The sequence below is a fragment of the Lemur catta genome, chromosome 19, assembly GCF_020740605.2.
Source record: "Lemur catta isolate mLemCat1 chromosome 19, mLemCat1.pri, whole genome shotgun sequence".
In the NCBI taxonomy this organism is placed as follows: Eukaryota; Metazoa; Chordata; class Mammalia; order Primates; family Lemuridae; genus Lemur; species Lemur catta.
The window spans coordinates 31,051,280-31,195,458 of NC_059146.1; the positions used below are offsets into that span (position 1 = coordinate 31,051,280).

The 144,179-nt window shown below is 42.1% G+C and overlaps 4 protein-coding genes, 1 long non-coding RNA gene, 1 other non-coding gene and 1 pseudogene across 28 annotated transcripts in view; 4 read left to right on the forward strand and 3 right to left on the reverse strand.

Annotated features, from left to right (window-relative positions):
* Positions 1-24,470: 24,470 nt before the first annotated feature.
* Positions 24,471-55,237, reverse strand: LOC123624398 (zinc finger protein 790). 11 transcript variants are annotated; one of them, XM_045532154.1, is made up of 10 exons: positions 55,011-55,237; positions 54,344-54,473; positions 46,366-47,255; positions 44,403-44,511; positions 37,909-38,009; positions 37,312-37,362; positions 30,268-30,352; positions 29,106-29,229; positions 28,719-28,814; positions 24,471-26,180 (listed from the first exon to the last, which is right to left on the reverse strand). In XM_045532154.1, exons 7-10 carry the CDS (start codon positions 30,274-30,276, stop codon positions 24,505-24,507), a joined length of 1,905 nt encoding a protein of 634 aa, XP_045388110.1. In that variant the 5' UTR covers positions 30,277-30,352; positions 37,312-37,362; positions 37,909-38,009; positions 44,403-44,511; positions 46,366-47,255; positions 54,344-54,473; positions 55,011-55,237; the 3' UTR covers positions 24,471-24,504. The 11 variants fall into 11 exon arrangements, with proteins under 11 accessions (XP_045388110.1, XP_045388099.1, XP_045388102.1 ...); XM_045532143.1 differs by having other exon boundaries at positions 29,106-29,232; XM_045532146.1 differs by lacking the exon at positions 54,344-54,473 and having other exon boundaries at positions 29,106-29,232.
* A 17-nt stretch (positions 55,238-55,254) lies between these two features.
* LOC123624403 (zinc finger protein 345) lies at positions 55,255-70,807 on the forward strand. 7 transcript variants are annotated; one of them, XR_006730127.1, is made up of 3 exons: positions 55,255-55,303; positions 56,767-56,841; positions 66,182-66,357. XR_006730127.1 is itself a non-coding variant. In XM_045532162.1 (2 exons), exon 2 carries the CDS (start codon positions 68,388-68,390, stop codon positions 69,849-69,851), a length of 1,464 nt encoding a protein of 487 aa, XP_045388118.1. In that variant the 5' UTR covers positions 55,837-55,925; positions 68,309-68,387; the 3' UTR covers positions 69,852-70,807. The 7 variants fall into 7 exon arrangements, 1 of the variants encoding a protein (XP_045388118.1); XR_006730125.1 differs by lacking the exon at positions 55,255-55,303 and adding an exon at positions 55,837-55,925; XR_006730126.1 differs by lacking the exons at positions 55,255-55,303; positions 66,182-66,357 and adding exons at positions 55,837-55,925; positions 59,404-59,428.
* LOC123624404 lies at positions 63,181-89,283 on the reverse strand. Its single transcript, XR_006730128.1, has 3 exons — positions 88,985-89,283; positions 88,636-88,753; positions 63,181-64,324 (listed from the first exon to the last, which is right to left on the reverse strand). It is a non-coding gene; the product is annotated as an uncharacterized LOC123624404 (long non-coding RNA).
* LOC123624913 lies at positions 81,535-81,638 on the forward strand. Its single transcript, XR_006730274.1, has one exon. It is a non-coding gene; the product is annotated as a small nucleolar RNA U13 (small nucleolar RNA).
* A 117-nt stretch (positions 89,284-89,400) lies between the features above and the next one.
* Positions 89,401-112,530, forward strand: LOC123624396 (zinc finger protein 420). Of its 7 annotated transcripts, none has more exons than XM_045532137.1 (5): positions 89,401-89,605; positions 95,309-95,404; positions 97,422-97,473; positions 98,700-98,826; positions 109,410-112,530. In XM_045532137.1, the coding sequence occupies exons 3-5, from the start codon at positions 97,465-97,467 to the stop codon at positions 111,338-111,340; spliced, it is 2,067 nt and encodes a 688-aa protein (XP_045388093.1). In that variant the 5' UTR covers positions 89,401-89,605; positions 95,309-95,404; positions 97,422-97,464; the 3' UTR covers positions 111,341-112,530. The 7 variants fall into 7 exon arrangements, with proteins under 7 accessions (XP_045388093.1, XP_045388094.1, XP_045388092.1 ...); XM_045532138.1 differs by having other exon boundaries at positions 95,312-95,404; XM_045532136.1 differs by lacking the exon at positions 89,401-89,605 and having other exon boundaries at positions 94,790-95,404; positions 97,418-97,473.
* Positions 112,531-132,718: 20,188 nt separating this feature from the next.
* Positions 132,719-144,179, reverse strand: part of ZNF585A (zinc finger protein 585A) — a 16,880-nt gene continuing 5,419 nt past the window's right edge. Inside the window, exons 3-5 of the mRNA XM_045532164.1 lie at positions 137,610-137,736; positions 137,264-137,356; positions 132,719-135,266 (exon numbers count right to left, since the gene is read on the reverse strand). Coding sequence (XP_045388120.1) covers positions 133,249-135,266; positions 137,264-137,356; positions 137,610-137,736 — 2,238 coding nt within the window. The 3' untranslated portion in view covers positions 132,719-133,248. The remainder of the gene's footprint in view (positions 135,267-137,263; positions 137,357-137,609; positions 137,737-144,179) is intronic.
* LOC123624406 lies at positions 140,461-140,810 on the forward strand (annotated as a pseudogene).

Consider the following 144,179-nt stretch of genomic DNA (forward strand, 5'->3'; position numbering starts at 1 on the left):
CCGACCTAAGAGGACCCCATGACAGTTGAGGACAGAAAGCTGAAGGGACCCGTTCTCGGTGTGCAGGACAGGTGCAGACGGCAGTCAAGGAAGGTAAGGCTATCTCCATTCCGCTTTTGCTCCGGTGGTCACATCTACTCTCCCCAGAACCCAGGGACTGAGAAGCAGAGCCTAGGGGAGGGACAGCAGGTTTCAGTCAAACTCTGGCCTGGGGCTGCCTCACCCGTGTTGCTATCCTTCCCTCATCCACGTTCACGTGGCAGTGGGGAGTGATTTCTCCTGCGAGGGCTCCCAGCTCTGCTAGGTCCTCCGGGTCTTGTTGTCCTGAACCTTTGTGTAGGACCCAGGCTTCTCTTCCTCGGGGGTCCATCTTATCAACACACCACATCTCCCCGTTCGTCCAGGACAACATTCCTGGGGACCCCTTTGGTGTGCGGGTTCCCTTCCCCACACTTTTCCTCTTACTGATTAGCCTCCCCGGTTCCTCAGGCACATCCCCCTTTGCATGCCTTGTGCCCGCTGGGGAACTCTGGCTCGCAGTGCCCCCCCACCCCCCTTGCTATGGCTGCCCGATTCACATCGGATGAGATGGAGCCCAAGGTGGCGGGCCTTCGCCTGGGACGAAATGTGGCGTTTCCTTTCATCTCCGCTCTGCTCTTCCTTTGCGGCGACTGGGGGCTATGCCCTCCCTTACTGTGTTCCTGGGGCCAGGGGTGCGGGGCCCCGGTAGCGGCGCAGAACCCGTTAACTGCTTCTGGTTTCTCGCGGAAGAAGGGACTGGGGTTTGGGTGGGTGCAGGTGTGTGTGTAGGCGGGCGGAGGGGGGCGTTCGTGGTGGTCGGATTGTTGAAGGGGGGGTTGTTTTCACTTCTCGGGGAGCTCTTTTGCCTTCTGGCAAGATTCCCTGCTCTTGCCTGGGACTCCAGCGCAGGGCCTGCGTGCTCCCACGTATGCTTGGCTTCTCCTTGACTTTATCACGGCCTTCAGTGCTCCCTGGGAGCAGACCCGAGGTCACCGTCAGTGTGGGAATAACCCAGATCTGCTTCTGAAACCCCTGCTTCGCTCCACGGGCCCTTGTGGGAGCCCATTTTCCCCAGTGGCCCAGCTGCGGGCATCTTTGCAGTTCCCCGGACATCTTGGGTCGTTTTTTTTTTTTTCCCCCTTTGCTGAGCAGCGGTGAGGACAAGCGAGAGCCCCTGGCATCTGAGAACGGGGCAATACCTGGAAGGCCCAGGTCCCAGAGAGGCAGCCGGAGACAATACAGTGAGCGAACTGGCAGCTGACCCGTGTCCTCGGGGACCCTGGTGATCTGAGGTGCCCCGACGATCCCAGGCCTACTCGCCGCATTTCACCCCAAGCACCACGTGAGCCCACACTTGTCCTCACTAGCCAACCGGAAATCGGTTCTAGAGGGCAGGGCAAGCGCTCTGCCCTGGGCCTGAAGCTGGGCCTCCACCTGGAAGCGACCCAGAGCTGGGCTCCAAGGGGTCCGGAGCACAGTACGGTTAGGGTCTGACCCTCGGTCCCCACCGCAGCCCTCTTCCCCCTCCCGGACACCCCACCCGCAGCTCAGGCTGCATCCCAACCGCACTCCCCGCCCACGCGAGGCAGCGTGGCTGCCCCACCCTGGCTTCCGCGGTTCCCCGACGACCTTGCAACCGCGCATGCGCGTGTCTCTGGTCTGGCGCCTGGAGTCACAAAGACCGCCGTGGTTCCCTAGTGACCGTGTCCCCGAGGCTTTGGGGAGCCTGAAAGCTCTGTGGCCATGCCTGGCTGCTGCGCTCTGGCCGGCCCTGTCGAGCGGTTCTAGGCCATGGGCCCGGGAAGCCCGGAGCCGCGGTGGGCGGAGGGGGCCCCCGGGACTCGGCGCCTGATCCATCGCCGCCTCACGCCTGCCTGGCCGCCGTGGGTGTGAGTCTCCCCCAACGTTGTGTGACCGCTGTGCCCTGCAGGGCTGGGCCGCCAGTGTGCCCCTGGGCTGGTGTGTTCCCAGCGGGACTTCCTCGCAGGGGGCAGAACACCGCAGCCTCAGGAGCCGCCTGTGAGCGCGTGTGTGCGCGGGTGTGTGTGTGTGTGTGTGTGTGTGCGTGTGCGTGTGCTTGTGCGTCCCGTCTGTTGTGCGCGTGTGGTGTGTGGTGGCAGCAGTGCGTCTCGTGTGCATCAGGGAGGGCGGGGGGCGGGGTCCTCTCACGGTAGCTGTTGGTTTTCCCACTGGTGAGCCCCCGCCCCCGTTTCCGCTCGCGCCGCCGTGTGACCTCGGGAAAACTGCTTTCCCCGGGGTTCCTGCCTGCGCTTGTGAAGGCCTTGGTGAGCTGGGGGCTGTCTGGGACCCCGCAGGCATAGGAATGTCCTCCCCAGCGGGAGGGCCCGCTTTGTCCGACCTAAGAGGACCCCATGACAGTTGAGGACAGAAAGCTGAAGGGACCCGTTCTCGGTGTGCAGGACAGGTGCAGACGGCAGTCAAGGAAGGTGAGGCTATCTCCATTCCGCTTTTGCTCCGGTGGTCACATCTACTCTCCCCAGAACCCAGGGACTGAGAAGCAGAGCCTAGGGGAGGGACAGCAGGTTTCAGTCAAATTCTGGCCTGGGGCTGCCTCACCCGTGTTGCTATCCTTCCCTCATCCACGTTCACGTGGCAGTGGGGAGTGATTTCTCCTGCGAGGGCTCCCAGGTCTGCTAGGTCCTCCGGGTCTTGTTGTCCTGAACCTTTGTGTAGGACCCAGGCTTCTCTTCCTCGGGGGTCCATCTTATCAACACACCACATCTCCCCGTTCGTCCAGGACAACATTCCTGGGGACCCCTTTGGTGTGCGGGTTCCCTTCCCCACACTTTTCCTCTTACTGATTAGCCTCGCCGGTTCCTCAGGCACATCCCCCTTTGCATGCCTTGTGCCCGCTGGGGAACTCTGGCTCGCAGTGCCCCCCACCCCCCTTGCTATGGCTGCCCGATTCACATCGGATGAGATGGAGCCCAAGGTGGCGGGCCTTCGCCTGGGACGAAATGTGGCGTTTCCTTTCATCTCCGCTCTGCTCTTCTTTTGCGGCGGCTGGGGGCTATGCCCTCCCTTACTGTGTTCCTGGGGCCAGGGGTGCGGGGCCCGGGTAGCGGCGCAGAACCCGTTAACTGCTTCTGGTTTCTCGCGGAAGAAGGGACTGGGGTTTGGGTGGGTGCAGGTGTGTGTGTAGGCGGGCGGAGGGGGGCGTTCGTGGTGGTCGGATTGTTGAAGGGGGGGTTGTTTTCACTTCTCGGGGAGCTCTTTTGCCTTCTGGCAAGATTCCCTGCTCTTGCCTGGGACTCCAGCGCAGGGCCTGCGTGCTCCCACGTATGCTTGGCTTCTCCTTGACTTTATCACGGCCTTCAGTGCTCCCTGGGAGCAGACCCGAGGTCACCGTCAGTGTGGGAATAACCCAGATCTGCTTCTGAAACCCCTGCTTCGCTCCACGGGCCCTTGTGGGAGCCCATTTCCCCCAGTGGCCCAGCTGCGGGCATCTTTGCAGTTCCCCGGACATCTTGGGTCGTTTTTTTTTTTTTTTTCCCCCCTTTGCTGAACAGCGGTGAGGACAAGCGAGAGCCCCTGGCATCTGAGAACGGGGCAATACCTGGAAGGCCCAGGTCCCAGAGAGGCAGCCGGAGACAATACAGTGAGCGAACTGGCAGCTGACCCGTGTCCTCGGGGACCCTGGTGATCTGAGGTGCCCCGAAGATCCCAGGCCTACTCGCCGCATTTCACCCCAAGCACCACGTGAGCCCACACCTGTCCTCACTAGCCAACCGGAAATCGGTTCTAGAGGGCAGGGCAAGCGCTCTGCCCTGGGCCTGAAGCTGGGCCTCCACCTGGAAGCGACCCAGAGCTGGGCTCCAAGGGGTCCGGAGCACAGTACGGTTAGGGTCTGACCCTCGGTCCCCACCGCAGCCCTCTTCCCCCTCCCGGACACCCCACCCGCAGCTCAGGCTGCATCCCAACCGCACTCCCCGCCCACGCGAGGCAGCGTGGCTGCCCCACCCTGGCTTCCGCGGTTCCCCGACGACCTTGCAACCGCGCATGCGCGTGTCTCTGGTCTGGCGCCTGGACTCACAAAGACCGCCGTGGTACCCTAGTGACCGTGTCCCCGAGGCTTTGGGGAGCCTGAAAGCTCTGTGGCCATGCCTGGCTGCTGCGCTCTGGCCGGCCCTGTCGAGCGGTTCTAGGCCATGGGCCCGGGAAGCCCGGAGCCGCGGTGGGCGGAGGAGGCCCCCGGGACTCGGCGCCTGATCCATCGCCGCCTCACGCCTGCCTGGCCGCCGTGGGTGTGAGTCTCCCCCAAAGTTGTGTGACCGCTGTGCCCTGCAGGGCTGGGCCGCCAGTGTGCCCCTGGGCTGGTGTGTTCCCAGCGGGACTTCCTCGCAGGGGGCAGAACACCGCAGCCTCAGGAGCCGCCTGTGAGCGCGTGTGTGCGCGGGTGTGTGTGTGTGTGTGTGTGTGCGTGTGCGTGTGCTTGTGCGTCCCGTCTGTTGTCCGCGTGTGGTGTGTGGTGGCAGCAGTGCGTCTCGTGTGCATCAGGGAGGGCGGGGGCGGGGTCCTCTCACGGTAGCTGTTGGTTTTCCCACTGGTGAGCCCCCGCCCCCGTTTCCGCTCGCGCCGCCGTGTGACCTCGGGAAAACTGCTTTCCCCGGGGTTCCTGCCTGCGCTTGTGAAGGCCTTGGTGAGCTGGGGGCTGTCTGGGACCCCGCAGGCATAGGAATGTCCTCCCCAGCGGGAGGGCCTGCTTTGTCCGACCTAAGAGGACCCCATGACAGTTGAGGACAGAAAGCTGAAGGGACCCGTTCTCGGTGTGCAGGACAGGTGCAGACGGCAGTCAAGGAAGGTAAGGCTATCTCCATTCCGCTTTTGCTCCGGTGGTCACATCTACTCTCCCCAGAACCCAGGGACTGAGAAGCAGAGCCTAGGGGAGGGACAGCAGGTTTCAGTCAAACTCTGGCCTGGGGCTGCCTCACCCGTGTTGCTATCCTTCCCTCATCCACGTTCACGTGGCAGTGGGGAGTGATTTCTCCTGCGAGGGCTCCCAGCTCTGCTAGGTCCTCCGGGTCTTGTTGTCCTGAACCTTTGTGTAGGACCCAGGCTTCTCTTCCTCGGGGGTCCATCTTATCAACACACCACATCTCCCCGTTCGTCCAGGACAACATTCCTGGGGACCCCTTTGGTGTGCGGGTTCCCTTCCCCACACTTTTCCTCTTACTGATTAGCCTCCCCGGTTCCTCAGGCACATCCCCCTTTGCATGCCTTGTGCCCGCTGGGGAACTCTGGCTCGCAGTGCCCCCCACCCCCCTTGCTATGGCTGCCCGATTCACATCGGATGAGATGGAGCCCAAGGTGGCGGGCCTTCGCCTGGGACGAAATGTGGCGTTTCCTTTCATCTCCGCTCTGCTCTTCCTTTGCGGCGACTGGGGGCTATGCCCTCCCTTACTGTGTTCCTGGGGCCAGGGGTGCGGGGCCCGGGTAGCGGCGCAGAACCCGTTAACTGCTTCTGGTTTCTCGCGGAAGAAGGGACTGGGGTTTGGGTGGGTGCAGGTGTGTGTGTAGGCGGGCGGAGGGGGGCGTTCGTGGTGGTCGGATTGTTGAAGGGGGGGTTGTTTTCACTTCTCGGGGAGCTCTTTTGCCTTCTGGCAAGATTCCCTGCTCTTGCCTGGGACTCCAGCGCAGGGCCTGCGTGCTCCCACGTATGCTTGGCTTCTCCTTGACTTTATCACGGCCTTCAGTGCTCCCTGGGAGCAGACCCGAGGTCACCGTCAGTGTGGGAATAACCCAGATCTGCTTCTGAAACCCCTGCTTCGCTCCACGGGCCCTTGTGGGAGCCCATTTTCCCCAGTGGCCCAGCTGCGGGCATCTTTGCAGTTCCCCGGACATCTTGGGTCGTTTTTTTTTTTTTTCCCCCTTTGCTGAGCAGCGGTGAGGACAAGCGAGAGCCCCTGGCATCTGAGAACGGGGCAATACCTGGAAGGCCCAGGTCCCAGAGAGGCAGCCGGAGACAATACAGTGAGCGAACTGGCAGCTGACCCGTGTCCTCGGGGACCCTGGTGATCTGAGGTGCCCCGACGATCCCAGGCCTACTCGCCGCATTTCACCCCAAGCACCACGTGAGCCCACACTTGTCCTCACTAGCCAACCGGAAATCGGTTCTAGAGGGCAGGGCAAGCGCTCTGCCCTGGGCCTGAAGCTGGGCCTCCACCTGGAAGCGACCCAGAGCTGGGCTCCAAGGGGTCCGGAGCACAGTACGGTTAGGGTCTGACCCTCGGTCCCCACCGCAGCCCTCTTCCCCCTCCCGGACACCCCACCCGCAGCTCAGGCTGCATCCCAACCGCACTCCCCGCCCACGCGAGGCAGCGTGGCTGCCCCACCCTGGCTTCCGCGGTTCCCCGACGACCTTGCAACCGCGCATGCGCGTGTCTCTGGTCTGGCGCCTGGAGTCACAAAGACCGCCGTGGTTCCCTAGTGACCGTGTCCCCGAGGCTTTGGGGAGCCTGAAAGCTCTGTGGCCATGCCTGGCTGCTGCGCTCTGGCCGGCCCTGTCGAGCGGTTCTAGGCCATGGGCCCGGGAAGCCCGGAGCCGCGGTGGGCGGAGGGGGCCCCCGGGACTCGGCGCCTGATCCATCGCCGCCTCACGCCTGCCTGGCCGCCGTGGGTGTGAGTCTCCCCCAACGTTGTGTGACCGCTGTGCCCTGCAGGGCTGGGCCGCCAGTGTGCCCCTGGGCTGGTGTGTTCCCAGCGGGACTTCCTCGCAGGGGGCAGAACACCGCAGCCTCAGGAGCCGCCTGTGAGCGCGTGTGTGCGCGGGTGTGTGTGTGTGTGTGTGTGTGTGCGTGTGCGTGTGCTTGTGCGTCCCGTCTGTTGTGCGCGTGTGGTGTGTGGTGGCAGCAGTGCGTCTCGTGTGCATCAGGGAGGGCGGGGGCGGGGTCCTCTCACGGTAGCTGTTGGTTTTCCCACTGGTGAGCCCCCGCCCCCGTTTCCGCTCGCGCCGCCGTGTGACCTCGGGAAAACTGCTTTCCCCGGGGTTCCTGCCTGCGCTTGTGAAGGCCTTGGTGAGCTGCGGGCTGTCTGGGACCCCGCAGGCATAGGAATGTCCTCCCCAGCGGGAGGGCCCGCTTTGTCCGACCTAAGAGGACCCCATGAGAGTTGAGGACAGAAAGCTGAAGGGACCCGTTCTCGGTGTGCAGGACAGGTGCAGACGGCAGTCAAGGAAGGTGAGGCTATCTCCATTCCGCTTTTGCTCCGGTGGTCACATCTACTCTCCCAAGAACCCAGGGACTGAGAAGCAGAGCCTAGGGGAGGGACAGCAGGTTTCAGTCAAATTCTGGCCTGGGGCTGCCTCACCCGTGTTGCTATCCTTCCCTCATCCACGTTCACGTGGCAGTGGGGAGTGATTTCTCCTGCGAGGGCTCCCAGGTCTGCTAGGTCCTCCGGGTCTTGTTGTCCTGAACCTTTGTGTAGGACCCAGGCTTCTCTTCCTCGGGGGTCCATCTTATCAACACACCACATCTCCCCGTTCGTCCAGGACAACATTCCTGGGGACCCCTTTGGTGTGCGGGTTCCCTTCCCCACACTTTTCCTCTTACTGATTAGCCTCGCCGGTTCCTCAGGCACATCCCCCTTTGCATGCCTTGTGCCCGCTGGGGAACTCTGGCTCGCAGTGCCCCCCACCCCCCTTGCTATGGCTGCCCGATTCACATCGGATGAGATGGAGCCCAAGGTGGCGGGCCTTCGCCTGGGACGAAATGTGGCGTTTCCTTTCATCTCCGCTCTGCTCTTCTTTTGCGGCGGCTGGGGGCTATGCCCTCCCTTACTGTGTTCCTGGGGCCAGGGGTGCGGGGCCCGGGTAGCGGCGCAGAACCCGTTAACTGCTTCTGGTTTCTCACGGAAGAAGGGACTGGGGTTTGGGTGGGTGCAGGTGTGTGTGTAGGCGGGCGGAGGGGGGCGTTCGTGGTGGTCGGATTGTTGAAGGGGGGGTTGTTTTCACTTCTCGGGGAGCTCTTTTGCCTTCTGGCAAGATTCCCTGCTCTTGCCTGGGACTCCAGCGCAGGGCCTGCGTGCTCCCACGTATGCTTGGCTTCTCCTTGACTTTATCACGGCCTTCAGTGCTCCCTGGGAGCAGACCCGAGGTCACCGTCAGTGTGGGAATAACCCAGATCTGCTTCTGAAACCCCTGCTTCGCTCCACGGGCCCTTGTGGGAGCCCATTTCCCCCAGTGGCCCAGCTGCGGGCATCTTTGCAGTTCCCCGGACATCTTGGGTCGTTTTTTTTTTTTTTTCCCCCCTTTGCTGAACAGCGGTGAGGACAAGCGAGAGCCCCTGGCATCTGAGAACGGGGCAATACCTGGAAGGCCCAGGTCCCAGAGAGGCAGCCGGAGACAATACAGTGAGCGAACTGGCAGCTGACCCGTGTCCTCGGGGACCCTGGTGATCTGAGGTGCCCCGAAGATCCCAGGCCTACTCGCCGCATTTCACCCCAAGCACCACGTGAGCCCACACCTGTCCTCACTAGCCAACCGGAAATCGGTTCTAGAGGGCAGGGCAAGCGCTCTGCCCTGGGCCTGAAGCTGGGCCTCCACCTGGAAGCGACCCAGAGCTGGGCTCCAAGGGGTCCGGAGCACAGTACGGTTAGGGTCTGACCCTCGGTCCCCACCGCAGCCCTCTTCCCCCTCCCGGACACCCCACCCGCAGCTCAGGCTGCATCCCAACCGCACTCCCCGCCCACGCGAGGCAGCGTGGCTGCCCCACCCTGGCTTCCGCGGTTCCCCGACGACCTTGCAACCGCGCATGCGCGTGTCTCTGGTCTGGCGCCTGGACTCACAAAGACCGCCGTGGTACCCTAGTGACCGTGTCCCCGAGGCTTTGGGGAGCCTGAAAGCTCTGTGGCCATGCCTGGCTGCTGCGCTCTGGCCGGCCCTGTCGAGCGGTTCTAGGCCATGGGCCCGGGAAGCCCGGAGCCGCGGTGGGCGGAGGGGGCCCCCGGGACTCGGCGCCTGATCCATCGCCGCCTCACGCCTGCCTGGCCGCCGTGGGTGTGAGTCTCCCCCAAAGTTGTGTGACCGCTGTGCCCTGCAGGGCTGGGCCGCCAGTGTGCCCCTGGGCTGGTGTGTTCCCAGCGGGACTTCCTCGCAGGGGGCAGAACACCGCAGCCTCAGGAGCCGCCTGTGAGCGCGTGTGTGCGCGGGTGTGTGTGTGTGTGTGTGTGTGCGTGTGCGTGTGCTTGTGCGTCCCGTCTGTTGTCCGCGTGTGGTGTGTGGTGGCAGCAGTGCGTCTCGTGTGCATCAGGGAGGGCGGGGGCGGGGTCCTCTCACGGTAGCTGTTGGTTTTCCCACTGGTGAGCCCCCGCCCCCGTTTCCGCTCGCGCCGCCGTGTGACCTCGGGAAAACTGCTTTCCCCGGGGTTCCTGCCTGCGCTTGTGAAGGCCTTGGTGAGCTGGGGGCTGTCTGGGACCCCGCAGGCATAGGAATGTCCTCCCCAGCGGGAGGGCCTGCTTTGTCCGACCTAAGAGGACCCCATGACAGTTGAGGACAGAAAGCTGAAGGGACCCGTTCTCGGTGTGCAGGACAGGTGCAGACGGCAGTCAAGGAAGGTAAGGCTATCTCCATTCCGCTTTTGCTCCGGTGGTCACATCTACTCTCCCCAGAACCCAGGGACTGAGAAGCAGAGCCTAGGGGAGGGACAGCAGGTTTCAGTCAAACTCTGGCCTGGGGCTGCCTCACCCGTGTTGCTATCCTTCCCTCATCCACGTTCACGTGGCAGTGGGGAGTGATTTCTCCTGCGAGGGCTCCCAGCTCTGCTAGGTCCTCCGGGTCTTGTTGTCCTGAACCTTTGTGTAGGACCCAGGCTTCTCTTCCTCGGGGGTCCATCTTATCAACACACCACATCTCCCCGTTCGTCCAGGACAACATTCCTGGGGACCCCTTTGGTGTGCGGGTTCCCTTCCCCACACTTTTCCTCTTACTGATTAGCCTCCCCGGTTCCTCAGGCACATCCCCCTTTGCATGCCTTGTGCCCGCTGGGGAACTCTGGCTCGCAGTGCCCCCCACCCCCCTTGCTATGGCTGCCCGATTCACATCGGATGAGATGGAGCCCAAGGTGGCGGGCCTTCGCCTGGGACGAAATGTGGCGTTTCCTTTCATCTCCGCTCTGCTCTTCCTTTGCGGCGACTGGGGGCTATGCCCTCCCTTACTGTGTTCCTGGGGCCAGGGGTGCGGGGCCCGGGTAGCGGCGCAGAACCCGTTAACTGCTTCTGGTTTCTCGCGGAAGAAGGGACTGGGGTTTGGGTGGGTGCAGGTGTGTGTGTAGGCGGGCGGAGGGGGGCGTTCGTGGTGGTCGGATTGTTGAAGGGGGGGTTGTTTTCACTTCTCGGGGAGCTCTTTTGCCTTCTGGCAAGATTCCCTGCTCTTGCCTGGGACTCCAGCGCAGGGCCTGCGTGCTCCCACGTATGCTTGGCTTCTCCTTGACTTTATCACGGCCTTCAGTGCTCCCTGGGAGCAGACCCGAGGTCACCGTCAGTGTGGGAATAACCCAGATCTGCTTCTGAAACCCCTGCTTCGCTCCACGGGCCCTTGTGGGAGCCCATTTTCCCCAGTGGCCCAGCTGCGGGCATCTTTGCAGTTCCCCGGACATCTTGGGTCGTTTTTTTTTTTTTCCCCCTTTGCTGAGCAGCGGTGAGGACAAGCGAGAGCCCCTGGCATCTGAGAACGGGGCAATACCTGGAAGGCCCAGGTCCCAGAGAGGCAGCCGGAGACAATACAGTGAGCGAACTGGCAGCTGACCCGTGTCCTCGGGGACCCTGGTGATCTGAGGTGCCCCGACGATCCCAGGCCTACTCGCCGCATTTCACCCCAAGCACCACGTGAGCCCACACTTGTCCTCACTAGCCAACCGGAAATCGGTTCTAGAGGGCAGGGCAAGCGCTCTGCCCTGGGCCTGAAGCTGGGCCTCCACCTGGAAGCGACCCAGAGCTGGGCTCCAAGGGGTCCGGAGCACAGTACGGTTAGGGTCTGACCCTCGGTCCCCACCGCAGCCCTCTTCCCCCTCCCGGACACCCCACCCGCAGCTCAGGCTGCATCCCAACCGCACTCCCCGCCCACGCGAGGCAGCGTGGCTGCCCCACCCTGGCTTCCGCGGTTCCCCGACGACCTTGCAACCGCGCATGCGCGTGTCTCTGGTCTGGCGCCTGGAGTCACAAAGACCGCCGTGGTTCCCTAGTGACCGTGTCCCCGAGGCTTTGGGGAGCCTGAAAGCTCTGTGGCCATGCCTGGCTGCTGCGCTCTGGCCGGCCCTGTCGAGCGGTTCTAGGCCATGGGCCCGGGAAGCCCGGAGCCGCGGTGGGCGGAGGGGGCCCCCGGGACTCGGCGCCTGATCCATCGCCGCCTCACGCCTGCCTGGCCGCCGTGGGTGTGAGTCTCCCCCAACGTTGTGTGACCGCTGTGCCCTGCAGGGCTGGGCCGCCAGTGTGCCCCTGGGCTGGTGTGTTCCCAGCGGGACTTCCTCGCAGGGGGCAGAACACCGCAGCCTCAGGAGCCGCCTGTGAGCGCGTGTGTGCGCGGGTGTGTGTGTGTGTGTGTGTGTGTGCGTGTGCGTGTGCTTGTGCGTCCCGTCTGTTGTGCGCGTGTGGTGTGTGGTGGCAGCAGTGCGTCTCGTGTGCATCAGGGAGGGCGGGGGCGGGGTCCTCTCACGGTAGCTGTTGGTTTTCCCACTGGTGAGCCCCCGCCCCCGTTTCCGCTCGCGCCGCCGTGTGACCTCGGGAAAACTGCTTTCCCCGGGGTTCCTGCCTGCGCTTGTGAAGGCCTTGGTGAGCTGGGGGCTGTCTGGGACCCCGCAGGCATAGGAATGTCCTCCCCAGCGGGAGGGCCCGCTTTGTCCGACCTAAGAGGACCCCATGAGAGTTGAGGACAGAAAGCTGAAGGGACCCGTTCTCGGTGTGCAGGACAGGTGCAGACGGCAGTCAAGGAAGGTGAGGCTATCTCCATTCCGCTTTTGCTCCGGTGGTCACATCTACTCTCCCAAGAACCCAGGGACTGAGAAGCAGAGCCTAGGGGAGGGACAGCAGGTTTCAGTCAAATTCTGGCCTGGGGCTGCCTCACCCGTGTTGCTATCCTTCCCTCATCCACGTTCACGTGGCAGTGGGGAGTGATTTCTCCTGCGAGGGCTCCCAGGTCTGCTAGGTCCTCCGGGTCTTGTTGTCCTGAACCTTTGTGTAGGACCCAGGCTTCTCTTCCTCGGGGGTCCATCTTATCAACACACCACATCTCCCCGTTCGTCCAGGACAACATTCCTGGGGACCCCTTTGGTGTGCGGGTTCCCTTCCCCACACTTTTCCTCTTACTGATTAGCCTCGCCGGTTCCTCAGGCACATCCCCCTTTGCATGCCTTGTGCCCGCTGGGGAACTCTGGCTCGCAGTGCCCCCCACCCCCCTTGCTATGGCTGCCCGATTCACATCGGATGAGATGGAGCCCAAGGTGGCGGGCCTTCGCCTGGGACGAAATGTGGCGTTTCCTTTCATCTCCGCTCTGCTCTTCTTTTGCGGCGGCTGGGGGCTATGCCCTCCCTTACTGTGTTCCTGGGGCCAGGGGTGCGGGGCCCGGGTAGCGGCGCAGAACCCGTTAACTGCTTCTGGTTTCTCGCGGAAGAAGGGACTGGGGTTTGGGTGGGTGCAGGTGTGTGTGTAGGCGGGCGGAGGGGGGCGTTCGTGGTGGTCGGATTGTTGAAGGGGGGGTTGTTTTCACTTCTCGGGGAGCTCTTTTGCCTTCTGGCAAGATTCCCTGCTCTTGCCTGGGACTCCAGCGCAGGGCCTGCGTGCTCCCACGTATGCTTGGCTTCTCCTTGACTTTATCACGGCCTTCAGTGCTCCCTGGGAGCAGACCCGAGGTCACCGTCAGTGTGGGAATAACCCAGATCTGCTTCTGAAACCCCTGCTTCGCTCCACGGGCCCTTGTGGGAGCCCATTTCCCCCAGTGGCCCAGCTGCGGGCATCTTTGCAGTTCCCCGGACATCTTGGGTCGTTTTTTTTTTTTTTCCCCCCTTTGCTGAACAGCGGTGAGGACAAGCGAGAGCCCCTGGCATCTGAGAACGGGGCAATACCTGGAAGGCCCAGGTCCCAGAGAGGCAGCCGGAGACAATACAGTGAGCGAACTGGCAGCTGACCCGTGTCCTCGGGGACCCTGGTGATCTGAGGTGCCCCGAAGATCCCAGGCCTACTCGCCGCATTTCACCCCAAGCACCACGTGAGCTCACACCTGTCCTCACTAGCCAACCGGAAATCGGTTCTAGAGGGCAGGGCAAGCGCTCTGCCCTGGGCCTGAAGCTGGGCCTCCACCTGGAAGCGACCCAGAGCTGGGCTCCAAGGGGTCCGGAGCACAGTACGGTTAGGGTCTGACCCTCGGTCCCCACCGCAGCCCTCTTCCCCCTCCCGGACACCCCACCCGCAGCTCAGGCTGCATCCCAACCGCACTCCCCGCCCACGCGAGGCAGCGTGGCTGCCCCACCCTGGCTTCCGCGGTTCCCCGACGACCTTGCAACCGCGCATGCGCGTGTCTCTGGTCTGGCGCCTGGACTCACAAAGACCGCCGTGGTACCCTAGTGACCGTGTCCCCGAGGCTTTGGGGAGCCTGAAAGCTCTGTGGCCATGCCTGGCTGCTGCGCTCTGGCCGGCCCTGTCGAGCGGTTCTAGGCCATGGGCCCGGGAAGCCCGGAGCCGCGGTGGGCGGAGGAGGCCCCCGGGACTCGGCGCCTGATCCATCGCCGCCTCACGCCTGCCTGGCCGCCGTGGGTGTGAGTCTCCCCCAACGTTGTGTGACCGCTGTGCCCTGCAGGGCTGGGCCGCCAGTGTGCCCCTGGGCTGGTGTGTTCCCAGCGGGACTTCCTCGCAGGGGGCAGAACACCGCAGCCTCAGGAGCCGCCTGTGAGTGCGTGTGTGCGCGCGCGTGTGTGTGTGTGTGTGCGTGTGCGTGTGCTTGTGCGTCCCGTCTGTTGTGCGCGTGTGGTGTGTGGTGGCAGCAGTGCGTCTCGTGTGCATCAGGGAGGGCGGGGGCGGGGTCCTCTCACGGTAGCTGTTGGTTTTCCCACTGGTGAGCCCCCGCCCCCGTTTCCGCTCGCGCCGCCGTGTGACCTCGGGAAAACTGCTTTCCCCGGGGTTCCTGCCTGCGCTTGTGAAGGCCTTGGTGAGCTGGGGGCTGTCTGGGACCCCGCAGGCATAGGAATGTCCTCCCCAGCGGGAGGGCCCGCTTTGTCCGACCTAAGAGGACCCCATGACAGTTGAGGACAGAAAGCTGAAGGGACCCGTTCTCGGTGTGCAGGACAGGTGCAGACGGCAGTCAAGGAAGGTGAGGCTATCTCCATTCCGCTTTTGCTCCGGTGGTCACATCTACTCTCCCCAGAACCCAGGGACTGAGAAGCAGAGCCTAGGGGAGGGACAGCAGGTTTCAGTCAAACTCTGGCCTGGGGCTGCCTCACCCGTGTTGCTATCCTTCCCTCATCCACGTTCACGTGGCAGTGGGGAGTGATTTCTCCTGCGAGGGCTCCCAGCTCTGCTAGGTCCTCCGGGTCTTGTTGTCCTGAACCTTTGTGTAGGACCCAGGCTTCTCTTCCTCGGGGGTCCATCTTATCAACACACCACATCTCCCCGTTCGTCCAGGACAACATTCCTGGGGACCCCTTTGGTGTGCGGGTTCCCTTCCCCACACTTTTCCTCTTACTGATTAGCCTCGCCGGTTCCTCAGGCACATCCCCCTTTGCATGCCTTGTGCCCGCTGGGGAACTCTGGCTCGCAGTGCCCCCCACCCCCCTTGCTATGGCTGCCCGATTCACATCGGATGAGATGGAGCCCAAGGTGGCGGGCCTTCGCCTGGGACGAAATGTGGCGTTTCCTTTCATCTCCGCTCTGCTCTTCCTTTGCGGCGGCTGGGGGCTATGCCCTCCCTTACTGTGTTCCTGGGGCCAGGGGTGCGGGGCCCGGGTAGCGGCGCAGAACCCGTTAACTGCTTCTGGTTTCTCGCAGAAGAAGGGACTGGGGTTTGGGTGGGTGCAGGTGTGTGTGTAGGCGGGCGGAGGGGGGCGTTCGTGGTGGTCGGATTGTTGAAGGTGGGGTTGTTTTCACTTCTCGGGGAGCTCTTTTGCCTTCTGGCAAGATTCCCTGCTCTTGCCTGGGACTCCAGCACAGGGCCTGCGTGCTCCCACGTATGCTTGGCTTCTCCTTGACTTTATCACGGCCTTCAGTTCTCCCTGGGGGCAGACCCGAGGTCACCGTCAGTGTGGGAATAACCCTGATCTGCTTCTGAAACCCCTGCTTCGCTCCACGGTCCCTTGTGGGAGCCCATTTCCCCCAGTGGCCCAGCTGCGGGCATCTTTGCAGTTCCCCGGACATCTTGGGTCGTTTTTTTTTTTTTTCCCCCTTTGCTGAGCAGCGGTGAGGACAAGCGAGAGCCCCTGGCATCCGAGAACGGGGCAATACCTGGAAGGCCCAGGTCCCAGAGAGGCAGCCGGAGACAATACAGTGAGCGAACTGGCAGCTGACCCGTGTCCTCGGGGACCCTGGTGATCTGAGGTGCCCCGACGATCCCAGGCCTACTCGCCGCATTTCACCCCAAGCACCACGTGAGCCCACACCTGTCCTCACTAGCCAACCGGAAATCGGTTCTAGAGGGCAGGGCAAGCGCTCTGCCCTGGGCCTGAAGCTGGGCCTCCACCTGGAAGCGACCCAGAGCTGGGCTCCAAGGGGTCCGGAGCACAGTACGGTTAGGGTCTGACCCTCGGTCCCCACCGCAGCGCTCTTCCCCCTCCCGGACACCCCACCCGCAGCTCAGGCTGCATCCCAACCGCACTCCCCGCCCACGCGAGGCAGCGTGGCTGCCCCACCCTGGCTTCCGCGGTTCCCCGACGACCTTGCAACCTCGCATGCGCGTGTCTCTGGTCTGGCGCCTGGAGTCACAAAGACCGCCGTGGTTCCCTAGTGACCGTGTCCCCGAGGCTTTGGGGAGCCTGAAAGCTCTGTGGCCATGCCTGGCTGCTGCGCTCTGGCCGGCCCTGTCGAGCGGTTCTAGGCCATGGGCCCGGGAAGCCCGGAGCCGCGGTGGGCGGAGGGGGCCCCCGGGACTCGGCGCCTGATCCATCGCCGCCTCACGCCTGCCTGGCCGCCGTGGGTGTGAGTCTCCCCCAACGTTGTGTGACCGCTGTGCCCTGCAGGGCTGGGCCGCCAGTGTGCCCCTGGGCTGGTGTGTTCCCAGCGGGACTTCCTCGCAGGGGGCAGAACACCGCAGCCTCAGGAGCCGCCTGTGAGCGCGTGTGTGCGCGCGCGTGTGTGTGTGTGTGTGTGTGTGCGTGTGCGTGTGCTTGTGCGTCCCGTCTGTTGTCCGCGTGTGGTGTGTGGTGGCAGCAGTGCGTCTCGTGTGCATCAGGGAGGGCGGGGGCGGGGTCCTCTCACGGTAGCTGTTGGTTTTCCCACTGGTGAGCCCCCGCCCCCGTTTCCGCTCGCGCCGCCGTGTGACCTCGGGAAAACTGCTTTCCCCGGGGTTCCTGCCTGCGCTTGTGAAGGCCTTGGTGAGCTGGGGGCTGTCTGGGACCCCGCAGGCATAGGAATGTCCTCCCCAGCGGGAGGGCCCGCTTTGTCCGACCTAAGAGGACCCCATGACAGTTGAGGACAGAAAGCTGAAGGGACCCGTTCTCGGTGTGCAGGACAGGTGCAGACGGCAGTCAAGGAAGGTGAGGCTATCTCCATTCCGCTTTTGCTCCGGTGGTCACATCTACTCTCCCCAGAACCCAGGGACTGAGAAGCAGAGCCTAGGGGAGGGACAGCAGGTTTCAGTCAAACTCTGGCCTGGGGCTGCCTCACCCGTGTTGCTATCCTTCCCTCATCCACGTTCACGTGGCAGTGGGGAGTGATTTCTCCTGCGAGGGCTCCCAGCTCTGCTAGGTCCTCCGGGTCTTGGTGTCCTGAACCTTTGTGTAGGACCCAGGCTTCTCTTCCTCGGGGGTCCATCTTATCAACACACCACATCTCCCCGTTCGTCCAGGACAACATTCCTGGGGACCCCTTTGGTGTGCGGGTTCCCTTCCCCACACTTTTCCTCTTACTGATTAGCCTCGCCGGTTCCTCAGGCACATCCCCCTTTGCATGCCTTGTGCCCGCTGGGGAACTCTGGCTCGCAGTGCCCCCCACCCCCCTTGCTATGGCTGCCCGATTCACATCGGATGAGATGGAGCCCAAGGTGGCGGGCCTTCGCCTGGGACGAAATGTGGCGTTTCCTTTCATCTCCGCTCTGCTCTTCCTTTGCGGCGGCTGGGGGCTATGCCCTCCCTTACTGTGTTCCTGGGGCCAGGGGTGCGGGGCCCGGGTAGCGGCGCAGAACCCGTTAACTGCTTCTGGTTTCTCGCGGAAGAAGGGACTGGGGTTTGGGTGGGTGCAGGTGTGTGTGTAGGCGGGCGGAGGGGGGCGTTCGTGGTGGTCGGATTGTTGAAGGGGGGGTTGTTTTCACTTCTCGGGGAGCTCTTTTGCCTTCTGGCAAGATTCCCTGCTCTTGCCTGGGACTCCAGCGCAGGGCCTGCGTGCTCCCACGTATGCTTGGCTTCTCCTTGACTTTATCACGGCCTTCAGTGCTCCCTGGGGGCAGACCCGAGGTCACCGTCAGTGTGGGAATAACCCAGATCTGCTTCTGAAACCCCTGCTTCGCTCCACGGGCCCTTGTGGGAGCCCATTTCCCCCAGTGGCCCAGCTGCGGGCATCTTTGCAGTTCCCCGGACATCTTGGGTCGTTTTTTTTTTTTTTTCCCCCTTTGCTGAGCAGCGGTGAGGACAAGCGAGAGCCCCTGGCATCCGAGAACGGGGCAATACCTGGAAGGCCCAGGTCCCAGAGAGGCAGCCGGAGACAATACAGTGAGCGAACTGGCAGCTGACCCGTGTCCTCGGGGACCCTGGTGATCTGAGGTGCCCCGACGATCCCAGGCCTACTCGCCGCATTTCACCCCAAGCACCACGTGAGCCCACACCTGTCCTCACTAGCCAACCGGAAATCGGTTCTAGAGGGCAGGGCAAGCGCTCTGCCCTGGGCCTGAAGCTGGGCCTCCACCTGGAAGCGACCCAGAGCTGGGCTCCAAGGGGTCCGGAGCACAGTACGGTTAGGGTCTGACCCTCGGTCCCCACCGCAGCGCTCTTCCCCCTCCCGGACACCCACCCGCAGCTCAGGCTGCATCCCAACTGCACTCCCCGCCCACGCGAGGCAGCGTGGCTGCCCCACCCTGGCTTCCGCGGTTCCCTGACGACCTTGCAACCGCGCATGCGCATGTCTCTGGTCTGGCGCCTGGAGTCACAAAGACCGCCGTGGTTCCCTAGTGACCGTGTCCCCGAGGCTTTGGGGAGCCTGAAAGCTCTGTGGCCATGCCTGGCTGCTGCGCTCTGGCCGGCCCTGTCGAGCGGTTCTAGGCCATGGGCCCGGGAAGCCCGGAGCCGCGGTGGGCGGAGGGGGCCCCCGGGACTCGGCGCCTGATCCATCGCCGCCTCACGCCTGCCTGGCCGCCGTGGGTGTGAGTCTCCCCCAACGTTGTGTGACCGCTGTGCCCTGCAGGGCTGGGCCGCCAGTGTGCCCCTGGGCTGGTGTGTTCCCAGCGGGACTTCCTCGCAGGGGGCAGAACACCGCAGCCTCAGGAGCCGCCTGTGAGCGCGTGTGTGCGCGCGCGCGTGTGTGTGTGTGTGTGTGTGTGTGTGTGTGTGTGCGTGTGCGTCCCGTCTGTTGTCCGCGTGTGGTGTGTGGTGGCAGCAGTGCGTCTCGTGTGCATCAGGGAGGGCGGGGGCGGGGTCCTCTCACGGTAGCTGTTGGTTTTCCCACTGGTGAGCCCCCGCCCCCGTTTCCGCTCGCGCCGCCGTGTGACCTCGGGAAAACTGCTTTCCCCGGGGTTCCTGCCTGCGCTTGTGAAGGCCTTGGTGAGCTGGGGGCTGTCTGGGACCCCGCAGGCATAGGAATGTCCTCCCCAGCGGGAGGGCCCGCTTTGTCCGACCTAAGAGGACCCCATGACAGTTGAGGACAGAAAGCTGAAGGGACCCGTTCTCGGTGTGCAGGACAGGTGCAGACGGCAGTCAAGGAAGGTGAGGCTATCTCCATTCCGCTTTTGCTCCGGTGGTCACATCTACTCTCCCCAGAACCCAGGGACTGAGAAGCAGAGCCTAGGGGAGGGACAGCAGGTTTCAGTCAAACTCTGGCCTGGGGCTGCCTCACCCGTGTTGCTATCCTTCCCTCATCCACGTTCACGTGGCAGTGGGGAGTGATTTCTCCTGCGAGGGCTCCCAGCTCTGCTAGGTCCTCCGGGTCTTGGTGTCCTGAACCTTTGTGTAGGACCCAGGCTTCTCTTCCTCGGGGGTCCATCTTATCAACACACCACATCTCCCCGTTCGTCCAGGACAACATTCCTGGGGACCCCTTTGGTGTGCGGGTTCCCTTCCCCACACTTTTCCTCTTACTGATTAGCCTCGCCGGTTCCTCAGGCACATCCCCCTTTGCATGCCTTGTGCCCGCTGGGGAACTCTGGCTCGCAGTGCCCCCCACCCCCCTTGCTATGGCTGCCCGATTCACATCGGATGAGATGGAGCCCAAGGTGGCGGGCCTTCGCCTGGGACGAAATGTGGCGTTTCCTTTCATCTCCGCTCTGCTCTTCCTTTGCGGCGGCTGGGGGCTATGCCCTCCCTTACTGTGTTCCTGGGGCCAGGGGTGCGGGGCCCGGGTAGCGGCGCAGAACCCGTTAACTGCTTCTGGTTTCTCGCGGAAGAAGGGACTGGGGTTTGGGTGGGTGCAGGTGTGTGTGTAGGCGGGCGGAGGGGGGCGTTCGTGGTGGTCGGATTGTTGAAGGGGGGGTTGTTTTCACTTCTCGGGGAGCTCTTTTGCCTTCTGGCAAGATTCCCTGCTCTTGCCTGGGACTCCAGCGCAGGGCCTGCGTGCTCCCACGTATGCTTGGCTTCTCCTTGACTTTATCACGGCCTTCAGTGCTCCCTGGGAGCAGACCCGAGGTCACCGTCAGTGTGGGAATAACTCAGATCTGCTTCTGAAACCCCTGCTTCGCTCCACGGGCCCTTGTGGGAGCCCATTTCCCCCAGTGGCCCAGCTGCGGGCATCTTTGCAGTTCCCCGGACATCTTGGGTCGTTTTTTTTTTTTTTTTTTCCCCCTTTGCTGAGCAGCGGTGAGGACAAGCGAGAGCCCCTGGCATCCGAGAACGGGGCAATACCTGGAAGGCCCAGGTCCCAGAGAGGCAGCCGGAGACAATACAGTGAGCGAACTGGCAGCTGACCCGTGTCCTCAGGGACTTTGTTGATCTCAGGTGCCCCACCAAGGCCAGGACTCCTAGCCGGATTTCAGTGCCACCACCCAACGGGAAATCAGTTCCAAAGGGGCTGGCAAGCATTCTGTCCTCACTCTTAAGCTGGGCCTTCACCCCGAAAGTGGCCATAGCTGCGCTCCAAGGTGGCAGAAAACAGGATGTTTAAGGGTCTCGGTCCCTGCCGCAGCCTTCTTCCCCTTCCCTGACACCCCTCTTGCAGCTCAGGCTGCATCCTCGTCACGGTTTTCTGCGCGAGGAGGCATGGATGTGAAAGCCTGGCTTCCGGGGTTATCTGTGGCCCTTGCACCTGCGCATGTGCTTTTGGTTGCCTGGGTGTGGGGTCTGGCACCTGGTGTCATAGGGAACCGTTGCCTATTAACGGTGTCCGAGTGGCTTTGGGGATCGGGACAATGTGTGGCCATGCTTTACTGCTGGGCTCTTGCCTGCGTTGTCGAGGGGTTTGAGGCCATGAGCCCGGGTACCCAGGAGTGGCAGAGGGTTGAGTGGGAGTCAGCATTGGATCCATGGCTCCTTCATCGCTGTAATTGTTAGTGTCTGTCAAAGCTGTGGCCACTGTGCCCTGTAGGGCTGGCCTGCCAGTGTCCCCCCTGGGCTTTTTTGTTCCCGGCAGTACTTCGTCTCAGTAGGCAAAATAGTGTATCCTTAGGAGCGGAGGGCGTGTGCCCGTGTTTGATTCCATGGGAGTATTTTTTGTGTGTGTCCATCTGTTTGCATGTGGTGGGAGAAATATGTCTTAGGGACTCCAGGAAGGTGGTGGTGGGAGGGTGCTTTCCAGTTAACTTTGGTACTGGTAGGCATCTTCCTGTTTCCACTGGGGCTGTGTGGCCTAGGGTAATCTGTCCTTTATGGTTTATAACTGGGTTTGTGCAGTTCTTGGCCTTTTGACTAGTTGTGTATCAGGCTGTAGGATCTTTATCTTAACTTTGTATTGGTTATATCTATTAAGTATATCAGTCTGTCATTTAAGTTGCAAATATCTTGTGTCATTTTTCTTGTCAATTTTTATAGGACTAAAACATGAACATTTCTCATTGTTATTGCATTTTTAGTCATGGTCATTGATCTCCCCATGGCAGTGCTATAAAGGAATTCACCCTTGTTTTCTTTTAGTAGTGTTAAGGTTTTTTTTGTTTTGTTTTGTTTTTGTCTTTAGCTTGCTTAATTTGGAATTTGTTCAGTTTTACACTGAAATTTTATCTTTTCAAAAGGTTATCCAGCTTTACCAACACTAATTATTAAAAAGTCCTTTGTCAGCAGAATGGTTCCTGCAACCAGAGGTGGTTAGAGAGAAATTAACAGCTGTTCTGTGACAATTTAAGCAGTCTCAGAAAGACGTTATCAACATTCATAAATATGTAAGTGCAGTAGGGTTCAAAAGGCATCAATCTCAGGGATTTATGGAGATCCAGAAATTCACTATGAAAGATATGTGAAAACCAGCTATGCACACTGACAGCAAACTCAACAAGGCAATTTGGGCCAAAGGAAAAAGGAATGAACCCTGCTTATCTGTATATGCATGGACTGAGTTTCACCAAATAACTTCTAAGTGTTGTTTTTCTCAGTGTACTTGTCACCTTAAAAAAAAATCTAGTCACCATGAATGAAAATGGCTCATTTATTGTAACAAAAAATTATTTTACTCAAATAGTAAAATTTCATAAATTACAAAAATTTGACTTTTAAATATGCTAAATGTGTGTATAGATACTCACCATTTTTTTTTCTTTCTTTTTTTTTTTTTTTTTTTTTTTGAGACAGAGTCTCGCTCTGTTGCCAGGGCTAGAGTGCCGTGGCATCAGCCTAGCTCATAGCAACCTCAAACACCTGGGCTCAATCAATCCTACTGCCTCAGCCTGCCGAGTAGCTAGGATTACAGGTATGTGCCACCATGCCCAGTTAATTTGTTCTATGTATGTTTTTAGTTGCTCATATAATTTCTTTCTATTTTTAGTAGAGACGGGGTCTCGCTCTTGCTCAGGCTGGTCTCAAACTCCTGAGCTCAAAAGACCCACCTGCCTCAGCCTCCCAGATTGGTAGGATTACAGGCATGAGCCACCGTGCCTGGCCCATACTCACCATTTCTTAACTAATGGAATACTAAAAGACACCAAGAACTGCAGTTAGAAGAAACTGATTATCAGTATATTTTTAGTATATTTTCTTCATTCAAAATGATCGTCCATCCAGATCAGAGGTTAAACCTTCTACGTAAATATCTAGTACCATTTCATTCTTTGAGTAAATACTGAGCTCATCTGGTTTTTTTGCCATATCTTCATGGGTGAAATTTTTCTGGAATTTGACATTCAAGAGCTACCTCAGTCTAATTTTATTGTCTGTGCTAGGCTTGGTAGCTCACGCCTGTAATCCTAGCACTCTGGGAGGCCAAGGCAGGAGGATTGCTTGAGCTCAGGAGTTTGAGATCAGCCTTGAGCAAAAGCAAGACCCTGTCCCTCCTAAAAACTGAAAAAGAAAATTAGTTGGGTGTGGTAGTTTGTGCTTGTGGTCCCAGCCAGTCAGGAAGCTGAGCCAGGAGGATCACCTGAGCCCAGGCGTTTGAGGTTGCTGTGAGCTAGGGTGACACCATGGCACTGTAGCCTGGGCAATACAGCAAGACTGTGTCTCAAAGATCATTTTATTGTAAGAATTATGTTAGTCTTTTAGTAGAAGCTGGGTAATTTGCCACAAGAGTTTCTGTTCTCTTTAGGGTGTGGCCTGTACAATTACCTAGTCTTACATGATTTTTAAAAATGTTTTTCCTACTTTTTGGAGTTTTGGTTATTGAAAATCAGTTAGTAATGTTTTACTAGAAAATAAGCCATCTATATAATAAAAATCATGTCTAACAATTTACATATTGGCATCATTGTAAAATATCCTTCAAACATATAACCCATTTCCCCTCATTTATCATAACATGATATAGAGGCATTCACAAAGCCTAGTAAATAACAATTTTCTTCAAACAGATTTTGGTAAAATCATGTATTGTTAATCCATAATTTCTGCTGTATTTTTATCAAGCCTTTCCATCCATCCATTTGGGGCATTTGTTCTTATTCTAGCTTGCTGAGTTATTTAATTCAGTAAATATTTGGCACCCTACAATAGTATATGCACTATACTAAATGTTGGAGATACAGTGGTGATAAACTGTCCTCAATCTTCTTGATTTTACACATAGAGTGATTTCTGTTAACTGTTTTGGTCACAGTCATAGGATTTAAAATACAGGGGTCTCATCATTCACATCTAAACAGTCTGTAATTTCACTTTTTATTTCCTCTTTAATTCAATAATTTTTATATAAATAGTACAAAATTTTCAAAAGGTCAGAATTCATTTGGCTATGTATTTCCTAATCTCTGAATTTTAACTGTGGTGAAAAAAATGGATTATATGACATTTGGCTTTAGACATTTGTGAGAGCCAAATCACTTCCAAATGTCTATTAAAATTGCCGAACACTCAATCCAACTTCCAACGCTTTCTTTATAGTATGAATTTTTTGATGCAGCAAATGAAATACTGGTTCAAGCCTTTCTTACATTATGTTTTACTGGTTTTTCTTCAGAAATAACATTCTGCTATTCAGTAAGATGCAAAAAGAGGTGATATTTGTCTATAATTCTTATACTCTTAAAGTCCTCCTCTCATAGAAATGGCATCATTAAGTCAGTTAAATCTCAAACTCATTCAACCCTTATAATCCAGTGAATAAGCACACTGATATGTTACTTTCCAGAAAACATGTATGTGTTGAAACCAAGTAAGTTGTATGACATAGTTCAAGGCTTTTCTAGATTAATTATATAACAAAAATTAGCCTCTGGTATGATCTTTGTGAAAGCACAGTAAGATTTTGGTATGGATGAAAGGTTTCCTACATGAATTAAATATAAATTCTTTATGCAACATAATATCCCTAAGAATGTTTTGAGATTAAAAGTAATTCACATTATGTCATAAAATTTTACCCTGATATTCCATAACTGATTACCATTCAGCACATTTTTTATTTGCATTATGAATTCTCTACTGCTGTATGTATTGTGTGTCCTGGCAAAAGGTTTTCCAATATTATATTTGTGGGGTTTCTCAAGAGAAGAAATTAATGACATTACTTGATGGGTCATGAATAAAGCCTTTTGTATATCTTTATAGCATATGATTTCACAAGAGTGAAATAAAGTGGGAGCTAGGAGAAAATACCATCTCAAAATCATTATACTCACAGGATTTCTCAAAAGTGTAAATATTCTGATGTTGAACAAAGTTTGAGTCATGATTAAAGGTGTTTCCATAGTCTGTCCATTCACAGACATTCTCACCATTGTGAATTTTCTGTTCAGTAAAATATAAACGGGAATGGTGACTAAAGATCTGGCCACTTTTCTTACATTCATAGGATTCTGCATCAGTATGAATTTTCCTATGTCGTGTAAGCTGTGAGCCCCAGATAAAGGATTTCCCACATTCTTTACATGCATAAGGTTCCTCACCTGTATGCATTCTCTGATGTCGAGTAAGTTGTGAACTCCAGAGAAAGGCTTTTCCACACTCTTCACATTCATATGGTCTCTTTCCAGTATGAATTTTCTGATGTCGATTAAGTTCTGAACCACGAAAAAAGGTCTTTCCACATTCCTTACATTTATAATTTCTTTCACCAGTATGAACTTTCTGATGTCGATTAAATTCTGAGCCATGAAGAAAAGTTTTTCCACATTCCTTACACTCATACTGTTTCCTCTCATTATGAATTTTCTCATGCTGAGCAAGATATGAAGCCCAAATAAAAGTCTTTCCACATTGCTTACATTCAAAAGGTTTCCTACTGGCATGAATTCGCTGATGTCGAGCAAGGTGTGAGCTCCAGATATATGCTTTTCCACATTTCTCACATTTATAGGGCTTCCTACCAAAATGAACATTCTGATGTTGGGCAAGATTGGAACCACGAATAAAAGCTTTTCCACATTCCTTACATTCATGAGATTTCTCACCAGTATGAATTCTTTGATGTTGAGTTAGGTGTGAGCCACGAGTAAAAGCTTTCCCACACTCCTTACATTCATAAGGTTTTTCACCAGTATGAACTCTCTGATGTTTAATAAGATGTGATCGCTGACTAAAGGCCTTTCTACATTCATTACATTCATAGGGTTTTTCACCAGTATGAATTCTCTGATGTCGACTAAGGTCTGAGCCACAACTAAAGGCCTTCCCACATTCCTTACATTCATAAGATTTCTCACCAGTATGAATTCGCTTATGGACACTAAGTTGTGAATGAAATCTAAAGGCCTTCCCACATTCCTTACAAATAAAAGGTTTCTCACCCGTATGGATTCTCTTATGACCAGTAAGACTCGAACGCAAACTAAAAGTCTTCCCACATTCTTTACATTCATATGTTTTCTTAACAGTGTGAACTGTCTGATACTGAGTACGTTCTGAATCTAGAAGAATGACCTTCCCACATTCCTTATCTTCACAGAGTTTCTCACCTGTGTGTTGAGTAAGGTCTGAGCCAGAACTAATGGCTTTCCCACATTCTTTATATTCATTCGGTTTCTCTCCTATATTAAGTCTCTGATGTAGATTAGAAGCCATGTGCTGGTTGAAAGTAGGCATTTTTTCAAACGTGAGTGCCACCTGCTTGAAATATTCCGCCCGATTTTCCTGTTGTGTTTGACACAAACCTTTGCCTTCCCAATCACCTCTAAAACATAAACATTCAAGGCTGTGGCTTTTACAAATTTCCATTATTTCCCACTGGGATAATTCTCTCTCAAAAATGCCATTTTTTTGTGATAACTTCTTGGTCTCACACATGGTATGCATATCTGAAATAGAAGAAAGTTAAAACATATTATGTTAAAAAAAAGAAAACTTCTAATGAAGATACAGAAAGTAAATCCTGAAATAAAGGATATAATTAGTCAATAGCTTAAAACATTCTTTAAAAAAGGGCAATAAATAAATTTAAATGAAATAATAAAAGTTGAATCAGGTGATGAGAAATGTTTTGATCATATTCATCTCAGAAGTTTAATAAAAAAAAAAAGGCGGTCTAAATTCCACCTCAGTAACAGAATAACAATTTAAAGACTTAGTGCTGTTTCACTCAGTATGGTATAATCAACCCTTAACACATGCTAGACATTAAAAAAATAATTCTGGAATAAATACACTACAAGACGAAGGGTGGGGGGGGTAGGGGCTAAGGATAAAGTAAATGATATTACCAAAACCAGTGACCAGCATCACAAATGTTACATGTAATAACAATGTAACATATCTCACTAATACCTTCCATCTCTACTGAAATAATTACATATACTGTCTTCCACATTATTTTCTGTACAAATAGACAAAAACATATCCAGGCTAGCTTAGTCAAAGATAAATATGAAGACATGTGATATCTACTTATGCATTCTTCCATTTGCCTTTGCAGATGTAAAGACTTCACCCTTCTTATTTCTCCCACTGCATAGCTAAGTCATTTTTTTGTCACATAATCCCCCAATCAAGGTGCTTTTGTTTATTTATTTATTCTTGATGTTACAGCATTGCTCATCCATTTTATAAAAGCACAGTTTATTTTATGCTTTCAAGCCCCTTCCCAGATCTTCTCTCCCCCTTCTATCCAAAGGCCACCGAAAAGATCTCAGAAAATATCTACAAATTTGCTAGTACTGTGTACTTGATGAATATCTTATATAATTCTGAGCTTAAAAGTAGGAATGCTTGGATACAGATCAGGCTAATATGTGGGAAATAATCTGCTCAAGAGTTACCAAAGTACTAGGAACTCAATAACACAAGGTATGTTCGTTTAAATTAAAGGAGATAATTATGAGTGATGGTTCAGATAGAAAAATAATTTGAGAAATTTGTTAGGGAAGAATGGGTCTGACATGAGCTAGAAACAAGTAGGACTCTTTTGTGACTCATTTTTTATATTTATTTAGGATCCAGTCATGTTTGTACTTTAGCAGTGACAGTTTAAAGGCAGTTTGGTTGCAAAGTACGAGCAGTAATGTATTAATATTACAGTGGAAAGCTGACAAACTGTAGTTTCAGATTCCAGTTCTTTATAAAACTATTTTTTAGGTGGTGGGAAAATTACTGAGATAGTCTGAGCTCATATTTTTCCAATGATAAAAAGGAATAAAATCTCTCTTTTCAGAGGTTTGTTGAAAGGATTGGGAATAAATAATATGCTATTTTTATAAAATACCTGGCACAGAGTAAGTGTTGAACGTTGGTAGATGATGATTATCATCATTAGAGGAAAAACTGGGGAATATGGGGAACTAGACAAGCCAGGACTTGTCTTTTTACTCTCCTGGTTGTCCTTCATTAGCCCTAACCTTTCTTCTATCACTTCTTCCTCACTGTGGCCAGAAACTGTTTTCACCTAATATCTTGATTATTTTCAACTAAGAAGCATATTAGGTCTTCTCTTAATGTAGAACCTATTTTGAGAAATTTATGGCCATGTTTCAGTTACATAAAAAAAAAAAAGCTTAATATATTACATGCTCTTTGTTAACTCTTCTAAACCTAAAATGAAGTTAGAAAATCAATAAATGTTCTTTAAGAGAATAAAATGATGAATTTAGGAAATGCATAAGCAAAGAGAAACTAAAATAAGAAAAATCCAAGAGGCAGAGGTAAAACAAAATTTTTTTTTGAGACAGGGTCTCACTCTGTTGCCCAGGCTAGAGTACAGTGGTGGCATCATAGCTCACTGCAACCTCCAAACCTGGGGCTCAAACGATACTCCTGACTCAGACTCCTGAGTAGCTGGGACCACAGGCATATGCCACCACACCCGGGTAATTTTTCTATTTTTTTGTAAAGACGGGGTGTCACTCTTGCTTGGGTTGGTCTTGAAATCCTGGCCTCAAGTAATCCTCTTGCCTCAACCTCCCAAAGTGCCAGGATTACAGGCATGAACCACCACACCCAGGATGAGGTAAAATTTTTAAAAAGGTCAAAAAAAATGCCTTTTTTTTTTTTTAAAGGGAATGAAGAAATTTACAAATATCTAAATGAACAACAACAACAAAAAAGAGATGGGAAGTAACCTGATCCAGACCATAGATTAAATAATGACTACTAGAGGAAGAAAATGGCAATTATCTTTTTGTTAGATGAGCGAAAAATGAGAGCACAAAAATAGAGTGGTATTGGGAATGAAGAGAAGCTTCTTTTGGAAAAGGTTTTGTCTGTAGGTCTCAGGCCTTTATCAAAGGCTTCCGCCTTTGAGGTGATATTCCAGAGCAATATTTCAGAGGTGTTGCTGCCCCACTAACCAGCTAGGCTGTTATCTGCAATGATGGCCTCCCCATGTCTGTTCAGCCCTCACTCACCTAGACTTGGTCCTCTTGTCTCATCCCTCAAAATTTTCCAGGGCTCTTTCCCTTTCTCCAATGAAGAGAACACATCTGGCTGATAAATGCATAGTCCTGCCCAGAAAATAAGAAATAGGAAAGAACCACATGGTAAGGGTTCCATAATTTGCATTTAGTCCCTTGGTTAGTAAGGAAAAGAGACAATTACAGGAATGACAAGAAAAAGGGATAAAGAATTTCTATAGGATGGGGAAGATGGAGGTGTCCACTGATTATGACTATTGTACAAAGCATAAACCATTTTCCCGGAAACAAAAGTCAGAAATTCCCCTAGATATTTGAAAGATAATCCAAAAATTCACAATATAGAAGGCAGGAATTTCTAAGGTCAAATTCTAATCTTACCCAGTGAGACCATGTTGCTGTAGTTCTCCAACATCACATCTCTGTACAAATCCCTCTGTTTCAGATCCAGGCACTCCCATTCCTCCTGAGAGAAATCTATAGCCACATCCCTGAGCATTATCAACTGCTGAAAGGACAAATCCATCTATTAATAGATAAATTAATCTTTTAGATGGAAGGGGAAAAGATGAAAAAGAGCACTGCATGTAGTGGGACATACACTAAGGAAAAAACTGAAGTTTGGCTGCTGGTGGCTTAGGGGAAATGACATAAGAATAAGTGTGCCTAAAGCTGAGTGCCTACGTGCTCTTAAAAACTCCTCTTGCTCAGTCACCACATCCTTAGTCCCTCAAATAACAAACACCAAGACATCAGGATGGCAGACCAGAATAATGGCCATGATACGAGTTTTGTGTTGACACCACTGAGCAGCTACACCAGCCTAGAATAACTAACTCCAGATTTATTATATAAGAAAAGTTGCGGTTTTGTTGGCTGTTTTTTGTTTATTTCTTGCTTAAGCTACTACTGTTGAATTTTCTATTAGTTTAAATTGAGAGAATTCTTAGGAGATACACTCCCTAAGTGAATACTATTTTCTGTGAAAAAAATATAGGATTTCTAGGCTCTCTGCTAAGCAGCTATCAGGAAATGTTTCATTCATGATATTAATTTCTCATTAATTTCCCATTAAGATCCCAGATCCCTGTGAACTCAACCTCCCATCATATCCTCTAAGAAGCAAAGTGCCACATACTGAAATGAATACCAACCAACACCAACTCCCATCTTGACTAATTGAAACACTCCATTCTATGGAGTAAATACAAGCCTTCATGTAATGTGTCCTCTTTAACCACTCAGTTCTACCTTGTTAAACCACGGTTTTGAAATGAAAGTCTCTACTGTTCCCTTTAAAAGTATTTCTCCTCCTTCAGTACTCTGCCAGAAGATTAGAACACAGTAGATACTGAATGCCCTGTTGGATAGATTTGGGAATATTGGTTGGAAAAAAGAGGAGACATCTAGGGAAGGCATTGGACTGTTTCACAACCACCACGTATCACATTGAATAGTGACTTGGGTAAGCAGTTTAAGCAATAAAAATATTCACACGATAATAAATCAGTTACATTTTCAGGGAGAGGAAATTCCAACTCACATGGGCCATGACTTAAAATTCCGAGAGTCGACCAGTCTTCTGCTGGATTCCTCTCTTTCTGTAGCCACGTGCTGGGAAAGCAGAACTGGAGGGAAATCATGAGAGGTCAGGCTTTTCTCAGAGCTTTCAAATGGACAAATGGAAATGTCATTTTCTTCCTTGGAAGAGTCTGAAGAAATCCTGGCCCTATCCAAAACCTAAGAGACCCAACCAAAGCAAGATGGAGTTTCAATCCAATTAGTTATGCCAAAATCATGACGTGGATCTGGATGTGAGGTAAGGTCATTCGGACTTGCCTTAAATGTTCCTTAAAACCATACAGGCACCATTGGACATCTCTAGGGACATGCCAAGAGCAATGGAATACTGCCATACGCAGCCCAGTGTATTTGCCCAGGGCCCTCCTGTGTACTTCCCATGACAGTGTCTTTCATTTCCTCCAAGTCTAACAAAGTCTATGATACCTACTGACTCATTTTTATCCAAAGCATCCAAGAGGGGCCACACCACAAAACTAAAGGCAATTTTGAGGCCACAATAACTCTGACTAGATTCACCAGACATTGAGTGAGATGACAAGCACATACAGACTAAGCTGTCTTCACTGTGGTACAAACAGGCCTGTGCACACAGTCTTTGGCCCAGCCAGACTATCAATTGCCATTAACCTCTAGGCCTGGCACTCTCTGGTTTTTGTGATTTGTTGCATCATCCTTACAGCCTCCTCATTCAACATAAAGCCTTGGAGAAAGGGAGGATAAGCTTCTGATAATTTATTTCCCACTCTAGAGTGACCACAACAATAAAAACACTGATTGAGCAGTATTATGAACCAGGTACTTTGCATGTGTCGGTTTAACTTAGAAATACGGAAAATTTTAAATATAAATAAAAGTAGATATAACAGCATTATAAATATTCATGCTCTGTTTCCTCAGATTCATCAATGATCAATTCAGATCTATATTAACCTTTATCCTCACATCACATGTGAAAGTCAGTATCAGCCTCACTTAAAAGATCAGGAATTGGTCATGCTCAAATTCAGATATTAAGTTGTGGCATAGGTTTGCTGAACTCAAAACTTGTTCACTTTGAATACTGGATCTTACCTTTGGATTTCAGGATTTCTCATTTTATTGAGTGAATGATGAACTGAGCCTTGCCTTTATAGGAGCAGAATAAGCTCTCTCCATCCTGTTTTATTGACACTGAGCAGGATGACTTTTTCATTAAAGGAACTCAAAGATGGAAGCAAAGTTGGGTTGGGTGAGTAGTCAGTTTTACAAAGCAAATATTTTTATTAAAAAATATATTAAAGCCTCCCTGAATCTAGCTTTGGGGACCCAGATAAATATGTTGCAGGACCTAATGTCAAGGAAGTAAAGAAGCAATTACAATACAGTAAACAATAAAGAAATAAATATTATGGGGATAGAAGGAGCCAAGTAGTTCAAAGGAGCCTGAACCAAAACTAGTTTATAAGGGAATACTTCCTATTGGAAATAGTGCTTCAGGTGAATCTTGAAGGGCTCACCAGAGAAGACAGGGCAAGGCAGGGTGTGGATTTCGAAGCAGAGAAAACAACATGTACCAATCAAACAAAGGTAACTTTGTGCATTCAAGGAATACAGAGTGGGAAGAAAGACTAGTGGCAGATAGGAATGTACAGAGCAGGGATCAGATTATCAAAAGCCCTAAAAAATACGGTAGAGAGTTTGGACCTTATCTCAGAAGTACTAAGAAAGCATTCTGTGTTTTTAAAGTCAGGTTAAAAAATGTTTCTAATGAGAGATACAACTAAGTTGGCATGAGAGGGTAGAGAAAAGACTGATATACTGAATCTGAGGGGTTCATGAAAACATCATGTAAAGCATGTAGTACTAATCGGGCCTAGGAGACAGAACTGCAGGACTTTAAGTGCTTCCCAAGAAGAGTGAAGAGCTGGAGAAAAAACTATGGACTAAAATATATTTTGTGCTTAGGAAGCAGAAAGAACTTGAGAATGACTATTATGTAGTTTTAAGAAAGACTAGTTCTGGCCGGGCGCGGTGGCTCACGCCTGTAATCCTAGCACTCTGGGAGGCCGAGGCGGGTGGATCGCTCGAGGTCAGGAGTTCGAGACCAGCCTGAGCAAGAGCGAGACCTCCCGTTTCTACTAAAAATAGAAAGAAATTACCTGGCCAACTAAAAATATATATAGAAAAAATTAGCTGGGCATGGTGGCGCATGCCTGTAGTCCCAGCTACTTGGGAGGCTGAGGCAGGAGGATCGCTTAAGCCCAGGAGTTTGAGGTTGCTGTGAGCTAGGCTGATGCCACGGCACTCACTGCAGCTCGGGCAACAAAGCGAGACTCTGTCTCAGAAAAAAAAAAAAAAAGAAAGACTAGTTCTAATCCTGAGATTCTTTCTCCTGCAAACCATGTAGAGAGAAACAAGAAAATAAAAGTAAATCCCAACTACTAGGAAACCAAGAAAACTGACAGACTCCAAATTATTTGGAAATGTGGCCAAAAGCAAATGAACGAACAGAACTTGTGTGGAAGCCACAGTGATACTACAAGGAGAAATCAGAAAGATTCATTTTCACAAAGAGTAGGTCATAGTTGAATAGAAGTTTCTCTGAGCAACAATGATATAAAAAAAAGAGGTGGTAAAAGGAGACCTGTAAATGTCAGGGGGATTCAAGTTGGCAAAACGTGTTGGCTGTATTTTTCTTAAAAATGGCTTTATTGAGATATAATTCACATACCATACAATTAACCCATTTAAGATGAAAAATTCAGTGGTATTTGGTATATTCACAGATATGTGCAACCACCACAAGTCAATTTTAGAATATTTTCATCACCTCAAAAAGAAACCCTGTACCCTTTAGTTATCATTTACTGGCCTCCTCATGCCCATACTTCCCCTTATTCCATTCCCTGGCTTAAGTAACAACTAATCTACATTCTGTCTCTATAGATTTCCTTATTCTGGACTTGCATATGAATGAAACCATATAATATGTGGACTTGTGGCTGGCTCCTTTCATTTAGCATAAAATTTTCAAGGTTCATCCAAGTTGTAGATGTATCAATACTTCATTCCTTGCTATGGCTGAACAATATTCCTGCACATGAATACACCACATTGTATTTACCTATTCCTCCATCAGTGAACATTTGGGTTATTACTACTTTTTGACTATTATAAAAAAAATGCTGCTATGAATATTCATGTACAAGTTTTTGTTTGAATACCTGTTTTGTAGTTTTCATAGTTTTTAACTTGTATTAAAGTTACTAAGTATTTTACTCTTTTTGGTGCTATTGTGAATGAAATTGCTCTCTTATTTTCTTTTTTGGATTGTTTACTGCAGATGTATAAATACACAACTGATTTTTACATATTATATCCTTAAACTCTACTGAACTCATTAGTTCTAATAGTTGTTTTTGTCGATTCTTTAGGATTTTCTATATAAAAGATTATGTCATCTACAAATGGAGATGGTTTTACTTCTATTCCAATCTTTTCTCCAATGCCTTTTATTTCTTTTTCTGGCTAGAACCTCAAGTACAATGTTGAACAGAAGTGTCATAAGCAGGCATTCCTGTCTGGTTCCTGATCTTAGAGGGCTAACATCCAGTCTTTCACATTAAGTATGATGTTGGCTATGGGTTTTTCCGAGATACCCTATATCAGCTAGAGAAAATTCCCTTTTATTCCTAGTTTGTAGAGGTTTTTTTTTTTTTTTTAATTACAAAAAGATGTTGGCTTTTGTCAAATGCCTTATTTCCATCAAGATGATCATGTGATTTTTTTATTCTATTGATATAATGCATTACATTAATTGATTTTTATTTATTTTTTGCGACAGAGTCTCACTCTATTGCCCTGAGTAGAATGCCATGGTGTTAGCCTAGCTCACAGCAACCTCAAACTCCTGGGTTCAAGCCACCCTTCTGCTTCAGCCTCCCAAGTAGCTGGGACTACAGGCACACACCACCACACCTGGCTAATTTTTCTATTTTTAGTAGAGATGGGGTCTAACTCTTGCTCAGGCTGGTCTTGAACCCCCGAGGCTCAAGTAATCCTCCCGCCTCAGTCTCCCAGAGTGCTAGGATTACCAGTGTGAGCCGCCTCACCCAGCCTTACATTAATTGATTTTTAGATGTTGAGCTAACCTTGCATTCCTGGTATAAATCTCACTCAGTCATGTTGCATAATTCACTTTACACATTATTGGACTCAGTTTGCTAGTATTTTGTTGAGAATTTTTGCAACCCAATTCTTACGAGATATGCTTTGTCTAGCTTCAGTATGTGGGTAATGCTGGCCTCATAAAATCAGCTGGGAGCTTGCCTGTATTCTTTAATTACAGCAGAGAAGACGCTAGGAGTCCTTCTGAACCAGTTTAGGTTCTGAATGGCAAAGAAAGCCTGGCTATTCAAATGCACCAACTTTTAAAGAAACTCTCTTCTACTATAATCACAGAGGAGGGAATTCTTGAGCAGAAAAACCCACAGAACTATCCTTGCCCTGTTCCCTTTTTTCATAGGAAAATACCAGTGACAGCTAGTCCAGAAAAATCTATTACATTCCAAAAAAAAAAAAAAGGCAGAAACACTGGATCTAACATAGTTACATACAACTATGAAAAGTGTGACAAAATTCCCCTATGTACAGAGAAAACTCACTGAAAAACATCAGAGAACATAAAAAATTATCACCCAACATTTCAATATGAATAAAAAAACATGTCAAAATTGCAGCTCTAAAACAAGACCACATGCATAAATGTATGATATCACGAAAGCGGAGAAAGTGATGGATAGACTATAGATGAGAGTTAGTAGAATTCAAAAACAAAAGAGAAAATAGGCAAAACCATTTCAGAAATGAAGAATAAACTAACTGGGTGTGGTGCTGCATACCTGTAGCCCCAGCTAGTTGAGAGACTGAGGATGGAGGATCACTTGAGCCCAGGAGTTGGAGGTTGAAGTCAACTTTAGCAACAGAGAGACCCTGTCTCTAAACAAACTGCAAGGAGCATAAGGCATGACAAATACTATAGAAAATATAGTATGAAACAAAGAATACAGAAATTAATGACCAAAATGTAACAAAGGGATAAAAATTATCAGAAGAAAAATTAAAGTCAGAGGAGAAATCCAATATGCAAATAAGCACAGCCTCTAAGAGGAAATCAAAATTAAAGAAAAAGAATATCTAAAAGTAGTTTTAACATTCAAGAGAAATCTCCTAAAATAAAGCATAAGTAAATATAATGAAAAGACACATATAATGCAGGGTGAAAATGACCCCAAAGTCATCAATACCAAAATATTACCAAATTATTAGATCAAAACCACGAAGAATCAAGATAAAAATATCAACTGTAAGAAAAAGAAAATTCAGTTGTCATTAGACTTTTCCACTGCTAAATTCAATACCCCATATAGTGGGATAACTCTTCCAATATACTTGGGGAAGAATAAGTGAAGGAGTCAAAGACTTTATATCCAGGCCTAGCTGTCATTCAAGTATAAAGGATATAAAGAGTGCTATGATGCAAGAACTTAGGGAATACTGTTCACATGAGTACTTTCTTTATTTTTTCTTTTTGAGACAGTTTCACTCTGTTGCCTGGACTAGAGTGCTGTGGCGTTAGCCTAACAGCAACCTCAAACTTCTAGGCTCAAGTGATCCTCCTGCCTCAGCCTCCCTAGTAGCTGGGACTACAGGCATGCACCACCTGTAATTTTTTCTATTTTCAGTAGAGACAGGGTCTTGCTCTTGCTCTGGCTAGTCTCAAACTCCTGACCTCAAGCGATCCTCCTGCCTCGGCCTCCCAGAGTGCTAGGATTACAGGCTTGAGCCACCACGCCCGGCCACATCTGAGTATTTTCTGAAGAAACTACTAGAGGATATATTCTCACAAAAGAGACAATAGAGAATTTCAGCAAAGGACAGCAGTGATGCTGAACATATTTTAATGCAAATCTAAATAAAAAAGTAAGATGGGGATTATGGTAACCAGCATCCTGCATGGCCCCCAAATGTACCTAGTACTTGGTATTCACAATATTATGTAGCTGCCTCCTATACTGAATAGGGCTGACCTGGGTACCAAATAAGATATTGTGGAAATGATGAAGTATGAGGATAAATCATAAAAGTCATGTGGCTTCCACCACATACACTCCTGCTGTCCTTTTACTCTGGAGAAAGCCAGATAATATGTCATGAGGACACTGAAGCAGTCCTATGGAGAGGTCTACATGGTGAGGAACCGAGGTCTACTGCCAATAGCCATGTGACAGCCATCTTGGAAGGTGATCCTCTAGTCCCTGTTATGCCTCAGATTGACTACAGCCCTGACCAAGAGTTTGACTGCAACCTAATGAGACTGTGAGTCAGAACCTTCCTGCTAAGCCACTCCTACTAAATGCATGATCCACAAAAATGGTGTAAGATAATAAATATTTATTATTGTTTTGGGTAATTTGTTTCACAGCAATATATAACTAATATGAGGATAAAGGTTAGAGAATGGTAAATAGACTAGGCTTCCTGATAGCTTCATCTGTAATAACTGGGAGACCAAAAGATGTCAGCTTTCAAAGCAGAAGTGGGGGGGGGGACTTAGAAACATTTAAGAGTACAAATGTAAAATCAGGGCACAAATGCTAACTACATTTTAACATACAATTAAAAAGTAGGAAATTAAAAATAAGATTTAAAATTTCATCATTTACAATAGCAGAAAATTCAAATACCTATAAACAAATCTAACAGTATTATGTAGAAGGCCTTTATATATTACAAATTACACTGAGAGAAATTAAAGAAGACCTAAACAAATGAAGGAATTTATCACATTCATGGCATGAAAAGCTGACTATTTTCAAGATGTCAGTTCCCCTCAGTATAGTGGTATAGGAAGGTTAAAAATAAAAGGATGCCAAAAAGCATACCATGTTAATCATAATCAAAATAAATGCTCAAGTGGCTACATTAATATCAGACAAGGTAGATTTCAGACGGAAGAAATTACCTGGGAGAAAGGATGGTCTTTTCAATAAACGGTGCTAGGTCAATTTAGTATCTACAAGGAGAAAATGAATCATGATTTACCCTCAAAATATATATAAAAAAATCAATTCCAGGTTTGTACATCTCCATGTAAAAATAATAAATCTAGAAGAAAATACAGAATATCTTTATACCTTTGGGATAAGCAAAGATTTCCTGAACAGGATTATAAACCATAAGGGGAAAAATAATAAATCGGACCACATTTTATAATGCAATTTCTGTTCACCAGAAGAGAATGAGTGAAAGTGCAAACCATGGACTAGGAGATGGTATCTGCAATACACAGCTGACAAAGGACTGACATTCAGACTACATAAAGAACTACTAAGAATCGATAATAAAAAAACAGACAATTTCCCTCAAAACTAGTTTAAGGACTTGACCTTGCATTTCCCAAAGGAAGATATCCAAGTGGTCAACAGACATTAAAACAAAGGCACTCAACTTCATTAGGAAAACCACAATGCACTACCACTACATATCCATCATACTGGCAAAAAATTTACAGTCTGACAATACCATGTGTTAATAAGAAGTTGGATCAATTGGAACTTACATAAGCTGTTGATAGGAGTACTAACTGGTTCAGCCATTTTGGAAAATGGACAGTATCTCCTTAAGATGATTCACATACTCTATGACCCATTGATTCCTCTCCTAGGAACAGACCCAACAGAAATGCATACATATGAACACAAAATGCCAAGTACAAGAATGCTCATAGCATCATTATTCACAAGAGCCCAAACCTGGAAACAATCCAAATGTCTATCAACAGTAGAATGAACAAATACAGTTGGTATATTCATACATTAGAATACTATTTAGTGAGTACTAGTAAACTATTTGTAAACACAACATGGATGACTCTCACAAACATAATGTTGAACAGAAGAAGCCAACACAAAAGGAGTACATGCTATATAATTGTTTATATATAAACATACAAAACTGATGTAAAAAACATACAAAACTGATGTATGGTGGTTACTTTGGGGGAGCTACTGACTGAACAGGGATTTTTAGGGTACAAGTAGTATTTCTGGATCTGGGTGATTTTACATGGGCATTCCCCACGTGTTAATTCACGTAAATTGTATAGTTTTGATTGTATTGGTTGTTTAATTGTATTATGTATACACTTGTCTATATGTGATAAACTTTAATAAAAAGTTTAATTATGAACAAATACAGTGTATACAAGGCAAATGCAAAAAAAAAAAAAAAGGGCCATGATCTTGAGCATGCTTAAGCCTTCAATTCACAATAAACATAACAATTATGAGTATCTACATATCAACAAAGCAACAACTTTCATAAAGGAGAAATTACAAGTCATGTAAGAAGTAAAATTTCATTAACAATAGAGGATTTTAATACACTTCTCAATCTGAGACAATTCAAGTGCAAGACAAATAACTATAGCCTGACCACGTTAGATCATAAAGAAAAATTTATTAAATTTAGAAAATATCACAATGCAGCAAAACTGGAAATTATATTACCAGTGAAGAGGGGATTTATATTCTTTACCTGAAGTCTTCAACATTTCATAGGAATTGGGCTACTCGTTTGTCACGGGGACCAAGCCTACTCCACAGCACTGAGGCTAAAACACTACACCACTGTATTAGTTTTCTACTCTTGCTTTAACAAATTATCATAAATGTACTCGCTTAAGGTAATACAGACGTATTACCTTACAGTTCAGAAGTCTGAGATGGGTCTCACTAGGCCAAAATAAAGGTTTCAGCAGGGCTGTGTTCCTTTCTGGAGGCTGTAGGGGAGAATTTGTTTCCTTATGTTTTGCAGCTTCTAGAGGCTACCAATATTCTTTGGCTCATGGCTCTCTTCCTCTGTCTAGCCAGCAACATTGCATCTCTCTGACCATTCTTCTGTGGTCACATCTCCCTCTGACTTTAGACAGGAAAAATTCACTGACTTTAAGGACCCATGTGATTATTATAATGAGCTCACTGGATAATCTCCCCCACTTAAAGGTTCTTAACTTAATCCCTTCTGCAAAGTCCCTTTTGCCATAGAAGATAACATTCTCAAATTGAAGGGATTAGGAAGTAGACATCTTTCTGCCTCCCTCAATCACCATTAAGGCTTTTATCTTCAGCTTCTCTCTTTCTGAGAGATACTAAAGAAATCACCTTTCACTATGTCAACGCTACCTCTCCAAAACTGTCTTGCATCCAACCAGAGTAAGTGTCAATATCATCTGCATTCATGTTTATCTAGTATAAGAAGCCCCAGAATCTCTAGTCATTTCTCTTTTCAGACATTGTACTCGCCATTAGTTCCCATCTGTCCCCTTTTCTCATTTCTCGCCAACTCTTGACACTTTTCCAGTACACCTTCTGGAATCCAATGTCTATCAATTCATTCAATTAATTCATTAACCACCAACTCCTATCTTCAATCACTTCCTTGAACACTCTATCTTCTGAGTCTAACTGAAATCTGGCTCTAACCAGAGGATTCTGCAGCCCTCTCAATGTTTTTCTCCGCCCACAGCCTCTTACCACCAGGTCTGGAAACGGGGCAGGTAGCCTGCTTGTTCTTATTACTGTCAGACCTTTCTTCCTACCTCCCCCACAAAACCAGTTTTGAAGCTCATGCCACGAGATTATACATAACTCACCACACCTCACTGTTGCTGACATCTAACAAACCCAGGCTATTTCCCCTTGTTTTTTGAAATTTGGAGCTCAGAGTTCACGCTCTGCAGTGCTACAACCCCTTTTTTAACGCTTGCAGTTTTACTGCACCCACACAGGTGAGCCTGGTTTACTCACCCTTGCCTGGACTTCCCCGCCCCATGGCTCATTCTCAGCAGTTCACTGATAGGTTGTAATTCCTTCCCCCACCTCCCAGCTGCTGCTCCTTCTCTGCGCCCATTGTTGAAATATTTTGTCTACACTGTCTCCTACTCCATTCTACGTTGCCCCCGACTCGAATCCAGGTACCGGCCACCACAAAAACTGCTCTCCACACATTCACGAATGACTTGCCTGTGACTAAACGCAACGCACAAGTCTTTGTTTTTTGACCCCACAGCTGCTGTTACCACCACGTTTATTACACACATTGTCACGCACATAGCGACGCAGCCATAATCATGTACATACAGTCACATTTAAATAGTCCGTTACAGTCACACACAGGTCCCGTTACCCCGGCGCGCGCCTAAACGCACACACCCCTACGGCTTCCACCGAGATCGCTCGCGCACAGAGCACGCCACCACCGCTCCCCTCGCACTCTCTGGCTGGCCAAGCCGGCGACTCCAAAAAACGTTTACCCCCTTACTCCCCTCACCCCTGGCCTCTGCCTCTCCGGGGTCTTTCTGCTTCCAGGTAGCAGACTCACCCCCGCCTAGCAGTCCCCTCAAACCGTGGAATGGTCAGAGACTCACATGCAATCCCACCATCTTCCCGGAAGCGCCCGAGCGCTGACAGGAAGTTGTCTGGGGTTCGCTGGACTCTGGGAAATGTAGTCCGGAGCCCGCACAGCTTCCACCAGCCCAGAACCCCAACTAACAGGCCCTGGCCTTGGATCCCCCACCCCCTCGCTGGGCAAAGACTATCGCCCGCACACCGCTCACGTTCGTGGCCGAGAGCTTGAAAGAACTCCAGGCTGCGTTAAAACGCTTCAGCTGAGGCCTCCACGCTGCTCTTCTTCTGCAAACTGGCGCAGCTCCGGAGGGAGGACGATAAACCAACGCCGTCTTTAGACTGTTGGTAGCTTTGGACGCGACGGCCCCTGGGAAATGTAGTCCGGAGCCCGGACAGCCATAGAAATGCCTCAGTGGGACGGTGCAATTCTCTTCAGGCAGAACTCACTGCGTGAGCCTCTGACGGCCATGGTGTGGCAAGAAAGTCATGCAAGGCTGTGCCAAACGAGTGGCGAGTCTGTACTGTCTCTGCCAGAGCCTCTGCCTGGCTGGGCGGAAAGCTCTTACCCCACAAGCACCGGCTTGGGGTAAAATGAAGGGGAAAAGGGTCTATGTGAGACACAACTCGGTTCTCCGCCCCCATCCTCTGCCTAAGAATCCATGAGAATTCCTCCTTGAACCCGGGTGTAGTATCCCTCACATGGGCAAACAGAAATACCTTATTCCCATCCTCCAATTACTCTTAAAGGGTTTGATTTAAATTAATGTTCATGATTATATTTTATAAATATTATTCATGACATTCTTTTGGCTGACGTACATACTTTTGAGCTTTTTTCATTTGCTTCCTTTCCTACATGTACATGATGTAGATTTATATGTAAACTTTCTGACAGAGTAATTTTTCAGTATTTCAAACTCATCAGGTAATTTAAACATTTTTCCACTTAATTTTTTATTGTGAAATAGAAAATACTTGAAGTGCATAAATGTGTAAGTTCAGTATAACCCCACATAAACATAGGCATAACTTGTTGGTATCTCCAGAAAAAAAACGTCCCTTCCATGTGATCATTTCTGATCCCCAGCCCCAACCCCAGCTGACCACTGTCCTGACTTAGGGTATTAATATCTTAGCTTTGTAATAGTTTTAATCTATTTTTGTTTGTTTGTTTGTTTGTTTGTTTTTGTTTTTTTTAAGACAGAGTCTCACTTTGTTGCCCGGGCTAGAGTGAGTGCCGTGGCATCAGCCTAGCTCACAGCAACCTCAAACTCCTGGGCTTAAGCGATCCTACTGCCTCAGCCTCCCCAGTAGCTGGGACTACAGGCATGCACCACCATGCCCAGCTAATTTTTTCTATATATATTTTTAGTTGTCGAGATAATTTTTATTTCTATTTTTAGTAGAGATGGGGTCTCGCTCAGGCTGGTCTCGAACTCCTGACCTCGAACGACCCACCCGCCTCGGCCTCCCAGAGGGCTAGGATTACAGGCGTGAGCCACCGCGCTCGGCCAATCTATTTTTGAAATGTACATAAACGCAATCAGATTGTAAAAATCTTCTGTCTTGCTTAGTTGTTAAAATAACTGGATTAACTCAAAACGTCATACTTAAGGCCTTACAGAAGGAAAGGTATGCCCATGCAGTCATAAAAATTATTTCCTAAGATACTACTGTGTGAGAACAGTCCAAGACCAAACCCTAGGCCCCCAGGGTTTGATGATTCACTGGGAGGCTCACAGTGAAGTGATACAAAGCAAAAATCAGTAAAGAGAAAAGGCACGTGGGGCAAAGTCCAGGGAAAACCAGGTACACACTTCAGGGGTCCTTTCCCAGTAGAGTCATATGGGACTTTAATTCCCCCAGCAATGAGTTGTGACAACACGTGAGATATTGCCAACCAGGGAAGTTTATTAGAGACTCAGTGCCTTGTGTTTTTACTGGGGGCTGGTCACCAGAATTTCAGACTCCCAGAAGGAAAGCACATGTTTAGCATGAACCATGTTGTTTGCATAAGTAGTTTAGGCAGAGTGAGCCACTCTTATCAATTAGGATGGCAAAAACCCATCTGAAATCTAAGTTCTACACTCAAACTACAGACTAATCGCATAAGCAGTACTTTCTAAAAATAAGTAGTCTCAGGCCTGCTATGTTAACTCTTTTCTGTGCACTACTATGCTAAACAAGATGTCTGGTTCTTAACAACAGTAGCAAATCACAAGGTATATGAAAAGGTAAGAAAAATCAAGACACAAAAAGCAACAACAAACAGCTAGACTCAGATATGAAACAGATGTTGGAACTATCTCAAAAGAAATAACTATGTTTAATATTTTCAAAGCTCTAACACAGTGTTTCTCAACCAGGGGTGATTTTGTTCTCCTTGGGGAAGTTTTTGGTTGTCACAACTGGAGAGGTGCAATTGGCATCTACAAGGTAGAGGCCAGAAATGCTGCTAAATATACTACAAGCACAAAATAGCTCAACACAATGAGGAATTATCCAGCCCCAAATATCAATAGTGCTGAGGTTGAGAAACCCTGAGTAGTCAAGACAGCACATTAGGTGAAGAGAAAGGAAATAGATTAATGGAAAAGAAGAGAGCCCAAAAAGAGACTCACACAAATATAGCCATTTGATTTTTAACAAAGATGCAAAATCAATTCAATGAAGAATGATCTTTTTAACAAATAATGTTGGAAATGATCATCCATATCTGAAAACCTTGACAAATCTCCTAATTTACCCAAAAATTACCTCAAAATGTATTATAGATCTAAATTTAAAACATAAAACAATAACAATCTTTGAAGAAAATATAGGGGAATATCATAATGACCTAGGATTATGTTGCGGCTGCTTTTTTGATCCTGAGCTCCGTAGCAAAGGAATAAACAATCACTTAAAACACATAGTGTTTAGAGAGAAGAGGAGAAACCAAAATATAAAGGAGAAGATGGCCTCCTCAGCTAAGTTCCTCCCCTTATTTATTTCCAAGGACATGTGCAAAGGGTCAGGCCGTTTGCTAATTTCTTTAACAACTTCCATGCAGCAAACAGCAACTTCAGGCAAGCATTTTCACCTGACCCTTCATTCACTTTGCTCACGTTCTTTCCATCCATCCATCTATGCTTTCTCTCCATACAGGTCAGCTGTTTTCAGCTGACCTTTAAACTCAGCAAACAAGCAGCTTCAGGCAGGCTTAGCCTGACCTTTCATTCACTTGCTCACGTTCTTTTCATCCATCCATCCATCCTTTCTTCTAGGCCCAGCCACTACAGGATTAGATAAGGAGTTCTTAGACATGACACCAAAAGCACAATCTATAAAAGAACACATTGATACATCAGACTTCATAGAAATTAAAACTGATCCTATTCAAGGAACACTATTAAAAAAGACAAGGCACAGATTGGGAGAAAATACTTACAAATCATATATCAGACAAAGGACTTGTATCCAGAATATATAGAGAAATTTCAAAACTCAACATGAAAACAAATAACCCCAATTAAAAAATGTGCAAAGGGTCCACGGACCCTGAAAGAAGCTTTCAGCTTGATCAGCAAGATGGGGACAACCCCCTCTGCCCCTTCAAGGGCGACCCAACCTCCCCTGCGTGAGAAAGGTGGCAACGTCTACTTACCCCCCCAGCATATGTCATCCTGTTGAAAGATCTGGGAAAGTTCCACAGAGCTATCTACCGGGGTGAACTCGAGGAAGTGCAGAAGATCTGTTACTGTAACAGAGGGTTGCTGAATAAGACAGACAAGAACAGGACTGTTACGGCCCGATTGCAGAACAGGGGATGAACACAGAAAGAAACACACAGACACACAAAGACGGTACAAGACTGCAGTGCCGACAGCACCAGTTGTCTTATTTTTATACCCTTTCTGTCCAGCAGCTACTTTCTGGTACGTGACTATCTTTAGAGCCCTGAGGCAACATGTTCCATTCCTTCTGGAAAATTGCTCAAGGAAGGCAGATGTTTGCATCTTAACCTCTTGACCTCATTACCCCGTGCAGGACAATGAGACACCTTGGCTTGTGTCCAAGACCTCAGGCCCTTGGCTATTTGCCATAGGGAACAGTTTGTTTGTTCAACAAGCCATTGACCTCTAGCCCCAAGAAGCATTCAACAGGCTGAGTCATTGACCTCTGGCCCCAAGGAGCAGTCAACAGGCCATGTCCGGACCTATTGACCTCTGGCCCCAAGAAGCACGTCCAGCTTTGCTGACTCTGGGCTCAAGCCAATTCTTGCCCAGGGATGGTCCCTACAAGGACTGCTCTCCATTTGGCCTGAGCCAAAGCCTATGCACAGGTGGTAACTTTCCTGCTGGACAGAAAATGTGAGCTTAACCCCTGTGATGGCGAAAACAGGACACCTCTGATGAAGGCCGTACAATGCCAGGCAAAGGAATGTGTAATTATGCTCTTAGAACATGGCACCGATCCCAGTGTTGTGGATGTCTATGGCAACACTGCTCTCCACTATGCTGCCTTTAATGGTGATTTATCAATAGCAGCAAAACTACATTCTCATGGTGCCACTATGGAAACAACAAACAAGGATCAACTCACACCACTTTTGCTTGCTCTGAGAGAAAGAAAAGTGGAAGTGGTGGAATTTTTAATAAAGGAAAAAGCAAATGTAAATGTAGTTGATGGCATCCAAAGAACACCACTCATGCTTGCTATACGTTGTGGATCAAGTATAGTCAGTCTTATTCTCCAGCAAAATTAAAGCTAAAGATTACCTTGACCAGACTGCAGAAGATTATACTGTTACTACTGGTTATTACATGCTTCACGAGCAAATTTTGAAATATAAAGAAAAAAATGAGGCCGGGCGTGGTGGCTCACGCCTGTAATCCTAGCTCTCTGGGAGGCCGAGGCGGGTGGATCGTTCGAGGTCAGGAGTTCGAGACCAGCCTGAGCGAAACCCCGTCTCTACTAAAAATAGAAATTAACTGGCCAACTAAAAATATATATAGAAAAAAATTAGCCGGGCATGGTGGCGCATGCCTGTAGTCCCAGCTACTCGGGAGGCTGAGGCAGTAGGATCACTTAAGCCCAGGAGTTTGAGGTTGCTGTGAGCTAGGCTGACGCCACGGCACTCACTCTAGCCAGGGCAACAAAGTGACACTCTGTCTCAAAAAAAAAAAAAAAAAAAATGAAACCTACAAATCCTCCACAAAATAGCAATCCACTGGATGAGATTATGGAAGACCCTGTAATCAAGCTTTCGGGCACTCTGCATTGTGATGATGATTTACAGTGTACACTGTAAGACTGGTGGCAGGCACCCCTCCCTTCCCTAATAAAAAAGAGGAGGCTCCTCCTGTCCCTCAGTGCCCGCCCCAAAACTAAAACAAAGAAATTCTTTACTCCTGGCACCCACATCTCCTGGCAGAAGATCCCATCCCCCAATGCTAAGGACATATATAAACCCACTCAAACTTCTGTGGGCCCGACTTCCCCGGTCTCTCTTTCACGGGGCCTGTAAACTTCGCCCGGGAGCACCCTAATAAAGCCTTGTTACTTTCCCCTTTTCAATTCTGTTCGTCTTTCTTTCTCTGGCGCCGGTTACTTCAAAAAAACCTTACCTACACCAGATGTTGAAGACTTCAATTCTGATACCAAGAATGTCCCCAAGCCAGGTTTAAAATGTCTATCAACTGCTTCTCAGCAGTCCAAGAAAAACTTAGAAGCACAGCATGGCACTGTGAGGACAGAAGATGCAAACTCGATCGAGGACAGGAATTCAGAGAGTCCAAAGGAAGATGTGGTTGAAGACCTTTGTTCCAGATCAACCAAAGTTCTGCCGGGCATTCCTAAAATTGCCTTCGTATTCGATCGCCCTTTTCCCAAATTTTTATTCACGCCGTTAGCCAAGTTTCCTACTACAAAGGTCTCTTTGTGCACCTTCTAAAGCCAAAGTCTTTTCTTGGAGAGCATCTCTCGTGTGATGCAACTCAGCTTGGAGGGTACTAAATTTACTTTCAGGTTCAGAAAGTTGCTGGGAAAGGATATTAGCATGGGAATGCATATATCCCTGTGTAGCAGACCACTCGTCTTTTGGTATCTGTAAAACAAGTCCTAGGTCTCTTTTTGAGGCCTGATTCTCATCACGATCACATACAGCAGCAGCCAGTCTTAGACAGTATGACTCAATTTCTCTTTCCAGTCTTTCCTTGTTTTGTTTTTCTTTTTCCAGTTCAGATTTTAGAATTATGTTCTCATGTGTTAGAACATCGATCTTGCCAACATACGGGGATATTGTTTTCCTGAATCTTTCCTCATCGAGTTTTATAGTCCTTCGAAGGTGGTCCTCATTCTCTTGTTTTACAATTTCAATATCCTTCAAATGTTTCTTTTGTTTTTCCTGGCACTCCATTTTTATTGTGTCCATTTCCTGTCTTAGCCTGGCCACTTCATCATGCAACATGTGACTGTTATGCAACAGATCTGTTTCTTTGTCATGACTAGGAGAAATCTAAGTAAAACAAAGGAAACTTTTAGCTAGCACTCAATAAAATGACATATTATGATTTCCCTTGAAATTAAAGAAAAACCTGCACCTTTATACAATGAAAGTGTTGCAATAAGCAGTTATCTAACTGGAAAAAGAAGTTGGATCCAAACTTCGGACCTTATAGAGCATAAATTCTAAAAAGTTCAAAAATTTATATGAAGACAATGAATCCATGAAAACAAAAGAGAAATCATTAAAGAGTTTTTAAGAATCTTGGAATTAGAAAAGGCTTTTTCTGAATTACAACAAGACCAAAATGCATAAAAGATTAATAACTTTGACTACATTAGAAAGTTGGGTTTACACTCTGGCAACTAACCTATATACCACCCCCATAGTAAGAGCCTGAGCTCTGTATATCTTGGGACAGGAAAAATTTCTCAAAGTTCTTTAAGGTTTTTTTTTTTCCTGAGAATATTCTACAGATAGATATTCTACTTTTCTAACATTTTTATACTCATTTATAACAATTACATCAATCAATAAATGATAAATCTAGGCATTGTACTAAGCACTTCTACATGTATCAATGAACTCAGTTATATGTCACAATTCTGAAAAGAATAAGTTAAAAATATAAGCCAGCTACAGGATTTTCCCCAGTCTTCTGAATCTACTGTACAGGGCTACTCCACCAAATCACACTCACTCCTATGGTGTAAATATATGTGAATACAAAAGAAGCCTTATATTTCAAAACATGAATGATAAATAAGATAAAATGTACACAGGTCTTCTTAGCAAATTGTGAGATTATTTGCTATTTCAATAACTTTTGTTTCCTCTTCACAATGTTTAAAACAGTAATAAATGTAAAATAGGGGAAAATACACTGAACTATTTTACTATGAACAAAATACTTAATATATCATCCTTAGGTATATGTTATGGCATATCATTCTTTTCAAAAGCTCTGTGTACTGAAATAAGATACTACTTGGATGCCAAGATTTATAATAAACAACTTTAGCTATAAAAGTCATAGTTTATTTTCAAGATAACATTTTTGGTTTGTTTTAGATCTAAATAATAAACATTAAGGCAAAGGGATATTATAAGTAATACTGATGAAATAAAATAAATGTAAACATTTTACCAAAGATTAATTTACCTCCTTCAAATTATTTCTTAGAGCCATCAATTCCACATCTTGTGGTCTCAGAGTCTGTTCAAGTTGTTGTTTTATTCAACTTCTTTCCTATATTGCTCTTTTTTTTTTTTAACTTTTCTCTCATTTCTTCATACACTATATGATCATTTCTTCTCTTCTCTTCCTCTTGTTTTAAGGTGATGAAAAGTCCATTTTGTGATCTGGCTCTTCCTATATTGGTTTATTATCCTAATTAAATTTCTATGTTCTTGAAAAAAAAATGTGCAAAGGACTTAAATGGAAATAATGTCAAAAGATGGATACCAGGACAAAATATTGTAAGACATGTATATATGAGCTTAAAGCACTAATTTCCATCATATATAAAGTGCTCATACATATCACTGAAAAATGACTAATATTTCTAGAATTTTTAAAAAATTTAATAGTAAAACAAAGGAAATAGTTTGTGAAAATAATAATTTTTAGATATTTGAAAAAGAGTTCCCCTTCTCACCTAATGAAATAAAATCAATATTATAGTAAAAATGAACTACATAAATTCACTTTAGGGGTATGATGGAGTAGCTTGCAGCAAACCAGTATTCCTGCAGAGAACTAAACAAACCAGATGAAATTAAAAAAAAAACCTTTTCAACTTTGGTTATGATATTTTTCTGTATGAGGAAGACATCAGAGAGTTTTGAAACAACCGGAAATAGAGAAGTCAAGATTCTAGATTGTCAGTAATTACAGATATTCTGCAGCCACATTTTTCCTGGAGTATTTGCCAATTCTTGGCAAAAGCCAAAAGGATAAAAGTCCATACTGTTGGGACTTTAGTTTTCTGGGCCTAAAAACACAAAATTGGAGACTTGATGGGCCAAGATCCCTGGGAGAAAAGAGGGGCAGAGACCTGAACTCAGCATCAGGCTGGTTCTCCTCAAGACAGTTGCCTATTTCTAAAACTGAGTTGGTCAGGAGGCTAAGAAGCTTAAGCAGAAAACTTCTAAAAAACAGAGCAGAGATTTTGGTAGCTTTGCTGAGCTAAAGAGACAAAGATTTGAGTTCAGGCCCTGACAAGCAGAAGGGCGTTGGTGAACACACCAGATTCTTATATTGAAAGCCTGAATAAGGGCTATGCTTTAGGAACAGGAGCAAACCAAAAGCAGAATGAACCTCAACAAAACTGTAATGGAAGTTTGACTCAGCTCAGTCACTGATTATTAAATGAAGGAGATCAGCTCCTACTTTATCTGCCCAGCAAGGAAAGAGTGAATATTCTAAAGGAAGATACTATCTGCAGCCTCTACTATTTTTATACACAAATCCAGAATTTAATAAAAAAGTATTAAGTATGCTGAGATAGGACTTTGTACAGAAAACTATTAGAAAAACAAAAAATAGAAACAGACTAAAAGGTAATCCTGATATGAGAGTTAAGTAGACAAAGACTTTAAAAAAAGATGAAAAGATAGAGAATTAGACCAAATAATTTGTGTATACATTGGTATGCATAATTGAAGTCCAAAAAGAAAAGTAGTGAGAGCACAGGATTTCCCAAAACTGATTAAAGACAGCAAACATAGATTCAAGAAGTTTAATGAAACCCTAAGGGGAAAAAAAATAAAACCTAGAATTCTACAGTCAGTAAAAATCTCCTTCAAAAAAGAAAGGAAAAAAAGACATTTCACAGAGACCGAGAATCCATTTCCATCAGAACTTCACTAAAAGAAATACTAAATGGAGTTCTTCAAGAGGAACAAGATCCCAGATGAAACAAAAAGAAATTCAGTAGGGATGGAAGAGCAATAGAAAGAGGAAATGTAAGTATAAATGAATATTGACTATACAAAATAATATAATGCCCTCTGGTGTCTTAAATGTATGTAGAATTAAAATAAAGGACAAAAATAAAGAAAAGTGAGGATGGGTAAATGGAATTAAAGTGTTCTAAGGTCCTAGCATTATTGGGGAAATGGTAAAAGCAATATGTTTCTGCTACACTAAACCAAAGAGGAATGTTGTAATCTTTCAGGTAATCACTAAAATACTTTTTTAAACGTACAGCAAATTAACAGGGGGAAAAAAAAAACTGAGCCAACTTTGGCTCTGCAGGAAGTTACAATGCTAGGGTATGACAGAGCAAAGACTAATAAAGAATCTAGACCCTTAAAATGACTACACAGACCAGAGCTACCCCACAAATCTGCATTGCTAGACTCAAAACTCTTAGGTAAGTGAGAAATAAACCTCTATATCCTTTAAGTTAGAATATTTTCGGGTTTACCTGTGTATTCATTCCCTAGGGCTACTATAACAAATTACCACAAAGTCAGTGGCTTAAAACAACAGAATTTTATTTTCTCATAGTTCCAGAGGCCGGAAGTCCAAAATCAAGGTATCAGCAGGGCTATGTTCCCTCTGAAGGCTCTAGGGGAGAATCCTTGCCACTTCCAGCCTCTGGTGGCTCCAGGTGTTCCTCATATAACTCCAATCTCTGTCACTGTTTTCACAGGGACTTTTAGTCTTCTATGTCTTATCTTCTATTATAGGGATACTTGTCATTGGATTTAGGGATCACCCAGATAATCCAAGATGACCTCATTTACAGATCCTTAATTACATCTACAAAGATCTTTTTTCTAAATAAGATCACATCACAGGTCTTGGGGAGTTAAAACATGGATATATCTCCAGTGTGCCACAATTCAACCCACTACAACCTGTTACTGTAGTTTTAGTCTTACCCTAAGGAATTTCCTTAGAATTCTCATGCTAACTGCTATAAATGACATATTGGTACTGACAATACACAAATGTTTCTCTTTAGCATGGACTCTCAATGATTTAGCAGAGCAATGAACAGACTCTTGATCTACCCCCTAAAACTTGCTCATTCTATAGTTTTATCTTAGTAAATGATAATTCTGGTCTTCTAGTTTCTCAAGCTAAAATACTTGCGTCAGCCTAGGGTCCTGTTTCTCCTATTTCTCACATCAAATCTATTACCCAATCCTTCCAGTTCATCTTTAAAATACATCTAGAATTCAGCAACTTATCGTCACCACTGTTATCACCCTAGAATAGATCGAGTCATCATCATCTCTTAACTGGATTATCCCAATAGCTCCTCAGCTACTTTCCCCACTTCCTTCCTTGAACCCTTACATCCTACTCTCCACTCAGCACCTCACATGATTTCATTTAAATGTAAATCAGATCATGTCACTTCTCTGTTCAAAATCTACTATTGTCTTCCCATCTCACTGAGAGTGATAATCAAAATTCTTATAAGGCTCTCCAATGCCTGACATAATCTGTCCCCTCATGAGCTCTTTGACCTTATCTACTGCTTTCCATCCTATCACACTGGGCTACTTGCTGCTCCTTGAATGTAACAGGCTTATATCCATTTCCTGTATTCTCAGCTTATAATGCTCTTTGCCCAAATGTCTTCAAATCTCACTATTTTCCCTTCCAGTTTTTGCTCAAGTATTTCCTTCTTAGTAAGACCTTTCCAAAGCTTTCTATTTAAAATTTCAATTCCCTTGGCACTGTCTATCCCATTTCCAAGTTTTATTTTTTTCTATAGATATTATCTTTATCTATTTCATTTACAAATTCATTGCCCACTTCCCCAACTAGAATGTAAACTCCTCGGGGACAGGAAATTTTGACTGTTTTGTTCACCGATGTTTTCCTAGTGCCTAGAAGAGCACCTGGCACAGATAAAGAGCACAGATAATGAATATATGCTGAATGAAGAAATACAGTGTTTGACAGGGACAGGAAATAGGTATTTTCATATATTTTTGGTGGGAATGCAAATTAGTTCATCTTCTGTGAGCAGCAAATACTTATATAGATAGTGTCAGAATTGATTTGCATTATAGGACATTCAGCTGGTTTCAGATAATGTGGTTGGTGTGGTAAAAACCCCACACATCTGGTCACAGAAGTGTTTTGTGTTGAATGTTGAGAGTTTAGTAGGAGAAGGAAAGCATTTATTTTTCTTATACAACCCCCAACTATCTTCTGTTATCCAACTCACACACCAAGCCAGTACTTACCCTGCCCTACATCTACCCAGGGCCAAGTACCAGGTAACTAAAGCCCACCCCTATAGCCCAAAGCCCACCAGAATTATTGAAACTAGCTGTTTATTCTGCCCTGCCTTTCCTGTCCTGTGGAAACCCCAATAAAGGCTCTGGCTCCGGTTCTCTCCTTGCTCCTAACCTTTGCCTCATGATCATCTTGATCTTTCCTCTGTGGCCCTATGTGTTGTGTCTCCTTCTCTCAGAAAATGTATGTAATAAATTTCTTCTTTCAATGATATTGATTGACCTCTCTGTGTTGTCATTTGGTCACCTCCATAAATTAAAATCTGATCAGTACAAATGAGATACTCTGATCCAGTACTTGTTCTTAGAAGAATCTATTACAGAGATGTACATGCACATCTATGCAAAGCTGAAATATAAGACTATTCATTCCAGAAGTTCAAAAACCTGAAAAAATCCTAAATATTCACTAATATGGTACTCGTTACATATAATAGAAAAATATAAAATTTCTCCTACCACAAAATACTATACCACCATTAGAAAGAATAAAAATTATGTATCAATATGGAATGTTCTCTAAGAAATAATAGTGAGTAAAAAACAATGTGTTCAATAATTGTAGTATGCTAACATTTGTAAAAAAAAATAAAGGTGAGGGGCTATATATACAGATATATTGGTATAATTATAGAATAACTCAAAGTAGTTTAAAAGAACTTGTGACAGTAGATTCATGTGGAGGAGATAAATAGTGAAAGGGAGAATTTTTTCACTATAATCTTATTTAAGTTTTTAAAATCAATGTGATGATTCATTTAAAAACAAATATAAAATAAAAACCGTTTTTTTATTTTATAAAAAATAAAAGGGGAGCTAGGAGGAAAGCAGCAATTATTTCTAAGCTAGAAACTTTGAGAGGTGATGGAGTTGGCTGAAATATAATCACAGGAAGTATATGACAATGGGAAATGCAGATGTAAAACATAACCCTGAAGCTTTAACAATGAAAAGATAGATAATGGCATACAATAAAAAAAATAAACCTCAGTGTGAAACAATAAGTGTTTTGAAAGACTACAGATCTATGAAGGGCTGACTACATATGTCGCCTATGAAAATGGAGAGGTGAATATGGTCCTCTAGGATCTGCTTAAAGAAAAGACGGTGCTGAGAGAGGAAGAATAATGACTTAAAGGCACACATCAACTGAGTAGGGTCTGTAAGGCAATCCTGAAAAACATTTCAGTGGTGTCAACTCTCTCACTGAGCATCTGTGCTCTGCCTGGTTCTCACTCACTCACTTGGACAAAACCTCCTTTACATTTCTTCTACCCACCACCTGTGGCCTCTTTTCTTGTTCCAACTAGATGTCATCCAGTTTGGTGATGTGATAGCCTACATGTGGGAAAATGACACAAGACTTGAATTTTAATTTAAGCACTGTTTCAAAACTGAGACAGAGCCTGGATCTTTAAGGATGTTACCACATAAAGAACAAAATAAAAGTCTGGCTTGGTGATGCACACCTGTAATCCCAGCTACTTGGACGTCTGAGGCAGAAGGATTGCTTGAGCCCAGGAGTTTGAGGTTGCAGTGAGCTATAACTGTGCCACTACACTCCAACCAGGGCAACAAAGCAAGACCCTGTCTCAAAAAACAAACAAACAAACAAACAAGAACAACAAACCCCCAAACCAAACAACAAAACCCCCAAAACCAAAAACAAATAGCCCTTCATATATAATCACATAGCAAAGGGCTTTAGAATATCTGAAGCCTGCACGTCAAAGCTGAATCCATTATGCCATATAAAGATTCTTAATACTTCAAAAATGGAAAAGAGAGAGCAGTTTACTTTCAAAATTTGGATTATACAGAGAAGCAATCCATACCTAATGTGGCTGTGCTGCTCTACTTCTCCGGCAGCACATTCCTGTACAGCTTCTTCTGAACATCTTTTAATTGATGCTCCTGATTGAACCAAACAATCACATCTCCGTATGCTTACCCCACCAATGTCTCCTAAGGAGCAGAGAAGAGAAAATCCCCGTGGGGAGTGTCCAGGACACAACCCAATGCAGGCACCCCCATAACAAAAATATAACCTGTTTAAAAAAACATGCTGATTTTGTATTCTAGTCCAGAAGAAATATCTGAATGTTAAATGTTTATATAAAATGCTACAAATTGTTTCTCATGTCAATTATGTAGCTTTTTTTTCATTTTAAAATTGATGCTTCAGGAAGACACACTTTTATCACAATTTAAAGAAGAAATGAGATTTGGAGGCTTTCAATTCCCTACGGACACAATATCAGCTACCCATGCGGTGACCCACAATCAGCTGATCACACACACACTCATACACACACACACAGGCTCATACACAATCTTGCCCCCATGCCACACACTCAATATGACCCTCCAAAACTACGTATATCTTGACCCCATCTCTCTCTTACACGCACCAGTCTTACTTGCACGCCGTTTCTTTCACTCAACTATCCCCCCAAACCCAATCGCACACACTCGGGCCTTCCTTTGCCCCCTCTCACATACATGACTGGGCTTGCGGATTTCTCCCCTTCAGATTCCCCGGGTTGGTTTGCTCCCAGACGGTCAGGTTCCACATTCGGATTCGCTTTTCCGCCCGCCGGACACGCTCCGCAGCTGCCTGCCTCAAGAGCCTCCGCACGTTTCCAGCATTAAGCGGAACTGCGAGCAGTCTCTATGCGACCAGGCTCCCCCTGGAGTCCTAGAGAACTCAGCCCCCTTGGGCAGGGCCCATCCAGTTGCTGGCAAAGTCTTGGACTACATTTCCCAGGAGGCCCTGTGACCCTGCATGTCTCCAGGTAAGTGGCCGAAGTCTGGAGGGCCTCACTCTGAGGCTGGGCTGTGTCAAAGAAAAATTGCACCAGATAAGTTAAATAGGCAAGGAGGACTTCGTTAAAAGACTATTGCAATAGTCAACTTCGAATACAAGAGTAGCTGGAGATTTGCAGCTGACGGGTAGGGTGAAGGAGACAGTGGCGGTAAATTACTAAGAGGAAGTTAAGTATTAAATATCAAGGGTGGGGGGATTCTTGCGAAACTGGTTTGGCAGGACTCTTGCTGAAATGGGGTTGGCAGGCCGGGCTCAGAGGAGCCTGACTAAAGTTTGGTCTAGGGAGTCCTTGTCAGCTGAGATTCCTGGAAGGCTCCGATGAGCGGGTTAGCTCCAGAGTTTTGGACTGTTCCAGAGTCCGCACCACGGGAATACGGATGACCAGGCTGTAGTTTTCAGCGTCTTGTCGCTTCCTGGACTACACCTCCCAGAGGCCTCTGGGCCCAGTGATCTCTCCCGCGAGAACTAGATCGTCTCCGGTGGAGTGGGCGGGATCTTCCCGCGGGCTTGGGCGAACAGCCTCAGGCTTTGTGAAAGCGGGCTTCCACTGGTGTGGAGCGGAGCTGACCCTAGCCGGCAGGCAGAGATAGGTGAGGCAGCTCCGAGCCGGGCTCGTCTGGAACCTCCGGCCTGAGTGGGATGCGTGGGAGCAGGCTGAGAAGAGATTGTGAGGAGTGCATGTGTCTGATTGCGACTGTGTCTCTGTGGTGGGCGTGTGTCTGTGTACGGAACTGTGAGGGCGGGGAGTTTTTTTCCCGGTTATGACTGTGCGTGTGTGATTGGAGTTTGTGTGACCTGGTGTGGCACTATGTTTGCGAGTTTGTGGTTCCTTAACCGCGGTTGTGGCTGTGTCCCCTTGGTGTGTGTGTGCTTATTACCATTTTCCAAACTGTGTGTGTGGGTGTAGGATGCCTTAACTGTGAGGTTTGTAGCTATTTCCCCGTGTGTTCATATTTTTGGTTTAGGGTGCACGTGAATTTGTTGTCACTGTGTCCCGAAGGTGTATGGCACTGAGAGAGTAAGAGGTGCCTATGGACTCCGCGGTTGTGACTGTATCCGTCCCCGTGGTGTGTGTGGGACTGTGTGCACCCCATTGTGTTTAGGTTTGGTATGCGTGTGACGTTTGCGGCCCCGTGGTGTGAGTTTGTGTGACTGTGTGTTCCTATAGCCACTGTAGGTGTGGGGCGTCTTTGTCTGTGCCTTTGTGACTGCAGTCACGGAAGACCTCTGTGAAGTCAGGGACAGATTCTGCCCAGAACTGCACTGACCCCCTCTTGTCTGTGATGCCTGAATTGAGCAGGATGCCCTAGACTTCTCTGACCTTCCTCTGTAGGTGGTGGGCGGCAGGGACTGAGCCAGGGTGACTTCTGAAATGGTCAAATGGGCTCCCAGAAGAGCCTGACGTTTCCTGACTCCTTTCTCCTTTCCCAGCTCTGCCCTACTTGGATAGAGGCCTCCAAAGAGGAGTAAAGAATGGTTGTTGAACGTCCACAAGGCACCTGCAAGGTAGCCTGTTTCCTCTTTTTCTTGAAATCCTTTTTCTTTGTCAGGACATGCCTTGCTTTCCTTCTCTTGAAAATTCTTGCCCATTAGATGACCTGATCCCTGGAATTTCCCCTTTGAGAAAATGTGGCTGCTCCAAACCTCAACTTCCCTCCCCCATCTGATTTTCCCTTACTAATTTGTCAGATGGCTTTAATTTTTCTTTATGGTGTCTTTAAAAAAAATACTGTTTCTTTCTGATTATAAAAGTAAAACATGATTGTTTTACATAATTTCAAAGTACAGAAATCGCTAATGAAAAAAATATTTAAATTCCCAGTTAAAACCAATGCTAACCTTCCCCTTATGTTTTTCTTCTTTGAGACAGAGTCTCACTCTGTTGCCCAGGCTAGAGTGCCATGGCATCAGCCTGGCTCACAGCAACCTCAAACTCCTGGGCTCAACCAATCCTCCTGCCTCAGCCTCCCGAGTAGCTGGGACTACAGGCATGCGCCACCATGCCCGGCTAATTTTTTTTCTATATATTTTTAGTTGTCCAGATCATTTCTTTCTATTTTTTAGTAGAGACAGGGTCTCGCTCTTGCTCAGGCTGGTCTAAAACTCCTGACCTCGAGTGGTCCTCCCGCCTCGGCCTGCCAGAGTGCTAGGATTACAGGTGTGAGCCACCATGCCTCGCCTTCCCCTTATGTTTTATGTGCATATATAAAATATGATTTTTAAAAATTGAATTCATGCATTTACCATTTTAGACTTTACATTTTCACATAAAATTATATTTAAGTATTTTCCTACATAGTTTATTTTGAAAATATTTTTAGAGATGTATAATATTTATTAGAATGCCTACGGCTTATTTTTTCTTTCAAATTTGGTACAGAAATGGCACAAAACACTCATTTGTGTAGTTAAAGAAATAACTATAACTCCATGTAAGGAGTATGCAGGTCAAGAAGTAGAATATAGCCATCGCTGAAGAAGCCCCTGATGTACTCCTCCACAGTCACAAACATTGTGCTCCTATGGTGATAATCACTGTGATCATTTCTTTGCTTTTCACTAGAGCTTTAGTACCTATGTATGAATCCCCAAACCACATAGGTGTAGTTTTTGTCTGTTTTCTAGCTTTGTATGACTAGACATTCCTTTGTGTCTTTTTTCACAAAAAACTACGGTTCATTCTTTTTATTTTTGAATGTATACTATCCCACTGTATGAACATATTATAATTTGCTATCCATTCTACTTTTAATGTACATTTGACTTGCCTCTGATTTTTGGCTATTACAGGCAGTGTGACTCTGAACATTTTGTGCACATATTTTGGTGCACGTATGCTTGCATTCCTTTAGTGCCATTAATTGCTGATGAATAAGGTTTGTAATCTTCAATTTTACCAGACATTACCAAACTGTTCTCTAAAGATAGTGTGCAAGTTTTCACTTGTACCAGCAGTTTACAAGGATTCCTTTAGCACCACATCCATGCCAGCTCTTGGCATCATTATACTTTTCAAGTTTTTGCCTATTTGTTGAGTGTCTAATGTTATCATGTTTAATTTATAGTTCCTTTATTATTAATGAAGCTGAGCACCAATTCTTGGTCACTTGAATGTCCTCTTTTGTAATGTCCTCTTTTTGTTTGTTTAAATATTTTGCCAGTTTTTAATTGGGTTGTTTTTCAGTGATTTATAGCAGTTATATATGTATATATATGTTTATATTAATATATCTTCTGTATTTTAGTCTTTTGTTGGTTATATGTGTGGCAAATATTTTCTCCTGCTCTAGCTTGGTTTTTCACTCTTTATGGTGCCTTTTGATGGATAGAGATTCTGGATTTCCATGTAATGAAATCTTTTCCTATGGTTAGTGCTTGTTTAAGAAATTTTTGTCTACCTCCAAATGAAGAGTTTCTTCTAAAATCTTTCTACATTTTGGCTATAACATTTTGGTTTTTATACTACTTGGAATTGATTTCTATAGGGTAGGATTCGATTTCATTTTCCAATTTTTCTAGTATCATTTATTGAAAAATTCATCTTTTCTGCACTGATATTCAGTGTCATTTTAGTAAAAACTCAATTGACCATATATGTCTGCATCTATTTTTGTATTCTATATTCTGTTCCCTTAGTCTATTTGTCTCTCCTTGTAGGAATACCATTATTATCTTATTCACCATAACTTTATATTGGAGTAAGTCCTCTCACCTTGTTCCTCGAGAGTGTCTTGGCTGTTTGTATTCCTTTGCATTTCCATATAAATTTTTGAATTACCTTGGTTCCACTCAAACATCTCTTGGGATTTTGATTGAATTGCATTATATGTATAATTATATGGGTAGAAATTTGGGGACTTTTCTAATAACATCAACTTCTAAATTGATATATGTCTTAATGTATGTCAACAAGGTCTTGCTTATCTCCTGTAAATAGTTCCAGACAATTAGGAACTATTATATAATCCATTGTACAGTATATTACTTTTGCATTGACTGTCAGGAATCTGAGCACTTTAGATAATGATCAAAGTGATAATTTTACCTTTTTTTTTTTTCTTCTTTCAGACAGGGTCTCAGTCTTGCTCAGGCTGGTCTTGAACTCCTGAGCTCAAGCCATCCTCCTGCCTTGGCTTCCCAGAGTGCTAAGATTATAGGTATGAGCCACTGCACCCGGCCGCTAGCCTGGGTTTTTGATATTAAGTTATTAATGACCTTGTCATCATCTTTCTTTTTTCCTGAAATAAGAAAGGCAGCTTAATTAGAAGAACGAAAATGATTGTATGCTAACTTGAACAGCTAGGTTGTATAAGAAAGGACTTGAAAATTCCCTTTCTAATATCCTTCAAAACTTGGATTCCATTTGTATACACCTTGTTCTTTCCACAGACTTCTAACTTCAGCCTGGAATTGAGCAGAAACATGGTTTACAGTTTCCTTCCAATCATTCTTGAGCTCCAGACAAGGTGTTGGACCTTTGAACCAATAAGCAGGTTACTGGTAACAGTACCTGAGGAAGACAAAGCTGTGGGTAAAGGGTTCTATATACATGGTATCCTTCCACACCTGTTTTCTCCAGTTCTTTATGTATGATTTCAAACATTTTCTTTTATTCTTAGTCTCCTCAAATACATTTTAGGAAGTGGGGAATATGGAAATTAGATATAGATTTAGATACAGATATAGATATTTGTTGTTTAATATCTTTAATAATACCTGATCTAATCAAGTCTATTTTATATAGTATCTTTTACTCTTCTCTACATTACATTTCATTTTAAACTATCCTTTCCTCTCCCCTACCTGTTACCCTCCACTGTGCTCTGTCAGGTAATTTCTGCCTCTACATCTTTGCCACCTGTTCTTACCAAAACTTTAGTTCAAATATTGGCTCCATTGGGGAAAAAAAATCATCTCAGATTATTTTACCCACATTAGTCTCATCTCTCTGTAATATGATATAAAGAGCATGGGCTCTAGTATCAGAAAAATGTGGCTTCTGATCTCAGCTATACCATCTGTGAGCTGTTAAACCTGTGAATAACAGATAATAACACCTTTCTCTCAATGTTGTTGAGATTGAAATAAGATATGTGTAAAACACTTAACACACATGAGGTGTTCAATAAATGTTAGTTCCCTTTCTCCTTTACTTCCCATTCTTGGGACCTCTATAGCAGTTACAGTATAAAGCATTTAACTAAAGGCCTTTTGTTTTTCCCAAAGGATTTTATATGCAAATTTTGTTCCATAGCTACATTGTAAATCCTTTAGAATCAGGATTGTGTCTTTCAATTATCTTATATGCATAACTTTTCAATTCATTTAATATTTGTTTTATGACATATTAGGAATCTAAATTCAGTTTTTTTTTCATTTACTCAGCATTATTCTTATGTCACGTATTCAATAATTATTTCCTTTTCTCTTACTTTGTACTGCCTATTTGGTGTATATTAAGTAGTTTATTTTATATATTTGAATTTTTTTCAGTTCTTTGATTGATGTTTCTGTGCTTCTACTTGAACCATGTTTAGATTATTTCTTTTAAGACTCTTTAAATATCTGATCGAATATCACTTCTTTTCTGAAGATTGGTGTATTCTTTATACTTTTCATTACAAAAATAATTTCTTATTACAACAAATTTGGAAAATATAGAGAAGCATAAAGAAAAAACAAAGGTCATCTGTAATCCTATCAAGTAGAGATAACTACTGTCAAGTTGTTAGAGTAAATACTTAGAAGTCTTTTTTAATGTGATCATATTATGGCTACTGACCTGTAACAACCCGTTTATTATGCCAAAATACATATGAATTGTTCATATCATTAACATTTATCTTTACCATGAGTTGTAATGGCCTCATAGTGTTAGCATTTCACCAAGCCCCATGATTTCATCATACTTTCACCATGTCTTGTTGAATATGGTTTGCTTACAAACTATTGCCATTATATATAATGACAGTCTCTTTTGGGCAAACACTAGTGCTTTCTTTCTTTTTTCTTTTTTAGTTAAATTAGAATACATGTGTAATTAATGAATATATATTTTTTATAAAAATAAGTTGTATATTATAGAGGGGCTCAAGTCCCATGTGGCAACAATTCCCAATCCCAAGTATCTACCCAAAGATAGCCACTGTTATCAGTTATTTATTTTTTTAAAGTTTTATCCTATGCATTTAAGTATATATACATATAAACGTGTATGTGGTACTGTTTTGTCACTTAAAATATTTCTATATAAAGAGGATCATAAGTATATACTGCAAAATGTAGAAAATAAAGTAACTGCATCATAGGGTTGATCTAGGGATTGAGTTGGTTTGCATAGAATTCTTAGAACAGGACCTGACACATTCACTAAGTGTTACTGTTACTGTTCTGAAACTTGCTTTTTCATTCTGTGCAGAGAATTGTCCACATAGACATGGAGCTACCTTGTGTTAATTGCTTTATGTAAGACTATATTTTGTAATACTGTGACATGTTTAATAATTTTCTGGTTTTTAAACAGCGCTCCAAAGAATATCTATGTACAGGACTTCTCTAAGCTATATATTAAAAGCAAAATTATGGGGATAATAGAATATACATATTTTAAACATCAGTAAATACTTCCAAATTAAATTTCAAAGTGGCTTGATTACGTCACAGTACACTCAGCTGTCTACTACAGAATCTGTTTCTCTACTGCCAGTTAGGTCACTGATAGCTTTATAAGGTGCAAAAAAGCATTTGCAACAAATAGGATGGAGGGTTAATGATTTCATTTCATTTAAGCTAGCTATTCTTATCCTTGGTTACTGAACAACTGCTCCTATCCCCAGCAATTCTGATTTTAATTGGTCTAGGATATGGCCTGAGCATCACTATTTTTAAAAGGTCACTAGATGATTCTAATGTGCTGCCATGGTTGAGAACTGATGACTTATGCTCATATGAGCTGATAAGAAAAAATTACCCGGGCATGGGGGCGCATGCCTGTAGTCCCAGCTACTCAGGAGGCTGAGGCAGGAGGATTACTTGAGCCCAGGAGTTTGAGGTTGCTGTGAGCTAGGCTGACACCATGGCACTCTAGCCTGGGCAACAGAGTAAGACTCTGTCTCAAAAAAAGAAAGAAAGAAAGAAAAACGTTAAGATTAATTTGACCTGGAGTGGGGTTCAAGCTTTAGAGTTTTTGAAAAGCTACCCAAGTAATTTTAACATGTAATCAGGAATGAAAATCACTGGTTTAGACATATCATAATTTATTTTCTGGAGCTGAGCAAAGTAACTGTGAAAAAAAAAATCACCATCTTATAGCAAGGAAGTAGGGGAAGGAAGGGATGGTTTTCAGGTATGCAATCAGCAGTATCTGCCATAACTGTGTATTTGCTAGCAACTACTATTATGAAAATACATTGTTCATTTTAGTAGTGTCTTGGGGGAGGGAAAAACTAAAGCATATGGTACATACACATACCATGTTTAATTAGCAGTCTTCTTTTTGTTTTCAAAAGCAAGCGTTGGGTTTTTTGAATCTTACATATTTTTTATTTTTTATGTTCCATTTTATCTTCATCAATTCTTTCCTTTTTTGAGATTCTTTTGTTGTGATATAGAATTCAAATTGATGTTATGTTCTTTTTTTATAGGCATTGAATTCTATTAATTCTTTTATTTGCTAATTTCTCAGTGTCCGGTTTTTGATACGTGTATTGCTACATCATTTCTAGGTAGTTTGTATTTCCATTAAGTTTCATATTTTGCATTGAGAATTACTTAGGAATATTTTTTGTTTTGGTAAATTTTAAATTTTTATTAAATTTCAAACTTACAAAAGTTACAAGAATAGAATGCAGTATTCCTGTGTACCAGTTACTCAGATTTACCAATTGTTACATTTTGGCCTATTTGCATTATCATTCTCATATGAACTTAATTGTTTTCTCTTCCTCTCACTCCACACACACACACACACACACACACACAAACTACACACACGTTTTATTTAAACCATTTGAGAATAAGTAGCAGACATTTTGCCCCTTCATCTTTAAATACTTCAGTATGTCATTTCCTAAGAACAAGAGTATTCTCTTTTATAACCACAGTAGTCATTAAAATATGAAAGTTTAATATTTATATGATACCGTTCTCTAATCCATAATGCATAATTAAAATTTTTCACTCATCCCAATGATATTCTTTATAACAGTCCATCCTACCCTTTCCCCACACATTGTCCAGGATCCAGTCTAGGATCACAGATTTAATTAAGTTATTGTTTCTCTCTAGTCTTTAATCTGGAAGAAGTGTTCTCTCTTTTTCTTGGCCTTGACATTTTTGGAGAGGGTAAGCCAATTATTCTGTAGGAAGTCCCTTAATTTGGGTTTGCCTTTTTGTTCCTCATGCTTGCATTCAGGTTGTAAATTTTGTGGCAGGAACACCACAGAAGTGATAGTGTATCCTTCTCAGTGCTTCAGATCAGGAGATACATGATGTTGATTTGTCCCATCTCTGGAGATGTTAATTTTGATAATTTGTTAAGGTGATATCTACCATGTTTGTCCACTTTAAAATTGATAGTTGTCTATTTGTAATGAATAAATAATTGTGGAGAGAGATTTTGAAACTGTGTAAACAACTTGTCATCAAACTTTCACTCACTGGTTTTAGCATCCATTGATAATTAATGTCAGATCTGTTATTGCTATGATATTTTCAAAATGACAGAGTTTTTTATTTTTATCTCCATTATTTTGTCTGTATTAATTAGTTGGCATTCTACTGTAAAGAGCTTTAGACCTTTCCCTTCTCCCTGACTTATTTGTTAATTTGTAAATATGAATTCATAGATTTTTACTCGACACAATGAATTATAATCTGTTACTATTTATTTTCATACTCAAATTGTCCCAGATTTGGCCAGTGGGAGCCCATTAACGCTGGCTTCTGTGTCCTTTTGACTTGTCTCTCTGATTCTCTGAGCATTTTCTTCCTGGAATGAAAACATGTTCTGGGCTCATTTCCAAATACTCTCTTAGTTTCAGCCTGGAATGAATCATTTCTCTAAAAAGCTCTTATTTCTTGCAGTGAAGAATATTCAGAAACTAAGATCTAGGTGATAAGACTATAGGCACTCATTCTAGTCCTAACCTGTTCCACATTTGTGTCTTCCTTCTTCTGTAGTTAAAAACCTGGCATCTATTATCCTCATATTTACTAATTTGTTCAATTCTAGAATATATAAAGTTTTAGAATGCTAACCTATACTGTAGTAAAAATCAAGCGTACTAAGTAGAGCTCAGTATTTGTTTATAGTTCTCTTTGTCTTTAGACTGAAGGTACATAGTCAAAATATCGTGCTCTAATTTACTTGGATTCATTTTTTCTTCCATCACACAGAGTGCTTATGTTATTCATTTGAAATATATTTAAGTCTGTTTGTTCCCATTTGTATTCTGTTTGACTTTTAATACTCTGCCCTTGTTGATTTGATTGTAGAGTATGTAAAACATTAACAGGGTTCCAAAAGTTAAAACTATCCAAGATAGAGCACTGTCACTCGGTTCCCACAATCTTTGGGGCTGAATTGTCTCTTTCCCAAAATTCGTATGTTGAAAGCCTAAACCCCAGTACCTTTAGAATGTGATTGTATTTGGAAATAGGACTTTTAAAGAGATGATTAAATTAAAATGAGGCCATTAGAGTGAACTCTCATCCAATCTGACTGCTATTCTTACGAGAGAGGAAATCTGGACACACAGAGACACCAAGGATCCTCACCCACACATGGCAGAAAGACCATGTGAGCACACAGCAAGAAAGTAACCATCTGCAAGCCAAGGAGACTTTAGAAGAAACCAAACCTACAAACACCTTAATATTGGATTTCTAACCTCCAGAACTGTGAGCAAACAACTTTCTCTTATTTAAGCCACCCAGTCTGTGGTATTGTGTTATGGCAGCCCTAGCAAACAATAATACACCAAGTTATTTCCTCCTAGGTCATAGTATTTAGCTGTCACCTTGGATTATGCTGATATAGGATTCTCATTATAGATCTAGTGGCAACAGAATGGTTCTGGTGGGTCTTGAAGAGAATGAGCATGCCCTTTGAAGGCATCACTCCAGATGATGTTATCACAGTGTTTTCAATCAGAGGAAAGCTAGTTTCTCAGATGCTTGATTTCAAGTTATTTCCACTGGTAAGAGAGTCCCAAAATGACTTGGAGTTCAAGATTGTCAGTTTTATTTGGGTCCCATCCAGATGTCCCAACTCCAAATTTTAGGACCTTATTATTTACCAGTCTCCCAACTTTCACATGAAAAACACGATAAGAGTGTAAATTCAACTGTCATCATAGCTCAGCAACCTGAACAATTTTGTGTTGATTTTTAGCAGTATCGGCCCTGCAACTACAAAAAATGAGAGATTCTTTTAGGGTTTTTATGGAAATGTTCTGGTTCTCAGACTGTGACTTGAGCTGAGAGTTAATAAACCTGAACTTGTCAGTTTCTCTTTGAAAGCACTAAAGTGGATTGAAATGACTTCATCCTACACCATAGTCCTTATAAGTCGTCATTACTGTCACAATGGTTAAGTACAGCAACTATTTGGCTCCCATGGCACTTGCTTTAGTTGGAACTTCATCACAATCAACCACAGCTTGATTAATTATGAAGTCACAGTATGCCATGGATTTCTAGTATCCCAAATCCTGTTGGCTTAGAGCTCTGCACTCCAGTCAAGCCGAAAAGATTAGTAAAAATAATAGAACAGATCAGTGCAACAAAGATTTAAGGCATGGCTAAAAGGCATGACCAAACTAATGCCCAAATTCCATCTTTGCAGGCCTGTCTCCTGGGACCACTTAAGGCACCAATTCTGTTGCAGTCAATATCTAATCAAGAGACAAAAAATACAGTAATTTGAACTGGGAAAGTTTAATATAACAAATGAAATATTAGTATAATTAGAGTAGAGTAACAAAAGATCATATAGTAAGAAGTAAAGGGAACTCTAAAGACCACAAGAATCACAGCTACAAAGAGCAGCCACTGCTCCTAATGGTGGAGCTCGAGTGCCCAAGGAAGAAGCCCTCCCAGGACTAAGATGCAGACCTTGTTGGAGAGAGCACATCTGTGGCTCACTGAATGGCAGAGTAATTGTATTATAAGGACTTTTTTTTACCAACTTTCTTGACTCACTAAAGAATATTATACAGTTTTGCCTGCTTTTACATTTATATAAATTGCAACATACTGTGTATGTCCTTTTGTTAACTTTTAATATTTAAAAAATTAATTTATGTTGAATGATTTAGATATATCTTGTTTATTTTTACCACTGTATGCTATTTCATTTTATTTCATAAAGTTTATGGCTATATTGCAGAACATTTTATCCAATACATATTTTTTGTGGATAATTGGGTTGCCAGCACTTTGCTCTTAATAAAAATGTTGTTATGAACATCTTGGTATATGTTTTTCCTAGAAGCAGAGTTGCTGGGTCATAGAGAAAATGCATGTTAACCTAGATGATGCCAAACTATTTTTCAGTAGTTATATGAGTTTCTACTTCTAACAGTTTCTGCTCCATATCTTTGCTGACATTTGGAATAGTAATGCTTTTTAACTACCAAGTATATTTAGTAATATCTCACTTTAATTTGCATTATAATTACTAATGAAACTAAGCATCTTGTCATTTGAGTTACCTTTTAGCTCCTTTTCTTTTTCCCATTTTTTAAAAATTTAAGTCAAATTTGTGTAAGATACAATTAACCATTTTAACGTGTACAATTCAGTGTTTAGTGTAAATTCAGTGATATATACTGTATTTATAATGTTGTGCAACCATCAGCTCTCTCTAGTGTTAATTTTTTTCATCTGCTTATAGAAACACCCTGTACCCATTTGAAGCACAAAACTTTTAACTTTTATTAATTCAAACTGATATATTTTTTCTTTCATTGCTTGTGCTTTTGGTGTCAAATCTAAGAATCCATTGCCAAATCTGAAGACATGAAGATTTAGAATTCCCTATGTTTTCTTGAAAGAGTTTTAGGACTTAGCTCTTCTATTTAGGTAATTGATCTATTTTGAGTTAATGTTTTATGTTTTCCTGTGTTTATCCAGTTATCACAGCATCATCATACAGTAATCATCAAACCTGGGATTCAGAATACTCATCTATCTTTATCCTTCTTGTAATCGTCCAGTAGTTTCACATTAACTTTTATCTTCTCTTCCCTCCTCTCTGATTTTAAAATTAGACTCTCAGTTACTTTGCTATAGCCCTTGCTGAGTCCCTTCTTCTGTTCTCCCAAGGTTAGCCTCACAAAATTAGGAGGAAACATTGATTTTTATCAAATAGCATAAACAAATCATATTGTAACCACAGAAGAATCTTCCCTCTCCATTGCTCATTCCATACTCATTCAGCACATTAGTCTTTCATTTGGAAAGGGCTGTATCTGGAGCACCTTTGTCTTCTGTTTCCTTCAGTTTATATGCAAATTATATTTATTACTTGAGCATCTATCCCAGATTCTCCTTCCCAGGAAAAATTTAATGCTCCAAACAACCCTAAGCAATAGGTATGATATTAATAATTATCCTCATTTATAAATGTATATGCCACTAGATTTATCTTCTTAAAAAATTAGGGCAGATCCAGGACATCTGCATATTTACTAAGCTCCCCAAGTTGGCAGAGGATTTTTATCTAAACTGCCATTTAGGAATAATTGACTTAATCCATTTTCCTAAACACCTCTTTCACCTACTAGTGTGACTTTTATTCATTCTCTCTGCTTTCCTTATCTATTTTTCAAATTGCTCAATCATATTTGAGAATTGTATAAGCCACTCCCTTTTATGAAAATTAATTTAAGTCTTTCCTATCTATTATAAAAGTTTAATTTCTCCCAGAACACAAAAAAAAGTGAATGTTTGCTTTTATATTTTCTTTCAGACTGTGAATCAAGGTTGACACCAAGAAATTATTTCTGAAAAAGGATATTTATGGAATAGAATCATCCTGATGAGAGATAATGGAAAGACTTACAAAACACAGCATTGAGTGTTCAAGTTTCAGAGGTGATTGGGAATGTAAAAGCCAGTTTGAGAGAAAACAGGGATCTCAGGAAGGACATTTCAGTGAAATGATATTTACTCCTGAAGACATGCCCACTTTCAGTACCCAGCATCAGAGAATTCACACTGATGAGAAACTCCTTGAATGTAAGGAATGTGGGAAGGATTTTAGTTTTGTTTCGGTCCTTATTCGACATCAGCGAATTCATACTGGTGAGAAACCTTACGAGTGTAAAGAATGTGGCAAGGCTTTTGGTAGTGGTGCAAACCTTGCTTACCATCAAAGAATTCATACTGGTGAGAAACCTTATGAATGTAAGGAATGTGGGAAGGCCTTTGGTAGTGGCTCAAACCTTACCCACCATCAAAGAATTCATACTGGTGAGAAACCGTATGAATGTAAGGAATGTGGGAAAGCCTTTAGTTTTGGATCAGGCCTTATTCGACATCAGATAATTCACAGTGGTGAAAAACCTTATGAATGTAAGGAATGTGGGAAGTCCTTTAGTTTTGAATCAGCCCTTACTCGTCATCACAGAATTCACACAGGTGAGAAACCTTATGAATGTAAGGACTGTGGGAAAGCCTTTGGCAGTGGTTCAAACCTTACTCAACATCAGCGAATTCATACTGGTGAGAAGCCTTATGAATGTAAAGCATGTGGAATGGCCTTTAGTAGTGGTTCAGCCCTTACTCGCCATCAGAGAATTCATACTGGTGAGAAGCCATATATATGTAATGAATGTGGGAAGGCCTTTAGTTTTGGATCAGCCCTTACTCGACATCAAAGAATTCACACTGGTGAGAAACCTTATATATGTAAGGAATGCGGAAAGGCTTTTAATAGTGGCTCAGATCTCACTCAACATCAGAGAATTCACACTGGTGAGAAACCCTATGAGTGTACAGAATGTGAGAAAGCCTTTAGAAGTGGTTCAAAACTTATTCAGCATCAAAGGATGCACACTGGTGAAAAACCTTATGAATGTAAGGAATGTGGAAAGGCCTTTAGTAGTGGCTCAGACCTTACTCAGCATTGGAGAATTCATACTGGTGAGAAACCCTATGAATGTAAGGAATGTGGGAAAGCCTTTGGTAGTGGCTCAAAACTTAATCAACACCAGCTAATCCATACTGGTGAAAAACCCTATGAATGTAAAGAATGTGGAAAGTCCTTTAGTAGTAACTCCGCTGTTAATCGGCATCAGAGAATACACACTGGTGAGAAACTCTATGAATGTAAGGAATGTGGGAAGGCTTTTCATAGTGGCTCTAGCCTTACTCAACATCAGAGAATTCATATTGGTGAGAAACCTTATCAATGTAAGGAATGTGAAAAAGCTTGTGGGAGGGGTTCAGAGTATCAGCAATATAAGAAAAACCATAATGGTGAGCAGCTCTGTGAATTGGAAACTCTATGACTTTAAATTATGTGGTAAGGAACAGTTTTCAACACATAAGAATATTAATACTGGTGAAAATCTCTATGAATGTATTAAGACACAAATGTCTTACTTATACTTCACGTTAGCCTAAGAGAAATCATACAGAAAAAAAAATCACTGAATAAAATAAATATTTGAAGATCTTTATCTATATTAATTCTTCCATTACTTTTGGAAATCTCATACTTGTGGATGTTAACATGAAAAAAAGTTGTATTTTGCCTTTATTTTAAACATTGAAAAATTCATTTTTGGGTTAACTCTGCCACTGTTTTTTAATGGTCTCATTTTGTGTGTGTGTATTATACAGAATTACCGATCCCTATTAAAATTATTTTATTTATTGAATGTCTAAATTTATCCTTTTTTCCCCCTCCCCTGATTCTCATCCTAACACCATTTTTAATAATTCTACATATTTTCATAGTTTCTTACTATTAGATGGCAAGTTATATTTTTATTCATATAAATCTTGCATATGAGGTGTTTTTTAAAAAAATTTACATGTATCTATTATGTCTCACCCTGTTGTTGTTAAGTAACTGTTATTTTTAAGTATCCTTTAATATCTGATGGACCTGTACCTTTTGTTTTGGAATTATTTTATTTTCCTTTTACAAAGTTTATACTCTTCATTTTGGACAGCTTTCCCTTATAATAATGTGGATGAGAACAAAAAATGGACATGGTTATCTGTAATCTTACCAATCATAGATAATTACTGTCAAACTTTTGGAGCAAATCTTTTACAACTATATCTCTCATTGTTTCGGAAACAAGGTGTGGATTATGCTATACTACAGCCAGCCCTTAATATTCTTTGTATGTGAATATATTGTTAATATTTTATCAGTTTTACAGTATTACCCTGAGTATATTAAACTCTTATTTTGTCAAATACTGAAAGTTTTGCTGTTATAAACAGTTACCTTGATGGCCCCTTTTGAATGTGTCATTATTTATTGTTCATTTCAGAGATAATGCGTGCATCACTTTTGCATATAAAAGATTTATACATTATAGATAAAGCTGCCCCTCCCTTTGACCAACATCCCTAACCTCAGTTCCTTTTCAATGTTAACCAACTTACTTATTCTTCCATATCCTTTTATATGCATATAAAATGTAGACATGGTAATGTGTGGGTATAATTACAGAACTTCAAAGGCTTGTTGTGTGGATTCTATAATTGTGCCTATCACATAATAAATGCTTGGTTAAGATTATTAACTATCATCATTGTTATTATCTTCTCAAGCTTGATTCTTATTATTTATGGAAAAACTCTTAACCATGATTCATATCTTACTCAACAACAAAGACCTCATAGGAGAGAAAGACATTCCTGTAAATCAATACAGAACAAGTTTGATCAACATCCATTCTTGTTGAATAAGAATAATTTGTCCTAAGGAAAAAGATGAGATTATAAAGTGTGATAAGGCAAATGCACCATAAAGTTCATACCAGGGTAGAAATAAAAACAAAACTATGGTAGGCCCTTTATAAAAATATGAATACTAAAATTACATTTACTTTTGAAATAAATGTGAGTTGACTGCATAGAAAACCTATGAGGACCTATCATATACAGAGGAAATTTTATCTAAATCCATTCAGATCTTAGAATATTAAAGAAATTATAAAGAAACTAAGCATATAACCCAAGAAGTTGGAAAAAGACTACAACAAAAATCCCAAGGGTAATGAAAGGTAAAAATAAAGGAGAAATAATTTTAAAAGAAAAAAACTAGGTTAATAACCACTACCTGCTCCTCTGAAAAAATAAAAATATAACAGCAATTCTAGTAAATAAAGATAAGTGAACATTCTGAATGAGAAAAGGCCATTACTCTAGAGATTTTATGTATTACAGGTTTAATATTCCTAATTTGAAAATCCAAATGTGAAATATGCTCCAAAATTCAAAACTTTTTGTGTGCTGACATGACGTTCAAAGCAAATGTTCACTGGAGCATTTTGGATTTTAGACTTTTTTTTTTTTTTTTTGAGAGAGAGTCTCACTTTGTTGCCTGGGCTAGAGCGAGTGCCCTGGCATCAGCCTAGCTCAGAGCAACCTCAAACTCCTGGGCTTAAGCGATCCTACTGCCTCAGCCTCCTGAGTAGCTGGGACTACAGGCATGCGCCACCATGCCCGGCTAATTTTTTCTATATATATTTTTAGTTGTCCAGATAATTTTTATTTCTATTTTTTAGTAGAGACGGGGTCTCGCTCAGGCTGGTCTCGAACTCCTGACCTTGAGCGATCCACCCACCTCGGCCTCCCGAAGGGCTAGGATTACAGGCGTGAGCCACCACGCCCGGCCTGGATTTTAGACTTTTTGTTTAGGGATGCTAATCTGAAAGTATAATGCAAATATTCCAAAATCCAAAAACATTTTAAATCCAAAGCACTTCTGGTCCCAAGCATTTCAGATAAGGGATACTCAATGTACATGTATTACTATTTTATATAGCTTTTTAATAATTATTTGAAAATTAAAATGCACCTTTCAGAAAAAGGGTTTAAATCACCAGAATTGACTCAAGGAGGCACAGAAATGGTTAGTATATAAGGGACACAATGCAAAAACTGTATCTAGGAAAGCTGGAAGGAAATCCCTCTGGCCAAAGTTATCAGAAGTTTCTTTTGTATACCTCCTTATACCTCACTCAGAGCCCTGCAGAAAATGTTCTGGCATTCAATCACATTTTGCATAGGAAAGCGGAACAAAAGGTGAAAATATATAAGCATCAGTACATTTTATAATTTGAGAGAACTGGATGTTTTTCCTAAATTTCTAAAAAGGTGTGTAATAGAAATGATTAAAAACAGACTAAAGTACCTTATTTCATTAAATCTAAGATGTCACATATTGTAAGATACACCATTTTTAATATAGTACTAATTTTTAAAATCATGCAGATTAATCTATAATAGGTAATTATAAGATGAATCTCAATTTCAGAGACATAAAATGTGGGGTAAAAAGGACATTTTAGAACTGATGAACTACTAATTCAGTATTTTTTGTTTCCTTATTTTTATTGTTTTAAATTTGTTGCTACAGAGAGGCTTTCAATTTCTAGTCTGTATGTGTGTGTGTGTGTGTGTGTGTGTGTGTGTGTGTGTATGTATCTGTTCAGTGTTATTTTTAAACCATTTTATTCCTCTAAATTGATTCAAAGGAGACATGTTCACTTTAATTTCTTTTCAAAAAATTTTCTCTTGGCTTTCTTTATGTTTTCAACAATTTTTATTTGCTTTTTTCTAGTTCAAAAGTGCATTTCATTATTAAATGCTTTTCTGTGTGTGTGTGTATGTGTATTTTTTTAGTGGAATATAGGTGCTTAGTAATGTTTTTCCAGTCTCTTTTAAATTGAAAGCATATAAGGCTACAAGATTTCCTTTGAATACTGTTTTAGCTGGCAGGTCCCATGGGATTTTAATTAACATCTGGGTATCTCATTTTAATTTTGAATTTCTTTTTGACTCATTAGTTATCTGGGGTGTGAGTCTTTTTCCAAATGTTCAAAAACTTCTTCTGAAAAAAGATTTAGCATACAGAATTATAATGTGTGTGTGACCTATAAAAACTTCGTTAAAAGGTTAAAATATGAATTTATTCTTTGTGGCCAAATACAAGTTAGGTTTTTATATATGTTTTACAGACATATGATGTGAAATAATACATACTCTCTGTCAAGCAGAAAGTTCTATATAACTGTATTATATTCAGCATGTTGATTACATTATTTACATATTCTCTGGTTATTTTATTTGTCTTATTCTGACAAAAGTGCACAAAAGAGCCATATTTTTTCAAGGTCTCCTTTTAATATAGGGGTTTTACTATTTATGTTTAGTTACCATATATTTCACTGCTTATTATAGTTTTTATCTTTATACATAATGATGTTGAATTACAATTTTTCTAATATTTACAATAGCTACAAAAAAACTACCTAAGAATAAATCTAACCAAGGGGATGAACGACCTCTACAAGGAAAATTAAAAAACACTGATGAAAGAAATTGAAGAGGACAGAAATAAATGGAAGGATATCCCATGTTCACAGATCAGAAGAATTTTTTTTTTTTTTTTTGAGACAGAGCCTTGCTTTGTTGCCCAGGCTAGAGTGAGTGCCGTGGTGTCAGCCTAGCTCACAGCAACCTCAAACTCCTGGGCTTAAGCAATCCTACTGCCTCAGCCTCCCGAGTAGCTGGGACTACAGGCATGTGCCACCATGCCTGGCTAATTTTGTCTATATATTTTAGTTGGCCAGATAATTTCTTTCTATTTTTAGTAGAGACGGGGGCTCGCTCTTGCTTAGGCTGGTCTCGAACTCCTGACCTCAAGCGATCCACCCACCTCGGCCTCCCAGAGTGCTAGAATTACAGGCGTGAGCCACCGTGCCCGGCCGATCAGAACAATTAATATTGTTATAATGACCACACTATCCAAAGCAGTCTACTGATTGAATGAGATCCCTATCAAAATACCAATGACATTTTTCACAGAAATAGAACAACCATCCCAAAATTCAATGGAAGCACAAAGGAGCAAGAGTAGCCAAAGCAAACCTGAGCAAAACAAAGCTGGAATCTTCACACTACTTCAAAATATACAACAAGACAACAGTAACCAAAACAGCATGGTATTGATACAAAAACAGATACATGGATCAATAGAGAATATATATATTCGTATATTTTATGTATACTAAGGTCATAGATATTCTAAATACCCTGACTTGATCATTAAACATCTGCATGTGTCAAAATATCAAATGTACCCTATAGATATGTATTAATAAAGAATAACAGTAAACAATATTGTAGAAAATCCAAGAGAATGGAGCCATTAAAGATGAGCATTAACAGGGCATTATAAGAAGAACAAACAGAAATAAGAAAGTGCCTTTGGAAATTAAAATTGCAGTAGATGAATAAAAAAAATTTAAGAGACATTTAGAAAATATGAGTTAGGAAATCTCTCAGGAAGAAGAACTACAATAGAAACAGATTCATAATAAAAGAAACTAGGCTTTCTTCATAAGTACAAGATTTAGATGTTTAATGAGTGATTTCAACTAAAACTTTAAGAAATCGATCAGCCGGGCTCTGGGAGGCCAAGGTGGGAGGATCGCTCGAGGTCAGGAGTTTGAGACCAGCCCGAGCAAGAGCAAGACTCCATCTCTACTAAAAAAAAAAAAAAAAAAAATAGAAAGAAATTATATGGACAACTAAAAATATATAGAAAAAATTAGCTGGGCATGGTGGCACATACCCTTTAGTCCCAGCTACTCGGGAGGCTGAGGCAGGATTGCTTAAGCCCAGGAGTTTGAGGTTGCTGCAAGCTAGGCTGACACCATGGCACTCTAGCCAGGGCAAAAGAGTGAGACTCTGTCTCAAAAAAAAAAAAAAGAAAAGAAAAGAAAAGAAAAGAAAAGAAAGAAATCAATCACACCTTTTTTATTTAAGCTATTCTAAAGCAGTGGTCAGCAAACTAAAGCCCACAGACCAAATTCACCTGCCACTTATTTTATAAATAAAATTTTAGTGGAATACAGCCATACCCCTGCATGTACATATTATCTTTCGCTGCTTTCACTACAACAGAGTTGAGTAGTCCAAAAACCCTAATATATTTACTGTCTCTCCCTTTAAGAAAAGTTTTCAGATCTGTTCTAGAGCATATAAAAAGAAGCATCCAAAATCATTTTATGAATGGAGAATTTTAACAGAAAACTTTGATAAAGAATGCATAGATGTGGCCGGGCGCAGTGGCTCAGGCCTGTAATCCTAGCACTCTGGGAGGCTGAGGTGGGTGGATTGCTTGAGGTCAGGAGTTTGAGACCAGCCTCAGCAAGAGCGAGCCCCCATCTCTACTGAAAATAGAATGAAATTATCTGGCCAACTAAAAAATATATATAGAAAAAATTAGCCAAGCATGGTGGCACATGCCTGTAGTCCCAGCTACTGGGGAGGCTGAGGCAGTAGGATCGCTTAAGCCCAAGAGTTTGAGGTTGCTGTGAGCTAGGCTGACACCACGGCACTCACTCTAGCCGGGGCAACACAGCGAGACTCTGTCTCAAAAAAAAAAAAGAAAAAAAAGAATGCACAGATGCATAACGAAAACACAGATCTACTTACGTATATTGAGACAAATCTAAAATAAAAGCTTAGAAAACAGAATATACCAGTATCTCAAAAGAATTAATAAGACACAACCCAAGTAGAATTTCTGGTAGAACTATTGCAAAATTGGCTTATTATACAGATGGCTTAATGTGCAAAACCTCCACACAAAAAAATTATAAAAAATTTTAGAGAGAAATTAATGGTATACATAGAGAAATACGATGTTCATGAATGCAGAAGTTATATGTGTGTATATATATACATATATATGTAAAACAATAAAACTTATAAAAGATACTATCAATGAATATCTTCATGAACTTGGGTTGTAAAAATGATTTTTAAATATGACATTCAAATCACTAATCATGAAAGAAAAGATTTACAAAATTGGCTGTAATAAACTTAAGAACATCTGTTCATTCCAAGATGTCATTAGGGGATGGAGAAAGCAGGCTATTGAGCAGTTGAGTGGGAAAAGATGTGCAGCACATAAAACCCACAAGACACTTATCCAGAATATAAAAAATGTTTTTTTTAACTCTGGGTTAAAAATTAGCTGGGTAATAATTCAGTGGGAAAATGGACAACAGCCTTGGATCAGCAATTCACAAAATGGGAACTTCATATGTAATAAACATGAATAAATGTTTCACCTCACTGGCAATCAGGAAAAAGTAAATTAAAAAACTACAATGAGAGTAAATTAAAACTAACACATTCACCAGAATGACTATAAATACCCAACAAAAATGCAATTGTTGGTAAGTCTGTGGAGTAACACTACACATTTCTGGTGTGAATATAAATTGGAACACTTGGGAAAACAATCTGGCATTATCCAACTAAAGTTCAAAATACACATAACCTATTTTGCTCATAATTATACTTCTAAGGTATATAACTGACAGAAACGCATGCCTATCTGCAACAGGAGATATGTTCATAGCAGCATTATTTATAATAGCTAAGAAATAGAAGCAACTCAAATATCCATTAATAGAATGGATAAGTAAACTGTGGTACCGTCATGCAAGTCTACGTGCAGTCTAGTTAGAAATAATAATGAACAAACAAAAAGTATACACAATAGCATGGACAAATCATGTAATCATAACATTAGCCAAATGGAATCAAGCATAAAAATACATATATGATAATTCCATTTATATAAAGTTCAAAAACTAAAGTATAATCATTAAGAATGCATATTTTGATTACAAAACTATGAAAAATAAGAAGAATAATTACCATAAATGTCAGGATAGTGCTTACACTGTATTTAGGATGGAGGGTAGAGGCAGTGATTGCAAGGCATTGGTGAAGGGCTTCTGGGGTGCTGGCCATGGTCTTTCTTAATCAGGGTACTGGTTACATGGATGTTTACTTAACAATAATTTATTAAGCTATACATTTATGTTTTTTTTATTTTTTGGTGTGACTGCTCTATTTCACATTGCAAATCAAGAAAAAAAGGGAAAAAGGTAGTAAGGCTGGAGTTGGGCTCACAGGAAGGCAGCAACTTTTATAACAAAATGGGGGTGCATGGGAAAGTTTTTAAAAGTATGATGATAGGCAATAAAGAGACAATGGGAGATAGTCCTATGGATCTAAATTTAAGATTCTGAGACATTTCATAATGTATGCCAAGAACTAAATGAGAAAGATGAAAATTGAACTTTAAGTTTCAGAATTTTTGAAAGACTATAGAATTCTGAGATAGACAACCTAGGGGATAGGTGAAAAAATAAGCCAATGAAAACCCCAGCTTGCTTAGTAGCTCTAGGCAAGGCAGGCTAGAAATCTCCAGGTAGATAAACTAGAAATCTCCAGGTAGACTGACAGAAATTAATCACCTTTTGAGGGAACAATCTTAAAATCCATCAAAAAGCCAAGAATAACTACACTGTTGGAGGCACAAATATGTACAGGCATATACATACACATATACAAAAATCCTAGAGACCTTTAATGTGGATTTTAAAAATTTAGAAGATATTTTTAAAGATTGCTGCATAACTTTTTTTCCCCTATCTATCCATCCAACCATCCAATCAATCTCAAACTTACATAAAGTTGCAAGTGTAGCATGAGGAACTTTTTTCCCTGAACTATTTGCAAGTAAATTGCTGACCTAATATCACATGACCCCTGAATATGTGGTATTTCCTACAAACACGACATGTCCCTACATAACCACAATACAATTATCAAAATCAAGAAATTAACATTAATATATTACTTGAATCTACATCAGATCCCATTTAAGTCTTGCCAATTAACGTCATTTTCACTAAAGGATCCAGTTCAGAATCATACATTGCCTTTAAATGTCATGTCTCTTTCCTTTAGTCTGAAACAGTTTCTCAGTCTTACCCTGTTACAACCTTGACACTTTTGATAATTATAAGGCAGTCTTTGGAGAATTTCCCTTAATTTGTTTTCTCTGATGTTCCCTCATGGCCAGGTTGTGTGTTTTAGAAGGAATACCACAGAAGCAACCCATGTGCCTATCGGGGGCACATGATGACAATCTGTCCCATTACTGGTCATACTCTTTTTGATCAATTAATGAAGCTGTACCTGCCAGGCTTCTCTACTGTAAACTTATTTCTTCTTTGTAATTAATAAGGATTTTATGGGGAAGCATTCTGAGACTATGTAAACATTCCATTCTTCATTAAACTTTCAATTTATTAATTTATATCAGTCTGGACTTAATTTCTATTTCATTCAAAGGTTTGTAATGTACTACTATTATAATTTATTTTTATGGTTAGTCTGTCCCAGGTTTAACAAGTGGGAGCCCCCTCTACTGGCTTCTGTGGCCTTTAACATGTCCCTGTCAATCTTTGAGCACTCCTTACTTTCACATATAAGATTTTCCAGGCTTATCTTGTATTTGCCCTGTCCAACACTGGAATCAATCATTTCTTCAAAGAACCCTGGTTTTTATTAGAGGGGGTAATGATATTTAGAGAACATGATCTGAGTGCTAGTATACTCACTGATACTGGGGTGTCACTTATCCCAGGCTCTCTTAGTGGACAAATCCAGTGAATAAACACACACACACATTGCATACACATTTATATCTATACTTATTTTTATATCTTATATGTATAATGAAAATTAAAATTTCACAATAATACCTCCAATTCTAATCTACAACCACTGAATTCATTCAAGTTTTTTTTTTTTTTTTTTTTTTTGAGACAGAGTCTTGCTCTGTTGCCCGGGCTAGAGTGAGTGCCATGGCGTCAGCCTAGCTCACAGCAACCTCAAACTCCTGGGCTTAAGTGATCCTACTGCCTCAGCCTCCCGAGTAGCTGGGACATGCCCGGCTAATTTTTTCTATATATATTTTTAGTTGGCCAGATAATTTCTTTCTATTTTTCGTAGAGACGGGGTCTTGCTCTTGCTCTTGCTCAGGCTGGTCTCAAACTCCTGACCTCGAGCAATCCGCCCGCCTCAGCCTCCCAGAGTGCTCCCAGGCGTGAGCCACTGCGCCCGGCCTCTTTCTAGTTTTGTCCCTTCTCTGACAGACAAAAATATTACTTCCATTATCCTTAAATATATTGTGTGTGTGTGTCTGTGTGTATAAAACATCTGATCAGTCCACCCAGAAGAAACCAAGATCCCATTTCCATTGCCATATTCTCCCTGGATAGATACCTCTTCACTGTGCTGAAACTACACATCACTGTTTTAGGCCAAAAACAGCTTCACTGGAATATATGCTTACCTTGCTCAGCCTCACCTAATAGCTTTAGAATTAAAGTGTTAGGAAGAGAAGGGACGATGAAGAATCTTTACCAGCTGGGTCAGAGAGATGTGATGTGAGAAGGATTTGACCCTTTGTTGCTGGCTTTAAAGACAGAGGAATGCAGCAGCCTCTAGAAGCTAGGAATGGTCCTCAGCTTACAGCCAGCAAGAAAATGGAAACTTTGGACTTACAGATGCAATAAACTGAATTCTGCCTATTACCCAAATAAGTAGGGAACAGATTCTCCCCTAGAGCTTCTAGAAAATAATGCAGTGGTGCCAACACTTTGATTTTAGTCCACTGAGACCCGTACTGGACTTCTTGACCTACAGAACAGTAAGATAATAAATTTGTGTTGTTTTAAGCCCCCAGGTTTGTGGTAATTTGTTACAGCAGCAGAGAAAACATACCCTGATAATTTAATTTTCAAATAAAGGTGCCAAAGACATCCACTGTTAAAAATACGATTTGTATTTCAATAAATGGTACTGGAACAACTTGATATTAATATAGAAAAAAAATGAACCTCAACCCCAATTGGATACCACAAACAAAAGTTAATTAAAGATAAATCCTAGAACTAATATAAAAAGCTATAACTTTAAAGCTTCTAGAAAAAATATAGGTAAATATCTAAATATATTTACAACCTGGCAGTAGACAACAGTTTTTGGGTCACAGAAATCAATAACTATAAAAGAAAAAAATTGATAAATTAAACTTTATCAAAATTAAAAAAGCACTTGATCATCAAAAGACACTGTTGAGAATATGACTAAGCAACCCCAAAGCTAGCAGAAATATTCACAAAAAGTTTATCTCACAGGGGACTAATATCTAGGATACATCAAGAACTTTTATACAAAGATGAACAAACCAATTAAAAATACGCAGAAAATTTGAGCAGACATTTCACAAAGGACGATGTCTGAATGGCCAATAAGCTCATAAAAAAGTGATCAACGTCATTAGGGAAATTCAAATTAAAACTACTATGCAACATTACAGAACACCAATGAGATACATACTCAGAATGACAGCACCAAATGTTGGCAAAGATGTAGGGAAACTGAAACTCTCATATGTTGTTGAGAGTGTAAAATGATACAACCTCTTTGGAGAAGGTCTGGCTATTTCCTATAAAACTGAACATACAACTATATACTAACTATATCCAAACAATTCCACTCCTGGGTGTTTCCCCAAAAGAAAAGAAAATGTATGTTCATAGAAAGCCATGGCCAATAATGTTTATAGCAGTATTCATAATAGCCAAAAACCTGGAAATAGCATAAAAGTCCATCAAGAGAATAAAAAGAGAAGTTGTGATACAGTCATACAATGAAATACAACTCAGCAATAAGAACTACTGAGTACATCACAAATAAACACCCACAAACATGTTACAACATGGATGTATTTTTAAAACATTATCTGAGTGAAAGAAGCCTTACACAAAAGAATGCATATTCTATAAACCCACTTATATGAACTTCTAGAAGGGACAAAATTAATTTGTAACAGGAAAATATCAGAACAGTAGTTACTTCTGGATACAGGGTTGCCAACTGACTGGGAAGGAGCATGAGGGAACTTTCTGGGGTGATGGTGTTTTTCTTTACTTTGACAGGATTTTGGTTTGCACCAGTGTATAAATCTGTCAGAATTCTTTAAGTGGTAAATTTAAAATTAGTCATTACTGTATGTAAATTTTACCTAAAAAACTGTAACTTGATCCTTGTAACTTGATCCTTTTGTAGTTCGTAAGCATGATGATTGGATTTTCACATGCATGCGTGAGATGTGTCTCCCTCAATCCTTGTTATGCACTTGGCACATTACCCGTCTGACATGAAAAAAAAAATCTAACTAGATATTAAACTTTAGGGATAGGCATACTAAAGTGTTTCAGTGTAAAGTGTACTGATATCTGCAACTAACTTTGAAATGCATTTAAAAAACAGATCAATTCATGCATAAATACAGGGCTGCAAACATGGATAGTTTTTTGATAAAGCAAATATGGCACAATACTAATTATAGTGTCTAGGTGTGAATATATGTGTATTCATTGTACAATTCTTTTAATTTCTGCATGTTTGGAAATTTTCATAATAAAATGGTGAAAATAGAAAATTATCAACTTATAATTCTACATTCAGCAAAATTAGTTTTCAAGAATTAGGGGTTTCTAGATGAATAAAGACAGAGGTTTTCAGTAATAGATGCTCACTAAAGAAAACTGTGATGATGTACCTCAGGTAGAAGAAAAGTGATGCAAGGAGAGAGAAGCAAAGGAAGTAGTAAACATGTGACCAAACAGTTCATAAAACGAGCATAAGAATGTCTCTATTTGTGCATGTGCATGCATTATGTTGGTGCCTACATTCAAAGTTTAACAGGACATACTTATCAAAGTCTAAACTTAATACTTTTATTTCATCCCCAGTAGTACAAAATAATGCTAGAATACTTCAATCAGTTCTGCCAACTTATAAGCTATTGTTGTGGTATTTTTTTAGTTACACATCAGTTTGTATGTGTGTATATATACACTTATACATGCACATGCACACATACATACATATATAACTAGAATACACCACAAAGATAGCATATAAGTTGGTAAAAGCAATGACTGATAAGGTATTCTAATATCATTATTTTGCTCGGCAGGAAAAATATTAAGTTTAGATTTTGATAACTCAAGTATGGCCTGTTAAATTTTTAGCAAAAGCACTAAAAATGCAAATGAAATGCATATTTTATGGAGGTTCTAAATAAGCTACTCAAATAACACTGTAAAAATATGATTTCTGTTGACTGAAAAACTGGGCTTTATTTTATTTATTTATTTATTTTGTTGAGACAGAGTCCCCATTGTCCTGGCTAGAATGCAGTGGAATCATCGTATCTCACTACAACCTCAAACTCTTGGGCTCCAGTGATCCTTCTGCCTCAGCCTCCTGAATAGCTGGGACTACAGGTATGTGCCACCACAACTGGCTAATTTTTCATATATATATATATTTTTTTTTTGGTAGCGATGAGGTCCCACTATGTTGTTCAGGCTGGTCTCAAACTCCTGGCCTCAAGCCATCCTTGCACTTTGGCCTCACAAAGTGCTAGGATTACAGTCACAAGCCACCATGCCCAGCCAAAACTGGGCTTTAATAAATAGCCAATGGTTTCACACTACCTAGTATCTCTTCACTCACCAACACTCTGGTCACTTCTCTTTTAACCATGCCTTTCTTTGCCATGATCCAATAAGGAAATTACAATGAGAAACCATCTTGCATATATTAAAAGGTAAGGAATTGGTAAGACTCTGGTTGTGGAATCGAGCCTCATTTCCATGGTTGTCAGGGAAGCAAAGCCATCCCAGAAAGGGCTAGAGAAAGGTGTGAAAGATGAGAAAATAAAGCTACAGTCAGTTGTGTCTGTACAATTCCACAAAGCTCTAATCATTTTCTGAGAACAAGGAACAAAAATTCAGCAAGCACACAAGATCTGCAGATTGAAAAAGGAAGAAGATATTGCAGATTGTAAATTTTAATTTGGGGGAGATGTCCTTCCCTAGCCAGATGAGATTTCTCCAGTTTCCAACATAAAATCTGTAAATAAATCCTTCTGAGTTCAGTTAATTCCTCTTAGGAGAAGTCTTAAAGGTCCCTGGTCCCTACAATAGAAAAATTCTTAATGACACAAAGCCAGAGTCAAGATCCACAAGATAGCCATAGTGAATGAGGAACTATTCAGATATGTGTCAGGATTCTAAATCCTACAAGAGCAGAATGGTTAAAAAGAATTATGAAGATCAATAGCTACTATGTAACCTTTACTATGTATATGTCCCAAATAAACATACAATATTAACACATTTTAATAACTTAGTAATAAACACTCAAAATGTGTTCCATCATTACTCCATAACACTAATGATCTCTTTTAAATATGAACATTTGGAAGGTATATGCACTTTATTGCAACATTTTGTTTCAAAACGTAAAAAAAGGCAGATTACAAAATAGTATGTAGTATACAATACTGTATGACTGTATAAACATTTAGATGGCACTTGAAAAGATATACCTAAAATGTGGTTATTTCTTTTTTGTGAGACTATTGGTGATTTTTTCCTTGAGTTTATTTCTGAATTTTTCACTAATAATCACTATTATGCCAATGTATATGTATGTTTTTCTAACATTATATTTGGTTAAATGGAAGCTATTTTCAAATAATAAGAGAAGGAATAAAGACTCAGGATAATTTTTAAACAATTGCTGTATTTTTACTAAATGGAGTTTGTTGTGAGAGTTCAGGAAAAACCTGAATGAATTTTTTATTTTGTGAAATATACAGTTGTGTCTTCAACTCCTCCCTGGAAAAGAATTACTGGAAAGCATTTGAGCCTTTTGGTATCTGAATCACTGCTAGTCTTTTTAACTTTACTTCTGAACCAGCCCTATTAGACCAAATGATCCTAAACAGCTATGTCTTTATTCATCTTTAATTTAAATTTAATTATTAAGGTCATCAAAATAAAAGTTGACTTCAAAAATCCATTCATATCATATGGGTTCTTTATATTTTGGACAGAAGATAACAGCAGTCCCTGAGGCAACAGTATCTCACTCCTCTCAACCTCCTGAACATGCAATTTTAAGCTTGGTAATGACTTTGATAAATTCTTACAGTTAGTTCAGTATAGCTTTTATCATCCTTACAAGGCTAAATACAACTTTTTATCTTTGTTATATTAGCATCTAATGCAGAGCCCTGAGTATTATAATAACTTGATAAGTGTCCTCATTCTTTACCTAACTCTTGATTTGTATTTTTTTTTTTTTTTGAGACAGAGTCTCACTCTGTTGCCCAGGCTAGAGTGCCATGGCGTCAGCCTAGCTCACAGCAACCTCAAACTCCTGGGCTCAAGCAATCCTTCTGCCTCAGCCTCCTGAGAAGCTGGGACTACAGGCATGCGTCACCATGCCCGGCTAATTTTTTCTATATATATATTTTTAGCTGTCCATACAGTTTCTTTCTATTTTTAGTAGAGACGGGGTCTCGCTCTTCCTCAGGCTGGTCTCGAACTCTTGAGCTCAAACAATCTGCCCACCTTGGCCTCCCAAGTGCTAGGATTACAGGCTTGAGCCACCACGCCCGGCCTTGATTTGTATTGATATCTCAGAAGTAACAACTTGACAGATACCTACAAGTGAATGTGCAAGAATATTAATGGGACTATTACTTATAGTATTGAAAAACATGGCAAGATAATATTCATCAGTACAGAATAACTTAAACTGTGATAAATCTAAACAATGGAATACTATCCAGCCATTCAGATTTGTGATATAAAACATTAATAATCAACATAGGCCGGGCACGGTGGCTCACGCCTGTAATCCTAGCACTCTGGGAGGCCGAGGCGGGTGGATTGTTTGAGCTCAGGAGTTCGAGACCAGCCTGAGCAAGAGCGAGACCCCGTCTCTACTAAAAATAGAAAGAAATTATATGGACAGCTAAAAATATATATAGAAAAAATTAGCCGGGCATGGTGGCACATGCCTGTAGTCCCAGCTACTCGGGAGGCTGAGGCAGAAGTATTGCTTGAGTCCAGGAGTTTGAGGTTGCTGTGAGCTAGGATGATGCCACGGCACTCACTCTAGCCCGGGCAACAGAGTGAGACTCTGTCTCAAAAAAAAAAAATAATAATCAACATAGAAAGATGTCACTGACGTAACACTGAGTAAAATTTTAAGAATCGTTTTTGTTAATTTAAAATTTATAATCCCAAGTTTATTGGATGCATAACATTCCACTGCATTTGTATTACAAACTACTTATTTCTTTGTTGAAGATATATATTTGGAAAGATCATCTCAAAAATTCTCCTCAGAAAGTGGCTAATTCCTGATCTGGCACAGGGAATGTACAACGTAAGTTTGAAATACCTGTGTTAAAAGTAAAGAAATGCTCAATGACAAATGGGGACACAGGAACCAGACTGAGGGGCTCTTACAGGCAAAATTTGAGACAATTTAAGCAACACAAAGAATGATGATAATAATGGGCTGAAATACTGTGAATGAAAAAAAAAATAATCCATGAGTCATAGAGGTACTCAAAATAGTTGTAAGAGGGAAAGGGGGAAAAGACAAAGTTCTTTTATACAAAAAAAAAGGAATGATAAATTAAAAATCACCATTTGGTAATCCCTAATTTAATAACTGATTTAGACAAGTATCACCAATGGATGCTAAAACCATAGGGTAAAAGTTTATATGTGAAATGGTCTCAAAGTAACTCCATCAGACTACTTTTATCTACAAAGAAAAAAGGCAGCTTTTACCATGGAGAAATCAGGTACACACACTACTTGAACCCCCAAAGTAATCAAATTTAGTATCACCAATAACAGATCAAACTGAAATTATGTGTTTCTTAATGTGATACAAAAGGAGAACACACAACCATCCACAGTATTCTTGCCAAATATATTTAAACTTAACGTAATGACAGATCAGACAAAACCTAGACATTCTATAAAACAAATGTTCTAGACTCTTCAATTCTTCAAAAATGTCATCGTGAAATACAAAAACAGGTCAGGGGAATGCTGTTCTAGATCAAAGAAACTAAAAAGATAGGTCAAACCAATGCAATGCATGACTTTGATTAGGGTTATAGATCAATATTTTAAATATACATATAGAACATTTGGGAAACACCAGGGCAATTTAAATATGGATTATATATGTTATAAATCATTGTTAAAATTTTTATGTGTATTCATGTTCTTGAGGTTATGAAGGAAAACAACCTTGTTCTTAGAGATGCTTGCTGAAATACTGAGTGGTGAAGTATATAATGCCTGCAGCTTACCCATAAATGTTGAACAAAAAATAAACAAAAATACGTAAATATATGTAAACAGAGATTAAGTAAATGGTACAAAATGTTAAAAACTTAGGTGAGGATATACAGTGTAAATCATTATAGTATTCTTTTAATTTTCCTGTAGCTTTTAACATTTTTCAAAATAAACACTTAGGGAAAAATAATTATATCAGAGTGTCTCAAATATTTTCCTGAGATCACTGATTAAATGCCCGACTCACATGTACTTGTATAAACCCAATCTACTGGAAGAAGGTCAAAATCATTTGCCAACATTGATAAAGACTCAAAGAAAATGATCCAGTTTCAGGAAAGAGAAGATACTTGCCAATGTTGTTTAGGGGCAGGCACTGCCACAGAGCTGAATCCAGTTGTTGGGCTCAAGAGATAATTAGCCCTTAAAGGTCAGCAAGGTCAAAATGAGTCATAAGGACATAAATCTGAAACTCATAGTTCATACATAAAGGAGACACCTAAGCCCTATGAAAAACTGTTGCCCCAGTATTCCTTTCTCTCTGCAGTACTCCTAAGAGGATATTTGTCTGCTTCCACAGTTTAAATTCCTTGGCTTACTTCCTTCCTTCAAAATTAATGTTTCCATTGTCTTACATATTTTAAAATTAAAATTTATGATTAATACATTTCCTTGCTGAGAGAGAGAAAGAGAGAGAGAGAAATGATCCATAATGCTTAAGTTCCCTTTGACACTTACTTCTCCCTCTTCATTATAAGTGTTCTTTTCACCCCAAAGGTTATCATTGATAGGAGTTTGGTGTGCATCCCTCTATAAAATACATACTATTTTATACTAATTATATCACAAGCTATTCTAAGAAATACTTCTCAGTTCCTGCAGTATACATTGCTAATGGTCTTAACTTTTTTGAGTTAAAGTACCTCTTTGTGAATCTGACAAACTGCCTATACTTTCTTTAAAAAAAATCATGTTATATCAACATCTATAAAATGTCACAAGTTTAATATACAATAAAAAGCCCATCCCCGTGGAATCTATTCATCTCAGGTTAACAATTCCTATTTTTCACTTTTAAATAATAGCTTCCTTCTTCTTGCAAGCATTCATCACAACTATTCAAAAGCCAAAAGAGATAATCCAGAATCACACAGATGTGATTTGAGATTAAGGTATGCTGTTCAATTTGAAACCAGAATATATGTCACCTCAAAAAAAAAAAAACCCAATCCACATCTCCTTGTATACTCTGACATAATTCTCCACTTTGACCCACTCTAAGTCAGTGCAATCTATCTTTATTTCACATAGCTATGCCTGATCATGCACACAGGTTCATTTACACAACAATCTTGCTCACCAAACTTGCTACTCCAGTCACATTACTGGGAAGACATCAAAGTATTTGGTATACGGTCCTGAAAGTTTTTTTAATTTTTTTCCCTTTGAAGGAGTGGTAAAATCACATCTCTATCTCCTCTGTGCTGGAAGTTCACAAGTTTGTTATTATTAAAAAAAAAAAAGGCCAATAAGTCTTGAAGTAAATAAAGACAAGTTCAGGCTTACCAACAAACTGTACAGCCTTAAGTTCCTTTCTCTCTGCCAGCCAAGGTTTTCTCATCAGATAATGGTAACAAGTATTTTACCTAGAATTCAGAGATTCTGACTACAATACTCTGTTAAAATTCACTGTTTATGTATAATGATATTAACTTATTAGTTGACAGCCTCTCAACCTTACCCAGTAATATACCTCTATAATAGAATATAATGGATGTCTACTTTGGGGATATAGTGGCAGAGGAAAAAGCAGTTATCCTAGGACTGGCTTACCCTAGGATTGGCTTTGAGATCGTCTTTCTAAAAAAATGAAAAATCTCTGTTGGTTTTGCATTCTTCCCATAACACATATATTTGATACAATAGAAAAATAATGCCTAAATTACTTATCAGATACATTGATTACCTTTCGCAGCTCATTAAATTAATATTTAAGGAAGAAATAACTTGACCATTATATTTTCACTGTCACACACGATCGATCACACGCAGGCTGATTTGCTCGTTGAACCCCTGTAGACACTCTGAAACAAAAGCACAAGAAAAACACATTTATAACACAAATCATCACCAGTTACTCAATTATGGACACACAAACCAGATATACACACACAGACCACAACAGCAGAGATCTCTCAGTCTGTCGCACCATCCCACACAGTTATAAAATCCCATATCCACGCAGCTTCAAGTACAAATCACCTCACACGTACCAGCATGAAGAATCACACACAGGCAGAAATACAACCACACACCCTGCCTCTGAAAGACTCGCAGTCGGCCCGACATAGCTTTCTCTCACTCTCGACACAGACGGTTCCATGCGAATCCGAGGTTGATTGCCTCACCACCTCCGGCTCTCCCTCTGCACCTTCCCGGCCCGCGAACCCCACCTCCCTCACTCGGGGGAAGACGCTGGGACCACTCCGCGCTCGCTCTCACACCCGACCTCCCAAACTGAGCGCCCGACGCCTGCGCACTGAGCGCCAGCCAGCACTCCCAGAAATCTCTGGGGCGCGGCCGTTGGAACAAGCGGGTTCCAGAGCCAGGGATATGATCCCGGCGGAGGGTGAGCGGACCCGGCCTCCTCACGCCCTCGCCGGCCGTTCGTGGCCTTCCGCCACTGGACTACATTTCCCAGAGTCACAGCTTCCGAACACAGCTCCATTTTCGTTTGCTCGCGAGATTTGCGGGTCTCGTGTCGGAAAAGGCCGCTTCTGCGGAGGAGTTTGGCTCCGCACCGCTGGGCTGGCGAGCTCGAAATCGGGCTTGGAACCCTGGCGCCAGATCGTGGACCCTGAACTGCCCCTCTGTTGAGGTGAAAGTGTCCATAGTGCCAGAGCGGAAATGTATGGAGGGAGCGTCGCTGGAATGACGTACGTGGCCGTATCTCCAGTTTGGTGTGCGTGCTACAGCCTGCCTGGTATTGGTGACTCTATGGAAGACTGGGCGTGTGCAACTGTGGTTTTGTGCACGATGAGCGTTTGTGTGAGTGCGAGTTGTTTGTGACCGTGTCGTGTGCTTACCTGATCGGGGATGTACTTATGTGACTGTGATTGTGTATGAACCGCGTGTATAATTGGGACTTGCTTGTGACTACGAAAGTAAACCGCAACTATACACGCAGTACATATGTTATGACAGGGTGTTTGCATGTGCTTGCGTCACTTTCAGGTTGTGCATGTGCCTGATACCAAGTGACTGGTATTTGCCTGTGAATTTGACATCTATGACAGTGTTGCTGTGACACGGTGTTTGGTGTTACACGCTTGTTTCCTTGACCTTGTACTTGGTTTTATGACTCTCTGGGTGACTGTGTGCGCGTGCCATGTGTGTGACTGTGGGGTTGTGTGTGTCGTTTTCATGACTGTGAAGAGGGTACAAGTGCTGCTGTCCGAAAGGTGTTTTCCACAGTATGTGTGTCTCTGACAAGGTGCTTGGATTTGATTGTATGCCTTGTGCTTGGATTTTGTTTAAGACTAACAGTGTAACATAACTTGGTGATTGTGACTTTGGCTGTGTTACTGTGGAAATGTGATTGTGTGTGACATTGTGTGGTCATTTGTATATTTTATACACTGTGACCTTATGGGAGTTAGTGGGGTACAGGGGTAAAATTTCATTTTAATATTTCAGGGGTTCATTCTGGGGCTGAGTCTGCCAATGGATCATAAATCCCGTGTGGCTTTGTGGGCTCCTTTGAGGACTTAAGGACTTGACTTCTTTCTGTTTTGACCACAGTGGCCACCCATTCACACATGGCCTGTATTGCTTCATTTCTGCATCCATCCTCGGTTTACCTTGGGAGTTGTAGTTTAAGTTCATTGCTGCCTCCTGATGTCCTCTAATTTGCTTCCAGGTATCCTTAAGGGGATTGGATGCAAGGAAGTGGCAAACAGGAATTAAGTTAGAAATTTGAGCCCCTGAGTAAAAAATAGGAGTTATTTCCGAGCCACAGAAATGGTCTTGAGATGAGAATTTTAGGGCTGATAGTACCTTCAAAATAGGACACTGGAAATGTAATGGTATTCCAGGAGTGGGAATATTCCAGAGGGAGTGCTTTAGGAACCAGCTACACAGTTCAGAACCTGTAGCACTCTACCGTAGGGCCATGTCTCCAGTGGACAGCTTTGAATCCAGAAATAAATTCTAGCCCAAGACAGCTGTGGCGTTGGCCCTTCTTTCTGATACAGAGGTGCAGGACTGTTCCAGTTTCCTTCTGACTTTTTATATTAAATGAGGGGTAGGTTAAAAGAGTACAGGAAGAGGGTATGTTCTAATTTAGAGTATGCCCGAAGAAAGGCCTAGTATCTCATTCCATTTTCTTTTTCTGAGAGTAGCTTCCAGAGGAAAAAATGGCTGTTGTTAAACATTCAATAGCAAAGTTCGAGGTAAGTATTTCCTCTTTGTTTCCTGAAATGCCTTTACTTTTTTAGGACACAGCAATCTTTGTTTTCTTTTTGAAATTTCCTACCTAAGCCTTCTCAATTGATGGGAGGGGCAAGGCAATCTTTTGTAGGTTGGGAGCAAGGAAAACATGCAGTTGTGATGGATGCTTCCCAATAGGAAGAATGGATTTGAAACTCATGGATTTCAAAAGGAGAGTGCTATTGTGTTTTTGCTGACACAGCAACATTGTGGTTTGTTTGTTTTTATTTTTTTAGCTTTTTATTGAAATTTTCAAATGTACACAAAAATATAATGAACTATCATGTGCCCAACTCAAAAGTTATCACTTTCCAATCTTGTTTCATTTATTCTGACTTCAGTTCAAAATCCTAATTTTTCTTTTGATTTCTTCTTTGATTTATGGGTTATTTTATGTGTGTTATTTTGTTTTCAAATATCTTGAGGATCTTCCAGAGATCTTTTATTAATGACTTCTGATTTCATTCCATTGTGTTTATAGAATACACTTTGTATGACTTGAATCCTTTTAAGTTTATTAAGATTTGTTTTATGACCCAGAATTTGGTACATCTTAGTAAATTTTCCATGTGCACTTGGAAAGACTATATTCTGCTGTTGTTGGGTGGAATGTTCTATAAATGTCAACTAGGTCAGGGAAGTTGATAGTGGTGTTTAAATCTTCTATACCTTTACTGATTTTCTATTTGTTGGATTTCTCTCTTTCTCCTTGTAGTTTCTATCAGTTTCTGCTTCGTGTATTTTAAAGCTCTGTTATTAGGTACAGAGTATTAGAGTTTATGTCCTTCTGATGAATTGACCCCTTTATCATTAGGAAATAGTCTTCTTTATCCTTGGTAATAGTAATTGCTGTGAACATCTACTTTGCCTGATATTTCATGTAGGCACTCCAGCTTTCTTTTCATTAGTGTTGGCATTGTGTGTCTTTTTAAAATCCTTTTATTTTTAACCTATTGTGTTTTGATATTTCAAGTGCATTTCTTGTAGGCAGCATATTGTAGGTCTTGTATTTTTATCTAATTTGGTAATTTCCATCTTTTAATTAGTGTGATTATTGATATGGTTTGGTTCACATCCATCCTCTTGCTATTTGTTTTATATATGTCCCATCTGTTGTTTCTTTTTCTCTCTTTTCTGCCTTCTTTTAGAAATTGAGAAAGACAAAGTTTCAAAATAACAATATCAATCATATAAATACAGAAAAACAATCAAGACCTCTTGGGGTTTAATAGGATATAACCCACTAGGGATCTATAATCAAATTATTGTGTTTTTAATACAGTAAAATAACACCTCTCATATGGTTAAGCTACTAACTTGAGGCACAGGCTCATTTGTTTCATCTTGCTTTCCACATTTCCACGAAAGGGATTGCTTTTCCTTCCAGTTTGATTTAATTTTGTTTTAAAATTACATAATACATTTACGTATTTCCAAAATCAAAGCTATAGAACAGAGCAAACTTGGAGTAGTATCCTTTCCTGTCCCTTCCACTCTTTTCTTTCTTCCCTTTATAGATATATAGATAACTACCTGTACTTCTCTTTTTTTCTTCTATTTTTCTTTTAAATGATATATATGTTTATGTATGTGTTTTTGTGTATGTATGTGTGCAATTTTTATTCTCTCCATTCTTTTTTTTTCCCTTAAAGATGAGGTCTTGCTCTGTCTCCCAGGCTAGAGTACAGGGGCGAACTTATGGGCTCAAGCGATCCTCTTGCCTCAGCCTCCTGAGTAGCTAGAACTACAGGTGTGTGTCACCATACCTGGCTTATTCTCTCCATTGTTAATTAAAAGGGAGCACTCTGTGTATACCATTCTGTAGTTTCTATTTTCATTTTCACACATCTCATATATCCTGGAGATCACTCTATAGAAGCCTATAGAGATCTTCCTCATTTCCTTTTAGAGCTGTATGTTCTATTGTGTGGGTGTAATAGTCTGTTTAACCAGTGTCCAATGGGTGGGTATTTGTTTTTCTCCAGTGTTTTACCATTACATAATGCAGTTATCAATAACTGTGTATATAGTTTCTATTTGTGGAAGTTTATCTCTGGGGCAAATTTGTAGAAGTGGCTTACTTTTAGTTTATTTTAGTGCTTTTGACATAAGTTCTACATGAACCTCTGAGTAACATGGAATTAATTTGATAATACTTTATAAATTTTTGTGTATCTACGTTCATGGAGGATATTGACCTGTAATTTTTGTTTTTGTAATATCTTTGTCAGGTTTTTAGTATCATAGTTATTCGGCCTCAAAATGTAGAAGGCAGTGCTTCTTCCTTTTTCTATTTTGTGAAAAAGTTTGTGAAAGGATAGTATAATGTCTGCCTTAAATGTTGATAAAGTTTACTGGTAAAGCCAGCTGAGCCTTCTCTGTGGGCAGTTTTTGTTTGTTTGTTTTTACTACAAATTCAATTTCTTTAATATTTATGGGGTAATTTATGTTTTCTGTTTCTTCCTGTGTGACTTTTGGCAATTTTTGTTTTAGGGAATTTGTCTATATCATTCAGATGGCCAAATTTATTGGCATAGAATTGTTATCTGTTGGGAGCGGTCTCTGATTACGGGTGAGCACATAGCCAATAGAATCATTGCTGGGAGCCTTGTCAGGGCCCTCTACCAATCACTTCCCACCACGACTACCTGCAATGGTATATAAGCCCACTGTCCTTCCTGTTCGGGGTCTCTTGCCATGTAACTAGACTAGATGCCTCATTAAACTGCTGTTGGAAGAACTCCAGTTTGTTGCGTTGTCCTTGCAGGCGAGTGCGGCGCGACAGTTATCCTTTTTAATACCTATAAAATTTGTAGTCCAATGTTGTATTGGTAATTTTTTTTCTTCATAAACTTGCTCGGGGGTTATAAATTATATTAATCTTTTGAAAGAACTAATTTTTTTAATTTGTTGATATTTTCTATTATAATTTATTTTGTATTGTGAATTTTGTGCTTATTTTCCTTATTTGTTTTCTTCTTACTTTAAGCTTCATTTGCTCCTCTTCTTCCAGTTTCTTAAGGTCGGAGCCTAAATCATTTTTCTAAAATAAACATTTAGAACTATAAATTTTCCTCTAAATACTGCTTTTGCTGCAGTCCTCAAAATTTGATGTGCATTTCCATAGGCACTCAGTTCAACATATTTTCTAATGTCTTTTGTGATTTGTTCTCTGACCCATGGGTTATTTAGAAGTGTGTTTAATTTCCAAATATTTGGGTATTCCTCTAAACCTCTTGTTATTAGTTTCTAATTTAACAATATATGGACAAAGAGCAGAGAATGTACTCTGTATGATTCAGTTTTTAAATAGTTTTTTTTTTTTTTTTTTGAGACAGAGTCTCACTCTGTTGCCCAGGCTAGAGTGCCGTGGCGTCAGCCTAGCTCACAGCAACCTCAAACGCCTGGGCTCAAGCGATCCTCCTGCCTCAGCCTCCCGAGTAGCTGGGACTACAGGCATGCGCCACCATGCTGCCTGGCTAATTTTTTCTATATATATTTTTAGTTTTCCAGCTAATTTCTTTCTGTTTTTCTTTCAGTAAGAAGAGGGGGAGGGGTCTTGCTTTTGCTCAGGCTGGTCTTGAACTCCTGAGCTCAAACCATCCGCCTGCCTTGGCCTCCCAGAGTGCTAGGATTATAGGCCTGAGACACCGTGCCCGGCCTAAATACTTAATGACACTTATTTTATGACTCAGCATCTGGTTTATTTTGATGACCTTTACATGTGCAGTTGTTAGTGAAGAGTCTGTCTCCTGCCAAAATCCTATGTGTTAGCTCTTGAACTTCACCAGCAGCAACCCTGGCAGGCCACACAGGGGAAAGTTGGCCTCCCCACAACTGACTTAGTGCACATCCAGTGCATTGTAGTCTCCAAAAGGAGTTGCAGTCCAGGACTCAGGCCTCCCACACCAGCCATGCTTTTATGTATATTTACATTCCTAGCCCAGGTACCTCCATTGGGAGGCCTCTTCATCAGACACCTCTGCCAAGACATCCTTATTTAGGAAGGTGGAGGGAATACCTTGAAGACAATTCTTCTCTACTCTGACTTACTATTCAGTAGTTTTCTACTCCTAGCCCTTCCCTCATCTTCCTGTCTCCTGCTCCCAATCCATAAAATAACAGGAGCCTTTTGTTCTGTGTTCCCTCAGCAGTGAGGTGATTTCCCACGTCTGCACTGATCCACCTGACGTTGTGCTGTTCTATGCGGGGAAGCGAAACAGTGGAGGACTCAGCGCTTTCTCTAGGTTAGCCTCTTAGGTTAAGTGATAAGTCATTAAACGCTTGTTGCAGCTCAGTGCTCTCCAGCTCAGTTCAGCTGTTGAGAATTGGGTGTGGTATTCTATATGTATATCAGTTAGGTCAAGGTACTTGATATAGTGGTGTATAACTCCTCTATATTGTTACTGATTTTTCTGTCTACTTGTTCTATCAATTACTGAGCAAAAAGATGTTAAAATTTCCAACTCTGTGGGTTTCTGTCTTTTTTCTTCAATTCTGTTAATTTTTGCTTCATATATTTTGAAGCTTTATTGTTAAATCTGTACATATTTTGGATTGCTGTGTCTTCTTGATGAATCGATCCTCTGTCTCTTGTACTAATTTCTCTGTATCTTGAAGTCTATTTTGTCTTATGTTACTATAGACACACAAGCTTACTTATGCTTAGTATTTGTATGGTATATTTTTCTTACCATTTACTTTCAACCCATCTATGTCTTTACATTTTAAGTGTGTTTCTTGTAAAGAGCATATCATTGGAACTTGTCACTGCCTTTTTATTGGAATGGTGGGACTATTATTAATATAATTTAGTTTAAGCACTGCCACGGAGGGGAGCATACATATATGTCTTTTAAGAAGAACTTGGCACTTTTTGGAGTTTAGGGTATTTAAATTTCTTTGCGTCCTCAGCTCTCTGATGAATTTAAATGAAATTATGATGTTTTCATCTTATCTGAATTATGTTTAGGTTGTTAGGATGGGCACAATTATCTATTGCAGATTTCTACATGTGGAAGAAGTGGAATTTTCAATTAAATATTTATTGAGGGCCTATATCAGTGATTCTCTGCAGGGGCAGTGATTCTCCCCAGGATAGTTTGGAAATATATCTGGGTACTTTTGGATGTTAAAATAACTGGGTTGAAGGTAAAGTCTCCTGGCTTTTGAAGTACTGAGATCATAGATCTAGATTAGAGGTTACCCAGATTTTTCTATAAAGGGCTAAGCAGTAAATATTTTGGGCTTTGTGGGTTACATGGTCTCTGTTGCAGCTAGTCATTTCTGCTGCCATAGTGTAAAAGTACCCAAAGGCAATATATAAATTAAGGAGTATAGATGTGTTCCAATAAAATCTTATTTTCAAACATAATTGGTGGACAGTAGTTTACCAACTTCTGATCTAGTTGACCACCAGTGCATAACAAAGAATTGATTGTGACTTGCAAAATGAGGACCATAGCTGGAAAGAATGTGTTCATATTATCTGGGTCTAGAACTTCACACATAAATCATTTTTTGCATGATTTTTTCAAATTGATGAATTTATCTATTTTCCTGTTATTGGGTGGTTTTACTATTATTATAGGTGCATCTTCCAGGAATGCAGCTGTGGCTTGATTGAGAAAAGATTATACTTTGTTTAAATACTGAAGTATTTTTAACCGTTTCAAAAAGTCACAGTACTGATAGCAAAACTAATTGCAATATTTGACTTGCCAATTAGCAATACTTACAGAAACCTTCATTTGTAGATAATGTATTTCTGTTTATTCTACACATACACATGAACAGAAACACACAAATATATGTAGCCTTTATTTCAAAATGTCAAATATAAACAAAAGGTATCAACAATATTTAGTTGAATATGGCCATTTTATAAATCTCAATTTGTTCATTATAAATACTAAGCATAAGCATTTAATTATTTGTACCTTCTAATGTAGTTGTGTATGATCATTAATATATTGAAATAGTAAGTTGTTCAGTAGCTCCATTTTTGACATCTATATATCATACTATCTATGGGTTTCATTTCTTTTTGTATATAGAGAGCATTGAGTTTGACTGGGATAAGAACCACCACCTCTATTCTATCCCCCTTAGTATGTGTTTTGGGTTGGGAGCAAGAGAAAGGAGGAAGAATGCAATAAAGATAATTCTAACTTCATCATTTGTTGCTGTGCAAAAAGCCTGATCTCATGGTTCTGTTTTCTCCTCCTCATCGCTCCCTTCTCCTACTCCGCTTCTCTAAGATAGGAACCCAGAAGAAGACTGATCATTTCTTGCAGCTCTAAACATCATGGCTCAGGTGAATTGATGTATCTTTGTGCCCCTTTCAGTTACTTTTTTATAGGGTATGTGTGTGTTTGTATTCCCTATTCCTGAAGCTTCTTTCCTAACTGACTACACTCAGGAATGTGCTCCCCAGTTTATCCTATTCTTATAAATGATAGTGTCTTTCTCTAGTGTGTCTTTCCTATCTAACCTATATTCACATGCTTACTTAACAATCTATTCAGCATCTATGGCTAGGAACACTGATGTACCAAAAGCAGATTTCTCTGATGTTATAAGATAGAAAAGGATGGCACCACACATAAAAAAATTTTTTAACTTCTCTTTAGACCTAAGTTTTCCAGTTAGACAAGATTGGAGTTGGTCTTGACTACGCTCATTCTCAATATGTGGCAAGAGCTATGCTTTATGAGCTTTTAAGATTAGGAACATGATTAACAACTGAATAGAGAGAGATCAGAGATCTTCCCTATGAATGCATGATTGAGGAATACCAATCGTATGGATCATTTTGAGATTCAACATTATGTGCTGATCTTGAATGTGTAAGTTTGGATTATCTTTTCCACATTTCTATTGCTTAGAACAAGGAAAAGTTATATTTATGAGTGATGAATAGTAACGAGAAAGATCATCATTCACCTGCATGGGTTGTTGAGAATTACAAACTCTGAGAACTAACAAATACCTGTGAGATTTTTGTATAACCCAAAATAGCTAAATATGAACACTTATTAAGTCAGATATGTTCATTAGAAGAAGCTATATTAAATATTTACTAAATTATTAGTGACAAAGAAAATGCTTATGATGTAATATAGTACTCTGATATAATGAATCTAAGCCTTCAATAAACTCTTTAATTTTATGCAAGTATTGTTTTATAACATTTTATACAAAAATTTTCCCAATTATTTTTCTTACTCCTTAAATAGAGAAGAAAGGGAAACTTACATTTATTGAGATGTATGATATACAACACACATATTGTACAGGATGCTTATGTATGCTATTTCTTTTAACTGGGGCATTCCATTTACTTTATTATTCCAGACTTATCTGTATAATGAGATGTTCTATATGCAAAAAATATCTATAGCAATGGAACTAATCACGAACATGTTTGTACTTCCCACATTGTTTGCTCTGTTGCTTCCTTTGTGGGCTATTCCCCATCATTTCCCCCTCCATTGAAAAAATATTTTATTTCCACAACTAATATTTTGCTTGTTATTTCAGAGATCAGTGATGTTCAGGGATGTTGCTATTGACTTCTCTCAGGAAGAGTGGGAATGTCTGGACTCTGTTCAAAGGGATTTATATAGAGATGTGATGTTGGAGAACTACAGCAACTTGGTATCACTAGGTAAGGATATCTGCCCTTCATATTTTGGGGTCTACCTTTGGAATGACTGGTTTCTCTGCTGTTATTTTAAAGATGCTTTTTAAGTAATTAACTGAATTTCTTATTCTTAAAGGAATGGTTTGAAATTACTGGAAGCAGACATAGTTTCATAGGGCACCTTTATCTTCTCCATCCTTCAAAAAGCCTTAATGCTTGTTTATAATACCTGTCTTCCTACCATCTTCCTTGATGATCAAGGGACTAGATTTGAATTCTGAGACACTTGGAATATTGTCAGAAAAAACAGGCTGTACATTGCTACACTTTAGATCTGCTGAAGGAACTCTAAATAATTTACAGGCCCAGTCATAAATTTTAAACATAGATGCAGAAATGTATGGTTTTTCTGATCAGAAGAGCTTATATCATTTGTAGAGTGAATAGGAGTGGATCAATGCATTTCACTAATAACTCAAATCCATAAACACAATCCATTACGTAACAAACAAATACATTTGCTTATATATACTTGGTAGTTGAATATATTAAGAATTTTACATTGAATGAATATGCTAGAATCATCTTTTATTGGAAAATAGCAGATGATTAACCTGTGATTGTCTAAGAAATTATTGGGTTTTTTTCCTGGAGTATTTTAACAAGGGATAGAACCTGTATCAGTTAAAATTTTAATGAGTGATTTTCGCACTTAGATGATCACTTTATTCGTTGTATGCCTCATATCACTGGAACATAACTGTCTCTTGATACTTCATTCCTTTTTTCTTCTGAAAGCTTTAGGAAGTTATTGATTGGTATACTCCCCTGTGGGATCCACGTTGTGTGAGAAAAAAGACCTATGACTTGAGAAGGAAAGCAAGGGCTTTTCAGCAGGATCTCCCTAAGGAATCCCACCTAATCCCTACTTCTTTTCCCTGTTGGTTTTTTATTATAATTCTTCTCACTTTCAAAGGAGGAATGTCTTCTCCACTCACAGAGAATGACCTGTCTCTCCCTCTGAGACATACTTTTGGTTTGCATTAAATGTTGTGTGTGAGATTTAAAAAAAAAAGAACAAAGGAGGAATGGCTTTTCCTTTTCCCCAGTGACAGTGCTTTTACATAAACTTGGAAGTCAATTCCTTTGCAGACTGTTTGGCTTTTAAAAATTTAGACTGATATCATTGTCTCCATTCTTTAAAATATGTTCATTTATTCAAAATATATTTATTGAGGGTCTGTTCTGTGCCAAGGACTATAGTAAACATTGGAGAAACGATGATCTCTTAGATGATGTTCCTAATGTATTGAAACTTAAATTCTTACAGGAGAAATACAAAATAAGGAAACAAAAATATATGTATATGTATGTGCATGTATATAAATATAATAATAACAGGTATGATAAGCAGTATGAATAAAGGTAAAGAAGGGTAGGCAAAGAATAATGGGGAGTGGGAGTAGCCTGTTTTATATACGTAGATTTTAGAATAGCCTTTCTAAAAAGGTAATATTTGAACAAAGATTTCACTAAAGTAAGGCCATGAATTAGGCCATTATCTGGGGTACCAGTATTCTAGGCAGATGAAGTAGTACATGTCAAGGCCTTGGGGTGGGCATTAACTTTGTAGGAGGAATAGAAAAACATTATGTTTAGAGAAAAGTGAATAATAGAATAATAAGAAATATGGAGAGAGAATTAAAAAAAAAAGGACTTGAAATTTTATTCTCTAAGGTGGTGCCCTCTGACTCCTGTCTGAAGCAGATGCAGATTTTCTCCAGAGGAAAGTAAGAGGCCTTTAGAATTCTCACAAATTAAGATCAACAAAAGGTGAGCTCACAAAGATCATCAAACCCACAGGAAATAGGTCACAGATGAGTGATAGATAATTTGAAGCAGCAACATATTACATGGCAAAAATCTGTATTATTGGAATGATTAGATGTAGATATAAACTATTGGTGAAATCTTTAAAGAATAAAAAAATTAAATCACAAAAATGACAATAGATTTTCATAAAGGAACAGATTTGAAAGAGAATGAAATACATTTTTTTCTATTCTTTTTTAAAAATAATCATTGAAAGATTGACACATTTGGCTGTATGAAAATTATTCTATTTATCAAAAGACATCATAAAGACAGTAAAAGACAAGCCATGAATTGAGTGAAGATAAATCAATGCATACAGGCAACAATGGAATGAGTGTCCAGAATATAAAAAGCTTCTGCAGATTGATAAGAAAAAGGTAAATAACAATATTGAAAAATCCAGTAAAAGATATTTATTTATAGGCAGTTCAAGGAAAAGGAAATGCAAATTAAAACCACAATAATATAATTATTTCACATGCAGTAGATTGGCAAAATTTAAGAAGGTTGACAATGCCAAGCATTCCCAACATTTAGAGGCAGAAGTGCTCTCTACCTTGCTATTCATAATAGCCAAAAAATGGTTAACAACCCAAATGTCCATCATCTCATGAAGGGATCAATAAAATTTGGTATATTCTTACAATGGAATATTATTCAGCAATAAAAAGGAATGAAACTCTGATACATGCTACAACATGAATGAACCTTAAAGTGAAAAGAAACCAGACACGAAAGGCTACATATTGTATGACTGCATTTATATGAAATGTCATCAGTAGGCAAATCTATAGAGACAGAAAGGTAACTGGTTACCCAGCACCAGGGATCGGGGAGGGAGGGGCAGGAAGGGAGAATGGGGAGTCGGGAAATGGAAGTGACTACTAATAGGCACAGACAGCATTTCTTTTGGGGTGATAAAATGTTAAAAAATTAGATTGTGGTGATTGTTGCACAACTCTCTGAATATATTAAAAGCCATTGAATTTTGTACTTTAAATGACTGAACTCTTAAGTATGTGAATTATATCTCATAGAGCTGCTTTTTTTATTTTTAGGTGGTCTGTGTATACCTTACTGATGGCAGTATCAATTGATATAATCACTTTGGAAAACAATATGGAAATGGTTTCCAAATTTGTATGTACTTTAGAAATAGCTGGGGTCTTTTTAAAAATTCCAGAGGCCAGGCACAGTGGCCCAGGCCTATAATCTAGCACCAGTCTGGGAGGCCGAGGCGGGAAGATTGCTTTAGCTCAGGAGTTCAAGACCAGCCTGAGCAACAGGAAGACCCCATCTCTACTAGAAAAATTAGCCGGGCGTTGTGGCACATGCCTGTAGTCCCAGCTACTTGGGAGGCTGAGGCAGGAGTATTGCTTCAGCCCAGGAATTTGAGGTTGGAGTGAGCTACGATGATGTCATTATATTCTACCCAGGATGACAGAGCAAAATTCTGTCTCAAAAAAAAAAAAGAGAAAAACAAAATTCCGGAGGCCAGGCCACACCTCAGACCAATTAAATCATAATCTCTGAGCATGGGATGCAAGTACCATTATTTTTTTTGAAAGTCCGCAAGTTCAAATATTTAGACATGTATGATAATCACTGTAATATGGTATTATCTGAGAATTTATTTTATTGAATTTGAAGGTTCACTTCATTTGTTATTACCAATATGCTTGGATTTATTTCTCATCTATTTTATGCTTTTTGTTTCCTCTTTTTATGTTCTAGGTCTTTTTTTATAATTGTCTTTCCTTAATCAGGATGGATACAGTCTTGTTTTGTTTTGTTTTTTGCAACTCCATTTTCCCCTTGCTTGTATATAAGATTAAAAGTATTAATATATAAAATCATACAGTATTTATATACTTTTAAAGATTATCTTTAAATTTTTATCACATGCACCTAATTCCTTTTAATGGAAATGAAGTTTTGTAATTTTTATTAATCATAATGTTTGAAAAATTACACATATTTAATGAATATTAGATATTTTAATGGATATTAAAACATTTATTTAAACCACATATAATTTTTGGTTTTCATTCTGCTTTTCAGAAGTCTTGGAATAAACTGTATGCCCTATCCACACCCCTAGGATTTCAAGGCCAACAAGTTGAAAAACACAGTTATAAAGGATAGTATCTCCCATGAAATAGATTGGTGACCATTGTGGGCAATGAGTTGAAGTTCTAAGGAGAGATGAGAAATTGACATCCCTATGTCAGATAACATATTCATTGTCACAGAATTCTTATCAGAAGTGTACGAGCAATGTGTAACTGTGCTCTCTTTTTATACTTTTACCAACAGTGGATATTATCACTTAAAAATATCATTGTCATTTTGTAGATAAAAAATGGAATAGCTTTTCTGACATTACTGGTGAATTTAAATATTTTGAGGGTATTTCTGCTTGTTTTGATACTTTAATTATTACCATTATTGCTTGTGTCACTTGACAGATACATACGTAATTTAGCAAAGGCAAAAATTCATGGCTGTCTTCCCCCAAGATAATATAAAGGATATTAGAATGCATTAACTTTGATAAATTTTTCCAATTTAATATGTTATTGTTGTCTGTATCTTAGAGTTCTGTTTAACCTCCAAAATGGGCATAATTTTTATTTCATAATGACAGTGTTTGCTTGTGGATTTATTCAGATGATTATCCTTTTATTTGCATGCTATTCTATCATACATTCCTTCTGGGATCATTCTATTTATCATGAAATACATTAGGAAGGCTAATTGTTAGTAAGTGCTCTAAGTTTTTATTTTTTTGTTGTTGTAAAGTAACCTTGTTTCACTGTCATTCTTGCCTAATTATTTAAGTGGGTATAAAATTCTATACTGTTATTTTTTTCATAGCACTCTGAAGATATTATTCCACTGTCTTCTGGCTTCTATTGTTGCTCTTGAGAAGTCTGACATCTGTTTCATTGTTGTTCCTTTTGTAAGTAATCTGTATTTTCTCTGGCTGCTTTTAAGATTTTTTTCATTAAGATTTTAATGTAATTGACTTTATTGTTTCATTTCTAGTTTTTATATTTTCCCTCTCTCTCAGATTTTTTTTTTTCAAAACTGGTCCCTTTTTCATTGTTTTTATCTTACATTTTCATGTATTTCCTGCAGTTATATTATGTGTCATACAATTCCAGTTTCTGGGGAACAGGTCTAACTTTGCTTTTTCTTGCATGCATGGGGGCCCTTGTGTAATGATGAATTATCCACAGCACATTTTTTTTCCTCCTTTTCATTGGGCGTCCAGGCCAAGACTGAGACATTTCTTGTTATTTTCCTTTTAGGTTGGATGGATTTTTTTTTCCTTTTTCTGAATTTTAGGCCTTGGATAGTTCCAATTTTATAGAGAAGTTTAGTCTTAATGCCTGCTCTTCTATGGGTGCAAGGCCTTGTCTCTTGAATTTTTCAGACCATTAAGATACAAACAGCTAGGAAATTAAAGTCAGCAAATATCTTGAGGGTAGCTGTAACTTCAGAGCATATTTACTGCTTTAGTTTCTGGTTCTTCATTTTAGCACCTCTGGATCTTCTAAGCTTGGTATACTTTTAAAAAGACATTGTCATATTTTATCCAACATTTATTGGTGTTTTTCAAGAAATCTGTTGCATAATTTACACATTAACAATATTGAATCCTTCTATTTTTGAACATGCTAAATCTTTCTTTTTATGCTCTCTGTAGAGTTTCATTGTTTTTTCTTAAAATGTCTTATACATTTCTTAAGCAGTTTCCTCAGTACTTCATAAATTTTGTTTATACTATGAATAGGAATATTGTTTTATAACATTTTCTAAATGGTTAATACTGATATATATGACCAAGTACTGATTTCTGTAAACTGGTGATAACCTTAAGGAACTAATGGTTTTTCAGGGGATAGTATTGTATTTCTAGGTAGACAGTTTTGCTGTCTACATACAATTTGTTGTCTCTTTTCTGTTTGGACCTTTTAGGAAAAAAACCTATATTTAGTAGGTCTTCTAGCACAATTTGAAAACAGTTTCATTTTTGAAACTTTATTGTCAGTGCTGCTAATGTTTAACTATTAAATATATTTCTATAGGCATCTGGTAAATACACTTAATTAGGTTAAGGAAGAGCCGTTCTGGTTTTAGAGAGTTTTCAATAAAAGGTCTTAAAGTATATTAATTTTTTTAAATTTCTTGAAAGGATTCTATTAATATTGTTTAAATTCTTCATGTGAGAAAATAGATTTTCTGATGTTGAACTATTCCTGCATTTGTGGCATAAACCTTATATGATCATGATGTGATACTACTTAAATACACAGCTAGTAGATCCTATGTTGCTAATATTTTGTTTTAAAAATTTCCCTGTTTGTTCATGAGATTGGCTTAGCTTTCCTAAGGTCTCTTTGTCCAATTTTGTTATGTGAGTTAATTTAACTTTATAAAATGACTAGGGTAGATTTCCATCTTTTTACATGTTCAACAATAGTCATGTATGGTTGGAATTATATATTCTTTAAGTGTTTGGATTATCTTTCCAATAATACCATCAGTCATTGGTATCTATTGCCTTGACCATTAGATACAATAGATACTATAGCAAACATATACAAATGACCATCAGTCATCAGTATCTATTGCCTTTTAGAAGCATAAACATTTAACTCAAATTTAAAATTTTTATGTAGTTATTGCTGTTCACACAGATATGTTGTCTTCACAGGTCATTATTTTTTTCATCTAGTTCTAATTTACTGTTGAGTTGTATATAGGTTTTTCTCATAAGCACTTTTTAAAAAAAGGTTTATTTTTAATTGACACATAATTGTACATATTTATGGGGTACAGTGTAATGTACATATATACATTGTGTAATGGTCAAATCAGGGTAATTAGCACATCTGTCACCTCAAATACTTGTTATTTCTTTGTGATTAGAACATTCAAAATCCTCTCTTCTTACTATTTTAAAGTACACATTATACTTTCATTGACTGTAGTCATCCTATTATGCAATAGAACAACAGAATTTATTCCTATCTAATTGTAACTTTGTATCCATTGACCAGTCTCTCTGCAGTCCCCTCACCACCGCCTCTAGTAACCACCATTCTATTCTCTACTTATATGAGATCAACTTTTTTAGGTTTGACATATGAATGAGATCATATGGTATTTGTCCTGTTGGCTTATTTCACTTAACATAATGTCCTCTGGATTCATCTATGTTGTCACAAATGACAGAATTTTGTTCATTTTTATGGCTGAATAATATTCCATTGTGCATGTATACCATGTTTTTAAAATCTATCTCCTGTTGGACACTTAGTTTGATTCCATATTGTGACTATTGTGAATAGTACTGCAATAAACATGGAAGTGTACATATCTCTTTGACATACTGATTTCATTTCCTTTGAATATGTGCCCAGTAATGGGATTGTTGGAGCATATCATAGTTCTATTTTTAATTTTTTGAGGAACCTCCATATTGTTTTCCATAACGGCTGTAGTAATTTATATTCCCACCAACAGTGTATAAGTTCCCCTTTATCCACATTGTTGCCAGTATTTGTTATTTTTTGTCTTTTTAATAGCCATTCTAACTGTGGTATGATGATATCACATTGTAGTTTTGATTGACATTTTCCTTGATGATTAGTGATGTTGAACATTTTTGTCATTTATCTGTTGGCCATTTGTATGTCTTCTTTTAAGAAATGTCTGTTCAGATCTTTTGACTAATTTTTAAAAATTTTCCTTTATCTGAACTTTAGGCTTTGAATAGTTCCTATTTTGTTAAGAGGTTTATTTCTAAACCATGCTCTTTTGTGAGCACAAGGTCTTATCTTGGAGTTTCTCAGACCATTAAGTTACAACCTTAGGCAATTGAAGCCAGCAGATGTCCTGAGGGTAGCTCAAATTTCAGAGCATGTTCACCTTTTTAGTTTCCGGTTTTCACTTCATTGAGGTCCCTCTGGACTTTTTTTTCTTTTTTTTAGGCTTGACTATACTTTTCAATGGATGTTTGCCATATTTAACCCAGCATTTATTGGTGTTCTTCAGGAAATCTGTTGCACCATTCACATTTCAAGTATATTCACCCACTATCACAGTCATAATATTTTTAACCTCTGAATTCTCTCATGCCTTTTTTTGTTGTCAACCCCTTCCGCCCTCACCAACCTATGAAAATTAATCAACTATTTTTCATCCCCATAGTTTTGCTTTTTCAAGAATGTCATATAAATGGAATCAAAATATGTAGCCTTTGGGGTCTGGCTCTTTTCACTTAACAAAATACATTTAAGATTTATCCATATTGATGCATGAGTCAATAGTTTCCTTCTATTGCTGGGTAGTGTTCCAGTGTCTAGAAGTACCAAAAGTTGATTCAGTCACCTTTGAGGGATATCTGGTTGTTCCCATTTGGGGCAGTTATGGATAAAGCTGCTATAATCTTTGGTGTACAGATGTTTCTGTGAACATCAGTATAATTACCTACTCATTTAACTACTGGATCAAATGCTAAATGTATGTTTGTTTAACTTTAAGAAACTACCAAACTTTTTGTGGTTGTACTCTTTTGTATTCCCAGCGGTGTATGAGACTTTTTGTGTTCTGTTCCTTGATCTGTCTTTCCAACTAAAATATTCTTTTTTATATAATTCCTAGAACTATATCACTTTAGACTCCTTCCCTTATACTAAATAATTGCTTTTTTCTTCTCCAACATCCCTAACATTCTGTAAGATTATAGAAACCTTTAATGTTTTATGTCTGTATTAATGCCTGGGAAATGATAAAGATATTCTTCTGGGATAAATACATAGAGTTGGCCTTAAATAGATGAGTAAATAGGAGACGACATAAGACAAAGGTAACTGTGAAGGATAGATAAGTAAGCAAAAACAACAGTATCTTGTTTGAAAAGTATAGAGAGAACTAAAGAACACAACCATGCCTAGTACCTGGGAAACAGTATGTAAGGGGCAAGGCATTTAGAGAGGTATATATATATGAATGCTATTTTGTTTCCATCCTTAAGGAAGTGATGAGGAAGCCCTAGATTGATGGTTTTGAGGCATCTACCCCTATGGTGGGAAAAGGTTAGATTACAAAGGGACAGCACAAGGGTATTTAAGAGTGATATAAGTGTAGTGATGTTGGATACATGACTTGAATCCTTATAGGTCTGTTTCTTTTTTATGTTCTGTGATTCAGCTGTCTTGTGCCTTCATTCACCTGGTTTTTACTGAGTTCTAGATATTGCAAAGAAAAATTGCAAAATAATTTTGAGGCCTTGGATGACATTATACATCTCCAATAAAGATTTAAGTTTGCTATGGCAAACAGTTTTAAATCACCTTAATCCAAATGTTTTTATTTGAGATGATTCAAAGGTGATTCTGGCTTCTGCTTCTCCCCAGGATGGTCTGCTGTTGCTCCCTTATTCCTCATTGTAGCCCTTAGGGTTCCCCGCCGAGAAAGTATGGAGAGTTTATGGCAGGCCCTGTTCTCCCATTACTGTTGCCCAACCTTGTGAAACAGTCCAAAACACTGTTTAGTTTTTTCTCCTCTTAATTGCCTTTCATAGAATTGTGAGACTTCCCTAAGAGGAAAAGTGGACCCATGTGTTGGACTCATTTCTTTGACTTTTCATGTTTTTCAAAGTTTAGTTCACCCAACTCTTTAATTATGTGTTAACTTTCCAATGCCTTCAGTCAGGTACCTTTTATAATTTGTCCAATCTGTATACTTGCTATCATCAGGAAGGTTAAATTACCTAAATTACCAGAAATGTATGTTTATGATTTAGGAACTGATAATTGAGACCTGAAAATGAGAAAGAGCAAGTTTGCACAGTCTCGTACAGAGTAGTCCCTGAATAACTGTAAGTTGAAAAAGGCCTTATGACTTTTTCAGAGTTGAAAGGAAGCTAGTTTGACAGATAATGAGCAAACCTGAGAAAGCTCATGGGGGGAATCAGACACATAGACAGGGACCAGACAATTGAGGGGGGTAAAGGTCAAAATAATGGAAGAATTTGGGTTTTATTCTGTTTCATCTGGAAACTATTAAAAAGTTTTAAGCAGATATTGCAAATCATGATCTGAATCTGAATCTCAATCAGTTGGTCGAATGTTAAAAGTAAAGATGTCCTTGCTCTATTTCTGTTTCACTTTTTCTGTTTCTGGTGTACTATCCGGACATCTACAATTATAAAAAGTTCCCCAGGGAGTTTTGATTCCCACCAAAGATTGAGAACTACTGACTTAAAATGTTTTCTTAATCTCTTCCCTTATCTTCTCAGGTGAATTTTCATTATTCTCTGATTTCTCAAGTGCTGTTTTTACATGCTAATATATGAGATGATTCTAAACTAATATATATTTTTTAAATTCTAAATAGGAACATTACTGCACCATGAAATCAGTTTAGTGGGTTTTGACTGGGTGTATGAGTGGGTGGATGTGTGAGAGAGACACAGAGATTTAGAAAACAGTAGAATAATGTAAAATAGAATAGAAAACAATAGATATTGGTTTTTGAAATTATATATACGTGTAGTAGGTTGTGATGTGAAAGGTAGGTATTATAGGTCATGTTAAACAATATTTTAAACATGTATGTATGCTTGTTATTTCTTAGGGGTAACATTTTCCTATTTTTTGTCTCTGCTATAGAAGTTGTATTTCTCCTCAATTTTTTTATGTTCTCTTATTTTTCAGACTTTCCTTTATGTTGTGCAAGTAAGGACTTATCTCCAAAAAAGGATCCTTATGAAACAGAATTATCCCAATGGGAAATGAGTGAAAGACTTGAAAACTGTAATCGTGAAGAGTCCAGTTTCAGAGATTATTTAGAAGTTAAAGGCAAGGTGCAGAAGCAACAAGAAAATCAGAAGGAATATTTGAGGCAACGGATGATCACATATGACAAAATGTCCATATTCAACCAACATACTTATTTATCTCAAAATCTGAGATGTCATTCTACTGAGAAACCCTATAAATGTAAGGAATGTGGGAAAGCTTTCAGACGAGCCTCACACCTAACTCAACATCAGAGTATTCATACTGGTGAAAAACCCTATGAATGTAAGCAATGTGGGAAGGCCTTTAGTCGTGATTCACAACTCAGTCTTCATCAGAGACTTCATACTGGTGAGAAACCCTATGCATGCAAGGAATGTGGGAGGGCCTTTACTCAAAGTTCACAACTTATTTTACATCATAGAATTCATACTGGTGAAAAACCATATAAGTGTGAAGAATGTGGGAAGGCCTTTATTCGCAGCTCACAACTGACCCGGCATCAAAAAGTCCATACTGGTGAGAAACCTTATGAATGTAAAGAATGTGGAAAGGCCTTTACTCAGAACTCACAGCTTACTTTGCACCAGAGACTTCACACAGGTGAGAAGCTCTATGAATGTAAAGAATGTAGAAAGGTCTTTACACAGCTTTCACAACTTGTTCTCCACAAGAGAATTCATACTGGTGAGAAACCCTATGAATGTAAGGAGTGTGGGAAAGCTTTTATTTGTGGCTCACAGCTTTCTCAACATCAGAAAATTCATAACGGGGAAAAACCATATGAATGTAAAGAATGTGGAAAGGCCTTTATTCGGGGCTCACTACTTATGCAACATCAGAGGATTCATACTGGTGAAAAACCATATAAATGTGAAGAATGTGGGAAGGCTTTTATCCGTGGTTCACAACTTACTCAACACCAGAGAATTCATACCAATGAAAAGCCCTATGAATGTAAAGAATGTGGAAAGACCTTTAGTCATGGTTCACAACTTACTCAACATCAGAGAATTCATACTGGTGAGAAACCCTATCAATGTAAGGAATGTGGAAAGGCCTTTAATCGTGGCTCACTCCTTACTCGACATCAGAGGATTCATACTGGTGAGAAACCTTATGAATGTAAAGAATGTGGAAAAACTTTTAGTCGTGGCTCAGAACTTACTCAACATGAGAGAATTCACACTGGGGAGAAACCCTATGAATGTAAGGAATGTGGGAAATCTTTTATTCGTGGCTCACAACTTACTCAACATCAAAGAATTCATACTGGTGAGAAGCCTTATGAATGTAAAGAATGTAGAATGGCCTTTACTCAGAGTTCACATCTTTCTCAACATCAGAGACTTCACACTGGTGAGAAGCCTTATGTATGTAATGAATGTGGGAAGGCCTTTGCTCGCGGTTTACTACTTATACAACATCAGAGAATTCATACTGGTGAGAAACCATTTCAGTGTAAGGACTGTGGGAAGGCCTTTATTCGTGGTTCACAACTGACACAACATCAACGAATTCACACTGGAGAAAAACCCTATGAATGCAAAGAGTGTGGAAAGGCCTTTAGTCATGGTTCTCAACTTACTCTACATCAGAGAATCCATACTGGTGAGAAGCCTTATGAATGCAAACACTGTAGGAAGGCCTTTACTCAGAGCTCACATCTTTCTCGACATCAGAGAATTCATACTGGTGAAAAACCATATCAATGTAAGGAATGTGGGAAGGCCTTTACTCGTGGTTCACAACTAATGCAACATCAGAGAATTCATATCAGTGAGAAATCGTTTGAATATAAGGAATGTGGGATAGACTTTAGTCGTGGCTCACAAGTTTATATGTGAAGGATATGATTCTTTGGGATCACTATAGAGAGCATTCTCTAGTCGCTCATCCCTTATCAACAAAGAATTATCACGAATGTAAACATAGGAGCACATTTGGCTCATACAGGTCAGCATCAGAGAATTTATATGGGAAAAAGAGAATGTTAATGTAATCCATGTAGAAAAGCCTATCATTATTGGAAAGCTATTAAACTTTATCAAATTAGAGAATAATTTTGTTAATATAGTAAATGTAGGAAGGCTGTTAACTATAGCAATTGTCTTTTTCAACACTCTCTTGTCTCTACCATTTGATTTTCATTCTTATATGTATCATAATTCTCTTCTTTGGTTAAATCATTCATAAGATAAACCTAAGAATAATACCTTTGTTATTTCACTCTTGGAAGTATTTTGTAAGTTATCACATGTAAGAGCTCTAAAAGCAGTGCCTTGGACATAACACAAATACTAGACACCATTTCCACTAGTGTTATTTTAGAGAATTTGCATGAGAGAAGAGCACTTATGAGTATAAAAAATGTCGAGAAATCTTTTATTAACAATTACCCCAGATGATTTGGATAGGGGGTGCGGTATGCTGTAATGAATGTGAGAAAGCTGTTATTGAAATCTCAACCCTTATGCTAAAAGAGCAAATTCATACTGTAAAGAAACCTTGTGGATTTCATCAATGGATTATTGAGCACAGCCATTAGAGAATTTGGGACAGGTATTATGTGATTGTCACAAAGTCCAAGATCCAAAGCCTAATCAATCTAGTGGGAAATTTTTTAAAACTTGAATGTACTGCTTTTTAAATAAACAGAAAATAAAAACTGGCATTACAGACTATTTTGCAATGGAAAATGAAAGTTTGTGTCAGAGACCTTTTTCCTTAAGCAATGTCTGTATTACCTTCCTTAGTAACAAAATTCTGGACTGAAAAACTATCTCAGCCTTCCTTGCAGGTCAGCAAGGTAGAAGTGGTATTTGTATTGAGTAGGACATTTAAGAAATCCATTTTTCCTATCTGCCTTTCTTTTTCCCATACCTACAATGTAGACATATAAGGTGAAGCTCTGATACTGTCATAGAGACTTTGAGGATGGTATATGGGTGTTACAGATTGTGGAACAACCATACTGGTTCTGGTCTGCTTGCCTCCTGTATTCATGTGAAATTAAACATCTTATTTGTTGATCCTATCATAGTGCTGTTATTGACAATAAACATTATTAATGATATAAAATTTGGTACTTAGAATTGAAGTGTTATGGGTAAAAGAAATCTTAAATATGGCATTGACTTATAGCCACTGACAATGAGATCTACCCAGTTCAGGCTAGATACCGAAAGGATCTTGTTTTTATTGGCAGGACATTTGGTCATTGCTTCTCATTATTATAAGTTAGGCTTTATGCCAGTTGAGGCTATGATGTTAAAGGAAGTGATAGGAGTGATTTAGAATGTGTTGAGGAGATAAACTCAAAGTAGAGTTAGGCCACTAGCAGCAATTGAAGGAGATATTGTTCAGTAAGAGATGCTACCTCTGATGGCAGACACTCAGTTCTTTACCCTTAAATGAAGCCATTTGCAGTGATTTAAAGTGATGGCCTGAACAAGAAATGAGACCTTTGCTGATACATAGGAAGGCAGTCTGCCAACAAACATGTTTATGCTTTTCCCATCTGAGCCCATTGTTACAAAAGTGGTCATATTTATTGGGTGCTTATGATATTCCAGCCATTATCCTAGGTGTTTGGGATATATCTGTGAACAATTCTAACAGGAAGAAATGGGATAATAATAGATGTAGAGTATGTTGGAACATAAATGTAATACAGAGAAGTCACTCAAGAGGAGATGGGATTGGTATGACAGCTTAGGTCACATTATGAAATGATCAAGGTAGATCATCAAAACAGAAAGATTTGAGCCAAAATTTGAAGGGTAGTAAGTCAATGGTTATCTAAGAAAAGAGCATCTCCGCAAAGAAAAAGCTAGAGAGGTCCTACAATGGGATTATGCAGATATATCTTATGAATATTAGGGAAGATATCAGAGTTCTGTCCAAAGGGGTGACTGCTAGGACAGGAGAGCAGAGAGATAACAGAGGGTCACATCATGCCAGCTTTATAAACCATTGTAAGCACTTTGCATTTTACCATCAGGGAAAAGGCAACCACTGGAGAGTTTGGAGCAGAGGACATAATCTGACATGTAGCTGTTGTACAACACTGGATGAAAGTAGGCACTATGGCAATAATTCAGATAAAATATGATGTTATGGCTTAGAAACACGTGGTAACAATGGGTATGATAAAAATTGGTTGCATGCTAGTTATACAGTAAATGTGGCAAAACTAGCAAGATTTATTTAGGTGTTAGATATTGTGTAAAAGGCAAGTCCAAGGTGACTGACTCAAATGTCTTGGTCTTGAATATCTGGAGATACATTAATTTCCTCAACTAACACAGGTAAAGTTTCTGTTGCAGCACAGTTGGGGAAGGTTGCAAGTTGAATTTTGTACATGTTGACTTTAAGATGTCTTTAAAATTAAAAAATGGCAATTGAGTAGGTAATTTGATATACTAGCATACACTAACCTATATATACTAACCTAAATATTATATTACTTTGGTAGACACTACCTATACTTATTAAAAATGTTGAGGCAGGATAAGATGACTGGAGTGGAGAGACACTAAAAAACAGCAAGAACTGACTCAGGGAACACTCCAAAATTAAGAGTTCAATGATAACAGAACTAAAAAAGAGCTATGGAGAAACAATGGTATGGGATGAAAACCAAGATAGTGTGGAAACTAACAAGCCAAATATAAGTGAATCACAGGAGGTTCAATGGTATCAGCTTTATAAGATTACATAATAAGCTTGAGGATTAGCTATTAAAGTGAGCAATATTGATAATATTGGAGACCTTGACCTTGAGAATAGCAGAGGTTTCTTTGTTGGTGGGTTGATTTTGGACTGATAGAAGTTAAATCTTAACACAGAAGGTGGAGATGACTAGAGAGAACACTACATGTGGACACAGATTATCCCAGCCTCTGAATAATGGGAAAAAACCTGCAGAGAAATTCACATGTACACCCTAAAATCAGCCTAAAGGAGGAACACCACAGTGCATCCCTCCTTCCCAATGAAAGGTCTAGAGACTACTCAGTGTGCCTCAACTCCTAAAATGCCCAAACTTATGCTCAACCTCCTGGATGAAACAACAGAGGCCAGAAAATGTGTGTAGCCACAGAGGGCTTATTGATCAAGCACATCAAGAACCCATCAGAAGGAAAACACAGAGGTCAGTAAAACACAAGCTTACTGCTAATGACATACACATGCCCAGTTGTAGGGTCAACTTGAACACCAGGAAGCCAGGTTCACTCACAACCATAGAAAAAAATTGGGTAAACTACAACCTGTCCTGTACTCAACAAATTAAACCAACCTGAGCTGGATTACACATGCAAGTAAAGACAGACTTCAGAGATTAAGAAAGGCTTGCAGACTGCTCTTTAAATCCAACAAAGTACCCCACACTGAGTAAAATCTAACAAAAAAAAAAAAATCACAACGGAAAAAATGACAACAGGTCAACAGTAAAACCAAATACAAAAACAGGCTAATAAGAAAAAGGACAACGTGAAAGAGGAAGACATCCTATAAAATGAAATACACTAAAAACCAGGAAGTGAATTATAACTTAAAATTGAAAAAAAAAAAAACCACCAGAAGAAACAACAAATATTGTTTAATGGCAGATAAAATGGGCCACAATGAACTAATCCTCATACTACCTAAATAAGGCAGGGTTTATGTGACCATCAGAGGAAAAAAAGAATAGAAATAGCATCACTGCCCTTGATGCTCCAGCATCGAGCCCGAGTTCCTTCTGAGGTTTCTGTCCTCATCTGTGATGTGACCCTCTTGCCAAGCATAATGCAGCCCCTCCCACTGAAGAGGTTATTCCCATCCCCGCTGGTATGAAACAACAGCCCCCCCAAAATGCACCCAGGTCTTCAAAACCCAAACAGGAACAGCAAGGAAACAGTTTTCACTCAGGCACAAAACCCAAGCCAAAACAGAGGGAGTAGCTGACCAGATGCAAAGCAGACTTGAGCAAAGTCACACGAGACATATTCGCCCTGCTGGATGCCACATGCAAAGAAACACACAAACACACGGATATACGTGCCACACTAAGGTGGCTCCTGGGGCTACAGTGCTCTGCCACCCGCGAGCAAGCCCCATGGAGAGAGCAGCCCACAGGCACACAGGCAGTCCAGCCCCAAGGGGCACAGGGGCCACAACCTTCAGGGACACACATATACACCCACTAGGATGGTGTGAGTGAGGCAGTGATGGATCCCACGGTGCAACTCAGAGGCTCCCGACGAGGTTTCATTGGCCAGACGGAGTCCTCTGCCACTCCTGATATCCAGGAATCATCCCCTTGAAAGACTTGAAGGGGCGGGATGGCCACAGAGGGCTCCTGCCCCCCCCCCACTCAATGCCTCAGGAAAATGATCCCTAGGCAACGATGGCAGTCACTGTGACGGCAGGCGCCAGCCACATGACATGCACATGCGCAGTTACAAGGTCGGCTGGGACTCACACGAGTCAGGCTTTAGTGCCCGAGGAATCTGGTGTGGGAGAGGTGGGTCGTGAGATGCGGGTGGGTCGTATGGGAAAGTGATGGAGGCTGTGGCAGGAGTGGGGGGGACCCAGGGCCAGATCCTAGACATCCTATTCTCATCACCTTTTGCAGCCGAGCTCTGGGGCGCGTCCCAGGAAACACCCAGCTTCACAGCAAGGACCGGACAGTTGGAGGACTCTTGGGATCAGATTCAGGTTGGATGGTGTGCACAGTAATGGACTCACAAGGTGGTGAGGAAGAAATGTAGTGAGGGGGCATGGGGCCGTTGTGGCACCTGAGGAGAACAGACTCCCCAAGGGCAGGGGTCAGCTGAAAATCCACTGACCTATGTATCCACTGCCTCTGTGGGACCTGGGCCTACCAGATATTGCCCTGTTCTCAAAGCCCAGGGGCTCTTGCTTGTCTGCACCGCTGCTCAGCAAAGGTGGAGACACAGACCTAGGCAAGTCCGAGGGACTGCAAAGGTGACTACAGGTGGGCCACATGGGGAAATCGAATCCCAGAAGGGAAGGTGGAGTGAAGCAGGGGTTTCAGAAGCAGTAATGGGCTATTCCCAGACTGACACTGACCACATGTCTGCTTCCAAGGGCACTGAAGGAGGCCCCAGGAGAGGGAAGGAAGAGTATATAGCATACCTGGGACCACAGATGCCCTCTGCCAGAGTCCTAGTCCAGTTCAGGGAATCTTGCCAGAAGGCCAAAGAGCTCTCTGAAAAGGTGGCACAACCAAACCTTCAACAGCTCAGCACACTATGACCCAACTGCACCTACCAAATCCCTAGTCCCTTTCTCAGTGAAAACAGAAGCAGCCAAAGGATTCTGTACTGGTACCCAAGCCCCACGCCCTTTCCCCCAGCAACACACGAAGTGCATACTCCCATCAATGAAAAGGAAAGTGTAGATGAAAGAAAACCCCACATTGATTAGAAGGCAGAGGCCAGCCACCTTGGGCTCCATCTCATCCAACATCAGTCATACAGCCCTCGGACTGGGCATTAGGACTGAGGGTTTCCTTGTTGGCACCAAAGCCATGGAAAGCTAGAACTGTGTGAACACGTGAGCCTTATCAGTAAGAAAGGAATGTAGACAAGGAAATACGCTCATAAAGGGAATCCCCAAGAAGGTTGTCCTGGATGAACTTGGAGATGTGATAAAAGTCTAGGCTCATGAACAAGAGGAAGGACAACAAAAGATGGAGGACCTGGTATAGGTTGGAGCCCATGCAAGAGCAATCACTTCCAACTGCCACATGGACTCCAGGGAGGGAAGGAGAGCAAAATGGGTGACCTACCAGAAAGGCTGCACTTTAATGGAAACACACTATCCCTAGGATATGCCTTGCTTCTCAATCATCCGGCCATGGGGAGGATAGAGGTGACTATCAGAGGAAGAGGGAAATGCACATAGCATCACCTCCACTGACTTCTGTCTGCAACTCTCCTGCATGCCAAACACAAGCTTCTCCTGAGGTTTCTCTCCTCTTCTATGATGTGGTCATCTTGAGCTCGGTAATGCAGCTCCTATGGCTGGGGTGGTAATTCCTGTCGCTGCAGGTCCAAGTCAGCAACCCCCAAATACACCCAGGTCTTCCAAACCCAAGGAGGAACAGAAAGGAAAAGAGTTTGCACTTGGCCGCACAATATAGGGCAAACCGCAAAAAGGAGCTCACCAGAGGGCAACCGGAAACAGACACAGGGGCTCACCAGAAGGAAAACTAATAGCTATCCTGAAAGGAACCACCCCCAACCCCACCCCGACCTCTCCAATGCACAGAAGACACTTTCCTGCAGCCACACACCTAAGGCAGACAACAGACGTACACACACGCAAACACACGGGCACACACGCGCTCAAAGGCGGCTCCTGAGGCTGCGGTGTTCTGCCCCCTGCGAGGAAGTCCCGCTGGGAACACACCAGCCCAGGGGCACACTGGCGGCCCAGCCCTGCAGGGCACAGCGGTCACACAACGTTGGGGGAGACTCACACCCACGGCGGCCAGGCAGGCGTGAGGCGGCGATGGATCAGGCGCCGAGTCCCGGGGGCCCCCTCCGCCCACCGCGGCTCCGGGCTTCCCGGGCCCATGGCCTAGAACCGCTCGACAGGGCTCGACAGGGCCGGCCAGAGCGCAGCAGCCAGGCATGGCCACAGAGCTTTCAGGCTCCCCAAAGCCTCGGGGACACGGTCACTAGGGAACCACGGCGGTCTTTGTGACTCCAGGCGCCAGACCAGAGACACGCGCATGCGCGGTTGCAAGGTCGTCGGGGAACCGCGGAAGCCAGGGTGGGGCAGCCACGCTGCCTCGCGTGGGCGGGGAGTGCGGTTGGGATGCAGCCTGAGCTGCGGGTGGGGTGTCCGGGAGGGGGAAGAGGGCTGCGGTGGGGACCGAGGGTCAGACCCTAACCGTACTGTGCTCCGGACCCCTTGGAGCCCAGCTCTGGGTCGCTTCCAGGTGGAGGCCCAGCTTCAGGCCCAGGGCAGAGCGCTTGCCCTGCCCTCTAGAACCGATTTCCGGTTGGCTAGTGAGGACAGGTGTGGGCTCACGTGGTGCTTGGGGTGAAATGCGGCGAGTAGGCCTGGGATCGTCGGGGCACCTCAGATCAGCAGGGTCCCCGAGCAAACGGGTCAGCTGCTAGTTTGCTCACTGTATTGTCTCCAGCTGCATCTCTGGGACCTGGGCCTTCCAGGTATTGCCCCGTTCTCAGATGCCAGGGCCTCTCGCTTGTCCTCACCGCTGCTCAGCAAAGGGGGGGGGGGGGAAAAACGACCTAAGATGTCCGGGGCACTGCAAAGATGACCGCAGCTAGGCCACTGGGGGAAATGAGATCCTACAAGGGCAGGTGGAGCAAAGCAGGGGTTTCAGAAGCAGATCTGGGTTATTCCCACACTGACAGTGACCTCGGGTCTGCTCCCAGGGAGCACTGAAGGCCGTGACAAAGTCAAGGAGAAGCCAAGCATACGTGGGAGCACGCAGGCCCTGCGCTGGAGTCCCAGGCAAGAGCAGGGAATCTTGCCAGAAGGCAAAAGAGCTCCCCGAGAAGTGAAAACAACCCCACCTTCAACAATCCGACCACCACGAATGCCCCCCCCCACACACACACCTGCACCCACCCAAACCCCAGTCCCTTCTTCCGTGAGAAACCAGAAGCAGTTAACGGGTTCTGCACCGCTACCCGGGCCCCGCACCCCTGGCCCCAGGAACACAGTAAGGGAGGGCATAGCCCCCAGCCGCCGCAAAGGAAGAGCAGAGCGGAGATGAAAGGAAACGCCACATTTCGTCCCAGGCGAAGGCCCGCCACCTTGGGCTCCATCTCATCCGATGTGAATCGGGCAGCCATAGCAAGGGGGGTGGGGGGCACTGCGAGCCAGAGTTCCCCAGCGGGCACAAGGCATGCAAAGGGGGATGTGCCTGAGGAACCGGCGAGGCTAATCAGTAAGGGGAAAAGTGTGAGGAAGGGAACCCGCACACCAAAGGGGTCCCCAGGAATGTTGTCCTGGATGAACGGGGAGATGTGGTGTGTTGATAAGATGGACCCCCGAGGAAGAGAAGCCTGGGTCCTACACAAAGGTTCAGGACAACAAGACCCGGAGGACCTAGCAGAGCTGGGAGCCCTCGCAGGAGAAATCACTCCCCACTGCCACGTGAACGTGGATGAGGGAAGGATAGCAACACGGGTGAGGCAGCCCCAGGCCAGAGTTTGACTGAAACCTGCTGTCCCTCCCCTAGGCTCTGCTTCTCAGTCCCTGGGTTCTGGGGAGAGTAGATGTGACCACCGGAGCAAAAGCGGAATGGAGATAGCCTCACCTTCCTTGACTGCCGTCTGCACCTGTCCTGCACACCGAGAACGGGTCCCTTCAGCTTTCTGTCCTCAACTGTCATGGGGTCCTCTTAGGTCGGACAAAGCGGGCCCTCCCGCTGGGGAGGACATTCCTATGCCTGCGGGGTCCCAGACAGCCCCCAGCTCACCAAGGCCTTCACAAGCGCAGGCAGGAACCCCGGGGAAAGCAGTTTTCCCGAGGTCACACGGCGGCGCGAGCGGAAACGGGGGCGGGGGCTCACCAGTGGGAAAACCAACAGCTACCGTGAGAGGACCCCGCCCCCGCCCTCCCTGATGCACACGAGACGCACTGCTGCCACCACACACCACACGCGGACAACAGACGGGACGCACAAGCACACGCACACGCACACTCACACACACACACACACACACGCGCGCGCACACACGCGCTCACAGGCGGCTCCTGAGGCTGCGGTGTTCTGCCCCCTGCGAGGAAGTCCCGCTGGGAACACACCAGCCCAGGGGCACACTGGCGGCCCAGCCCTGCAGGGCACAGCGGTCACACAACGTTGGGGGAGACTCACACCCACGGCGGCCAGGCAGGCGTGAGGCGGCGATGGATCAGGCGCCGAGTCCCGGGGGCCCCCTCCGCCCACCGCGGCTCCGGGCTTCCCGGGCCCATGGCCTAGAACCGCTCGACAGGGCCGGCCAGAGCGCAGCAGCCAGGCATGGCCACAGAGCTTTCAGGCTCCCCAAAGCCTCGGGGACACGGTCACTAGGGAACCACGGCGGTCTTTGTGACTCCAGGCGCCAGACCAGAGACACGCGCATGCGCGGTTGCAAGGTCGTCGGGGAACCGCGGAAGCCAGGCTTGTTGACAATGGAATCTGTGCAGCCCTTATGGATTCTCTCTTTCCACTGCGGAAGTTGTTGCTAATGGTTTTTTTTGTTTTTTTTTTTTTTAATCTTGGCACTTGCTGTGGCTTGCACATTCCCCCTCACCGTTTTTTTTTTTTTTTTGGTGGCCCTCACTTCTTGTGTCCCACGCAGGTTTGAGTGTTTACTGTAAGGTTTTCGATAGACCGATGCCAGAGAAAGGAAGACGAGCAGAGTTGAAAGGGATAAGTAAAGAGGCTTTATTGGGGCGCTCCTGGGTGGGGGTAACGAGTCCCAAGAGAGGGACTCGGCCGAGCCTCATGGTCCCACGAGTGGAACCAGAGAAGCCACCCCGCCCAGAAGTGTGGGTGGGCTTATATACGTTTTTAAGGCTGGGGATGGGAGTTTCTCTGGAGGGAAGGTTTCCACGGGAAGAGTGAGGAATTTCTTTGTTTCAGCTTTAGGGCGGGTATGGAGGAGCAGGAGCAGCTTCTTTTTTTATTAGGGAGGGGAGGGGTGCCCACCACCAGCCTTACATTCTGGCCTTTTAGTGATAACAGGGGGTTGCGGTCTTTCTGGCACTTCCTGCTTTTGAGGGGCATAGTGGGGGCTAGGGGCCGAAATTGGCTGGTGGAGGGGTGACTGGAAGAGGAGAGTAGGGATGAAGAAGTATCTGATTTACTGTCAGTCTGGATAATTCCTGCAGGCGGCATTGGAGAAACGAGTTGCTGGGCTGTCACGGAGAAGTTGCCTGAGGAGAGAAAGATATGGGAAATAGGAGGCCAAATGTCACAGTCCGAGCAAACAGTTTTGATGAGAGAATATAGGGAAAGGTGTGAAAATAGAGGCTGTAAGAAGTGGGAGAGGCCCTTAGTGCTGATATGTAGTGAGGAGTGGACCTGGCCAGTGAGTTCCAGGGCCTGTGCCTTAGGGAGAGCCAGCTTGCCATCCTTAAGAAGGACCCACCCTTCAGTGGTGGTTGATCCCCCTTGGGTGAGAAGGCTGCCGCGCTCCTCTGGAGTGTAGCGAGGTTCGAGGGAAGGAATGGAAAGGAAAAGAAGAGGAGCCAGACTAGGGTCTTTTGGGGATGTTACACTATGGGTGACAGTATCAGCATAGTTGTTTCCCTTAGTGACAAGGGACCAGTCCGACTGATGTCCCTTGCAGTGTATGATAGCTAATTGGGTGGGTAACTGAAGGGCCTCCAGGAGATGGGAGATAAGGGTGGCGTTAATAACAGGGGAGCCCTTGATGGAGAGAAAGCCTCGTTCTCTCCATATGGCTGCATGGCAGTGAGCTATCATACACACATACTTGGAGTCTGTGTAAATGTTTATAATCCTACCTTTGGCTAGGTGTAAGGCTCAGGTGAAAGCAATGAGTTCTGCCTTTTGGGAGGTGGTGCCCTCCAGAAGACTGGAGGGTTTTATTGCCTGAGAGGTAGAGACAATGGCATAGGCCGCCCGGTGTTTGCCGTCCTCACCTGTGACCGAGCTGCCATTAATAAAGTTAAGTCCACTGTAGGAAGTGGCTAGTCTGACAGATCGGGTCTAGGGATAACAGAGGCCTCAATCATCTCAGCGCAGGAATGGGAGGATAGGGGAGGTATGGAATGGTAAGTAAAGTAGTGGGGTTTAAGGTTGGGGATTGAGATACAGTAATGGTGGGATTTTCTATAAACAAGAGATGGAATTCCTGTAGTCTAGTTGGAGTGAGGAGGGCTAAAGAGCTGTGAGTTAGAAGGTCCTGTAAACAGTGGGTGGAGAAGACATGTAAGTTCTGTCCCAGGGAGAGTTTCAGGGCCTCCCTGGTGAGAGTAGCGGCCACAGCTAAGGCGCAGAGACAGTAGGTCCCAGAGGTTGGGTGAGGATGCCAAGGGCCAGGCCCTGGCGCTCATCTACGTAGAGATAAAAGGGTTCTTTAGGATGAGGGAGTTTTGGCGGGGTGTTTGTAAGAGAGAGTTGTGAAGTTTCAGGAAGGCATGGCAGACAGCCTGAGGGTTTAACAGAGGGCAAGCGGAGGCATCACGTGTTGCCTCATAGAGGGGTTTTGCAAGGAGAGAAAAGTTGGGGATCTAGTGTTGGAAGAAACTAACAAACCCGAGGAAGGACAGAATTTGTTCAGTAGCAGTGGGAGGCTGGAGATCGCGGAGGGCCCATTGGCGATCAACAGTCAGATGACAGGAGGAGGGAGTGAGAGACAGTCCGAGGAAGGTAACAGTGTGTTCTAACTGAGTTTTAGCTGGCAACACCCAGTAACCCTTAGAGGCAAGAAAGTTGAGAAGGAAGCCAGTCTGTGTATAAGTATCAGGGTATGAGGGGCTGCAGAGTAATAAATTGTCCACATATTGGAGGACAGTACTTGGCTGTAAGGGGCATTGGAGAAGATTTTGGGTGAGAGCCTGACCAAAGAGGTGGGGGCTGTCTCTGAACCCCTTGGGCAGGACAGTCCAAGTGAGTTATCGAGACATGTTTGTGTCAGGATCTTCCCACGTAAAGGCAAAGAGGTTGTAGCTGGCTGGGTCTAAAGGAATGGTAAAGAAAGCGTCTTTGAGGTCCAGGACAGAAAAGTGGGTGGTGGAGGGCGGAATATGAGACAGTAAAGTGTAGGGATTAGGCACTACAGGGTGAATGGGGACAACTGCCTCGTTAATGAGTCTGAGGTCCTGGACTAGCCGGTAAGAGCCATTTGGCTTGTTTACCGGGAGAATGGGTGTGTTATAGGGAGAGTCGGTCGGAATTAAAAGTTTTTTGCACAGAAGATGTTCTATAATGGGTTTTAGACCTCTACGGTGGGTTGGTGAAATAGGGAACTGTGGCTGGGAAGGGAAGGATGAGGGAGGGGTCTTTGAGTCGAATGAGGATGGGGGTGTGGTGTGGGCAGAGCTGAGGAATCTGGAGAGAGAGATAAAAGAAGGAGGGCAGAGGTTCCGGAGGAAAAGTGGAGGGTTGTGCCCAACTTGGTTAATAAGTCCCTTCCCAATAGTGGAGTGGGGCAGGAGGGCATGATAAGGAAGGAATGGGTGACGGGACGGTCATCTATTAGACAAGTTAGGGGACCGGTGGTGGGGGGTTGAGAGGGATTGCCATCAATACCCATGATCGACACCTGGGAAGGATAAGTAGGGCCTGAAAAGGAAGGCAGGACAGAGCAGGTAGCCCTCGTGTCAACCAGAAAGGACACTGCCTTACCCGCTACCTTGATTGTTACCCTGGGCTTGGTGAGGGTTATTGGGGTCGCCGAGTCGGGGCCTCTTCAGTCTTCAGCAGCCAGACCCAAAGCTGCCATTGGCAGGTCTAGGAACGGAAGGACTGACCCTCCGGACTTCTGTCCCAAGGGGCAGTCACTTTTCCAGTGTCCCTCTTGACCACATGCCGGGCAAGGCTTGGTGGGTTGACGTGGCTGCGGGCACCGCTTGGCCCAGTGACCTTCCTTACCGCACTTGAAGCAGGTGCCTGGAAGCATCTAAGCTGGTCACCTTAGATGAGGTTGATGGTTTTGCGGGTCCCGCCGGCCTCAGGGCTGCAATCAAGGCTTGGGCCTGCAGGTGTGTCTTTTAGTGGACACGGGCCTCCTTTTGGGCCTATGCCTGTTTATCTTGGGAATTAAAGATTTTAAATGCCATATTCACCAGGTCTTGGATAGGGGTCTGAGGGCCCTCCTCTGCCTTTTTGAGTTTCTTTCTGATGTCAGGGGAGGACTGAGTAGTAAAGTGAGTTGCAAGGACAGTAGTCCCCGCGGGGAGGTAGGATCTAGGCAGGTATATTGGATAAGGGCATCTGTAAGATGGCTGAGAAAGGCCATGGGGTTTTCGTCTGCCCTTTGAGTGATTTCCCTGAGTTTATCATAATTTACAGCACGGTGGGTGGCAGCCTGGAGGCCGGCAAGGACACACTGCAACTCGCGGTCCCGCCGTTTCCTGCCTTTCCTGTGTTAAGTAGCGAAACTCTGGTGTAGGCTCTAGGGTCATTAGAAAATGAACCTAGGCGCTATTTAATCTGAGAAAGGTCAGAAAGGGAGAAAGGAACATGCACCTGTACGATGCCCTTGGCGCCCGCCACCTCCCGTAATGGACAGAGGAGAGATTGATCTGAGGGGTTTACACAAGAGCGAGTGTGATGGCTGACTGGGGACGTCCGCGAAGAGCGGCTGAGTGGCGCGGAAGGGTGAGGGGGTGCATCTGGGTATGGTGGAGGTCGAGTGGAGGGGAGAGCTGAGAGAGTCAGGTGGATCAGAGAAAGCAGAAGGGGCATCTGAGGAGACACCTGGTGGAGAGTTAGAGGGAGAAGAGGTGGAGGGCAGTGGGGGACCCCACGCAAGAGGACATGTGCAGGGTGGCAGTTCAGACAGAGAGAAGGATGGGAGCGCAAACAAAAAAAAGGCTTGGACATATGGGATCTCCGACCATTTGCCGTTCCTGTGACAAAAATTATCAAGGTCTTGCAGAATATTGAAACTGAAAGTCCCATTTTCAGGCCATTGGGAGCCATTGTCCAATTTATACATTGGCCAGGCAGTATTGCAGTAAAGAATGAGGCACTTGGGCCGGATGTCTAAATCCAGGGCCTTCAGATTGGCCAGCAGACACCCCAGGGGCATCTCACAGGGAATTTTGGTTACCCATGATGTCTCAACCCAGATGGGGAAACAGCCAGGAACAGCTTCCTGGCTACGGAGGCAGCAAAAGTCTGGGGGGACGTCTCCACCCGAGACTAGTGTGCCAGTAAAGAAAAGGGTGAGAGGAATTCAGGCGTCCCCGAATAGCCTCAGCCCCTGGAACGGGGGAGCCTCCGATGTGGGCCCATGGTTTAACGGACAGGGAACAGCTTCCCAGAGGGAACGGAGGCTGCTGGGGGATCCGGATTGGGATAACATGGGGTGACTCATCTAGGTCAAGGTAGTCAGTTAGGGACTCGAAGGCAGTCAGTGGAGGTCCTGGTCCGGAATGCAAGAGTTCACGGAGGGGGTGGTGCAGCCAAAGCCCCAGAGCAGGCCAGCACAGTCAAATGCCCCTCCCGGGTTTCGGCACCAAATGTAAGGTTTTAAGATGGGAGTCCACGGGAGGGGCAGCGCAGCCAAAAGTCAAAGCGCCCTCCTGGGTTTCCGCACCAAATGTAAGGTTTTGGATAGGCCGGAGCCAAAGAAAGAAAGACGAGCAGAGTTGAAAGGGATAAGTAAAGAGGCTTTATTGGGGCGCTCCTGGGTGGGGGTAATGAGTCCCAAGAGAGGGACCCGGGCAAGCCTCATGGTCCCACGAGTGGAACCAGAGAAGCTGCCAAGCCCAGAAGTCTGGGTGATCTTATATACGTTTTTAGGTCTAGGGGTTGGGAGTTTCTTTGGAGGGAAGGTTTCGGAAGAGTGAGGAATTTCTTTGTTTCAGCTTTAGGGCAGGTATGGAAGAGTAGGAGGGGCTTCTTTTTCCATTAGGGACGGGAGGGGTGCCCGCCACCAGCCTTACATTTAGAAAGCATTATTTTTCTGGCTCAGAGTGACAGTGTCCCTTATTCCTGGGGTGCAGGTGCCCCCACTATAGTCTTCTTAGTGTTTTTTGAGGCACTGTTACTTGTAGAGCACAGGAAACTAGGATCCAGCTCATGGACATGCATAGAGGGACAAAAGCTCTGGGATCATTGCTTGAGTACTTTTTCTGCAGTGGTGGCTCCAGCATCCTAGGCATGGGCTCTTGTGGAGCAACTGAACAGCCAGTGTCTGGAGTTGAGGAACACATAGAACAGCTTTCTTGAACCTTTTTGGCACCACGGACTTGTTTCATGGAAGACAATTTTTCCACAGGGGTGGGGTGTTTAGGAGGTGGGTGTGCAAGTTGGGGTGGGGAGGCAAAGGTCAGGCAGTGATGTGTAGCCCTGTTTTCCTAACAGGCCAAGGACCAGTTGGAGGCCATAGCCCAGGAGTTGGGGACCACAGAACAGTGAGTGTTTCTACAGGGTGTGGCTTTAGGGTAGCCGGCAGAAGTTGTGGCTCCAGCCTCTGAGGTGTGGACTCTCACAGGGCAGCTACAGAAGTGGAATGTGCAGAGTAAGTGTAGCTCTAGGATCTGGCGTGTGCATGGAGTTTGAGATTAGTAGACTGAGCCCCTTGGCAGCATTATAGTAGCTCCTTCTTGGGATAGGGCACAAAGTGTCTCCTTCTCCAGGGGAGCCTGCAATGGTAATGGCTGTTGCTTAACACAGTGCCAATAGGTGCTGGTGTCCTCTACAGAGCCGGCCACTGGGGTCTCTACTGAGTTACACTAAGGGGATGTCCACTGTGAAATCTATGGGGAGCCTGTGGCTGCCACAGTCTGTTGAAATCTTTGGCAGGAAAGGCTGCTGGAGTGTTTTGAAGAGCAGGCCACTGAGGACCATCGTGGCATCTGCCATGGAGATGATATTGATATATTTCTTCCTTCTCTGTTGTTCCAAGCCATCACTAGACACCTCAGCTATGCCAGTCTCAATAGAAATACTTTCTACATAGCTAGTCTTCATTTTTGCTCTACTGTGTTGCTTCAAGTTCTTAGTTGAACTCATGAGCCCTCCTAGGGTTATTATTCTTCTATGGATAGTTGTTTAACTGTTGTTTTTCTGTGGAGAACAAAGGCTGATAGCTCTTATTCCACCACCTTGTTGATGTTACCTCCTCTTATTTTTTATTTTTTTTAACTGATAAAATTGTTTATTTCACTTTTGAATTTTTACACTTTTCCTGATTATTCCATGTAAGGTGAAACTAAAACTGTTTAAAAGACATACACAAATCTAGTACATCAATAACTGGGGAATTTTTTGCTATGCTATTTTCATAAGCACGGGTGTGCTTGCTAGGCAATATAACCATCACAGAAGCAAACATTAGGCAGAATACTGGTAAGGAAAAACAAAGCAAGAAAGAGCTACCAGATATACAGACAGGCTTGGTTCCACATTCACTACTGCATTATCAAGCGCCAAGTATTAACTGCACATTTTTGTTCAGCTAGAAAGGAGAGAGGGATTTTTTTTGTTTTTTCTTTCTTTGGTTTGTTTTAAATCAGTGCATGAATTTTTCTTGTCTCATTTCAGCAGATGGACAGATGGACTCTACAGCTACGTGGAATGTTAAAGGTAGAGGAGTGATACTGTGAGACTGATAGGCCTGTCTGTGCTTCACTCTCTCCATTGCAGTGTCCATGCAACTTCTCTGCATGATAGGGTCTTATTTTCCATTTTTAATGGACGTCCTAGTGGGTGTAAAGTGGTATTTCATTGTGGGGTTTCTTTCTTTTTTTTTTTTTTGAGACAGAGTCTCGCTCTTTTGCCCTGGCTGGAGTACTGTGGAGTCAGCCTAGCTCACAGCAACCTCAAACTCCTGGGCTTAAGCAATCCTCCTGCCTCAGCCTCCCGAGTAGCTGGGACGAAAGGCATGTGCCACCATGCCTGGCTAATTTTTTCTATATATTTTTATTTGTCCAGACAATTTCTTTCTATTTTTTAGTAGAGATGGGGTCTCGTTCTTGCTCAGGCTGGTCTCAAACTCCTGAGCTCGAGTTATCCACCCGCCTCGGCCTCACAGAGTGCTAGGATTACAGGTGTGAGCCACCGTGCCCGCCCGGCCCTTCATTGTGGTTTTGATTTGCATTTCTCAGCATCTCCTCATGGGCTTATTTGCCATTTGTATACCTTCTTTGGAGAAGTATCTTTCAAATCCTGTGCTAATTTATAAATTAGGTTATGTTTTTATTATTGAGTTGTCTTATTCATATATTTTGGTTACTAGTCTCCTATCAGAGAGATAATGTGCAAATATTTTTTCATTCTGGGGGTTGTCTTTATGATAGTGTCTTTTTGACATACAAAAGTTTTTATTTTTGACGAAGTCCAATTTACCTCATTTTTTCTTTGTTTGATTTTGTTCTAGGTGTGATACCTAAAAAGCTTTTGCTTAATCCAAGGTCAGAAAGATTTACATCTATGTTTTCTTATAAGTATAGCCATGGTTTAAATGACATTTATTTATTTCTTCATAATCCAGAATGTATTCTATATACAACTAAATTTCCTTCCAGTGCCCTCCTCCCTACTCCTAACTTTAGTTGCCACACACGTGCTCTTTAACTTCACTGACCTGTCTGGGGATCAGGAAAGATTCCTAAGGTTAGTGTTACCAGGCCTCTGGTAGAAGGGTATTTGTTGAACTTCTGCCACTCATCCTCTCACTAAAATATCCCTCAGGTGATGGACTCACATTTTCTGACTTCGATTCCCATCTTAAACTTTCACTAAGCTCCATGATTTTGAGTGAACCACTAATCTCTCTAGGCCTATGTTGCTCACTGGATGGTCTGAGTCCCAACAGCACCAGCATCAACTGTGAACCTGTGATAAACGCAGATTCTTGGACCCTTCCATACATCTGCTGAATCCAAAGCTGGAGGGCCCAGAAATCAATATATTTAAAAGCCATCTAGAGCATTTTGATATGAATAGAAAGGGCCAACACCAGTTTGCTTAGCTGCAATAAAAACAATACTGTCACCTCTAGGAGAACCCAAACAACATGGACACTGGGAGAGGATGTAGGTTGGATTCTCAGGTGGGGAGGGGCAGGGTGGTTGGGCACCATCCTAACATGGAGATAGGGCTGGGGTGTGCTGGAACATAAAGACAGACATTAAATCTTGAATTAAAGGCCCTATAAGCAACCCCATCCCTCTTCCCACTCATTTAGCTCACCTGGTCAACTTCAATGCTGTTGGTATCATTCATTCATCCATTTAATAAGCTTGAGCTGAGTGACTACTTTGTGCTGGTGCCATGCTGGGTACCTTGGATATAGCAGAAACAAGACAAAGTCCAGCACTCATGAGGCTGATGGTCCAGTGTGGAGGAGGTATGAAAACCAGCAAAAACAAATATTTCATATCAGATCAAATAGTGGCACTTCCAACTGAAATATAGCGTAAAATAAGGCAGCAGGAAGTGACCCCAACAGATGTGTCACTTCAAGTACTACGGTGGGCTGAGGGTAGAGGTGGTGGCTCTCCAAAGAGGGAAGAGGACAGCAAGATGCATGGGCACTTAGAAAGCAGAATTCTTTCAGAGAACACAGTCAGTGCAAAGGCCCAAAGCCAAAACAAGCTTGCTTGATGTTAAAACACCCAGAACTGGGATTGTTGATAAATAATTAAAAACGTTGACCACCTTCAACTGCAGCTTTCCAGACCCTATGATCTCTTTTATTATGGTTGCAACTTTACACTATAAACATTAAAAACAAATATGTGAAAATAGAAATAAAATGTTATATAAAAGTTTGATGTATGAAATATAAAAATCACATAATCCAATAATAATCATAAAATATATATTATACAAAATGGAACCCATTTTATTATAGTAAGGAATATACAATAAATGTTACAATGTACTATACAACATGCTGTAAACACAATATTACTATGGTATATAGTGATATGCACATATAAAATTATATATAAATCTAATTATTCAGATATTTATAATTTATTATCTAATAAATAAGCTTTATGAAATGTAATAATACTTGAGATTCATCCATGTTGTAGCGAGTGTCAATAGATCGTTTCTTTTTGTCTGAGTCATATTCCATTGTGTAGATGTACTAGAATTTGTTCAATCATTCACCTATTTATGTATATTTAGGTTGTTTCCAAATTTTTGGCAATTATACAATTGCTGTGAACATTTATGTACAGATTTTTATGTAAACATGATTTATTTTTCACTTCTCTACAGTAAATACCTATGAATGGCATTGCTGACTCATATAAGTGTATGGTTAACTGTATGAGAAGCTACCAAACTTTTGCCCTTTTAGATTCCTTCCAACAATGCATGAAAGTTTCCATTGCTCTGCACGCTTGCCAACTCTTGGTACTGCATTTTTATTTTTAGCCATTCTAAAAGGAGTGGTATCCTGTTGTGGTTTTAATTTGAATTTTCCTGATAATTACTGATGTTGAGCATGTTTTCATCACCTTATTTTCCATTTGTATCTCATACAATCTTATGGATGAGTCTCAAATACATCACATTAAATGAAAGAAGTCAGATCCAAAAGAAGATACACACACACAATGACTTATTTTTACAACAGTGCAGAAAAAGCAAAACTACAGAGATAGAAAACAAACCAGTGATTGCCACGGGCTGGGAGTGGGGAGAGGGATTGACTAAAAAGGGACAGAAGAGAATTTTGGGGAGTGACAAAACTGTTTTATGTCTTGATTGTGTTTATTGCATGATTATATGCATTTGTCAAAACTCTCAGAACTGTACACTAAAATGGCTCAATGTTACCATATGTAAATAATACTTCAATAAACATGCCTTTATTTATTTATTTATTTATTTATTTATTTATTTATTTATTTATTTTTATTGAGACAGGGTCTCACTCTGTCACCCAGGCTAGAGTGCAGTGATGCAACCATAGCTGACTGGAGCCTCAAACTCCTGGGCTGAAGCCTCCTAAGTAGCTGAGACTACAGATGAGCAAGGCTTTTTTTTTTTTTTCTTTTTGAGACAGAGTCTCGCTCTGTCGCCCAGGCTAGAGTGCCATGACATCAAGCTCACAGCAACCCCAAACTCCTGGGCTCAAGCAGTCCTCTTGCCTCAGCCTCCTAAGTAGCTGAGACTACAGATGAGCAGGAATTTTTTTTTTTTTTTTTTCTTTTTGAGACAGAGTCTCACTCTGTCACCCGGGCTAGAGTGCCATGGTATCAAGCTAACAGCAACCTCAAACTCCTGGGCTTAAGCAATCCTTCTGCCTCAGTCTCCTGAGTAGCTGGGACGACAGGCATACGCCACCATGCCCGGCTAATTGTTTTCTATATATATAATTTTAGCTGTCCAGATCATTTCTTTCTATTTTTAGTAGAGACAGGGTCTTGCTCTTGCTCAGGCTGGTCTCAAACTCCTGACCTCAAGCGATCCTCCTGCCTTGGCCTCCCAGAGTGCTAGGATTACAAGCGTGAGCCACCGCGCCTAGCCGAGCAAGGCTTTTGCAATCACTTTGGAGCTTTGAATTTTTGAAATCATGGCAAGGAATCCTGGAAGCAAGCATACACATGGGATTTCCTGTACTTCAGTTTTCCCTTCTTTAAATGTGTTGTCATCAGGACAAAAGATTTACAATGACTTCTGAGCTTTAGGGACAGGAAGGATCACAGTCCAGGTAAAGACTAGAAGTGAAAGAGTTTGCTGTGTTTTAGGAAACTTGGTTCTCCCTATTAGAGCCTCTTATGCTGCCACATAGAAACAATCAGAGGGAACGGATGCAGTAAGCAGGGGTCAGTGCTCCCCAGTGTGCATTTATGGAACACTTGCTGTAAGGCAGGCATGGGACTAAGCTCATAGTGGTGAACAAAACGGGAAAATGTTCTACTACAGAAGCAACTGACAAATAAGCAAAATATTAAATATACAACACATCATGGTGGTAAGTGCTATGGAGAAGTAAAAAGGAGGAAGGGGAGGGCCTGGAATTTTAAACCAGACAGGCAAGGAAGGGCAGGGAAGGCCTGTTAGGAGGTGTCACGGGAGGAAAAACATGAGGGAGCAAGCCACACAGATATAATGAAGAACTGCTCTTTGGAGAGATAACTGCAAATGCAAAGGCCCTGAGGCAAGAACTCGATGGATGTGTTTGAGATACATGGGGGAGTGCATAACACAAAGATGGACACAGAGCAAACAGTGAACATACGCTGGTGTTCGTTTTATCTAATAATATGAATTATTGATTTGTTATTATGAAAGTCACATCATTAAGGCAAATGAGTTGGAAGAATTGTGATAGCGGAAGGGAGACTTCAATTGACACAGGTAACCTGAAAATTCTTACCTCAGAAGCTTTCATGGGAGTGGTGGGAGTTCACAAGTCACTGTGCTACAGGTCAAAAGACAATGCACTGATGGCGTGTAAGGTTCAGAGACACAGGTGGCTAATGAGGGAGGCTGCCAGTCACGGTGCTAGATGACAACAGGGAGTCAAAATACACTCTGAGGTTTATATCTGGATATATAAGGTTTTTTTTATTGCAGTATCTCTTTTTTGATAAAAATATTCAATGGGGGATTAGATGCACACAACTGAGTTAGATGCAAAAGGATGAAAAATCACCCAAGATTCTGTTAGACAATTTGTTCTGTAACAAACAACTCACAAAACCTAGGATTTATCACTACCATATATATTGTGTTGTTTTGCCATTCAATTTGTTGGTACCATAACTATTCCGCAGGAAACAGGATTATCATTAACATAATATAATCTTTCTTATGAAGAATTTGGTAACAGTGTTCCATCATAGTTTTCATGAGAAGGCTTTTTCTAATGGACCTAACTGATTCAGTTCCTTCTCATTATGAATGTCCCAAGGTTTAATTAGGCTGATGACAATTTGGGAAGTTTCCCTCTCCTCATTCAGTGCATTCTCAGATATCATCTTCTGAACAGTCATGTGTGACATTTTAGTGTGGACATTTCTACTTAAAATAATAGTCTTTTGCATGGATTCAAAAATGTACAATCAAACCTGTCCTCAATGAGGTTTTCTCACTCTCTTTATCTCAAGTGTGAATACTCTGATGCATGTTGAGCACCGATTTCTGAACAAAACCTTTCCCACAGACTGCACACTTGTAGGGTTTGTCTCCAGTGTGTGTTGTCTGGTGTTTATTCAAATTTGACCTGTCAGTAAAGGCCTTCCCACACTCAGCACACACATAAGGCTTCTCTCCTGTGTGAATTCGCTGATGCACTTGGAGCTGTGATTTCTTGGTGAAAGATTTCCCACAGTCACTGCATTCATAAGGTTTCTCCCCAGTATGAATTCTATGATGTGTAATCAACTCTGACTTCTGTCTGAAAGTCTTCCCACATTCAGAGCACATGTAGGGCTTTTCTCCTGTATGAGTTTTCTGGTGTTTACTGAGATTAGACCTGCCACTAAAGGCTTTCCCACACTCAGCACACACATAGGGTTTCTCTCCTGTGTGAATTGGCTGATGCACCAGGAGCTGAGACTTGGAGGTGAAGGATTTTCCACAATCACTGCATTCATAAGGTTTCTCTCCAGTGTGAATTCTCTGGTGAGTAATAAAGTTTGACTTCCGGATGAAGGCTCTTCCACACTCAGTGCATACATAAGGTTTCTCTCCTGTGTGAATCTTCTGATGCACAATGAGTATTGATTTCTGGTTGAAGGCTTTCCCACATTCATGGCATTCATATTGTCTCTCTCCAGTATGAATTTTCTGGTGTATATTGAGATGTGATTTCTGGGTGAAGGCTTTTCCACAGGTACTGCATGCATAAGGTTTCTCTCCAGTATGGATTCTCTGATGTGTAATCAAGTCTGACCTCTGAGTGAAGGCCTTTCCACATTTAGAGCATATATAGGCTTTCTCTCCTGTATGAGTTTTCTGATGTGTAATGAGATTTGACCTGTTGGTGAATGCCTTCCCACATTTACTGCACATATAGGGTTTTTCTCCTGTGTGAATTCGTTTATGCACATGGAGTTGTGACTTGGAAGTAAAGAATTTTCCACAGTGACCACATTTATAAGGTTTCTCTCCAGTATGAATTATTTGATGTGCAATCAAGTGTGCCTTCTGGATGAAGGCCAATCCACATTTCATGCACACATATGATTTTTCTCCCGTATGAATTCTCTGATGCACTGTGAGTGCTGACTTCTGAGTGAAGGCTTTTCCACAGTCACTGCACCCATAAGGCTTCTCTCCAGTGTGAATTCTCTGATGTATAATCAACTCCGACCTGTAAGTAAATGCCTTCCCACATTCTGTACATATGGAAGATTTCTCTCTAATTTGAACTTTTTTATGTGTCATGAGGTTGGAGCTATTATTAAAGAACTTGTCATACTGAGTACATACATATGGCTTTACTCTTGTGTGAATTCGTTGATGTACCTGAAGTTGTGACTTGGAAATGAAAGATTTCCCACAGTTACTGCATTCATATGGTTTTTCTCCAGTATGAATTCTTCGGTGTGCAATTAAGTGTGTCTTCTGTATGAAGGCCTGTCCACATTCAATACATATGTAGGATCTCTCACCTGTATGAATTTTCTGATGCATCTTGAGTGTGGACTTTTGTGTGAATGCTTTTCCACAATCACTGCATTCATGATGTCTCTCTCCAGTATGAATTTTCTCATGTATACTGAGATCCGAGTTATAAGAGAAGCCTTTTCCACATTGACTGCATTGATAGAGTTTTTCTCCGGTATGAATCCTCTGATGCCGGAAGAGAGAAGATACTTGGAAAAAGGATTTTCCACATTCACTGCATTTATAGGGCTTTTCTCTAGTATGAGTTCTTTGATGTGTAATGAATTCAAGCTTCTCTACAAAAGCCTTCCCACATTCAATACATACATAGAGTTTTTCTCCCGTATGAACTTTCAGATGTACTTTTAGCTGTGACCTCTGAGTGAAGATCTTTCCAAATTCAGCACATTTATAAGATTTCTCCCCAGGATGAATTTTCTGACGTTGAGAGAATGCTTGTTTATAACTGACAATTTTTCCACATTGATTATGGTCCCATAATTTCTGTCCTGTTGGGAGTACACTCAAGGTTAGTATAGGAAGATATGCTACCATATTTAGTAATCTTTGTAACATTCTTTGATGAATTATTTCATTTACGACTTTGTAAATATAAATTATGCTTTAAACCGTTTACAACTGACTGAATTGAGGGGGTCTTTTGGAAAATGAAGTGATGTTTGGGCTCACATGAATTATTTTTCTAATATCTTTATATTCATAATGCCTCTTTGTAGTCAATATTTTCTTAAAGACTGTAACATCACTTAAAGATTTATTTTCTCTTTGCTGACAGATCTCCAGCTCATCACCAATCTGCCACAATTCTTCTAAAATTAAATACAGCCTACCATCACTTCTATCATCATCTTCCCTTTGAATGTGCAAAGAAGCCTTTTCAGAGATTCCTTGCAATAAGGTTAGAAACTAAAATTCCCTTTCTCAATGGAGAAATAGGTGATTTTAGCTCAAGAACAGCTAGCAGAGGCAAGAGGAGAGGGTGCCAAAGGCTCAGTCCAGTTGAATACAGAGGAGAGGGTGATGTTGAGTAACTTGATGACAAGAGTGGTCACACTGTACTCACAGGAGACATTTTGGGAAACAATTCAACAGTTATAGGAAATAAACTAGATGAATAAATAAACATGGATAGATGTGGAAAAAGGTAAAAAAAAAAAAAAGAAACAGCGTAGTAACATTCACATAAACTAATGATCTATACCTATAATTCACTTTAAATTTTACAGCTTGCATGAATTCAAAAATATTTCCTCATATAAAACAGGGGCTTATCATGGGAAGGTGGATGGGTGTGGAGAAAGGACAGAAAAAGGAATGAATAAAAAATAATAATAATACAGAATCGTGACATAAACTCATGATGATAGTGTGTACTAAACTGAGGACTATGATTAAACTCAAACCTCATCAGGTGAAGTATAAAAATAAAGCAATAACAAACAAAAAAACCAACCAAGTAGAGAGATCCTGGTCAGTGTAGAATTACTGAAGCAACATTAGAAGGAAATGGCAGGAAGGGTGATTAATGTGAAACATAGCAGAAAGGTACTCCCAAAGATTAAGTGCCAGTAACCCCTCAAGAAATCAGCTGGATGAAAGGCATGGACAATTGGGAAGAAGTGAGAAATCTCATGGCAGTGACTATGGAGAAAATATAATAGGAAGCCAGCCTGTTGGAGATAAAGTTATGATGCATCTCATAGTGAGAAATAAATAAATAAAAGGGTACTAGCAGGAGGGGGAATGCATGACACGTAGTAATTATGAAAGAAAGTAGATCATGGATTGACTGAATGTATAAAGAAAGATCCCAAGACTATAAGGAAGGTAGGAAAGAGAATGTTAGAGAAAAGACACATATCAAGAAAGATCTTTAGGCCGGGCGCGGTGGCTCACACCTGTAATCCTAGCACTCTGGGAGGCGGAGGCTGGTGGATCACTCGAGGTCAGGAGTTCGAGACCAGCCTGAGCAAGAGCGAGACCCCCGTCTCTACTAAAAAAAATAGAAAGAAATTATCTGGCCAACTAAAAATATATATAGAAAAAAAAATTAGCCAGGCATGGTGGCGCATGCCTGTAGTCCCAGCTACTCGGGAGGCTGAGGCAGAAGGATTGCTTAAGCCCAGGAGTTTGAGGTTGCTGTGAGCTAGGCTGACGCCACGGCACTCACTCTAGCCGGGCAACAGAGGGAGACTGTCTCAAAAAAAAAAAGAAAAAAAAGAAAGAAAGATCTTTAATGAGGCAGATTGGCACATGACCCAGAATCCAAAAAGCCAAGGAAGAAGACAGAAGTGACAAAGGTCATCCAGGTACAAAGCATTTAGACATCTGAGAGGCCAACAATGTCACAGTTCTCAAACAATATAAAAAATTTAGAACCTTCCAGAAGAGTCAGGTTAATAGCATTCCAAAGGATCCAGTCTTTCTCAAGACAAGTGAGACTTACTCCCCTGTGTCCCACCTGCCTAGGTCATAACTCACTCACCTGGACAGCTCTGATGTAGATTCTTACCCTGCAATGCCCATGGTTCCTTTCCTTGTTCCAACATTACAACCTCTTCTTTGGGAACTTGATATCCTATACAGGGGAGATGATAAAGGATGGGGTCCAGCTAATTTTGTTTCAGAGACCAACCAATAAAGTCTTATTATTGTTCAATGAGGGTTTGTTCCTCAGAAAAGTAACCATATATTTCTGAGAACAGAGTAATATTATGAGTGCCATAAATAGATAAACCCTGGAAAATGAAGAACAAAACCATCACATATTTAAGATATCTCATAGTATTTATCAGCTAAAAATGGAAACACTCCTAGTGAGGCCTCCTTACCTACTGAGAGCAGGTGTCTGTAGGTCTCCAGCATCACATCCCAGTAGAGGTTTCTCTGAGAAGGGTCAAGGTGCTGCCATTCCTCTCTGCTGAAATCTATAGCCACATCCCTTAATGACACAGATCCCTGTAAGGGTACAATCCTGTTCAATATGAATAGTTATCTTTGGGGGATAGACAAACTATATTTAGGAATATGGAACATGGGATTTGTTGTTATGTTTATTTAGCTCCTCTTTTTAAAAACTCACCCCTGGGGGGTGCAAGGGCAATATATGTAACCTAAACTTTTGTACCCCCATAATATGGTCAAATAAAAAAAATATTTCATTATAAAAAAAACTTCACCCCTTTTTTCCCTATAAATTATTATGAAAATTTTCAAACAGAGAAAATTTGAAAGACTTGTACAGTAAAAACCTGTATACCCACAACCTAGGCTCTGTCATTAAAACTACTTGTTTTATCACACATCTATCTATCCTTTTATTCATCCATCTTACTTTTTTTCCCATTTCAAAGTATACTGTAGATGCCACTATCCTTCCTGCTAAATATTTCGCAATGCAAATCATTAACTAGAATAATATTTAACTTTTTTCAGTAAAATTTACATATAATTAAATGCTATCTATTTTTACACATTTTGTGGACTTACAGAAGTCCAATAAAGAATGTATGCTATTTGTCCTGTACCATAATTAATCATTTATTTTTCTTTTTCTCTTTTAAGAGATGGCGTCTCACTCTGTCACCCAGGTGGGAGTACAGTGGTGATCATAGCTCACTGCAGCCTCCAATACCTGGGGCTAAAGGGATTCTCCCACCTCAGACTCCAGAGTAGCTGGGATTACAGGCACGTGCCACCATGCCTGCCTAATTTTTCTTATTATTTTTTTGTAGATATGTGGTCTCACTATATTGCGCAGGCTGAATTATTCATTCATTTTTCAAAACTGATAATTAAAATAGGCCGTCTTTTAGTCTTCTAGCAACTGGATGAATCAACTGTGATACACTTTGGAGCAATTTAGGACTAGTCATTATGCTAGTCCTGGGAACTTGGAAATGAATTATTTACATTCCAAATATCCTAGCCACTTTAAAAACTTGGAAAATAAAGAAGACTAAAGTTACAGAAGACATAAGTTCATCAAGGTCTTGAAAAGTAGATCTCCATGTGGGACACACTGAGGGCCCAAAAGAAGAAAATGTGCATTCTACATGAGGGGGTAAGTTTACATTCCATAGAGGTGCAGAATTTAAATTGGAAGATAAGAAGAATAATACAGAATATGGAGTGAGGAGGACATTCCCCAGAAGACATGAAAAATGGTGGAGAAATAGGAAAATACACAATGAGTCTGGGGAACAGCAAATAGCTCTATATAAATGGATAGAAGTCCACATGATGTGTCAGAACGGTAGTTACAGGAAAAACAGTTGGACCACAGAGAAGCATGGATTTTTTTACTTTTAGTACAGGAAATAAAGGTGATCAGATTTATAACTAAAATATATTTCGCTATAAGATCTGTATTGCAAGATAACCAAACAAGCAACTGATGAGGAAAAGTTCTTAACAGAATGATTCTAGCTAATAAAGAAGTTAATGGCCAGGCGCAGTGGCTCATACCTGTAATCCTAGCACTCTGGGAGGCCGAGGCGGGAGGATTGTTTGAGCTCAGGAGTTCGAGACCAGCCTGAGCAAGAGAGAGACCCCGTCTCTACTAAAAATAGAAAGAAATTATATGGACAGCTAAAAATATATATAGAAAAATTAGCTGGGCATGGTGGCACATGCTTGTAGTCCCAGCTACTCGGGAGGCTAAGGCAGGAGGATTGCTTGAGCCCAGGAGTTTGAGGTTGCTGTGAGCTAGGCTGACGCCACAGCATTCTAGCCTGGGCAACAGAGTGAGACTCTGTCTCAAAAAAAAAAAAAAAGAAGATAAAATTAAAATATCACCATTTACAACTACTACTGAAATAATAATCATTAATCAATAATCATTAATCAAAATAAAAAATCATTAATCAAAATCAATAATCATTAATGGTTGCTGAAATGGTTCAGGTGAAAGTGAAAGGCTGAAGAAAAATTTCTAATGGATGGATCAGCTAATAATATCTGTATCTACCCATCAATTTTAACATGACAAAAAGGGAAATAACCAGATATTATGTGCCTCCTGATATGACATAATAATGAATATCACTATACCACCTATGAAAATATTCTTGCCCAAAAAACCAAAAAAACATTTAAATCTGAATCTCATCAAGGATCCAGATCTAACAAGCCATTCAAAGTCAATGAGAAGGAGAAAGGAACATATTGAACAATACCAAGACCAAAACATCAGCTAAATCCAGAGGGCAGCAAATGAACCATTTCTTCAAAAAATAAATTACAAAAGAAAGAATATGGAGGGGAATCTTTTCTTTATTAAAAGAGACTTATGAATCATTCTAACCAAATGTAACTTCTGGACCTTGTTTGGCTCTTAACTAAAATGAACTGACATTAAAAAGACATTTATAACACATGTTGAGAAATTCAAATGATAGGTATTAGATAATGTCAAGGAATTACTGTTATTTTGTTTTAGGTATAATAATGGCTTACTGGTTATGCTAAATAAAAAGTAAAAAAAAAGTTCTCATGTCTTAGAGATACATACCAAAGTACTTTTAGATAAATCATGGTGTTTGGGATTTACTTAAAAATGATCCAGCAGCTTGTTTGAGGGTTTAATGAAATAAGAAGTGCAGACTGGAAGTGAGGCAGCGGAAGAAGTAACGTCCGCTGGAAGTGAGCCACTGGGATGCTGTAGGCTTGCTGCCTGGTGGAATGGCAAATGAGGAGGAAGACACCATCTTTGAGGAAGAAAATGAAGAAATTGGAGGAGGTGCAGAAGAAAGAGACTTTTTCTAAAGAATTGAGATGTATGACTTTGGAGATGACCAGAATCCTTATACTGAGTCAGTAGATATTTTTGAAGACCTTGTCATAGAGTTCATCACTGAAATGACTCACAAGGCAATGGAGACTGGAAGACAAGGTTGATTACAAGTTGACGATATTGTCTTCTTGATTCGAAAGGACCCAAGGAAGTCTGCTAGGGTTAAAGACTTGCTTACTATAATGAAGAATTGAAACGAACTACAAAAGCATTTGATGAAGCAAACTATGGATCTTGACACCTTTTGTAGTTTCCACAACTCCATTATGTTCTTAGGAAAACATATATAATAATAATTGTATATTTTCTACAGTGAGGTCCTGATATCTACCTATGTAAATGAAAGATGGAGAAACACAGAGTTTTTTGCCATTATTTTCATGCCTTTGATTGTGGAGTGATATTGGATTGATTACCTGCCTTTATATGACCATACTTGAATTACTTATTTGGTTTTAATGACCACACATAAGTTAAACTACCTTGCAAACCATGCAGTTCCTTCTGACTTTTGACTATCTAAAGGATGAAATAGTATTTATGTGTTAGGTATACTTGTGCCATTGTAACCTATACTGTAGCTATTTAATATGTGAAATCTAAATGGCATCTTTGACTTTACAATAGCTGAAACATGTGCTTTATGTATTCTGAAATTTGTATACAAAAGTAGACAGGTTGTTAGAGTGAACTTTTTTGTGTTTCTTTTAAGGAGATGATAGAGGAAAATATAGGGTTTTTTGTAAGAATGTTTATCTATTTTAAAAGATAATTTATTTTAATATTCTTTTCTTCAGATAACAAGAATGATCTTATTTTTTTGGAAAAACTGAAAGTTTCATGTGAATGCTTCTGTGTTGGAAGCCTTTTTTGATTTAAAACCTTTTGGGGCTTATAACACACCATTTGTTAAGTTTTGGGATAACTCATTTTCTGAGATCAGATTAAAGCTTCTAAAAATAAATGCTTTCAGTAGCAAGAATGGCACTGCTTAAAAATTGAATGGCAGTGATGGCAAGATAAGCATTCAGGGTAGTGTTTTATTAACATATCTGTAAGTACTTGTTCATTGTGGAAATGTGTACTTGATGAAAACCATTATGTGTCTATGGAAACTACTTTTATAGTTCAGGATATACAGGTTTTATGTGTATGTAGCTTATTTTAAGTCTCACTCATTTTTACAAAATCTCTTCCAGAAAATAAAAGAGGAAGAACACTTCCCAACTAATTTTGTAGGCCAGTATTACTAAGATATCAAAACCAAACAAAGATAGTACAAAAAAAAAATAGAGAACAATATCTTTAATGAACTTAGATGCAAACATGCTCAACAAAATATCAGCCAATTGAATCCAACATAGAATGAAAAAAATTACATACCACAATAAAGTAGAGTTTATAAAAGAACTCTGTGTACTACATTTTGTAACTTCCTGGGAATCTATAATAATTTCAAAATTAAAAAGTTTAAAAAATATATTAAAAGACATTTATTCTCAAAACATACAGAACATTTTGGGGTGCACAAGACTGGAAGATCAGTCAGAAGACTCACTGCATAATTCATGAAAGAATATGAATTATGGCTGACCCTTGAACAACACGGGTTTCAACTGTGTGGATCCACTCATATGTAAATTTTTTTAATAAAAGTTACACTGAATATGCTTCTCTCTCCTGCCTCCCCTTCCACCTACTCTACCTCAGTCACCTGTGAGACATCAAGACAAGACCAAACCCTCTTCTTCCTTCTCCTCAGCCTATTCACTGTGATGACAACAGGATGAAAACCTTTATGATTATCCACTTCCACTTAATGAACAGTAAATATAATTTCTCTTCCTTGTGATTTTCTTAACATTTTTTTCTCTAGCTTATTCTATGAATACACTACATAATACACATAACATACAAAAAATGTGTTATCAACTGTGTTATTGGTAAGGCTTTTGTTCAATAGTAGACTATTGGTAGTTAAACTTTTGGGGAGTCAAAAGTTATATGGAGATTTTAAACTGTGCAGGGCTCAAGGGTCAAGTGTATTCATTTACCTAAAGTAAGGCTATAGCGTTAAAAGGGCTATAGAAGGAAATTGGCATTAACCATTAAGAGGTAGAACTCATATTAAGGGTGAAGGTGAGAAAAATGTTTTAGAAATATTCGTATCAGTTTTGTGTCACCATGTAGATTCTGGTGTCACACATGGATTTAAGGACTAGAGGAGGCAGCTGGGAAAAGAAGACAAGAAAAACGATTTAAATTTTGTACATACTGAGGTTTAGGTGACAGGACATATGTGAGGATGTATACTAAGCAGCGGACAGAGAGCCTGTGTGGAGATGAAGATTCAGAAATCATAGGTATAGAGCAAGTCATCGAATTCAGGGGAGGGCATGAGCATGCAGGAAGGACGTGGAGAAAGTATTAAAGCTACTTATAATTTTTAATATCTAAAATTTTTAATATCTAAAATTATCTATAATTTTTAATATCTACCTGCTTGATTTCTTCATTTAACTGTGTTCAGAGATTTGTTTCTTTGTGATGTGTAATGATTCTGTTCATGGGACTTAAAACATTGTCATTTCTTTGAAAATGTTCCCTATATACCTGAAAAGAATACACGTGTTTTAATTTTTCTCTTTGTCATACACTTGCATACTCACACCCTATGTACACCAAACCCCCAGCCCTCAAACCCTAGATCATCGAGAATTTAATGGGGAATCAAAAAGATGTCATGTTAGCCTGGAAAGTAGCTTTGACATCTCATCAAACGAGCTTCTTATAAACAGTTTGTCCGGGAAGAAATCTCCTCACGCAAAGATAATAATAAACATCTCCTGATGTACAAAGATACTCTAAGCAAAAAGAATGAAAGAAAAAACAGAGGACATTACGTGAAATATAAATTGACACAAAGAGAAGAAAACATTTTACCATGAATTTAAGGAATTCGCTAAAACAATTGACTACTTAAAATAATTAAATCCAAGGAAGAATTAATGGGAAAACAGATAGGCTAAGAATATTCTTATGTAAATTGTTGAAAAATAAATTGGAGAACTCAGTACAGAAGTAAAAAAAGCAAAAATGCAACCTAAAAATGAAGTTCTCCCTGAAAGGGATGAAAAGACACTGCAAAAACACACAAGGTGGCAAAGAGCTGATAAAGACAAGTGAGAAACATGAAATGGAAATAAAGATTTTTAAAGGGAAATAGAAAAAAAATTTTTTTAAGTTTAATGAAAACATTCAACAAACAAAAGAATGCTTGAAGTGGCAGTATAGAATTTGTCTTGTTATTTGCAGTACAAATTTAATAGATATTGTCTTAAATAATAGATTAGAATATTTAGTTCAAAAAGTTAATGTTGTAAAGGTGACACTAAAAGAACAAAACAAACAAAAAAGAATCCAAACCTTCCATATTACCAGAAAAGGGACACAGGAGATAAATAACTTTTTGACATTATTTTTAGTACTGTTTTGCTATACTATATATCATAACTTCTGATATATATTAATAGTATTATTTTTTAGATATTTTACTATCTTCATTTTGACTTCTTTGACTTTGGAACGGGCTACTGAATGAAAAAAT

Coding starts and splice junctions, on each gene's coding strand:
- LOC123624398 (XM_045532146.1), bottom strand. Junction 28,815..29,105: donor CAGCAACATGGTCTCACTGG/GTAAGATTAGAA, acceptor TTTTCTGGGCAG/GACTATGCATTTATCAGCCA. Junction 26,181..28,718: donor GACAAGAGGACCAAGTCTAG/GTGAGTGAGGGC, acceptor CTTCTATTTCAG/ATATGCATACCATGTGTGAG.
- LOC123624403 (XM_045532162.1), top strand. CDS start 68,388: ATGGAAAGACTTACAAAACACAGCATTGAGTGTTCAAGTTTCAGAGGT.
- LOC123624396 (XM_045532137.1), top strand. Junction 98,827..109,409: donor CAGCAACTTGGTATCACTAG/GTAAGGATATCT, acceptor CTTATTTTTCAG/ACTTTCCTTTATGTTGTGCA.